The sequence below is a fragment of the Ornithorhynchus anatinus genome, unplaced genomic scaffold (genome assembly GCF_004115215.2).
Source record: "Ornithorhynchus anatinus isolate Pmale09 unplaced genomic scaffold, mOrnAna1.pri.v4 scaffold_93_arrow_ctg1, whole genome shotgun sequence".
Taxonomy (NCBI): domain Eukaryota; kingdom Metazoa; phylum Chordata; class Mammalia; order Monotremata; family Ornithorhynchidae; genus Ornithorhynchus; species Ornithorhynchus anatinus.
Genome location: NW_024396943.1, coordinates 561,072 through 702,838, shown reverse-complemented (window position 1 = coordinate 702,838; position 141,767 = coordinate 561,072). Strand labels below are relative to the sequence as shown.

General features: G+C 50.8%; 4 protein-coding genes across 9 annotated transcripts in view; 3 read left to right on the top strand and 1 right to left on the bottom strand.

The window, feature by feature from the left end:
* Positions 1–14,631, top strand: part of SEMA3G (semaphorin 3G) — a 22,698-nt gene extending 8,067 nt beyond the window's left edge. The window contains exons 8-16 of the mRNA XM_029057416.2: positions 2,019–2,133; positions 2,370–2,439; positions 5,132–5,276; positions 5,715–5,946; positions 6,304–6,395; positions 6,542–6,583; positions 6,860–7,088; positions 7,589–7,728; positions 11,936–14,631. Coding sequence (XP_028913249.1) covers positions 2,019–2,133; positions 2,370–2,439; positions 5,132–5,276; positions 5,715–5,946; positions 6,304–6,395; positions 6,542–6,583; positions 6,860–7,088; positions 7,589–7,728; positions 11,936–12,370 — 1,500 coding nt within the window. The 3' untranslated portion in view covers positions 12,371–14,631. The remainder of the gene's footprint in view (positions 1–2,018; positions 2,134–2,369; positions 2,440–5,131; positions 5,277–5,714; positions 5,947–6,303; positions 6,396–6,541; positions 6,584–6,859; positions 7,089–7,588; positions 7,729–11,935) is intronic.
* Positions 14,632–38,378: 23,747 nt separating this feature from the next.
* Positions 38,379–77,993, top strand: LINGO3 (leucine rich repeat and Ig domain containing 3). 2 transcript variants are annotated; one of them, XM_029057342.1, is made up of 2 exons: positions 38,379–38,565; positions 76,018–77,993. In XM_029057342.1, exon 2 carries the CDS (start codon positions 76,038–76,040, stop codon positions 77,892–77,894), a length of 1,857 nt encoding a protein of 618 aa, XP_028913175.1. In that variant the 5' UTR covers positions 38,379–38,565; positions 76,018–76,037; the 3' UTR covers positions 77,895–77,993. The 2 variants fall into 2 exon arrangements, with proteins under 2 accessions (XP_028913175.1, XP_028913176.1); XM_029057343.1 differs by lacking the exon at positions 38,379–38,565 and adding an exon at positions 72,075–72,164.
* A 3-nt stretch (positions 77,994–77,996) lies between these two features.
* On the top strand, positions 77,997–97,256 carry PEAK3 (PEAK family member 3). Of its 5 annotated transcripts, none has more exons than XM_029057350.1 (6): positions 77,997–80,313; positions 80,832–80,889; positions 85,726–85,768; positions 89,190–89,279; positions 90,270–90,853; positions 96,205–97,256. In XM_029057350.1, exons 4-6 carry the CDS (start codon positions 89,201–89,203, stop codon positions 97,048–97,050), a joined length of 1,509 nt encoding a protein of 502 aa, XP_028913183.1. In that variant the 5' UTR covers positions 77,997–80,313; positions 80,832–80,889; positions 85,726–85,768; positions 89,190–89,200; the 3' UTR covers positions 97,051–97,256. The 5 variants fall into 5 exon arrangements, with proteins under 5 accessions (XP_028913183.1, XP_028913178.1, XP_028913185.1 ...); XM_029057345.1 differs by having other exon boundaries at positions 80,697–80,889; XM_029057352.1 differs by lacking the exon at positions 80,832–80,889.
* Positions 97,257–113,647: 16,391 nt separating this feature from the next.
* Positions 113,648–118,568, bottom strand: OAZ1 (ornithine decarboxylase antizyme 1). The gene is given in 6 exon segments (XM_029057340.1): positions 113,648–114,234; positions 114,453–114,538; positions 115,074–115,243; positions 115,420–115,506; positions 115,508–115,565; positions 118,344–118,568. Coding segments are annotated over 6 exon segments (678 nt in total). The 5' UTR covers positions 118,490–118,568; the 3' UTR covers positions 113,648–114,103.
* Between the last annotated feature and the right edge of the window lie 23,199 nt (positions 118,569–141,767).

The following is a 141,767-nucleotide window of genomic DNA, read 5'->3' as shown; positions in this document are numbered from 1 at the left end:
ACTCCTTCCCTGGGAGTGGAGGGAAAGAGGGGAAGGAAAGGTCTGGCCCTCCTTTGAGTTGTTCCCCCCCAGCTCCAGAGTTCCCCACCCCATGTTGAAGAGCTAAGAATTTGAGCTCTAGACTGTAAGCTCTTTGTGGGAGGGAATGTGTCTTCCAACTCTGTTGTAGTACACTCTCCCAAGCACTTAGTTCAGTGCTCTGCACACATTAAGAACTCAATGAATACCATTGACTGAATGATTGATTAAAGTACATGCTTGACAGCCAGGGGCATTCATTCATTCATTCAATCGTATTTATTGAGCACTTACTATATGCAAAGCACTGCACTAAGCACTTGAAATGTACAATTCCACAACAGATGGAGACAATCCCTGCCCAACAATGGGCTCACAGTCTAAACGGGGGAGACAGACAACAAAACAAAACAAAACAAGTAGTCAGGCGTCAATACCGTCAACGTAAGCAGCGTGGCTCAGTGGAAAGAGCACCGGCTTTGGAGTCAGAGGTCATGGATTCAAATCCCGGCTCTGCCACTTGTCAGATGTGTGACTGTGGGCAAGTCACTTAACTTCTCTGTGCCTCAGTTACCTCATCTGTAAAATGGGGATTAAGACTGTGAGCCCCACTTGGGACAACCTGATTCCCCTATGTCTACCCCAGCGCTTAGAACAGTGCTCTGCACATACAACATAGTAAGTGCTTAAAAATACCAACATTATTATTATTATCAACATAAATAGAATCATATGTATATCTTTAATAAAATAGAGTAATAAATAATATATACAAATATGCACAAGTGCTGTGGGGAGAAGAAGGAGGGAAGAGCAGAGAGAGGGAGCAGGGGGAATGGGAAGGGGAGGGGGGCAGAAGGAAAGGGAGGGCTCAGGCTGGGAAGGCCTCCTGGAGGAGAGCTCTCAGTAGGGCTTTGAAGAGGGGAAGAGAGTTAGTTTGGCAGATGTGAGGAGGGAGGGCATTCCAGGTCAGTAGTAGGACGTGGGCTGGGGGTGACAACAGGACAGGTGAGAACGAGCCATCGGGAGGAGGTGAGCGGCAGAGGAGTAGAGTGTATGGGCTGGGCTGTAGAAGGAGAGGGGGGAGGTGAGATAGGAGGGAGCCAGGTGATGGAGAGCTTTGAAGCCAGGAGTGAGGAGTTTTTGTTTCATGTGAAGGTGAGGCAACCACTGGAGGTTTTTGAGGAGGAGAGTGACATGCCCAGAGCATTTCTGTAGAAAGATAATCCAGGCAGCGGAATGAAGAATAGCCTGAAGCGGGGAAGAGACAGAAGGATGGGAAATCAGAGAGGAGGCTGATGCAATAATCCAGTCGGGATATTATGAGAGCTTGCACCAGCAAGGTAGCAGTTTGGATAGAGAGGAAAGGAAAGGCCAGTCAAGGTGAGGTGACTGGGGTGAACTGAGTCAAACAGAATGGACTGTGGGCCCCTTCCTCCACCCTGACTCCAGCCCCTCTCTCTCCTCAGCTCAGTGTCACTAGAAGATAGGCCCCAGGTATCCTGCAATAATCAGGCTCCATTGGGTCCTACTGCCCCATGACCTTGTTCCCTAGAGAAGCAGCATGGTCTAATGGATAGAATACAGACCTGAGAGACAGAAGGACCTGGGTTCTAATCCCAGCTCCTCCACTTGTCTGCTGTGTGACCTTGGCAAGTCACTTCACTTCTTTATGCCTCAGTTACCTCATCTGTAATATGGGGATTAATACTGTGAGCCCCATGTGAGACAAGGACTGTGTTCAACCAGATTACCTTGTGTCTATGCTAGTGCTTAGTACAGTGTCTAGTAAATAGTAAGCGTTTAACAAATACCATAAAAAAACCCTAATCTCAACCCTACTATGGTACCTTCCTTCTCCCCTTGACCCCGCTCCACACTGCCTTGCCCTGCCCCACCCCCACCCTACTCTGCTTGTGCTGCTGGCTGCCTTCTCCAGGGCCAGCTAGGCAGAGCCACCATTGTCCCCACCTCCCAGCTGCCCCCATTGTCCCCCTCAGAATGATGCCGGTGGGCAGCGTGTGCTGGTGAACAAATGGAGCACTTTCAGCAAGGCACGGCTGGTCTGCTCCGTGCCGGGACCCGGTGGCATTGACACCCACTTTGACCAACTGGGTAAGGTGCCTGCTAACCGAGCCTGCCCCTGTTTGGGCTGGTCCCCTGGAAAGATGTGGTGGGAAATGGATGGAAATGGGTTTAGATGCTGCAAATGAGGGGAGGGAGGAAGGAGGGAGAGAGGGAGAGAGGGACACAGACTCTGTTGGAGGAAGGTGGGGGTTGGAGTGTAGGCCAGGCTGGGGAGGGAGAGGGCCGAGACTACTAGCCCCTACCTGTTAACTGCTGTCTCCCAGAGGATGTCTTCTTGCTGAGGCCCAAGGACGGGAAGAGCCCAGAGGTGTATGCCCTGTTCAGTACTCTCAGGTTGGTGCCCAAGAACCTCCCAAGAACCCCTTTTCCCTGCCCCCTCTCTCAACCAGTTCAGTCAGTCAGTAAGTCAATCAGTCTCTTATGCTCCTACATCTTACCTTTTCTTCTAACCTCTTTCTCTTTCTCTCCCTGATTAAACATTCTCCTGGCCCCCCATATTCACCTGCTCTATCTGATGGCCTCTCTGTCCCTTAGCTCTCCAATCCACCCCCTCCCTTCCACACCTTCTGCCCTTTCTCTGACAGCCATCTTCAATTGTTCACTCTCCAATGGCTTCTTCACCACTGCTTTCAAGCATGCCCATGTCTCCCCTATCCTAAAAAAACCCTCCCTTGACCTCATGACTCCCTCCAGTTATCGCCCCATCTCCCTCCTACCCTTCCTCTCCAAACTCCTTGAGTGAGTTGTCTACACCCACTGTCTCAAATTCCTCTCATCCAATTCTCTCCTTGACCCCCTCCAATCTGGCTTCACTCCAAAGAAACAGCCCTCTCAAGAGTCATCAATGATCTCCTTCTTGCCAAATCCAATGGCCTCTACTCCATCCTAATCCTCCTTGACCTCTCAGCTGCTTTCGACACTGTTGACCACCCTCTTCTCCTGGAAACATTATTCAACCTCATCTTCACGGACACTGTCCTCTCCTGGTTTTCCTCCTATCTTTCTGGGTGCTCATTCTCAGTCTCTTTTGAGGGCTCCTCATCTGCCTCCCACCCCCTGTGGGTGTCCCTCAAGGTTCAGTTCTGGGTCCCCTTCTATTCTCCATCTACACCCACTCCCTTGGAGAACTCAGTCACTTGCATGGCTTCAACTACCACCTCTATGCGGATGATTCCCAAATCTGCATCTCCAGCTCTGATTTCTCTCCCTCTCTGCAGTCTCACATTTTCTCTTGCCTTCAAGACAGCTCTACTTGGATGTCCCCCCCATGACCTCAAACTTAACATGTCTAAAACAGAACTCCTTATCTTCCCACCCAAACCCAGCCCTTCCCCTGAATTTCTCATCACTGTAGATGACATCATTCATTCAATCTTATTTATTGAGCACTACTATGTGCAGAGCACTGTATTAGCATTTGGAAAGTACAATACTGCAATAAAGAGAAACAATCCCTGCCCACAGTGAGCTCACAGTCTTGGGGGAGAGGGAGGAGATAGACATCAATACATAATAATAATAATAATAATGTTGGTATTTGTTAAGCACTTACTATGTGCAGAGCACTGTTCTAAGCGCTGGGGGAGATACAGGGTAATCAGGTTGTCCCACGTGAGGCTCACAGTTAATCCCCATTTTACAGATGAGGTAACTGAGGCAAAGAGAAGTTAAGTGACTTGCCCACAGCCACACTGCTGACAAGTGGCAGAGCCCAGGAGTCGAACCCATGACCTCTGACTCCAAAGCCCAGGCTCTTTCCACTGAGCCACGCTGCTCAATATAAATAAATAAAATTACAGACATATATATAAGTGCTGGGGGGGGGAAGAGCAAAGGGCCCAAGTCAGGGTGACGCGGAAGGGAGTGGGAGATGACCATCACCATCATTCCTGTCTCACAACCCATAACCTTGGCATTATCTTTGACTTGTCTCTCTCATTCAATCTAAATATTCAACCTATCACTAAATCCTGTCAGTTTGACCTTCACAATGTCTCAAAAATTCACCCTTTCCTCTCCATCCAAACTTTTACAACTTTAATCCAAGCATTTATCCTATCCTGCCTTGATTACTATAACAGCCTCCTTGCTGACCTCCCTACCTCCCGTCTCTTCCCGCTCCAGTCCATACGTCACTCTGTTGCCTGGATCATTTTTCTACAAAAACTTTCAGGTCACATTTTTCCACTCCTCAAGAATCTTCTGCATTTGCTCGTCCACCCCTGCATCAAACAGGAACCCCTTAACCACTGGCTCGCCCCCTCCTACCTCACCTCACTACTCTCCTACTACAACCCAGCCTGCACACTTCGATCCTCTAATGCCAACTTTCTCTCTGTACCTGGATCTCGTGTATCTCACACCATCCTCTCACCCACGTCCTGCCTTGGGCTTGGAACTCCCTCCCTTTTCATATCCTACAGATTACACTCCTCATTTTCAAAGCCTTACTGAAGGCACATCTCCAAGAGGCCTTCCCAGAATAAGCCTGACTTTCCTCTTCTCCCACTCCTTTCTGTGTCACTTTGACTTGCTCCCTTTATTTATTCCCCCCGCCCAACCCCACAGCACTTAGAACAGTGCTCTGCACATAGTAAGCGCTTAACAAATACCAACATTATTATATACATGTCTGTAATTTTATGTATTTATATTAATGTCTGTATCTCCCTCTAAACTGTAAACTCATTGTGGGCAGGGAATGTGTCTGTTATATTATCTTATACTCCCCCAAGTGCTTAGTACAGTACTCTGCACACAATAAGAACTTAATAAATACTACTGACTGACATTGTCCTTGGAGAGCTTCCCTACCAGCTATCAATCAATCAATCAATCCATCACTAGTTTTTATTAAGCATCTACCAAGTGCTAGGCACTGTACCAAGCATGGTGCTTACCCTCAAGGAGTTTCCATGTCTTCTACTCAGTGGTCCCTTTCCCCCAGCCCTGCCTCCCTCCCACAACTGATGACACACGTTTTCTCTGTCTCCGACTGTCTCTCTCTCCCTCTCTGTTGCTGCAGCGCTGTGTTCCAGGGTTTTGCCGTCTGTGCATACCTGATGGCTGACGTCTGGGAGGTCTTCAATGGGCCGTTTGCCCACAGGGATGGACCCCAGCACCAGTGGGAGCCTTATGAGGGCAAGGTGCCCTTTCCTCGCCCTGGGGTGGTGAGTGCTTTGCCTCATACTGGCCAAGGAAGCAGGGTGGGATGGGGATGGGCTGACCGAAGGGGTGCCGACACCAAGTCCGGGGATTTGGTTGGCGGGTGCCCTGGCCTTGCCCCATCCCTCCCTCCACCTTGACCAAAGGGAAAGAGCAGGGATTGAGGGTGGTGGGGAGCAGCCTAGTGGCCTCGAGGCTGTACATAAATAATAAGGAAATCCTTTTTTTTTCCCCCAATCTTCATTCCATCCCCTTTCCCACTCCATTTCTCTGGCCTTTCTCCCATTGTTCCTCCTCTTTCTTTCCTCTTCCTGTCTTCTCATCCTTTTCCCTGTCTGTCTCTCTCCTCCTCCTCCTCTTTCTCCTCTTCTGCTGTCTATCTAACTGTCTCTCCCCACCCACCCCCTCCTTTATTCCCCCACCCCTCGCCATTGGCCGGCCAGTGTCCCAGCAAGACCACAACACAGCCCAGCCAGCAGTACAGCAGCACCAAGGACTATCCAGATGAGGTGCTGCACTTTGCCCGAGCCCACCCACTCATGTACCGCTCCGTGCACCCCCGGCATGGCCGTCCTGTCCTGGTGAAAACCAACCTGGCTCAGAGGCTGCTCCAGATTGTGGTGGACCGGGTGGAGGCGGAGGATGGGCCTTATGATGTCTTGTTCTTAGGGACAGGTGTGTGGCTCCTTCAACACCTACCCTATAACGTTGTGTTCTTGGTGGGTGCTTCCCCCTCCCCAACCACCCTGTGTTGTCATGATCTTGGAAACAGGTGTGTCCCCCAATGACCACCACCAACACCATCACCAATAGGCTCCCCTGGCTCCTTGCCTTGCCTTCATCGTCTGCAACCTGAGGAAAGAGTGCACCCCAAGGAAGCCCAGCTCCAGCCCCAGATCCCAGGGTCACCCCTGGGGCTTCCCAGCCAGGAGCTCCGGGCTCTACCAGTGTCTCCCAGGGTCAGAGCAGGGGGACGGATACCTTTGCTTGCCTCACTCCTCTCCCCTCTGCTGCCCTCTTCCCCGGATCCAGATGCAGGCTCCGTGCTGAAGGTTGTAGCCCTCCAGACAGTGAACTCTGTGGAGCCGGAGGAGGTAGTCCTGGAGGAGCTGCAGGTTTTTAAGGTGAATTGGCTGGATGTGGTTGGGGGGGTCTGCAGTGGGAAAGTGCCTGGGGCAGGGAGGGAACCGGGTGGGGGGGATGAGGGGGAGGGGCAGTGACAGCACCAGAGGGCTGATGTCCTCCTGAGCACCTCACATCTGCTTCTCAGGTGCCCACCCCCATCACGGAGCTGGAGATATCTGTCAAACGGGTAAGAGGCCATTCCTCCGGCCATGAAGCCATTACAATCTGTCCCCCTGGGTAGGACTCTGGGCTCTCACTTGGGAGTAATACTGACTTCACCTGTCCCACTCCTCAACTATCCTCAGTTCTGACCACTGTCCTGAAAGCATCTGGACCCCTTTGCCCTGGTGTTGCATGGGCTTTTGTCCAACAGCCCCAGTGCCCCTTGCCTGACCCCTGTCCAGAGAGAGCTTCCTCCCTCCCACCCCCTGCTCTGTGTCCCATTTTCCACCCCTTTCTCCAGCAAATGCTGTATGTGGGCTCCCGCCTGGGTCTGGCCCAGCTCCAGCTGCACCAGTGTGAGACCTACGGCAGTGCCTGTGCCGAGTGCTGCCTGGCTCGGGACCCTTACTGCGCCTGGGATGGGACCACTTGCACCCGCTACCGGCCCGGCCCCAGCAAGCGTCGATTCCGCCGGCAGGATGTTCGTCACGGCAACCCTGTGCTGCAGTGTCTGGGCCAGGGCCTCGACGGTGAGTGAGAAGGGAGGTCACGGGTGGCCCCTGCTGCCGATCACCTCTCTTGGGCTTCTGGGTGGTCCCCTCAGCTAGAGACACAGTCTCCCAGAGCCTATCCCAGCCAGCATCTCTAGCTGAGGGGACCACCCGGAAGCCCAAGAGGGCTGGTCGGCGGCTGGGGGAAGGGGGAAGCGGCAGCCTCCCAGCAAAGGAGAGCCACTCAGGAACTCCTGCCAGAGTGGTTCAGGGCATTGGGCACCCGCCCTCCCTCTCCAGTGACACTGCCTAAGGTCCCCTGGAATTTAGACCCCCAAAGGAGGCTCCCCCTGCCCTCCCTCCTCCCATGAGCAGGCAGCAAATGGAAGGGAGGGTGGGAGGAAGGGAAGAAGGGAGGGTGGGAGGCAGGGAGATGGTCCCCAGTGCTGATTCCATCAGGAATGAGAAAGCCTGGGGGAGGGGAAGCAGCCCACCAGGCCATAGCCCAGGGTGTGAACTCTACTCTTCCCCCTTGCCAGGGGGGGCTGTGGGGAGCCCAGAGGAAACCATGGTGTATGGCACAGAGCACAACAGCACCTTCTTGGAGTGTCACCCCAAGTCCCCCCAGGCAGCAGCACTTTGGTTTGTCCAGAGGCCTGGCGACAAGCATCTGGACCAGGTGAGTTGGTCTCCCATGGCCCCAGCTGATTTGGGGGAGCACTCAGTCAGGACCTCAGCTGTTACCCGATCTTAGAGCCCTGAATATTGAAGACCACTACAGTTACCAAAGTGGCTACCCTAGCAACTGCCTGCAGGGTCATAGCACTCTGGCATGGCACCGGTGCTGCGCTGTGGTCACTTTAAAACACCTTTCTGGGCATTTCAATCAATCAATAAGTCAATCGATCGTATTTACATAGCACTTACTGTGGGCAGAGCACTTTACTAAAGTCTTGGGAGAGTGCAGTACAACAGAGTTGGTAGGCACATTCCCTGCCCACAAGGAGCTTGCAGTCTGGCATTAATATAAATAAATAAATTACAGGTATGTACATAAGTGTTGTGGGGCTAAGGGTGGGGTGAATAAAGGGTGAAAATCCAAGTGCAAGGGTGATGCAGAAGGAGTGGGAGAAGAGGAAATGAGGGCTTAGTGAGGGAAAAGATGTGCCGTCAATAAGGCTTTGAAGGCAGAGAGAGAAATTGTCTGTTGGATATGAAGGGGGAGGGAGTTCCAGGCCAGAGTCAGGATATGGACGAGGGGTCGTCATCGAGATAGACAAGATTGAGATCGAAGTGCAGTGAGTAGGTTGGTGCTAAAGGAGAGAAGTGTGTGGGCTGCTTTGTAGTAGGAAATCAGAGAGGTAAAATAGGATGAGAGCTGATTTGAGTACATTAAAGCTGATGGTGAGGAGTTTCTGTTTGGTGCAGAGGCAGATGGGCAACCACTGGAGGTTCTTGAGGAGTGGGGAGACCTGAACTGAATGGCTTTGTAGAAAAATGAGCCAGGCAGAAGAATGAAGTATAGGTTGAAGTAGGGAGAGACAAGAGGCAGGGAGGTCAATGAGGAGGCTAATGCAGTAATCAAGGTGAGGTAGGATAAGTGCTTGGATTTACCTTGGCTACCCCCTGCACACCTCCTCATCTTTTGCACTCTGGCCCCCAGTGGGAGCAGGATGGGGATGGATGAGGGCATGCAAAGGCACTGTGTAAGCCCCTGATCTCCATGCCATGTTGCTTCCTATTGCCCGGCCCCAGCCCTCCACCATCTCTTCCTCCTTCTCTTCCTTCTCCACCTCTTCCTCTTCCTCCTCCTCTTCATCCTCCTCCTCCTCCTCCTGACTGCTGCTAATCGTAGGTGGGCCTTGGCAGGGGTTGTGTGAGGCACAGCTGAGCATCCACTTAGAAAACCTGAACCTGGTGCTCCCAGCCATGGTATGACAGGTATGCAGCAGGCCAGAGTACGCTGGGGGCAGGGGAGCAAGGGATGGCTGGGGGTTGGAGGGGGAAGTGGCAGGGCTGGGTCTGGGGAGGTCAGAGGATGAGCAGTGACCAGCCCAGGAACTGACTGCATTAGAGGGAAATGGGGGAGGGACAGACCAGCTGGCCACATGGACAGGGAAGAGAGGGCAAGTGAGGACTCCTGAGAACTGACTGTTGTGTATGGGTTCTGGGGGAGGGCTAACTCCCTCAGGAAGAAAGGAAAGCCAATGGAGCTGGATACAAGAATTCCCTATTTCTTCTTGGCACATCCCTGGGGACTAAATAACCGATGGGCTCGGCTAGAGATCCCTCACCTACTTTCAAATCTAGCCCTTCCACCTGTGGCTCCGACTTCATCCCTTGTCCCCTTCTAAAAGCCCTTTCCTCCTCCCTTCTTCCCAACCATCTTCCCTCCCTGACCACCATTCGCAATGGCTCATGATCTAATGGCAACTTTCCCTCTGCCTTCAAATATGCTCACATCTTCCCTAGTTTAACCCTCCCCTCCTCAATCCCACAGCCCCCTCCAGCTTTTGCCTCATATCCCTGTTCCCACCCCTACCCAAACTCCTCAGACAGGTGGTCTACACCCACTGCCTCCAATTCCTCTCCTCCAACCCCCTTCTTGATTTCTACACTCTGGTTTCCACCCCCTTCACTCGATTGAGGACACTCTACAAAGTCATCTACAACCTACTTCTTACCAAATCAAATGGATATTACTCTATAACAATAATGTTGGTATTTGTTAAGCGCTTACTATGTGCGGAGCACTGTTCTAAGCGCTGGAGTAGACACAAGGGAATCAGGTTGTCCCACGTGGGGCTCACAGTCTTAATCCCCATTTTACAGATGAGGTAACTGAAGCACAGAGAATTTAAGTGACTTGCCCAGTCACACAGCTGACAAGTGGCGGAGCCGGGATTCGAACCCATGACGTCTGACTCCAAAGCCCGTGCTCTTTCCACTGAGCCACGCTGCTTCTAATCCTCCATCCTAATCCTCTTCAACATCTAGGCGGCCTTTGACACCGTGGTCAACCTGTCTCCTGGAAACAATATCTGACCTCAGTTTTACTCACCCTGTTCTTTCCTGGTTTTCCTCTTACCTCTCTGGCCACTCCATTCCAGTCTCTTTTGCCTGCTCAATCAATGATATTTTACTCAGTACTTACTGTGTCCAGAGCGCTTGGGAGAGTACAGTACAACAGAGTTGGTAGGCATGACCCCTGCTCTCAAGGAGCTTACAATCTTTCTGTGAAGACAAAAATTAAAATGAGTTCTGGATAGGGGAAGCAGCAGAGTATAAGGACATGGACAAAAGGACTGTGGGGCTGTGGGTGGGGTTACTACCAAAGTGTTTAAGGGGTGCAGGCCCAAGTGCATAAGCAGCCCAGAGGGGAGGGTGCATAGAGTGGGGGAATGAGAAGTTAGGAAAGGTTTCTTGCAGAAGATATGATTTTAATGGGATTTTGAAGAAGGGGCCTAGTGGTGGCCTGTTGAATATGAAGGAGAAGGAAGTTTCAGTCCAGAGGGAGGATGTTGGCAAGGGGATGGCGGAGAGCGAGGTGGCCTGCTCTTCCTCTGCCTCCTGCCATCTAACTGTGGGAGTCCCGCAAGACTCAGTTCTGGGTCCCCTTCTATGCTCCATCTACATCAATTCCCTTGAAGAACTCATTCACTTCCACGGCTTCAACCACCGCCTCTATGCAGATGATTCCCAAATCTACACTTCCAGTCCCGACCTCTCTCCTTCTCTGCAGTCTCGTGTTTCCTCCTGTCTTCAGGATATCTCTTCTTGGATGTCCCATTGACTCTGACACTTCAAATTTAACATGTCTGAAATTGAACTCATCTTCCCACTAAAAGCTCCCCCTATACCTTACTTTCCCATTATAAGTGACATTACCATCCTCCCTATCTCCGAAGCCCACAATCATGGCATGGTTTTTGACTTCTTCCTCTATTTCAACACACGCTATTCCCCAAATCCTGTCGGTTCTACCTTCACAACATCGCTAGAATCTGCCCTTTTCTCTCCATCCAAACTTCTACTAATGGCTGATCGAAGCACTTATCATATCTCACCTCATCTACTGCCATTAGCCTCCTCACTGACATCCCTGCCTCCTGTCTTTTCCCACTCCAGTCCTTACTCCCCTCTGCTGCCCAGGTCATTTTTCTAAGACATCGTTCTGCACTCATCCCCCCACTCCTCCAACACCTCCAATGGTCACCCATTCCTCTCATCTTCAAATGGAAACTCCTGACCATTGGGCCAAGGCACTCCATCAGCTCACTTCCCCCTATAGATCTTCCCTTCTCTCCCACTTCACCCCGGCTCACAATCTTCCTTCCTCTCAGAATAGGCCGCTCACTGTGCCTCTCTCTTGCTGCTGACTCCTTGCCCAAGCCCTCTCTCTTGTCTGGAGTTCTCTTACCTTTTACATCAATCTGGCAGATCACTGCTCTCCCCATCTTCAAAGCCCTTCTGAAACCTCACCTCCTCCAGGAGGCCTTCCCCAACTAATCCCTCATTTTCCCACTTTCTATTACCCAACCACCACCTCAGCCCCTCCATGCCATCTAATCATTTAAGATCCCCGAAACCCCAGCTCCTGTAGCACTGATTTACCTAGCTTGTCTACTGTGCTACTCCCTCGAGCTGTAATTTCTTTTCAAGATATCTGTCTCCCTCATACTCTCCCAAGCCCTCAGTACAGTGCTCTACCCACAGAAGGCACTCAATAGCTGCTATTGGTGCTGCTGTTGCCGCCGTTGACAGTGATGATGAAGACAGCGAAGAGGACAACAGTGAGGAGCCAGCCACTAAGGCCCGCTGAGCCACTAGGGTCCCTCCCCCGACCTCCTGCACTGATTGCTGCTCCGTTGCCCTGTCCCCTCCAGGTGAAGACAGATGAGCGGATTCTGAGGACAGAGCAGGGGCTGCTGTTCCGGAAGCTGAACCGTCTGGACGCGGGCACCTACTTGTGCCAGACGCTGGAGCACGGCTTTGCTCGGACCGTGGCCCACTTGGTGCTGGAGGTGATCGGGGGAGACCAGTTGGAGGCCCTGTTCACACGGCGGCAGGAGCCCGAGCCCCACCCGGCCCCCACCTCACAGCTCTTGTCCAAGGACTTCTCCCAGCTCATTGGTTACACTAACCTCCCCCAGGTCGAGGAGTACTGCGAGCGGGTCTGGTGCGGGGACCGCCATCGCCGCTGCCAGGGCGGAAAGCCTGGCAAGGGCAAGAGCTGGCCCGGTCCCGAGCCTGGGAAGAAGGGTCGGAGTCGGGCCCAGGGGGAACGGAACCGGACACCCCGGGAAGTGTCGACTCCGTAGAGATGTGCAAAGGGCTTGGGCAGGGAAGGGGCTAGGGGATGAGTGTAGCAGAGGTGTCCTGGGCAGCAACCCTACCCAGTTCCTCCCCAACTGTGGGAAGCCCATCGGCCAGCCCCACTGCCTGCCCTGCATAGTCCTCAGGGCTTCCAGGAGGCAAGTGAGAGGAAATTGAATTCAGAGGGGCGGGTGGGCTGAAGCCAATTCCCAATGCCCCCCACCCCACCTAAACCATGAGCCTGGTCATCTCTCCTTTAGAGCCAGAGTGATCTGTTTGCCCACTGTTCTTCAGACTGGCTTGGTGGAAGGCCTTCCTGACCCCTTCACTCCACTGCAGCCCAGCCCAGCCAAGTCTAGTCCAGTCAAACCTAATCCAGCCCAGTCGAGTCCAGTCCAGACCTACCTGTTTTCCAAGAAATTTCCAGCTGTGCTCAGCTGTGGTTTTCCTAGCAGCAGAATAATAGCTATTCTGTGTGACCCTTGACCCAGGGACCAATGAGGCCATGCCCCCTCTCTGCTCCCTCCAGGCTAGTTAGCAGTCCCCGGGACATAACTTGGAGCCCCAAGACAGGAAGCAGAGCTTGGGAGGGGGGACATGGGCAGGGGACAGGGTGAAGTCTACTTACATGGGTAAGTCAACCTACGATAAAGAGCCCGGGGCTTCTAGATTTGACTGAAGCAGGGGAACAGGCTGGACTCAGGGCTGGGTACAGGTCATGCCAACTAGATGTCTCTTACTGTCTCACTAACCAAAGGGCCCAGTCGACTTGTCCTACCAGATGCACTGGAGACCAGCAGTGGGGTAGAGTCTGTGGCTGTTTAGGGTGTTTGGGGGCAATGCCATCCTGGGTGTGATCAATGAGCCATCCAGCTCAGGATGCCATTCAAGGATGGTGGCTCTCCTTGGCATCTAACTGCACACTCTTCTCTCTACTAATCTGCTAGGGAGGTCTTGTCCACGAATCTAACTACATCCTTCTTGAGCCTAGGCATATACTTTCTGCCTTGCACAGCTTTCTATGGGAACAAATTATGTATGTGGGGAGAAGTGTCTGTCCTCTTTGTTCTGAAACTCCCCACCTCCCCCCGACCCTACCACAGTTCCCATGGGTACCCCTCGCCCCAGTGGATTGGGATTTAGGGAATCGCAATTCTATGTTGGTCCTCTCCCACCCTCTGCCCCCTTCCAATCTGATTCTATAACCTGAAAACCTGCAGCCTTGCCCCCTTGCAGCCACTCCTACTGTGGAAGCTGCCTCCTTGTCTTTGCCTGTGGGCTGTGGGTGCTCTGTTCTGCTTCAACTCCAGCTGTTCCAGCTGGACAGGCCCTTAAAACTTTCAGCCTCCTTCATGGACAATGTGGCTATTGTTGGGAGGTGGGGTGGGGGGGGCAGGGGGAAGATGCTTCTTCCTGAAAGCAGCTGAACAGAAACAGGAGACTGGAGTGTGGGCTGAAGGGGGCCAGCCAACCACCTGTTTCACTAACTGCCTATCTCTCTATCTCTTCTTCTCTCAGTCTCTTCATGTGAGGTGGAGTCCGGGAGCCCACCCTCGGGCTCACTTGGAAGGGCTGGGTAGGTCATGGGGGGAGGCAGCCATTTGAGGAAAAGAAAACACAGGATCATTTCAGAACTGCAAAACTTGCTAGCTCTCATCTGTCTGTCTATCTGTTTGTCTGTTGGAGGAGGAGAAGTCGTTGGAAGCAGAAAAAGCCAGTGGCAGGAGGAGAGGAGTGGGAGGAGTGAGGAGATGAGAAGAACCAATGCATGGGGAAAGAATGCAGGAATACAGCTGGGCCCGGGACAGTGGTGCAGCAGTACAGGAAGACTGCCCCTCTCCCCCTCCCCAACCCCAACACACACACACACACACACACACACACATATCCCATTCCAGCCCTGAGCAGATGCCAGTGACGCACTCAGAGGGCAGGAGGGTGAGAGACTGGCAGGGCTGAGATTTCCCTCCCCCTGAATTCCAGCAACTCCCCAAGGAAGGTTGAAGTCTGAAATAGGTGGGCTCCTCCTCCTTGAATTTAATAGAAAATGAACTGAAATTTGTAGAGATAAACCATATCTTGAAGCAGCAGGGAGAGGGGAGAGGAGGAAAGGAGAGGGGCAAGGAGGCTGAAGATAAGGCAAAGTCAGGGGACAAGAAAGGCAGAGTTGGATAGATGGGCTCCAAAGGAGGCATTTTAAGGGGAGGGGAAAGGAGGACTGAGGGAAATGAAGAGAGGCAGTGAGGTCTAGTGGGAAGAGCATGGGGCAGGCTGGGTGTCGGAAGACTTGGGTTCTAGTCCCAGCTCTGCCACTGGCCTGCTGTGCAACCTTTGGCAAATCACTTGCCCTTTCTTGGCCTCAGTTTCCTCAGGGTTCTGAGGTGGGGGTGGGAGACAGTGTTGCGGGGAGGGAGGGCGTAAGAGAAAGGAGGTGTCTGGTCTGTGAAGGCTGTTGGCTGTGCCCGGTCAGGGAAGGGGATGAGGTTAATGAGGCTAATATTTAGATGAAGCTATTTTGGCCAGGTTCCCACTGTACCCTGAAAACTATAGTCTCCCTTCCCTCCCTGCTATGCCTAGCAGAAGGAGAGAGACTCAACCTCAGGGTGAAGGAAGCTAATGGACAAAGTTGGCAAGTCTTTGGAAGGTTTCGGTCTGGCATGTCTCAGCTGAGTGAGGGTGTTTTGATGTGGAAATCCCAGCCGGCAGCCCAAGTGGATTGGGTGGGCAGGCCAGGAAACCCGGCATGTTTGCCAGCTACTCTTTCTCACAATAAAAAGAGATGGGAAGTACATGCACAATTATCTGAATTCTCCATTTCTTGACCCTCGGGCTGTGATGGGCGTGGGGAGAGGAGGGGTAGGGCTCAGGGAAGGATGGAGGCATACAATACCCCCCAGGGGCAGTCATGTCTGCTGAGAAGCAGAAACAGAAAGGCAGACAGGCAGAAATCCCAGGGGATTGAGAGAGGGCAAAGGGCAGCCACATTGGTAATGTCCAGGAGGGGCTCTTGACTGAAGGGGAGAAGGGGGAGAGGAGGAGCAGGAGAGAGGCCAAGAGAGCAGGGTGGGGTCCCTGGAGCAGGAGAGGAGCCCAGGGAGCAGGAGTGGGGGCAGATCCCTGGGTTGCACGTTTAAGTCTGGATTCTCCCACCCATCTCCTGCTTCCCGGGTCCCCTGGGTCTCCTCCCCACGTTCCTCTCTCCTGCTCCCCATTACCTGGGCCTACATAAGAAGGGCCACCTTTCACTGGGGTTTGCTCTCTAATCTCCAGCTCTTATGTAGATCCAGGCAAGTGGAGTGGGTGGGTGAGAGTGGGGGGGCCTGACTCCCCAAGCTCCAGTGTCTTAGTCCCTCACCCTCCTCCCTGTTTCTTCCCTCCCTCTACCTCTCCTCCTTCATTTTCCTCCTTTCTCCTTCCTCTCACCCCCTTTTTCTCCTTTCATGCTCTCTATCTACACTTGCTTCTAGTTCTGGTTTTTATCAATCATATTGTGTGTGCAGAGCACTATACTATGCATTTGAGAGAGTACAGTATAACAGAGTTGATAGACAAGATCCCAGCCCACAAGGAGCTTACAGTCTAGAGGGGAGCTTACCATCTAATTAGTCCATCAATCTTCCTCTGCCTCCATCCCCTTTTTCTATTTTGACCCCATCTCTGTCCTGTGCACCCCTCTAGCTCTCCACACTCTAAAGCAGAGCTCAGCCCCTTTCCTACCCCTACCCCACCACCTGACATGGCCCTCCCATGGTCCCAGGACCCTCTGTAGGAAAAAACTCTTCATTCATCCTGTACCTCTTCTGTCAAGCTCTCCCACCCCTGCCCCTGCCCCACCCTCCATGCCCTCACTGTCCTCTATTAATCCTGCCACAGTTCATAGAGGAAAGCAAGGTGGCCGTCCACTCCAGTGGTTGCCCAACCATTTCCACATCAAACAGAAACTCCTTACCCTCAGCTTTAAGGCACTCGATAGGCTCTCTCCCTCCTACCTTACCTCCCTGCTTTTCTACTACAACCCAGCACACTTCGCTCCTCTAACACCAACCTGCTGACTGTACCTCAATCTTACCTTACTCACCATCAACCCTTTGCACACAACTTCCCTCCAGCCTGGAACTCCCCTCCCCATTCCACTAACTGACAGATCACCACTCTCCCTCCTAACTCCTAATCTTCAAAGCCCTCCTAATGTGACATAGCCTAGTGGAAAGACTATGGGCCTGGAAGTCAGAGCACCTGGGTTTAAATCCTGACTCTGCCACTCTTCTGCTATGTGACCTTGGGCAAGTAATTTCACTTCTCTGTGCCTCAGTTTCCTCATCTGTAAAATGGGGCCTAGTTACCTTTTCTCCCTCCTCCTCAGACTGAGACCCTAAAGATTGTGTCTGACCTAATTATCTCGTATCTACTCTAGTGCTTAGTAATAATAATAACAATAATGTTGGTATTTGTTAAGCGCTTACTAGGTGCAGAGCACTGTTCTAAGTGCTGGGGTAGATACAGGGTCATCAGGTTGTCCCACGTGAGGCTCATAGTCTTCATCCCCATTTTACACATGAGAGAACTGAGGCACAGAGAAGTTAAGTGACTTGCCCATAGTCACACAGCTGACAAGTGGCAGAGCTGGGATTTGAACCCATGACCTCTGACTCCCAAGCCCGTGCTCTTTCCACTGAGCCATACTGCTTCAGTGCTTGACACATAGTAATTGCTTAACAAATACCATATTCAATTCATCAATCATAATTACTATTATTACATATACTCCAGAAATCTATCACTAGTGACTAACCTATCACTCCCCACCCTATCCACTCTCCCCTCTGCATCACCTATGCACTTGGGACTGTACCCGTACTGAAAGGGAGAAGGGAGAGGGGGCCTAGGGAGTAGGAGAGAGGCCAAGAGAGCAGGGAGGGGTCCCTGGAGCAGGAGAGAGGAGCCCCGGGGAGCAGGAGAGGGGGGAGAGCCCTGGGTTGCATGTTAGAGTCTGGATTCTCCCACCCATCTTCTGCTCCCCAGGTCCCCACTTCTCCTCCCCCTTTGTTGATCACCTCAGCCCTGGCCCCACAGCACTTATGTGCATATCCTTATAATCAATCACTCCATCAATGGTATTTATTGAGTGCTTAGAGTGTGCCAGGTACTGTACTAAGCACTTGGAAGAGTACAATACAACAGAGTTGGTAGACACATTCCCTGCCCATAAGGAGCATACCGTCTAGAAGGGGGACAGGCATTAATATAAATAAATCAATTACCGCTGTGTACACAAGTGCTGTAGGGCTGAGGGTGGGGTGAATATCAAGTGCTCAAAGGATAAAGATACAAGTGTATAGGTAATGCAGAAGGGAGAGGGAATCAGGGAAAAGAAGGTTTAATCAGGGAAGACTTCTGGGAGGAGATGTGATCTTAATGAGGCTCTGAAGGTGGGGAGAGTGGTGGTCTGACATAGATGGAGAGGGAAGGAGGTCCAGACCAGAGGGACGATGTGGGAAAAGGGTCACTGATGAGCTTACTGTGTGCAGAGTACTGTACTAAGTGTTGGGAGACTCAATACTAGGTTGCTTACTTTATCTGTCATTTATTTTAATGTCTGTCTCCCCTGCAAGATTGTAAGCTCCTTAAGGGAAAGAATCATGTCTACCAACTCTATTGTCCTCTCCCGAGCACTTAGTCCAGTGCTCTGCACACAGTAAGTGCATAATACATACTACTGATTGACTGATTGTTTGATTGATGACAGGATTTACTCCCCGCCCACCGGCAATAGTGAGCAAAAGAGAGCACCGTTGCTTGTTGAGCTCCAGATTCCAGGCTGAATCAATATCCATTCTCCCCTTCGTCCTTCCCTCCCATCTGCCAGATTCCATTCTCTCCTGCCCTTGTTCTCCCTCCCCACCCTATGGCCAGCCTGTGGAGTTTGGTTTACAGGGCAGGAAAAGGCCAACAATGCTCCCACAGGGTTTTCCCAATCTCCTCTGCCCCTCTGGCCACCAGTCTGGCTGCATCAGGGTGGAGCCCTGGGCTGGAAATGATACCCCGATAATGGCTTCAACATTGTTCTCGGATCTGGCTGCCTGCCCCCACCCAGCCTCCTCTTCCTGAACCGGCCACCCCAGAAGCAGCATGACTCAGTGGAAAGAGCACAGGCTTGGGAGTCAGAGGTCATGGGTTTGATTCCCGGATCTGCCACTTGTCAGCTGTGTGACTGTGGGCAGGTCACTTAACTTCTCTATGCCTCAGTTACCTCATCTGTAAAATGGGGATTAAGACTGTGAGCCTCACGTGGGACAACCTGATTATCCTGTATCTACCCCAGCGCTTAGAACAGTGCTCTGTACATAGTAAGCGCTTAACAAATACCAACATTAGTGTACCAGGAAGGAATGGCCACTGCCCCCTGAGCCAACCAATGGCTCACCCTCTATCTGCCTACCTGCCCATGAACATCCCTGGCCCCATACACTCTGCTCGAGGGGGTTATTATACCACCCAGCTGTCCCCTATGCTCAAAGCAGTCACCACTAACCATGCACATGTGGCTGAAAAGGCCCAAACGGGACCCACAGTCCCCACCACAAGGGGCACACAAAAAGGTTGTATTTTATGTTTATCTTTAATATTTTCAGGGTCTGGCACTGTTTTCTCTTTTGCCTCCTTGTCTCTCTTTCCATGCGAAGCTTCTATTCAAAAAGCGCCTCTCCTTTTTTGACAGCCATGGGCCATGCTGATCTGTCCTCAGCAACTGACCCCCAGTTTTCAGCTGGGATGCAGCATTGTCTGAAGCTTCGTTTTACTATGTCCTTAAAATACTTCCTCTGCTCTCCTTTCTTTCACTTTCCCAAGTTCAACTCTCCACATGGCAGTCGTTTGGGTCTCCACCTGTTGTTCATTCATTCAATCGTATTAATTGAGCACTGTGTGCAGAGCACTGTACTGGGCACTTGTGAGAGTACAATAAAGCAAAAGACACATGTTCATTCTCCTCACATGTCCCACCTAGTGCAGTTGTGTTAAGGTGAGGATAACTTCAGTGCTAGGATACTTCATAGTTTGTGAACTTGTCTTGCTCTTTTATGTTAAGTATGGCCTATAAGTGCCTCTCGTCAAGGAGCTGGACGTGGCGCCTGTGTGGGGTCCAAGTCTCCCAGCCAGAGAGAAAGATGGACAACACTCCAGTTCTGTAGACCTTTAGTTTGGCTTGGAGCCTGATGCCAGGTGGCTGCCACACTCAGTTTGACAGTCCCCACAAAGGGTGTACTGGCCTTCTTCATTCAGTTTTCCACTTCCTTATCTATCACTGCATCCTTGGCCAGTGTGCTGCCTAGGCAACAGAATTCTGTGACAGCGTTTAGCTCCGTGTTGCCAGCGTACATTTAGGAAGAGTTTTCCTGGTGCAGGCTAATATATTACTTCAGATCTCTTCAGACTTATCCTTATTCTTAGTACCTCCAGGACTTTGGATGATGCTCCAAGTCTGTGGAGTTGGAAGTGTTTCCCAAAGGGACGGTGGCGTATTCTGACCCCTGTTCCCAGGTCTCTCACTGCATCCTCCAGCAAGGCTGCAGGGAATCAATTCAATAGAACCACTACACATCTTTCTTCTTGAAGATGGTGATGATGGTGGTGGCATTTCCGAGGTCTTGTGAGGTTTTCACAGTGGTCCAGGTGACAACGAGGAGGAGTTCATGGGGGTGTATCAACAGTGTCCCCTGCCCGCTGGAAGAACTCCGCAGGTTTGCCGACAGGTCCTGGAGCTGTGTCATTCACGTGCCAGGTCTCAGCCCGTCGAAAGGATTCCTGGGCTCAGAAGGATCTTTCTCCCACTGCTGGAGGTGTCGGGGAGGGGAGCATGAAATGGCACAGGCATCCATCCCTTGGGGATTTCTTCCCTCGTGGCCCAGGATAAGGCTGGAGCCGCCTCCCCCGTCCAGGGGTCCAGGGGTCCCAAGGCCGCAGGTCCTGGGCCATGGGATGAGTCAGGGACAGCGTGGAGGAGAAGCTCCTGGTTTGGTGGTGGTCTGCAGGGCCCTGGGTCTCTCCCACTCTGGCACCTGCCACCTGCCACGCCCACCCCTTAAATCGAGTCGCTCGTCACGACGCGGGCATCCCTGGACCACACTCCTGTCCCAGTTCCGGGGGGGCCCCAAGGCCCCGTTGATGCAGTAGATGTTTCGCTGCAAGCAGACTTTCCATATCCGAGTCTCTCGTGTCCAGACCACCTTGGTGACTTGGCCTGTGGGGTTAAAATCCAATCAGAGCCTTTCTGCTTTGCATTTCCTTCATGAAAACGTCTTAGCAGTAATGTTCTCCACAAAGCTCAGTTCATCATTCTGGATCACTTTCCACTGAGGGAGGTTGGAAAATTTTGCAAGGAAGGGTGGGGTGGAAGAGGAGATACAGTGAGGTAATAGTAGTAACAATGGTACTTATTAAGCACTGTACTAAGTGCTAGGGAGAGCACGACAGAAGCATGACACTCTCAGAACACAAGGAGCTTACACGCTAACAAAGGAACTCCACTCAGTCAATCAACCAAAGGTATATATTGAGGGTATACTCTGATCAGAGCACTGTATTAAGCACTGGGGAGAGTAATAATGTTGGTATTTGTTAAGCGCTTACTATGTGCAGAGCACTGTTCTAAGCGCTGGGGTAGATACAGGGTAATCAGGTTGTCCCACGTGAGGCTCATAGTCTTCATCCCCATTTTACACATGAGAGAACTGAGGCACAGAGAAGTTAAGTGACTTGCCCACAGTCACACAGCTGACAAGTGGCAGATCCGGGAGTCGAACCCATGACCTCTGACTCCCAAGCCCGTGCTCTTTCCACTGAGCCACGCTGCTTCCCTATACAATATAGTACAATATAGTAGTCATGTTCAAAACAGAACTCCTCATCTTCCTACCCAAACCCTGTTGTCCCTATGATTTTCCCATCACTGGAAACAGCATTATCATCCTCCCTATCTCACAAGCTCTTAACCTTGGCGTGATCCTCAACTCATCTCTCTTATTCAACCCACATATTCAAACTGTCACTAAATCTTGTCGGTTCTACCTTCACAACATCTCGAGAAGCAGCGTGGCGCAGTGGAAAGAGCACGGGCTTTGGAGTCAGGGCTCATGAGTTCGAATCCCAGCTCTGCCACTTGTCAGCTGTGTGACTGTGGGCAAGTCACTTAACTTCTCTGTGCCTCAGTTCCCTCGTCTGTAAAATGGGGATTAAGACTGTGAGCCCCACGTGGGACAACCTGATTCCCCTGTGTTTACCCCAGCGCTTAGAACAGTGTCCTGCACAGTAAGCGCTTAACAAATACAAAAAAATACCAACTCTAAAATCCACCCTTTCCCCTCCATCCAAACTGCTACTATGTAGATCCAAGCCCTTATCTTAACCCACCTTGACTACTGCATCAGCCTCCTTGCTGACCTCCCTGCCTCCTGTCTCTCCCCAATCCAGTCTATACTTCACTCTGCTGCCCAGATCATTTTTCTCCAAAAACATGCAGTCCATGTTTCCCCACTCCTCAAGAACCTCCAGTGGTTGCCCATCCACCTCCACATCAAACAGAAATTCCTTACCACTGGCTTTAAAGCACTCAATTACCTTGCCCTGTCCTATCTTTCTTCACTGATTTCCTATTAAAACCCAGCATATTCTAATCTTGGCTCCACCGCTTGTCTCTGTGTGACCTTGGACAAGTCACTTCACTTCTCTGTACCTCAGTTCCCTCATCTGTAAAATGGGGATGAAGACTGTGATCCCTGTGTAGGACAGGGACTGTGTCCAACCCAATTATCTTGTATCTACCCCAGCACTTAGAACAATACCTGGCACATAGTAAGTGCTTAATAAATACCATTATTCCTATTATTATTAGCTCCTTTAATGCCACCCTATTCACTGTACCTCAGTCTTGTCTATCTCACCACCAACTCTTCACCCATGTTCTTCCTCTGGCTTGGAACCAGATGATCACTCCCCACATTCAAAGCCTTATTGAAGGCACATCTCCAAGAGGCCTTCCCTGACTAAGCCCTCATTTCCTCTTCTCCTTCTCCCTTCTGCATTATCCTTGCTCCTGGATTTTTACCCCTTGTTCACCCCATCCTCGGTCCCACAGTACTTATGTGCATAGCCATAATTTATATATTCATATTATGTCTGTCTCCTCTCTAGACTGAAAGCTCCTTGTGGGTAGGGAGCATGTCTATCAACTCTGTTATATTATACTCTCCCAAGCGCTTAGTACAGTGTTCTGCACACAGTAAACACTCAATAAATATGATCGATTGATGATTCCAGGCCTCAAGGAGCTAGCAGGCAGTAAAATAAATTACAGGTAGAAGGAAGCAACCAAGTTTAAATACCATCATTATTATTACTATTAATAATAATAATAATAATAATGGTGTGAACAGAAGTGTTATGGGGTTGGAGGTGGGATGAGTACCTGAGGGCTGAATGGGTGAGTCCTCAAGTGCATAAGGGATGCAGACACTCCTTTCTCTGTCCCACAAATCTCAACATCACCTAAAACCTAACATCTCATGCTTTTCTGGTGCACCTCTTCCCATAGAAAGCCCTGTCTGCCAGGAGGTAGAGAGGGTTGGAAACATAATGTGCCCATTTTACAGATGGGAAACCAAAGTGGGTGCTCGAGGTAATTGTGTCTTGCCAGCCATCTCCTGGCTCCAAGATCACAGACCTTACACCTCTCTCGGAGGCAACCGAAGCCTGGGGTGTGTCAGTTCCGGATGGCGATCCGAAGGCAGAGTCCAGGATTCTTTACGTGCATAGCAGCTGGTCCAGGCCAAGGAAAGGGCCTAGAGAGAAGCCAAGCCACTGGCTTGGGGTGGAGACGTGATCTCATTTGCTGGCTAGCCCTCCCCCATGCACCCGCCCTCTTCTCCCCCTACATGCCCTCACTCGTGTACACACACACATTCCCCACCCACCCACTGCTGATAAGGATCTCTGCTGCTGCTTCCTGCAGTCCCCAGGCCCACACAATAGTGTGAACTGCAGGCCCCTCTGGTAGGACATTGTTCTGGCAAGAAAAAATAACCCAGCAACACAAAGCCCCAGGGCGCCCAGTCTAAATGAAACAAGCCTGTTTACCCCGGGCTCCCGGCTGCGTGGCGGCTGGCCCCCGGGTCAGCACAATAGGGATTGTTCCGGGCCAGCATGTAAGGAGGACGCTTTGATGCCCGGTGGGGCCAGCTCTGGGCAGCAAGGGATGTGCAGTGTGTCTCTGTTAGCCGCAGGGGGGGGGGGCACAGGGGGTAAGGGGAGGGCGCAGAGAGGGATGTGCGGGCTGGAAGGGGCAATGTCTGGCTGGGATCCAATCCATCCCCACCCTAGTCTCTGGGCTGCCTTGCCATCTTGAAGTCCCAGGAGGCTTTAGAAAATCTCCATTTCCATAGTGTGAACCTTATGGAGAAAACCCACCCAGTGCCAACATACCCACCTGATCTCAGGGATGCCACAACCCACCTCTCCACCTCCTGGAGTATGTTGGCCACCATCCTGGGAATGGGGAGGAATGTGAGAGAGGGAAGTAGAGGTCCCAGCTCCCAGGCTCCAACTGCCAGGATACAAGGCTCAGCAGACTAACCCCACACCCCAGCCCAATCTGGGAGTGCTGGACTTGGAATCTGGGGTAGGAACTTGGTGGCCCGGACCACACAGGCGCACAGGGCCAGTCACACTCCCATACCTCTGTACAAGAAGCCGAGTGTCCGCTGGGACAGTTGGGAGTCAATAGCGTTTGGCCCAGAGAGGGGAAATAGTTGGATTCTTCTGTAAATGGAACGAAACTTCTTCCAGAACCGTAGGCCAAAGGAAAACAAAATTAAACTCCTGCTCTCACTGGCCCTTTTCCAGGATATGTGTGTTCGCAGCACCCTCTAGTGACTAGAGTCCAAACAATACGGGGGCTACCACTCAAGTCCAGAACTGTTGTTCTGAAAGAAACGTACAGCCTCGAGGTAGGGGCCTGGTATATACAAGGGTCTGCAGCAGGAGGAGGGCCTTAAAGAGATCTTGGAGCACAGAGGGTGTTCGTCAATCAGTTTCTGGCCAGTGACACATTGGAGATCAGGCCCACGGTGCCAGCCCTCCCCAGGAAAAGGAGGGACATGAAGGGACTGCCTCCCATTGACCTGTGGGGGTTCTTCAAGGCTCAGTTCTGGGTTCCCTTCTTTTCTCCATCTACACCCACTCCTTTGGAGAACTCGTTCACTCCTGCAGCTTCAACTACCAACTCTACACAGATGATTCCCAGATCTCCCTCGCCAGCCCTGACCTCGCTCCTCTCCGCAGTCTTGCATTTCCTCCTGCTTTCAGGACATCTCTACTTGGATGCCCGGCCAACACCTCAAACTTAACATGTGCAAAACAGAACTCTTCATCTTCCCACCCAAACCCTGTCCTCCCCTCGTTTTTCCCATCTCTGTAGATAACATCGCCATCCTCCCTTCCACACAAGCCCAGAACTGTATCATTATCCTCGACTCATCTCTCTCATTCAATCAATCGATCAATCAATCGATGGTATTTACTGAACTCTTAATATTCTGTACTAAGTGCTTAGCAGAGTATAACAGAGTTGGTAGACATGTTCCTTGCCCACAAGGAGCTTATAGTCTAGAGGGAGAACTTACGTATACTCAATCTGTCACCAAATCCTGTAGTTCTAACTTCACAACATTGCTGAAATATACCCTTTCCTCTCCATCCAAACTTCTACTATGCTGATCTAAAGCACTTATCCTACTCCACCTTGACTAGGTACTTCAGCCTCCTTGCTGACTTCCCTGACTCCTGTCTCTCCCCTCTCCAGTCCATACTCCACTCTGCTGCCACAAGTGTTTTTCTGAAACACTTCCAGCCGATGTCTCCCCCTTAGAGAACTTTCAGTGATTGCCCAACAACCTCCACATCAAACAAAAACTCCTTACTATCAGCTTTAAAACACTCACTCGGCTCACCCCCTCCTATCTCATCTTGCTGATCTCCTACTTCTCTTCACTCGTCCTACCTACTCACTGTACCTTGAACTCATCTATCTCACCTTTGACCCCTCACCCACATCCTCCCTCTGGCCTGGAACTCCCTCTCCCTACAGATCCAACAGACCACCACTCTGTCCACCTTCAAAGCTTTATTAGACTGTAAGCCCGTCAATGGGCAGGGATTGTCTCTATCTGTTGCCAAATTGTACATTCCAAGCGCTTAGTACAGTGCTCTGCACATAGTAAGTGCTCAATAAATACTATTGAATGAATGAATATTAAAATCATATCTCCTCCAAGAGCCCTTCCCCAACTAAGACCTCTTTTCTGCTACCTCCTTTCCCTTCTGCATCACCTATGCACTTGGGCTTGCATCCACCAGGCCCTTGATAGTCACACCAATCTCAGCCCCACAGCACTTATGTACATATCCAAAATTTATGTATTTATATTACTGTGTCTCTCCCTATCGACTTTAAGTTCCTTTTGAGCAGGGGTCTGTCTACCAACTCTCTTGTACTGTACTCTCCCAAGTGCTCAGTACAGGGCTCTGCAAACAGTAAGCATTCAATAAATACTATCGGTTGATCGACTGACTGAAAGGTACTTCGTAGAGCTGAAGAAGGGTGGTCAGTCCCTCCTCTGCAGGAGAAATGCCACCAGCCCCCAATGAGCACTAATCACCTGGGAAGAATGAGTCCTGCTTTCGAGAGACCTTATCATAATAATAATACTAATAAGTATTGTATTTCTTAAGCACATACTATGTGCCAGGCACTACACTAAGCACTGAGGTGAATACAAGCAAATGGGGTTGGACATAGTCCCTGTCCCACATAGGGCTCACTGACTCAATCTCCATTTTACAGATGAGGTAACTGAGGCACAGAGAAGTGAAGTGACTTGCTCAAGGTCACACAGCAGACATATGGCAGAGTGGGGATCAGAACCCACGGCCTTCTGACTTCCAGGCCCATGCCCTATCCACGACACCATGCTGCTTCTCATCTCTAGGGGGGGACAGTGGAAAAGGGCTGGACAATCCCAAAGAACAACGGACAAGCGGAAATGACCAGCTGCCTGCAGGAAATGACCACCCATGACTGCCTGGCCTCCAGCCTCTCCCCTCTTCAGTCCATACCCCATGCCACCATTGCTGCTGCTGCTGTTGACACATCACATCCCATATTCCTCCTCTTCTCAGCAAGCACCAATTGGTTTTCTCGCTCCACATTAAGCCCAGATTTCAGGACCATCGGCTTCGCCGACTCTCTCCCTCTGACCCATCAACTCTCTTCACTCACTGCTCCCCAGCTCTCCCTCTTTGTTCCACCCAAGCCCACTTCCTAACTTAGCCTCGCCCTCAACTCTTCCCACTCCAATCCCTCGCTCCCTTGACCCCTTGCTCATGCTGTTAACCCAGCCCAGTACTCCTTCCCCCTACAAACCTTACAGATCATTCATTCATTCAATCGTATTAATCGAGCCCTTACTGCATGTAAAGCACTGTACTAAGTGCTTGGGAGAGTACAACATAACAACAAACAGACCCTTTCCTGCCCACAACAAGCTCACAGTCTAGAGGGGGAAAGATCACAGTTCTCCCTGTCTTCAAAGCCCTCCTGAAATCCCACTTCCTTTGGGAAGCCTCTCCTTGATCAATTCACGGTACCCCAGTCACACTGTGCCAACCCCACACTCAGACTGGATAATTTTCATTTCTATCCCCAACACTGTTAGACCTAGAGAAGCAGCGTGGCGCAGTGGAAAGAGCACGGGCTTTGGAGTCAGGGCTCATGAGTTCGAATCCCAGCTCTGCCATTTGTCAGCTGTGTGACTGTGGGCAAGTCACTTAACTTCTCTGTGCCTCCGTTCCCTCATCTGTAAAATGGGGATTAAGACTGTGAGCCCCACGTGGGACAACCTGATTCCCCTGTGTCTACCCCAGCACTTAGAACAGTGTTCTGCACATAGTAAGCGCTTAACAAATACCAACATTATTACTATGGAAAGTAACTACAGCGTCAGCTCCTCAACTCCACCCTTGCTCCTTCAAGCTAATGCAGGAGATAGGCTGTCAGCTTCACTTCAGGGCTGTTCTAATTCTGTTTCTACTCCAGCCCAACAAGGAAACTGTCTCAGGAAAAGATGCAGAACCATCACGACTGGGTGGAAGCTGAATGTCCATTTTCCCACCATCTTTTTCCACCCTTCGGCCCCAGCTCCCAAGAGCTGCTGTCTGCCTAGACATGGCTCAGCAGATGAACAAAGTTGCTCAGAGTCGATACACAACCTCTATTATCATCCCTAAGGTCCTATCATTCATTCAATAGTATTTATTGAGCGCTTACTATGTGCAGAGCACTGTACTAAGCGCTTGGGATGAACAAGTCGGCAACAGACTACTATCAGACTACTATCAGACTACTGGTAAACAGATCTTTCTCATTCTTTTTTTTAATTGTAATTTTTAAGCGCTTACTATGTGCCAGGCACCATAATAAACCCTGGGGTAGATACAAGTTAATCAGGTTGGACACAGTCCATGTCCCATATGGAGCTCATAATCTTAATTCCCATTTTACAGATGAAGTAACTGAGGCCCAGAGAAGTGACTTACTCAAAATCACACAAAAAACAAGTGGTGGAGCCAGGATTAGAACCCAGGTCCTCTGACTCACAGGCCCACGCTCTTTCCACTAGGCCACACTACTTCTCTGCTTCTCTGTTTCTTCAATCATATTTATTGATTGCTTCAAATGTATTTATTGAGTGCTTACTATGTGCAAAGCTTGCTTCTTCCAAGAGGCTCTATGGATCAATCTCTTTCTTTCCACACAGAAAGCCAACACTACCATGAAGAACACGGCCTGGGAGTCAAGAGGTCATGGGTTCTAATCCCACTTCCACCACTTGTCTGCTGTGTGACCTTGGGCAAGTCACTTCACTTATCTGGGCCTCAGTTACCTCATCTGTAAAATGGGGATTGAGAATGTGAGGCCCACATGGGACAGGGACTGTGTCTAACCCGATTTGCTTGTATCTACCCAAGCACCTTATTACAGTACCTGGCACATAGTAAGCACTTAACAAATATTTGTTAACTTAAAAAGTCCTTGTCATATCCCACCTTGCCTACTGCATCAGGCTCTTCACTGGTCTCCCTGCCTCCAGCATCTCCAATCCAGACTTCTGCCCAGATCATTTTTCTCAAACATTGTTCTGTGCATGCCTCTCTACTCCTTCAATACTCCCACTAGTTGCCCATTCCTCTCCTCATCAAGCAGAAATTCCTGCCATTGGTTTTAAGTTTCTTCAGCAGCTTTCTCCATTTTACAATCTACACTCTTCACTTATTACTTCCCTACTAGGTAGATATGTTCCCTGCCTACAAGGAGCTTATAGACTAGATGGAGAGTCAGACATTAAAATGAATTACAGACAGAGGAAGTGTCAGGGTATAAGGACTTTACATAAGAGCTGAGGGGTTGGGGGAGGGGTGAATAACAAAGTGTTTAAGGGATGAAGACCCAGTGTGTAGGCAATGTAGAAGGGAGGGCTTAGACAGAGTAGTGAAGGCCTCCTGGAGGGGATATGATTTCAATAGGGCTATGATTTCAACAGAATGGTGGTCTGTTCGTTATGAAGAGGGAGGGAGTTCCAGGCCAGAGGGAGGATGTGGACAAGGATCTGGCAGTGAGATAGACAAAGATCAGAGTATGGTGAATAGGTTGGTGTTAGAGAAGCGAAGTGTGCAGGCTGGGCTATAGTAGAAGATCAGTGAGGTAAGATAACAGGGTCAAGGTGATTGAGTGCTTTAAAGCTGATATTAAGGAGTTTCTGTACAGTACAGAACTGGATGGGCAACCACTGGAGATTCTTGAGGAGTGGGGAAACATAGGCTGAATTTTTTTAGAAAAATTATCTGGGCAGCAGGGTGAAATATGGCTTGGAATAGGGAGAGACAAGAGGCAGGGAAGTCAGCAAAGAGGCTGTTGCAGATATCACATGGGATATAAGTGCTTGGATCAGTGGATGAGCCATTTGGGTTGGAAAGAAGGGGCTAATTCTAGAGGTGTGAAGATAAAGCTGACAGGATTTGGTGACAGACTGAATATGCAAGTTGAATGGGAGAGATGACTCCCCCTCCCATCCTTTAACTGTTGGAGTTCCTCAAGGGTCAGTTCTTGGCCCTCTTCTCTTCTCCATTTACACTCACTCCCTCGGTGAACTCATCCGCTCTCACGGCTTTGACTACCATCTCTACGCAGATGACACGCAGATCTACATCTCCGCCCCTGTCCTATCCCCCTCCCTTCAGGCTCGCATCTCCTCCTGCCTCCGGGACGTCTCCACCTGGATGTCGGCCCGCCACCTAAAACTCAACATGAGCAAGACTGAGCTCCTCATCTTCCCTCCCAAGCCCGGTCCGCTCCCAGACTTCTCCATCACCGTGGATGGCACGACCATCCTTCCCGTCCCGCAGGCCCGCAATCTCGGTGTCATCCTTGACTCGTCCCTCTTGTTCACCCCACACATCCTATCCGTTACCAAGACCTGCCGGTTTCACCTCTACAATATCGCCAAAATCCGCCCTTTCCTCTCCACCCAAACGGCTACCTTACTATTACGGGCTCTCGTTATATCCCGGCTAGACTACTGTGTCAGCCTTCTCTCTGACCTCCCTTCCTCCTCTCTCGCCCCGCTCCGGTCTATTCTTCACTCCGCTGCCCGGCTCATCTTCCTGCAGAAACGATCTGGGCATGTCACTCCCCTTCTTAAACAACTCCAGTGGTTGCCTATCAACCTCCGCTCCAAACAAAAACTCCTCACTCTAGGCTTCAAGGCTCTCCATCACCTTGCCCCTTCCTACCTCTCCTCCCTTCTCTCTTTCTACCGCCCACCCCGCACGCTCCGCTCCTCTGCCGCCCACCTCCTCACCGTCCCTCGGTCTCGCCTATCCCGCCGTCGACCCCTGGGTCACGTCCTCCCGCGGTCCTGGAACGTCCTCCCTCCTCACCTCCGCCAAACTGATTATCTTTCCCTCTTCAAAACCTTACTTAAAAATCACCTCCTCCAAGAGGCCTTCCCAGACTGAGCTCCTCTTCCCCCTCTACTCCCTCTGCCATCCCCCCTTTACCTCTCCGCAGCTAAAGCCTCATTTTCCCCTTTTCCCTCTGCTCCTCCACCTCTCCCTTCCCATCCCCACAGCACTGTACTCGTCCGCTCAACTGTATATATTTTCGTTACCCTATTTATTTTGTTAATGAATTGTACATCGCCTTGATTCTATTTAGTTGCCATTGTTTTTACGAGATGTTCTTCCCCTTGACGCTGTTTAGTGCCATTGTTCTTGTCTGTCCGTCTCCGCCGATTAGACTGTAAGCCCGTCAAACGGCAGGGACTGTCTCTATCTGTTGCCGACTTGTTCATCCCAAGCGCTTAGTACAGTGCTCTGCACATAGTAAGCGCTCAATAAATACTATTGAATGAATGAATGAATTAATGCCAAAGTACCGGCTTGTGAGGCTGGAAAATAGTGGTGTTATCTACAGGTATGGGAAATTATGGGGTAGAACAAGGTTTGGGTGGGAAGATAAGGAGTTTTGTTTTGGACATGTTAAGCTTGAGGTTTCGGCAGGACATCCAGGTAGAGTCATCCTGAATCAATCAATCAATGGTATTGATCGAGTGCTTACTGTGTGCAGAATACTGTACTAAGCTCTTGGGAAAGTACAGTACAACAGAGGTGGTAGGCATGTTCCCTGCCCACGATGAGCTTATAGCCAAGAGGGGGAGACAGACGTTAATTAAATTAATTAATTAATGTACGTAAGTGCTGTGGAGCTGAGGGTGGGGTGAATATCAAATGCTCAAAGGACACAGATCCAAGTGTGTAGACAACACAAAAAAGGAGAGGGAGTCAGCGAAAAGAGGGCTTAATCATGGGCTGAAGGCAGGAGGAAATGGTAAACTGCAAAGAAGAAGAGAGGTCAGGGCTGGAGAGGTTGACTTGGGAATCATCTTCTTGAAGATGGTAGTTGAAGCCATAGGAGTGAATGGGTTCTGTAAGAGAATGGGTGTAGCTGGAGAATGAAGGGGAATCAGAACTAAGACTTGAGGGACTCCCACAGTTAGGGGGTGGGATGCAGAGGAGAAGCCCACAAAAGAGGCTGAGAATGAGTGGCCAGAGAGAGAGGAGGAGAACCAGGAGAGGACAGTACCAGTGAAGCCAAGATTGGATACTATTTCCAGGAGAAAGTGTTGAAGGCAGCTGAGCAGTCCAGGCGGACTAAGATGTAGTAGAGGCTGTAGGATTTGGCCAGAAATAGGTCTTTGGTGAGCTTTGAGAGGGCAGTTTCCATAGAGAAGAGATGCAGAAACCAGTGTGCAGGGGATCAAGGAGACAGTTGGAGGAGAGAAAGTGCAGGCTTTCTACAATGTTGTGCATGCAGCAGGAGTTCAAGACAGCATTCTGAACACTGTAGGTGCCCAGTTCAGTGTTCCAAACACAGAAGACCTCCCAACCACCCCAGCCCCTGAGAAGTGGGCTACAGGTCCCTCCCTGAAGTTCTCTTTTGCTACCAGCAAGATTCTCTCTCTTCCCACCCAAATTAGGTCAATAATCCTCTAGGTAATATTAATGGTGGCATTTATGAAGCACTTCCTGTGTGCCAAGCACTGTGCTCAGCCCTGAGGTAGATAAACAATAATCAAAGATAAACCATGTTGGAAAGACTCAGGACAATGGGGTTTTTAATTCTAGAAAAAATTGTGAAGAAGTAATGATGACAGCAACTAAACTTCTTCAGGTTTAATACAGCTGAGTTAGGTCTCTCCTCTCCCCCACCTCTCCCTCTCCCCCTGCCCTGCCCCTGCCAAATGGCTTAAGCAGTAATAGGTCCATGGGGTGCCCCCAGGCCTAGTTTCCACACATAATATAACACCACAGGGGCGGAGTGGCCCCCCTCCCCCGGCAATTTCAGGTGTTCAGTTTCCATGACAACCAAGTCACTAGCCTTTCGCATTCCTGCCTTTGAAATCCAGTGGATGGGTCTACCGTCACCCCTAGTTGCCCAGCCCAAAAGGGGGGAGCTGTAGGTCTGCAGGAGGCTGAGTGACCAGGACATTTGAGCACCCACTTTCATTCATTCATATTTATTGACCACTTACTGTGTGCAGAGCACGGTACTAAGCACTTGGGAAAGTACAATACAACAATAAACAGTGACATTCCCTGCCCACAGAGGAGCTTACAATCTAGTAGGGGGAAGACAGACATCAATACAAATAAAGACAATTACAGATATGTACATAAATGTCGTTGGGCTGGGAGCACAGAAGAGCAAATGGAGCAAGTCAGGGTGATGCAGAAGGAAGTGAGAGATGAGGAAAAGTGGGGCTTAGTCTGGGAAGGCCTCTTGGAGGAGATGTGCCTTCAGTAAGGCTTTGAAGCAGGGGAGAGTAAATTTTCTGGTGGATTTGAGGATGGCGGACATTCCAGGCCAGAGGCGGGAGGCGAGGCAGGTGAGATCCAGGCACGGTGAGAAGGTTAGCCCTAGAGGAGTGAAGTGTACAGGCTGGGTTGTAGAAGGAGAGTAGCAAGGTAAAGTAGGAGGGGGGCAAGGTGGTGGAGTGCTTTAAAGTCACTGGTGAGGAGTTTTATTTGATATGGAAGTGGAAGGGCAACCACTGGAGTTTTTTGAGGAGTGGGGTGACATGTCTTGAGCGTTTTTGTAGAAAAATGATCCAGGCAGCAAACTGAAATATGGACTGGAGTGGGGAGAGACAGGAGGCAGGAAGGTCAACAAGGAGGCTGATGCAGTAGTCCAGGCGGGTTAGGATGAGTGATTGTATTAACGTGGTAGCAGTTTGGATGGAGAGGAAAGGGCCAGATTTTAGCGATGTCATGAAAGTGGGACCTACAGGATTTAGGGATGGATTACATATGTGGGTTGAATGACAAGGAGGAGTCAAGGATAACACCAAGGTTCCGGGCTTGTGAGACAGGAAAGATGGTGGTGCCATCTACAATGAGGGAAAGTGAGTGGGAGGACAGGGTTTGGGTAGGAAGATAAGAAGTTCAGTTTTAGCCATATTAAGTTTGAGGTGATGGGAGGCCATCCAAGTAGAGATGTCTTGAAGGCAGGAGGAGATGCAAGACTGGAAAGAGGGAGAGAGATGGGGGCCGGACCCAGCTGACTGCACCCAGCTTCACAGAAGGGAGCTTGCTCTATTCCCATCTGAGCCAGCAGCTGTCCCCTAATGCCCCTAACCACTATCCGCCCTGTGCCCTCCCCACAGCCCATGAGAAGAGCATCTCCTACTCCCAGTTTTTGCCTGGCTGGAAGTATTGCCAGCCCAGGAGCCAGAGAGAGGTTCAAGGCTCAGAGAGCCTTCCACCCCCATCCCCCCCGCCACATACACACACACCCTCCGGAAGCGCTTGGCACGTAGTAAGTGCTTAACAAATATCATTATAATAATAATAATAATAATAAAGGATACAGAGTTCTCTGGAGCAGAAGGGGGAGGTTGTGAGAGAGCATCAGGGCCAGCAAAGCCAAAGGGAACATGGAAGGAAGTCAAGATGTCATCTGGCAAGTTGAATGATACAGTAGCATTCAGCTGTGGAAGGGGAGAAATTATACCATCTCTCCTGTTCAGGTAATAGGTGGCAGGGGGAGAGAAACGGAGCGAGGCTGGTTGGGGGTGGGGAGGGACAGGAGCAGGTTTAACCCACTCCTTCCCAAAGCTCTTTGCAAGTTGCTGGCCCCACCATTTGCTGTTCTGCAGCATCCACCCCCTCGATGGCCAGCATTGACTTTGTCTGAACCTGAAAAAAGACCAAGCAGCACGTCTGCCAGTTTTCCAGGAAGTTTTTCTCCTTTAGCTGTCTCTTCAGGGTCATGTTGTTTGTCTGGGCCATGGCCCCTGGAAGCCTTTTTTCCTTATTAGGTTTCCTGGGCCAGTTCCAGCCTGTCACAAACATCGAGATGAGAATTAGTTCAGTCACATCACTGGTGGACCTGGCCCTACCACCAACTGCTAGGGAGGCACTGCAGTGGCCCTTAGCTTCTGAATGGCCTGGGTCAGTTAGACATTGGGCAGCGGGGTTGGGAAGTTCTTGGGGAAGAGAGGAGCAGACAAGATTGCTCCAAACTGAGTCAGAACAGTTGGGTCAGGTGGGCGGTAGAAGGATTCAAGGCAGCCTGTGGAAGAAGAGCATCAAGTTCAAGGAAATGATGGGTCATCACTGGGCGAGGCAGAGAGAGGAACAGATACAGAGAGGCCTGGGAGTCAGCAAGACAGATTCCTCTTTGTTCCTCTCAAGCTAACCACTAGGCCTCATTCTCATCTCTCCTGCCTAAAGACTTCCTGCTCATGCCCTTCCTGCTGTTTGGAACTCCCTCCCCTTTCTATCTGTCAGACCACTACTCTCCCCATCTTCAAGGCCCTTTGGAAAGCCAATCTCCTCCAAAAGGCCTTCCCTGATTAATTTCTCATTTCCTCCCTGCTGCTTTTCCCTCCACTCTCCACTGCGACCTTTGCCCTTCCATGACAACTAAACACTTGATTACTACACACACACACACATACACACACACACACACACACACACACCCCTCTTTCCCCCCCAACACACTGCCCCGGGCAGCATTTAGGTCCATATTTTTATAGTCTATCACCTCTTCCTGCCTGGAATTAATTTTAGTGTCTGTCCTGTTAGACTGTAAGATCCTTGAGAGCAGGGGTCATATCTGTTAATTTTATTGTATTCATTCATTCAATAGTATTTACTCATTCATTCATTCATTCAATAGTATTTATTGAGCGCTTACTAAGTGCAGAGCACTGTACTTAAGCGCTTGGAATGTACAAGTCGGCAACAGATAGAGACAGTCCCTGCCCTTTGACAGGCTTACAGTCTAATCGGGAGAGACAGGCAGACAAGACTGTGGCAATAAATAGAGTCAAGGGGAAGAACATCTCATAAAAACAGTGGCAAATAAATAGAATCAGGGTAAGGTACATCTCATTAAACAAAATAAACAAAATAAATAGGGTGATGAAGATACATACAGTTGAGCGGACGAGTACAGTGCTGAGGGGGTGGGATGGGGGGGGGAGGAGGAGAGGGAAAGGGGGGAGAAGAGAGTTTAGCTGCGGAGAGGTGAAGGTGGGGTAGAGGGAGCAGAGGGAAAAAGGGGGGAGCTCAGTCTGGGAACGCCTCTTGGAGGTGAGCTTTAAGTAGGGATTTATTGAGTGCTTACTATGTGCAGAACACTGTACTAAGCGCTTGGAATGTACAAATTGGTAACAGATAGAGACAGTCCCTGCCCTTTGACGGGCTTACAGTCTAATGGGGGAGACGGCCAGACAAGAACAATAGCAATAAAATCGTACCCTCCCAAGTGCTTAATACAGTGCTCTGTCCACAATAGGTGTTCAATACATAATATTAACTGACTGATTGATTCCTCCTCTCCACCTCTTAGACTGTGAGTCCTTTGTGGGGCAGGGATTGTGGTTGGTTTGATTATCCAGAATCTAACCCAGTGCCTGGCTTATGAAAAGGGGTTTAATAAATATTATTTTTCAAAAAAGGAGTCCACAGGAGAGGGCAGAGAGGATAGCCCCATTCCCTGAAGTCTCAGCAAGTTAATAATAATAATAATAATAATAATGTTGGTATTTGTTAAGCGCTTACTATGTGCACAGCACTGTTCTAAGCACTGGGGTAGATACAGGGTAATCAGATTGTCTCACGTGAGGCTCACAGTTAATCCCCATTTAACAGATGAGGTAAGTGAGGCACAAAGAAGTTAAGTGACTTGCCCACAGTCACACAGCTGACAAGTGGCAGAACCTGGATTTGAACCCATGACCTCTGACTCCCAAGCTCGTGCTCTTTCCACTTAGCCACGCTGCTTCCTCAGTGTGCAGGGAATGTATCTGTTTATTGTTATATTGTACTTTCCCAAGTACTTAATACAGTGCTCTGCCACAGTAAGCACTCAATAAATACAGTTGAATGAATGAATGAAATCCCTGCCCTGTGCCAGACCCTGGGCCTTGAGGGCCATTGGCAGAGCTGCTGAGCCTGCTTCTTAGCCTCTCAGTTCTCACAAGGCCAAAAGCAGATCAATGTCTTGCTCCTGCTAAAAGAGGAACTAATAATGCTCCCTGCTTGATATCACAAATCGCAAACCTGGGCAGCCCAAGGTGGGGGAATGATAGAAAGAGGTAGAAAAAGTGGACCTAATTCCAATTTGAAGGGGGTGAGGGCAGGATGGGTCCTTAATGAGGAGATTTTCTTCTCTCCTTCCAGGAAGCTGAAATGAACACAGAACTCCTGCAGCTACTTCTAGCTCCCCATTATAACCTCATTCTCTCTCTCTCTCTCTCTTTCTCTCTCACACAAACACACACACACCTCACACCAACACACAGGCTAATTAAACACACACCATTGCATGCAAACCTCCTTTCACACACACTCCAATACGTCAACACATCCCCAGGCAAGGGGAAAGGGGAAAGGAGGGAAGGCTAGGGGATGGAAGGGGAGGGGCCACTGGATGCAGGATTTGGGCCTTGCCAGATCTGCCATATGCTAGGGGCTGGGCCATATCCAGGTAATGCACCTGACCAACAGCCACATTCCTCCAGGAAGTAGACACTCAGCACAGTGCTCTGCATAGTGTAGGCAATCAGTAAATACTGCTAAATGAACATTCACCTTCTCTGGCTCACAGACTTACAAAAGGACCTGATTGGGAACGAGGGCTCATCCCTATCTCCTAAGCCTGCAACCTTGGCATTATCCTCCATACTTCTCTCATTCAACACGCATGTTCTATCTGTCATCAGGCCCTGTCTGTTCTACCTTCATAATATCATTAGAATCCACCCTTTCCTCTCCATCCAAACTGCTACCATGTTAATCATTCATTCATTCATTCATTCAATTGTATTTATTGAGTGCTAACTGTGAGCAGAGCACTGTACAAAGCCTTGGGAGAGGACAATACAACAATAAACGAACACATTCCCTGTTCACAACGAGTTTACGATCTAGAAGGTCTAGAATGAATGAATGGGTCTATCTATGAATGAATGGATGGATGGATGGATGAATATTGCACTGTAATTTTCCAAGTGCTTAGTACAGTGCTCTGCACACAGTAAGTGCTCAATAAATCCGATTAAATGAAGGAATGAATGTCTACCGACTCCGTTGTACTCTCCCAAGCGTTTAGTCCAGTGTTCTGCACCCAGTCAAGGGCTCAATAAATACCACTGATGATGATAAGTGCTCAATAAATACCAGTGATTGATCGATTGAGGCTATTGAGGCAAGCAGCCGTTCGGAGGATGAGAAGAGCAGTCCTGCTCCCTCAGCCCCCTCCCACAACCTGAACCCTCAGCGTCCCCTCGGCTCAGATACTGCTATACGGGCACGCACTCCCACACACTGACCCGCACCACATTCTCTCTCTCTCTCTCTCTCTCTCTCTCTCTCTCTCTCTCTCTCTCTCTCTCTCTCACACACACACACACACACACACTCACACTCGTGCGTCTACACGCCCAGACCCACACTGCGCAGAAACACACCCCCACACCTTCAAACCGAGGGACACGCACACTCCCAAGTACCCAATCACCAGACACTCCAAGTCCCCAAGTCGCGCACACGTCCACTCACCCGCACTCACACCCGCGCCCCGAGGGGTCCCACGTTCCTGGCTTCAGGACGTGGAGAGCGGGGGAGGTGGGAGCGGGGGAGGTGGGAGCGGGGGAGCGGGGGTTGCGGAATCCGCTCCCTCTGTCCCGCCGACTCCTCGATGCGCCGCCCATGCTGCCGCAGCCCCCCCCGCCGCCGCCCCGCTCTCCCTGGGCCGGCGGGGGCGGCGGCGGCGGCGGGGGGCGGGGGAGCTCTCGGCGGCGCGCCGGGCAGCGCGCGCGGCGGAGCGGGGAAAAGGAGGCGGCTGGAGGCGGCGGCGGGGCAGCCCGGCTCGGCTCCTGTCCCTTACCTTCCCCGCCTCCTCCCGAGTGGAGACGCAGGTGGCCCGGGCGAGCTCAGCCCCGCTCTAACGTCCCCTGCCGCCGCCAGCAGCCGCAGCCCTCGCCATGCCCCGGGGCCGGGGAAGACACCCGGAGCTGCCGCGGTGAGTGCGCCCGAGGCGGGCTCCGGGGAGCGGGCTCCGGGAAGGGGGCCTCGGGGAGCGGACTCCGGGGAGCGGGCTCCGAAGAGCAGGGGAGGCGCGGCGCGGCACCGCTAGCTCCGGGGTGGAGCCTGCCCCACAGGTGCCCGGACCGGGCTAGGGGCCGGAGCAGGCGGGGCCCAGCGGGCAGGCGGGTGGCGATAGTCAACGCTCCGGGGGCAAGAGGGCAGCCGGACCCCCCTTTGCACCAGCCGCCTTCCGGGAGTGCTTCGAGAGCGGGGGACCGTTGGCAGCGTCTGACTCCGACCCCCGTCATCCCTACGCCCCCCCCCCCCCCGGTCCCTCTCACCTCCCTCCAACCCCTCTCCACACCCAGCTACCACCTTTCTCCGCGCCCCCACCATCCCCTCTAACCCCGTCCGCCCTCCTCATCTCCCCCATCCCTCCTCCATCCCCTCTCTACCCCCTCTCCACCTCTACCAGCTCCCCCTCCACCCCGCTTCCCTCTCCCAGTCGATACCCCACCGTCCCCGCACTGGCCGACTACTTGAGCTCAGGCCACGAAGACCGGGCCGGCGGGAAACCCGGACGATCTCCAGCCTCTGCCGGGGTACACGGTGTCCCTAACAGTTCCTGGGAAGTTGCTTGGGTCTCGGCCAAGTGTGGTTTCGGGTAGATAGCTCCCGAGAGCAAAGACTTGCCCCCCTCTGTCTATGGAGATGCCTCAGCTGGCTTCTGTCCCGCGGGTGGATTTGTGCTCCTCCTCCTATCAAACAGCCGGCCGGCGTTCCCGGGAGAGGGGGTGGCCAGAGGAAGGGAGCCAAGAAGCCAAACGAAGAGAGGGAGCCAAGGTGAGGAAGAGGAGGGGTTGATGAGTCTTCCCTCTGCCCCGCGAGCCCCGTCACGGACACCCCCCAAGCCACCCGTGCTCTGAGCAGGCCAGGGAAGAGATGCGGAAAGCTGTACTTACTGCCTTGTTTGCACAGCTCCGTATTGGGCGCCTGCTATGTGCAGAGGACTGTACTGGGTGCCTACTACGCCAGAGTGTTGTAGTGGGCATCTACTGTCTGCAGAGCTCAGTACTGGATACCTACTCTGTGTGCAGGGCACTGTCCTGGGTACTTCCTAGGGGGAGAACAAGGTGTTGAATGCTTGGAAGACATTTAACAAGGTCGTAGGTAGGAACAGTTCCAGGTTTGATTGAGTGATTGATTTCCCAGCCCACAGAGCTACAACATCCCTTCAGCCAGCTCGGGTGTTTCTGGATGTATTTACACACTCTTTCTCACTCAAGATATATTGTGTACTCATTTATTGGTTTGACTATCACAGTAGTAAATATTTTTACTTCTTTCTCCTCGATTTAAGTGGAAGCTCCTTGTAATAATAACAATAGTAGTAAGATAAGCAGTGTGGCTTACTGGGAAGAGCATGGGCTCCGGAGTCAGAGGTTGTGGGTTCTAATCCTGCTCTGCCACTCTCAGCTGTGTGAATTTGGGCAAGTCGTTTAACTTCTCTGTGCCTCAGTTACCACATCTGTAAAATAGGGATTAAGACTGTGAGCCTCCTGTAGGACATGGACTGTGTCCAACCTGATTAGCTTGTATCTACGCCAGCGCTTAGTACAGTGCCTGGCACATAGTAAGCACTTAACTTAAAAAAAAGATAATCAGATCCCACAGTTTACATGTAGGCAGGGAATGTTTCACTCGGTCATTCTGTACTTCTCAAGGACCTACAGCAGTGCAAGACATGAAGTGGATGCTCAGTAAATACCACAATTATTAATAAATTCTCCTGTTGCTGCTAAACAATGAAATCCCTGCCATCTTGGAGTTTCCAGTTTAATGAGGGAGACATGCAGCCATGAACTGAGAGAAATAAAGTCAGCAGGAAAATCAATCAATCAGTCAATCATATTTATTGAGAGCTTACTATATGCAGAGCATTGTGCTAACTGCTTGGGAAAATAAATCAATAACAAATCAACTGAGTACTCAATCAATCAATTGTATTTGAGCAATTACTGTGTGCAGAGCACTGAACTAAATGCTTGGGAGAGTACAGCATAACAGACACATCCCCTTCCCACAACAAGCTTATGGTCTAGAGGAGGAGACAGACATTAATGTAAATAAATAAATTATGGATATGTACGTAAGTGCTGTAGCAGGGATGGTGAATAAAGGAAGCAAGCCAGGACAACTCAGAAGGGAGTGGGGAAAGAGGAAATGAGGACTTGGTCAGGGAAAGCCTTCGGAAGAGATGTGCCTTCAATAAGACTTTGAAGGTGGAGAGAGTAATTGTCAGATGCAAAAAGAGATGGCATGCCAGGCCAGAGGCAGGACGTGGGCGAGAGGTCGGCAATGAGATAGAAGAGATTGAGGTACAGTGAGAAGGTGGGCATTAGAGGAGCGAAGTGTGCGGGCTGGGTTATAATAGTAGAGTAGTTAAGAGAAGGAGGAGGGGGCAAGGTGATTGAGTGTTTCAAAACCAATAGCAAGGAGTTTCTGATTGATGCATAGGTGGATGGGCAAACACTGGAAGTTCTTGAGGAGTGGGGAAACATGGCCCAAACGTCTTTGTAGAAAAATGATCCAGGCAGCAGAGTGAAGTGTGGACTGGAGTGGGGAGAGAAAGGGGGTTGGGAGGTCAGCAAGGAGGCAAGGAGGGAGGGCATTCCAGGACAGCGGTAGGACGTGGGCCAGAGGTCGACGGCAGGATAGGCGTGAATGGGGGACGGTGAGGAGGTGAGCAGCAGAGGAGCGGAGCCTATGGGATGGGCAGTAGAAAGAGAGAAGGGAGGTAAGGTAGGAGGGGGCAAGGAGATGGAGAGCCTTGAAGCCCAGAGGGAGAAGTTTTTGTTTTGTGTGGAGGTTGATGGGCAACCATTGGAGGTTTTTAAGGAGGGGAGTGACATGCCTAGAGCGTTTTTGCAGGAAGATGATCCGGGCAGCGGAATGAAGAATAGACTGGAGTGGGGAGACACAGGAGGAAGGGAAGTCAGAGAGAAGGCTGACACAATAATCCAGCCAGGCTATTATGAGAGCTTGTACCAGTATGATAGCCATTTGGATGGAGAGGAAAGGGCGGATCTTGGCGATATTGTAAAGGTGAGACCGGCAGCATTGGTGACGGATTGGATGTGTGGGGTGAATGAGAGAGCGGAGTCAAGGATGACACCACGTTGTGGGCTTGAGAGACGGGAAGGATGGTCATACAGTCCACGGTGACAGGGAAGTCAGGAAGAGGACAGGGCTTGGGAGGGAAGATAAGGAGCTCAGTTTTGGACATGTTGAGTTTTAGGTGGCAGGCAGACATCCAGGTGGAGACGTCCTGGAGGCAGGAGGAGATACGAGCCTGAAGGGAGGGGGAGAGAACAGGGGAGGAGATGTAGATTTGGGTGTCATCGGCATAGAGATGATAGTTGAAGCCGTGGGAGCGAATGAGTTCACCAAGGGAGTGAGTGTAGATGGAGAACAGAAGAGGGCCAAGAACTGACCCTTGAGGAACCCCTATAGTTAGAGGATGGGAGGGGGAGGAGGAGCCCGCGAAGGAGACGGCCAGAAAGATAAGAGGAGAACCAGGAGAGGATGGAGTCCGTGAAGCCAAAGTGAGATAAGGTGTGGAGAAGGGGATGGTCGACAGTGTCAAAGGCAGCTGAGAGGTCGAGGAGGATTAGGATAGAGTAGGAGCCATTGGATTTGGCAAGAAGGAGGTCATGGGTGACCTTTGAGAGAGCAGTCTTGGTAGAGTGGAGGGGACGGAAGCCAGATTGGAGGGGGTCCAGGAGAGAGTTGGAGTTGAAGAATTCAAGGCATTGAGTGTAGACAACTCGTTCTAGGAGTTTGGAAAGGAAGGGTAGGAGGGAGATAGGGTGATAAGTGGAAGGGGAAGTGAGGTCGAGAGAGGGTTTTTTTAGGATGGGGGAGACATGGGCATGTTTGAAGGCAGAGGGGAAGAAGCCATTGGAGAGTGAGTGGTTGAAGATAGAACTCTCTTCCCCACTTCAAAGCCCTACTGAGAGCTCACCTCCTCCAAGAGGCCTTCCCAGAATGAGCTACCCCTTTTCCCTCTGCTCCCTCTGCTCCCCCTCCGCTCCCTCCCCCTTCCCCCCTTCACCTTCCCTCAGCTAAGCCCCCTTTCCCTCTGCTCCTCCCCCTCTCCCTTCCCCTCCCCTCAGCACTGTGCTCATTTGTATATATTTTTATTACCCTATTTATTTTGTTAATGAAGTGTACATCCCCTTGATTCTTTTTATCGTGATCATGTTGTCTTGTTTTTGTCCGTCTGTCTCCCCCAGTTAGACTGTAAACCCGTCAATGGGCAGGGATTGTGTCTATCTGTTGCCAAATTGTATATTCCAAGTGCTTAGTACAGTGCTCTGCACATAGTAAGTGCTCAGTAAATACTATTGAATGAATGAATGAATGAATAAAGTAATCCAGATGGGAGAGGATAAGTGCCTGAATTAATGTGGCAGCAGTTTGGATGGAGGTTAAAGGATGGATTTTAATGATGTTGTGGAGGTTGAACCAACAGGATTTAGTGATAAATTGAATATGTGGGTTGAATGAGAGAGAGGAGTCAAGGGTAATGCCAAGGTAACGGGCTGGTGAGACAGGAAAGATGGTGGTGTGGTCTACAGTGATGGGAAAGGCAGGGGGAGGACAGGGTTGGGTGGGAAGATAAGGAGTTCTGTTTTAGACATGTTAAGTTTGAGGTGATGGAAGGACAACCAAGAAGAGATGTCTTGAAGGCAGGAGGAAATGCAAGACTGCAGAGGAGAGAGATCAGGGCTGGAGATGTAGATTTGGGAATCATCTGCATAGAGATGGTAGTTGAAACCATGTGAGAGAATGAGTTCTCCAAGGGAGTGGGTGTAGATAGAGAATAGAAGGGGACCCAGAACTGAACCTTGAGGGACACCCACAGTCAGGGGGTGGGAAGCAGATTAGGAGCCCGCGAAAGAGACCGAGAATGAGCGGCCGGAGAGATAGGAGGAGAATCTGGAGAGGATAGTGTCAGTGTAGCCAAGGTTGAATAATGTTTCCAGGAGAAGGGGGTGGTGGAGTGTCGAAAGCAGCTGAGAGGTCGAGGAGGATTAGTATGGAGTAGAGGCCGTTGGATTTGGCAAGAAGGAGATCATTTGTGACCTTTGAGAGGGCAGTTTCTGTGGAATGAAGGGGACCGAAGCCAGATTGGAGGGTGTCAAGAAGAGAACTGGAGAAGAGGAACTGGAGACGGAGGATGTAGACAACTCACTCAAGGAGTTTGGAGAGGAATTCATTCTGTCGTATTTACTGAGCACTTACTGTACGCAGAGCACTGTACTAAGCACTTGGGAGAATACCATATAACCATCAACAGACACTTTCCTTGCCCACAACAAGTTTATAGTATAAAGGAGGAGATGGACATAAATGCAAATAAATAAATTACAGATAAGGACATAAGTGCTGTGGGGCTGGGAGGGGAGATGACTAAAGGGAGCAAGTCAGAGCGACACAGAAGGGAATGGGAGAAGAGAAAAGAAAGGAGAAGAGCCAATATTTGCAGAGGCAGCTTTACTTGACTAGAAACCCCACAGTGCTCTTGTCCACTCCTCAGGCTGGGGCAATAACCGGAGGGAGCCGTGGGGCTAAGGGAGGGATTTTTTTTAGGATAGGGAGATATGGTCATGTTTATATGCAGTGGTGCAGAAGCCATTAGAGAGTAAACAGTTGAAGAGGGCGGTTAGAGAGGGAAGAAAGAAGGGGGCAAGTGTTTTGGTAAGGTGTGAAGGGATGGGGCCGGATGCACAGGTGGTTGGGGTAGATTTTGAGAGAAGGGAGTGAGTGAATACTGTGCTAGGTAAGGTATGGGGAGGAGTTGACCATGGAGAGGGGGATGAAGAGGGAGAGGAGGAGGAAAAGGAGGAGGGAGAGTCAGGAAGGGCCTGGAGGAAGTGTTTCTTTCAGGCAGGTGTAAAAGCATGCATTCACTGTAGGACCGAAAATGAAACCACCAAACTAAAGCCCTTTCACCTGGGTCTTCATGTGATACCATGAGGCCCCTGGCACAAATACCATATGCTACTCTGGGCACAATATCTAAAGGAAATACATCCATAGAACAGAGAAGACCAAACCAGGTGATCAGAGGGTTTGGAGGAGCTTCCTCCTAAGGCTAGAATGAAGGGTCAGTGCTCTTCACCCTGGAAAGAGTGATGCTGAGAGGAGGTGCTGGAGTAGAGCAGGTTCAGAACACACAGCAAGAAACATTTCTTCCCCTGCAGGGAGGAGGGTTTTTGTGGGGAGCAGAGGGGCCTGTGCAGCCATCTGGAAACACCAGCAAGTCCACCGGGGTCTGGACCAACCCAATGATATGTCCATGCTAAGTAACTGGGGGAGAGTCGGGGCGGGGGGGTATTGGACAGTCCTGTGCTGGTCACTGGGGGAGATACAGGGATGGAGAGGGGAGAGTCAGGGGTTTTGGATGGTCTGAACTGTGTCGGTAGAGTCAAGGATAGAGAGGGGAGAGTCAAGGGGGTTGGATGGTCTGTGTTGGATCACTGAGGGAAGAGTCAGGGATAGAGAAGGGGAGAGTCAGGGATGTTGGAAGGTCTATGTTAGGTCGCTATAGGGGAGTCAGGAATAAAGAGGGGAGAGTCAGGAGTGTTGGATGGTCTGTGCTGGATCACTGGGAAGAGTCAGGGATGGAAAGGGGAGAGTTGGGTGTAGAGAAGCAGCGTGGCTCAGTGGAAAGAGCACGGGCTTTGGAGTCAGGGCTCATGAGTTCGAATCCCAGCTCTGCCACTTGTCGGCTGTGTGACTGTGGGCAAGTCACTTAACTTCTCTGTGCCTCAGTTCCCTCATCTGTAAAATGGGGATTAAGACTGTGAGCCCCACGTGGGACAACCTGATTCCCCTATGTCTACCCCAGTGCTTAGAACAGTGCTCAGCACATAGTAAGCGCTTAACAAATACCAACATTATTATTATTATTATTATGATCTGTGCTGCATCCCTCGGGGAGAGTCAGGGCTGGAGAATGGAAAGCCAGGGGTGTTGAATGGCCCATGTAGGGCCACAGAGGGAGAGTTAGGGATCAATCAATGGTATATACTGAACAATTACTGTGTGCAGAGCATTGTACTAAGGACATGGGGGAGTACAAGACAATAGAGTTGCTAAAACCCATTCCCACCCTCAAGGAGCTCACTGTCTAGAGGGGTAGATAGACATTAAAGACATAAGAGGCAGAGGGGAGGAGAACCTGAGGTCAGAGAGTCTGTTGTGGGTTCCTCCTCCCCCTCCCATCCCCTAACGGTAGGGGTTCCTCAAGGGTCAGTTCTTGGTCCCCTTCTCTTCTCCATCTATACTCACTCCCTTGGTGAACTCATTCGCTCCCACTGCTTCAACTATCATCCCTACGCGGATGATACCCAAATCTACATCTCCTCCCCTGTTCTCTCTCCCTCCCTCCAGGCTCGCATCTCCTTCTGCCTTCAGTACATCTCCACCTGGATGTCCATGCGCCACCTAAAACTCAACATGTCCAAGACTGAATTCCTTATCTTCCTTCCCAAACCCTGTCCTCTCCCTGACTTCCCCGTAACTGTGGACGGCACTACCATCCTCCCTGTCTCACAAGCCCGCAACCTTGGTGTCATCCTTGACTCCATTCTCTCATTCACCCCACATATCCAATCCGTCACCCAAACCTGCTGGTCTCACCTGCAAGTCACTTCACTTCTCTGGGCCTCAGTTACCTCATCTGTAAAATGGAGATTAAGACTGTAAACCTCACGTGGGACAACCTGATGACCCTGTATCTCCTCCAGCGCTTAGAACAGTGCTCTGCACATAGTAAGCGTTTAACAAATACCAACATTATTATTATTATAACCATCGCCAAGATCCGCCCTTTCCTCTCCATCCAAACCACTACCTTGTTAGTACAGTCACTCATCCTATCCCGACTGGATTACTGCATCAGCATCCTTTCTGATCTCCCAACCTTCTGTCTCTCCCCACTTCAGTCTATACTTCACACTGGTGCCCGGATTATCTTTCTACAAAATCACTCTGGGCATGTCACCCCACTCCTCAAAAATCTCCAGTGGTCGCCTATCAGCCTTCGCATCAAGCAAAAACTCCTCACTATTGACTTCAAAGCTCTCTATCACCTTGCCCCTTCCTACCTCACCTCCCTTCTTTCCTTCTACAACCCAGCCGGCACACTCTGCTCCTCTGCCGCTAACCTCCTCACTCTGTCTCATTCTCTCCTGTCCCACCGTTGACCCCTGGCCCATGTCCTACCTCTGGCCTGGAATGCACTCCCTCCTCAAATCCGCCAATCACACTTCCCCCCTTCAAAACCTACTGAAAGTTCACCTCCTCCAGGAGGCCTTCCCAGTCTGAGCCCCCTTTTTCCTCTGCTCCTCCTTCCCTCCCCATCGCCTCTACTCCCTCCCTCTTCTCTACCACTCTCCCTACCCCACAGCACTTGTGTATGTATGATATTTATTATTCTATTTATTTGATTAATGATGTGTATATACCTATAATTCTATTTATTTACATTGATGCTACTGATGCCTGTCCACTTGCTTCTTTTTTTGTTGTTGTCTGTCTTCCCCCTTCTATACCGTGAGCCCATTGGGTAGGGAATGTCTCTGTTGACAAATTGTACTTTCCAAGCACTTAGTACAGTGCTCTGCACACAATAAGCACTCAATAAATACGATTGAATAAATGAATGAATGGGTTAACAGTAAATAAGAGTTGTGTGGGAACTGGCACAAAGAGCTAAAAGCCAGGAAGGCTGTGTAGAGAATAGAGGAGATTATTCAGGCAAATTAATCAATCATATTTATTGAGCACTCACTGTATGTAGAGCATGTACTAAGCGCTTGGGAAAGTACAATACAACAGAGCTGATAGACATGCTCCCTGCCCACAATGAGCTAAGAAAGGAACTGAAGGCTTGGGGGTGAGCAAAAAGATAGAAGAGTGGAATGCCCAGGATGAGATGACCTTGAGGTCAGAGAGGTAAGAACCCAAAAGGTCTGCTAGGAGAGTTTAGAAGCCAATAATTTTATAATTGAATTTAGTGACTGTACCTCAGTCTATCTATTCCCCTGTGTTTACCCCAGCGCTTAGAACAGTGCTCTGCACATAGTAAGCGCTTAACAAATACCAACATTATTATTATTATTATTATCTATCTCGCCGCCGACCTCTCGCCCACATCCTACCTCTGGCCTGGAACACCCTTCCTCCTCATATCGGACAGATAATTGCTCTCCTCCAATCGGGTGGAAGGCAGAAGAGGAGCCTGCAAAGGAGACTGAGAATGTTATACCTGTGAAGCACTTACTATGCAGTAAACTCTAGACTAGATACGTTAATCAGGTCAGACACAGTCCCACATGGAGCTCACGGTCCAAGTTGGAGGGAGAACAGGTATAGAATCCCCATGTTACAGTTGAGGAAACTGAGGTTCAAATAATAATAATAATAATGTTGGTATTTGTTAAGCACTTACTATGTGCAGAGCACTGTTCTAAGCGCTGGGGTAGACACAGGGGAATCAGGTTGTCCCACGTGGGGCTCACAGTCTTCATCCCCATTTTACAGATGAGGTAACTGAGGCACAGAGAAATTAAGTGACTTGCCCACAGTCACACAGCTGACAAGTGGCAGAGCCGGGATTCGAACCCATGACCTGTAACTCCAAAGCCCGTTCTCTTTCCACTGAGCCACGCTGCTTCTCAATAAGTTAAGTGACCTTGCCCAGGGTCAAACAGCAGGCAACTGGCAGAACCGGGATTAGAAATCAGGTCTTCTGACTCTCAGGTTCGTGGTCTATTCAGTAGGCCATGCTCCTCCTCATGCTAGAAAAGGGCCAAGGTGCCCAGGGGAGATAGGGGGAGGGTTAAACAGCAGATATAGATCTGAGAAATCATTCAAGGCTAATTAGGTGCTAATGAATTACTGGGTTCCTATTTGCAGATCAGAGACCCTGAGGATTTGGCAATCCAGGGCAGTGAGGGGGACAGTGAAGGGGACTTACTTTCAGTGGTCCATCCCCCCACCCTCCAACACACACGCGCGCGCGCACACACACAAATTGTGCCGAATTGTACATTCCAAGCGCTTAGTACAGTGCTCTGCACACAGTAAGCAGCGTGGCTCAGTGGAAAGAGCACGGGCTTTGGAGTCAGGGCTCATGAGTTCGAATCCCAGCTCTGCTACTTGTCAGCTGTGTGACTGTGGGCAAGTCACGTAACTTCTCTGTGCTTCAGTTCCCTCGTCTGTAAAATGGGGATTAAGACTGTGAGCCCCACGTGGGGCAACCTGATTCCCCTGTGTCTACCCCAGCGCTTAGAACAGTGCTTGGCACATAGTAAGCGCTTAACAAATACCAACATTATTAGTAAGCGCTCAATAAATACGATTGAATGAATGAATGAACAAACCACACAGTCATGCAGGTATACATAGGCCCCAGAGGCAGGGCAGGGCAGGAGCTGCCAGAGGGCCTGCTGGGTGACCCTCTTTCAATCTTGAGAAGCAACTTGAAAGCCCAGTAGAAAGAGCAAGGGCCTGGGTGCCAGAGGGCCTGCCTGAGCTCTAATCCTTGCTCTGCCACCTGCGTGCTGTGTGACCTTGGGCAAGTTTCTTCACTTCTCTGGGCCTCAGTTTCCTCCATCTGTAAAATGGGAATTCAATACCTGTTCTCCCTCCCCCTTAGATTGTGAGTCCCATGAGGGACAGGGACTGTATCCAACCTGATTAGCTTGTATCTACCCCAGTACTTAGTACAATGCCTGGCACAGAGCAAGCACTTAACAAATATCACAATTATTATTAATGGCACTAGAGTGATTCCAAGGCATCCAGAAGGCAGCAGACTCCTTTCTCTCTAGACACAGGTTGATTTTTGAACAGGAGGAAGCAGCAGCCCAGCTGCTCTCTCCTCCACTTAGCAGCACTACCAATCAATTTATTCAGCACTTACTGTATGCAGAGCAGTGCATTGGACTGGGAGAGTCTAATGGTAATAATAATAATTGTGGCATTTGTTAAACCCTTACTATGTGCCAAACATTATACTAAGCACTGGGGTAGATAAAAGATAATCAGGTCGAACCCACTCCCTGATTCATATGGGGCTCGCAGTCTAAGTAGGAGCAAGAACAGGCACTGAATTCCCATTCTACAGATGAGGTAACTGAGGCCCAGAGAAGGTAAGTGAGCTGTCCAAGGTGACACAGCGGGCAAGAGGCAGAGTGAGATTAGAACCCAGGTTTTCTGACTCCCAGGCCTGGGCTCTTTCCTCCAGGCCATACTGCTCCTCATTGCTCCAATAGAGTAAACGGAAATGATCCCTGCTCTCAAGGAGCTACCAATCTAGCAGGCTACTTCTCACTCGAGTACCAGGCCCATTGCCTTCCCCAATTATTCCAGACCTTTCACTCCCTTCCTCTTGAAACCTCTAGTGCTCAGACCCCCCCAACCCTCCTCATTCCCAAGGACCTTGCTAACGACTTCGTTGACAGAATTGTAACCATCAGGTGTGAACTCCCCATAGCGCCCCATCACCTTCCCAGCTCCCTTTCACCCTCCCCAAAGTCCCCTCTCTCTCTAATCCTTCTCCATAGTCTCTCAAGAGAAGGGCTCCCACCTCCACCTGCACCTCCGACCCCAAGCTTTTACACCCGAATGCCATCTTCAACTGCTCACTCACTTTCTGATGGTTCCATCCTTCTGCCTTCAAACATATCCATGTGTCCCCTTTCCTGAAAAAACCTCTTCTGTACCCCACTGCACCACGCAGCTAATCGCTCCATCTCCCTCCTCCCATTCCTGTCTGAATGCCTCGATTGTGTTGTTTATACCCGCTGCCTTAATCAGTCAATCAATCAATCAGTAGTATTTACTGAGTGCCAACCCTGTGCAGAGCACTGTACTAGAGAAGCAGCATGGCTCAGTGGAAAGAGCCCGGGCTTGGGAGTCAGAGGTCATGGTTTCGAATCCCGGCTCTGCCACTTGTCAGCTGTGTGACTGTGGACAAGTCACTTAACTTCTCTGTGCCTCAGTTCCCTCATCTGTAAAATGGGGATTAACTGTGAGCCTCACGTGAGACAACCTGATTACCCTGTATCTCCCTCAGTGTTTAGAACAGTGCTCTGCACATAGTAAGCGCTTAACAAATACCAACATTATTATTATTATTATTAAGTTCTTGGGAGAGTACAAAAGAGTTAGTAGGTCCATTTCTCTCCTCAAAAACCTCCAAGGGTTAGCCATTCATCCCCCCTTTAAGCAGAAACTCCTGACCGTTGGCTTTAAGGCCTTCCCTCTTACCTCTCCACTTTTTTCTTCCACGACACTCCAGCTCACACACGCCATTCTTCCCAAGCTTGCCATCTCACTGTCCCTCAATCTCGACATTCCCACCTCCAACCCCTGGCTCACTCCCTTTCCCCTTCCTGGAACTCCCTCCTCCTTCACATCTGGCAGACCACTGCTCTCCCCATCTTCAGAGCCCTTCTGAGATCACCTCTCCTCCAGGAGGCCTTCCCCAATTCATCTCTCATCTTCCCAGGTCACATCCTCCCCAATTACCTTCTCAGCACTTTTGCACTTAAAACCACCCATTGCATTTTGGTATCTGTCAGTAGACATACTTGTTCTCCCTACCTGGAAATGATTTAGTATCTGCCTTCCCTGTTAGAATGCAAGCTCCTTGGGAGCAGGAACTGTGTGTTCCCCCTGTATTACCCTCTCCCGAGTGGCAAGAGCACCATCCTTAGCCCACACACCCAGCGGGAGCCCAGTCAGTACCACAGATGGATGGACGAACAGATGGATGGACAGATGGAAGGATTGGCTGTGGAGCAAACCCTGTCCTAGAAGACTCAGTGACTGGGGCTAAGCGGCACCAAGGGAGGGGGTTGGGCAGCATGGGGAGCCATGTGCCAAGCTTGAAATTCACCCATTCTGACTGATTTGGAGCAGATCGTGCATCCCTGACCCCCACCCCTCGCCCCAGGAAAAGGCTCAGTACAGTAGTGCCGTCAGAGCACGTGGCCTAGCCATCTGCCTTACCCACCCTCCTCCCTCCTGCCGTCATCAGGAAGAAGCTCTGCTGATGTCCGTTTGCCTTCAAAGAGAGAGAAGACCCATTTCCAGAGCCAGATGGCCCATTTCCCAGGGCCTTGGCATGAGGGAACCAGATGCCCCTCCTCCAGCCCCCATAGAGAGCCAATGGGATGAATAAAGATGCAGAGGAGGAGGGCAAGATCCCAGAGAGATGGAGCTGAAAGTGTGTCTGGGGGTGGGAGGGGGGCAGAGAGAGAGAGAGAAAGGCAGGAAAGGAAGAAAGGAGACAGAGTCTGGTGCTGCTTCTCACTCCCATTTTTTGATCCGCCAACCAGGACCTCAGGGGCCCATGGCCTCCATTCCCAGGCCTGCTGATGGCAGCTGGGGCTAAGGGAGTGAGATGGAGAGAGGGACCTTGGGGCTGTGGGAGTTGGACCCCCAGACTTGCCCAACCCAGGGTTAATAATAATAATTATTATTATTATGGTACTGTTAAACGCTATGTGCCAAGCACTTTTCTAAGAGCTGGGGTAGATACAAGTTAATCAAGTTGGACACAGTCCCTGTCCCACATGGGACTCACACTCTTACCCCCATTTTACAAATGAGGTAACTGAAGCACAGAGAAGTGAAGTGACTTGCCCAAGTTCACATAGTGAACATTCATTCATTCAGTCATATTGATTGAGCGCTTACTGTGTGCGAGCACTGTATTAAGCGCTTGGGAAATACAAATCAGCAACAGAGACAATCCCTCCCCACAATGGGCTCACAGTCTAGCAGAACCAGGATTAGAACCCAGGTCCTTCTAGATTCCCAGGCCCGTTCTCTCTCCACTAAGCCATGCTGGGTTCTGACCAGACTTGGGAGTTCCCAATCAGAACTGATCAGACCCACACCTGTGCCTAAGGGCACAGTGTCAGAGGGGGTGGGGGCTGCATTAAGGGCTCCCATAGCCCTCCTACTTGACTTGTCTAAGATGGCAGCAGCAGGGCTGTGTGTCTTGCTGGATGGAGGGGGCACAGTAGTGATTGGGACGTCGGGGGCTCAGAGTTGGGCTGTCAGGGCACTCCCTCAAGGGGCTGCAGGAGAATGGTGGCCGAGACCCATTCTCCAGGTGGATTTCACCAAATGTTGCCAGTGACATTATTATTATCATTACTATCATGCTATTTGTTAAGTGCTTACTATGTGTCAATCTAAGCCCTAGGGTAGATACAAGTTAATCAGGTTGGGCACAGTTCCTGTCCCACTTGGGGCTCCCAGTCTAAGTAGGAGGGAGATCAGGTACTGAATCCACATTTTATAGTTGAGGAAATTGCACAGAGAAGTGATTTGCCCAAGGTCACACACCAAGCAATTGGCAGAGTCGGGATTAGAACCCAGGTCCTCTGACTTCCAGGTCTGTGCTCTTTCCACTATTCATTCATTCATTGGTATTTATTGAGCACTTACTGTGTGCAGAGCACTGCACTAAGTGCTTGGAAAGTACAATTCAGCAATAAAAAGAGACAATCCCTGCCCACACCGGGCTTACAGTCTAGATGTGGGGATACACAAAATAAGTCATCAAAACAAGACATCAGACATCAAAACAAGTAAACAGGCATCAATAGAAATAAATAGAATTATAGATATATGTACATCGAGGTTATGCTGCTTCTATGGAATGGGAATGGGAGGGGGAAACAATTTTTTTTTCTGCTTCAAGGTAGCCAGGTGCTAACAAGGAGCTGGCCCTGAACCAACCGGCATTATGAGGTGGATGGAGAAGGGGCAGGTGAGGGGTTAGAAGGCAGAACTTCCTGCCACTACTGCCAATCTGCCCCAGTGGAATCCAAGAGGCTTTGGGTCTGGGGTCCAAATTGGCCCAGAGTTCAGTCTAGGGAGGGGTGGTTGGCTCCGACCTCCAATTCCTGGTCCCTTCCCTCCTGCTGGAGGCCTTTGGGCTAGCACTAAGCACTTGCAATATCCACTCTTTCTGAGCTTCTATCTGGGGTGAATTTAGTACACTCTGGGCAGCTGTAGATGGGCTCAGGTTCAGCGGAGTGGACCTTCTTTTTCCTCCAGGATGCATTTTGGGTCCGAGTCCAGCCCAGGGCCTTGAAGTGCCCAGCTCAGCTACCTGCTCTGGCCTTAACCTGTGATGGTGATTCCCCCATGCCATCCTTTGCCATCCTTGCCCTGAAGAGCAGCCTCGTACATCGAGGGAACTTGGGGATAAGGGGTGGGGCCTATGGAGAAGACAGTCAGGAAGTAAGGCAGGTAAGCAGTTGACCTGTCAGTAAGGCAGTCAGTCAATCAATCAATCAATCAAAGGTATTTATTGAGTACTTACTGTGTGCAGAGCACGGGAAGCATCGTGGCTCAGTGGAAAGAGCACGGGCGTGGGAGTCAGAGGTCATGGGTTCAAATCCCAGCTCTGCCACTTGTCAGTTGTGTGACTGTGGACAAGTCACTTTACTTCTCTGTGCCTCAGTTACCTCATCCGTAAAATGGGGATTAAGACTGTGAGCCTCGCATGGGACAACCTGATTACCCTGTGTCTACACCAGCGCTTAGAACAGTGCTCTGCACATAGTAAGCGCTTAACAAGTACCAACATTTAGAAGCAATGTGGTTCAGTGGAAAGAGCCTGGGCTTGGGAGTCAGAAGTCATGGGTTCTAATCCTGACTCTGCTGCTTGTCAGCTGTGTGACTTTGGGCAAGTCACTTCACTTCTCTGTGCCTTAGTGACCTCATCTGTAAAATGGGGATGAAAACTGTGAGCCCCACATGGGACAACATGAACAGTTTGTATCCCCCCAGCGCTTAGAACAGTGCTTTGCACATAATAAGTGCTTAACAAACAAACACTCCCAGACTGACTTACTCTTTTCCCTCTGCTCCCTCTCTGCCCCCCCCTTCACCTCCCCTCAGCTAAGCCTCCTTTCCCCCCTTCCCCTCCCCTCAGCACTGTGCTTATTTGTATATATTTTTATTACTCTATTTATTTTGTTAATGATGTGTGTGTCCCCTTGATTCTATTTATTATGATTAAGTTGTCTTGTTTTTGTCCATCTGTCTCCCCCATTTAGACTGTAAGCCTGTCAATGGGCAGGGATTGTCTCTATCTGTTGCCAAATTGTACATTCCAAGTGCTTAGTACAGTGCTCTGCACATAGTAAGCACTCAATAAATACTATTGAATGAATGCTTGGGAGAGTACACTAGAACAAAATTGGTAGACATGTTCTCTGCCCACAAAGAGCTTAGAGTCAGACAGGCAATCAGGCAGTCAGACAGGCAGTCATTCAGGCAGTCGGTCGGTCAGTGAGATAGTCAGGCAGTCAGGCAGCCAGACAGGCAAGCGGCCAGTCAGGCATGTGGCAGTCACACAATTAGGTAGGCGGACAGGCAGTTAGGCAGGCCTGCTGGCTGGCAGACAGGGAGACAGTCAGGCAGTCAAGCAATCAGGCCGTCAGGAAGTCAGGCAGTGAGTTAAGCCGTCAGGCAGAAAGGGAGTCAGATAGGCTGTCAGGGAGTCAGGCAGTCAGGCAGGCCATCAGGTAGTCAGTCAGGCCATTAGACAGTCAGAGAGTCAGGTAGTCATTCAAGCTGTCAAGCAGTTAGGCCATGAGGCAATCAGTCAGTCAGTCAGGCTGTAAGGGAGTCAGGCAGTCAGGAAGGCCATCAGGCAGTCAGGTAGACAGAGAGGTAGGAAGGAAGGCAGGCAGGCAGAAAAGCCATCAGGGAGTCATCATTCATTCAGTAGTATTTATTGAGTGCTTACTATGTGCAGAGCACTTTACTAAGCGCTTGGAATGTACAATTCGGCAACAGATAGAGACAATCCCTGCCCAGTCGTGGGCTCACAGTCTAACTGGGGGAGACAGACGGCAGAGCAAAACAGAACAAAACAAAAACAAGAAATTTTCATGATAAATAGAATCAGGGGGATGTACACTTCATTAACAGAATAAATAGGATAATAAATAATATATACAAATGAGCACAGTGCTGAGGGGAGGGGAAGGTGTCGGCATTCAGGGAGTCAGTAATGTGGCCTAGAAGGACCTGGGTTCTAATCCCGCTCTGCCACATCTTGTGTGTGACCTTGGGCTAGTCACTTAACTTCTTTGTGCCTTGGTTACCTCACTTGTAAAATGGGGGTTGAGACTGTGAAAGCCCTTTAGGACATGGATTGAGTCTAATCTGATTAGCATATATCTACCCCAGCGCTTAGTACAGTGCCTGCCACATAGTAAGTGCTTAACAAATACCATAGAAAAGGGGGACTGGCAGGCAGGCAGATGGCAGACAGACAACAGGCAGTCAGGCAGTTAATCATATTTATTGAGTGCTTACTGTGTCCAGAGCACTGTACTAAGCGCTTTGGAGAGTACAGTAGAACAATGTAACAGACACATTCCCTAACCACAATGAGCCTACAGTGTAGAGGCAGGCAGACAGGCAGTCAGTCATATTTACTGAGCAGTGACAAGGACGAGGACAGTGAATCCAGGTTTTCTGGTTCTCAGTGGCTGGCAGTTTGCCCTGGGCTATATGACCTGGTTTCTCCACCACCGCCCCCCCATAAGCAAGCGGGGAAAGCAGCATGGCCTGCTGGAAAGAGCATAGACCTGGGAGTCAGTGAAACTGTGTTCTAATCCCAGCTCCACCACTTGCCTGCTTACATCACCTTGGGCAAGTAACTTTACTTCTTTGGACCTTAGTTTCCTCATCTGTAAAATAGGGATTAAATCCCTGTTCTCTCTCCTACTTAGACTGTGAAGTCCTTGTGGGACAGGGACTGTGTCCAGCCTGATAAACCTGTATCTACCCCAGGGTTTAGTGTGGTGTTTAGCACTGTTTATTGTTGTATTATACTTTGCCAAGCACTTAGTCCAGTGTTCTGCACACAGTAAGTGCTCAATAAATACAATTGAATGAGTGAATGAATATGAGAAATATTTCATAAATACCATAATTATTACTATGATTATCAGTCATGGACTGATTTCAGCCCTTGGCTGTGTGGTGACGGATGCTATTAGAGTTGCTTAATTTGAGAAATCAATATTCATTGCCTGGGAAAGGCTGGGGAGCAAGGGATGGTGGCCCCATGTTCCAAGAGCTCATTTGAACAATAATAATAATAACTGTGGTATTCACCTGGGTAGGTCTATGATAATCAGGTCAGACAGTTCCTGTGCCACATGGGACTCACAGTCTAAGTCACTCAATCATATTTAGCCAATCATATTTATTGAGCTCTTACTGTGTGCAGAGCACTCTACTAAGAGCTTGGGAGAGTTCAATATAACAATAAACAGACACATTTCCTGCCCCAAACGAGCTTACAGTCTAAGGAGGGGGAAGAACAAGCACTGAATCCCCAATTTGCAGAGGAGGAAACTGAGAAGTGATCTGTGTCATGAACCCCCAGTTTGTACCAACCAGGACCTTCCTAGACCAGGGGTGCTTCAGTGACAAGTAGTAGAGTTCAAACCACACCTCGGATCACCTAGGTTACTGTGGAAAGATTTTTACTTAGTTTTACCAGCGTGCAAGGGAGTGCAACATACATACACACACTCACTCCACTCCACTCCACCAAGGGTCCAATACCAGTCTGTGGTCAAAGGAGCCCATTCTGCCAATACTGCTTCTTTCTGCCTCCAAGTGCTCTCTCACGATTCAAAGCAACCACCTTTTATCTGGCTTAGGCATGGCAGCTGTGGTGGTACGCAGCTGGATTGGTCCAGGCCTATAGCTGGGTAGAAGAGGGAGAGAAAGCCACACCTCCCTCCATGCTCCACCCCTACAGGCCCACAATCACCTGCCCTCAAGTAAAGCCCATCAGTGCCTTCTCCAGTCACTTCCTTGTTGTTGTTCACAGGATAACAAACAGTCACTGGTAAGGCAGCTTATTGTTCTACAAAAATGCTCTGGGCATGTCACCCCCCCCCCCCCAAAAAAAATCTCCAGTGGTTGCCTATCAACCTTTGCATGAAGCAAAAACTCCTCACTATTGGCTTCAAAGATCTCCATCACCTTGCCCCTTCCTACCTCACCTCCCTTCTCTCCTACAGCCCACCACGTACACTCTGCTCCTCTTCCGCTAACCTCCTCACTGTTCCTCGTTCTCGCCTGTCCCGCTGTCGACCCCTGGCCCACGTCCTACCACTGACCTGGAATGCCCTCCCTCCTCACATCTGCCAAACTAGCTCTCTTCCCCTCTTCAAAGCCCTACTCAGAGCCCACCTTCTCCAGGAGGCCTTCCCAGACTGAGCCCCCCTTTTCCTCTGCTCTTCCTCCCCTCCCCATCACTCTTATTCCCTCCCTCTGCTCTAACCCCTTCCCCACCTCATAGCACTTGTGTATATTTGTACATATTTATTACTCTATTTTATTAATGATGTGTATATATCTATAATTCTATTTATCTATTTTGATGCTATTGATGTCTGTCTACTTGTTTTGTTTTGTTGTCTGTCTCCCCCTTCTAGACTGTGAGCCCATTGTTGGTTAGGGATTGTCTCTATTTGTTGTCCAACTGTACTTTCCAAGCACTTAATACAGTGCTCTACATACAGTAAGCGCTCAATAAATATGATTGAATGAATGAATGAATATTGTGGGCTCACCACAACTTGTCCAAGGTCACACAACAGGCAAGTGGTGCAGCTGGGATTAGAATTCAAGACCTCTGACCCCCAAGCCCAGTTTCCTTCCAGAAGGCCATTTGAACAGGGCAGATTTTCCTTCTCCCAGATCTCCCTTCTTAACTGGAGTAGTGAGTGAACAGGAGTGAACTGAGAATCTGGGCACCTGGATTTTGGGATTCTTCTATACCACTGGCTGTGCCTGACCTAGTGTCGGTTTCCCCACCCATGGCTCTGGAAACAGGTGTTCAAGTGATAGCCAGTGTGCTTGATTCCCCAGACAAGCAGCCGGCCAGCTAGACAGCCAAACAACCAGTCAGTCTGTGTACAGGGCCTGAACCTACCCAGACCCGGGGGAGGCTGGGGCTTAGGTTCCCAGTGATCCCAATAGATTCTTCAGAAACACAGGAGGAAACTATGTGGATCTCCCTTCCAAAATTCAGCCAGTCACCTCTTTCCCCCCCTCCCCTCATATCTCCTCAGCCCACCAGAAACTGTGGTCAGTCCATTGATCAATCAAGCAGTAGTATTTATTGAGCCCCTACTCTGTGCACAGCACTGCATTAAGCACTGGGGAGAGTGCAATTAAGAGACATGGACCCTTCTTGCAAGGACCTTACATGTCCAGCAGGGGAGACTGACAGAGACGAATAAGCGGAGGAGGAGAAAGAAAGAACGCTACAGCTATTGACAGCGGGCATGTGAAAGGATCAATAGAGAAATAAATAAGTCAATTTAAGTCAAGAATAGGCATCAGCGTGTGCATAAGATATGGAAACATTAAATGGTAAAGGTGGCTGTTGGGTGGATGCGACCTGGAAAGGTGGTGCTTATTCTTGGAACGCTACCTAAAGGAGATAGGACTTTAGGAGGGCTCTGAAGATGGGGAAGGCTTTGGTCAATCAATCAATCAATCAATCATATTTACTGAGCACTTACTTGGGAGAGAGCAGTATAACAGAGTTCATTCATTCAATAGTATTTATTGAGCGCTATGTGCAGAGCACTGTACTAAGCGCTTGGAATGAACGAGTCGGCAACAGATAGAGACAGTCCCTGCCGTTTGACGGGCTTACGGTCTAATCGGGGGAGACGGACAGACGAGAACGATGGCAATAGAGTCGAGGGGAAGAACATCTCGTAAAAGAAATGGCAACTAAATAGAATCAAGGCGATGTACATTTCATTAACAAAATAAATAGGGTAATGAAAATATATACAGTTGAGCGGACGAGTACAGTGCTGAGGGGATAGAAAGGGAGAGGGGGAGGAGCAGAGGGAGATGGGGGGAAAAGAGGGTTAAGCTGCGGAGAGGTGAAAGGGGGGTGGTAGAGGGAGTAGAGGGAGAAGGGGAGCTCAGTCTGGGAAGGCCTCTTGGAGGAGATGAATTTTAAGTAGGGTTTTGAAGAGGGGAAGAGAATTCGTTTGGCGGAGGTGAGGAGGGAGGGCATTCCAGGACCGCGGGAGGACGTGGCCCAGGGGTCGACGGCGGGATAGGCGAGACCGAGGGACGGTGAGGAGGTGGGCGACAGAGGAGCGAAGCGTGCGGGGTGGGCAGTAGAAAGAGAGAAGGGAGGAGAGGTAGGAAGGGGCAAGGTGATGTAGAGCCTTGAAGCCTAGAGTGAGGAGTTTTTGTTTGGAGCAAGGTTGATAGGCAACCACTGGAGATGTTTAAGAAGTGGAGTGACATGCCCAGAGCGTTTCTGCAGGAAGATGAGCCAGGCAGCGGAGTGAAGAATAGACTGGAGCGGATCGAGAGAGGAGGAAGGGAGATCAGAGAGAAGGCTGACACAGTAGTCTAGCCGGGATATAACAAGAGCCCATAGCAGTAAGGTAGCCGTCTGGGTGGAGAGGAAAGGGCGGATCTTGGCGATATTGTAAAGGTGAAACCGGCAGGTCTCAGTAATGGATAGGATGTGTGGGGTGAACGAGAGAGACGAGTCAAAGATGACACTGAGATTGTGGGCCCGAGAGACCGGAAGGATGGTCGTGCCATTCACGGTAATAGGGAAGTCTGGGAGAGGACCGGGCTTGGGAGGGAAGATGAGGAACTCAGTCTTGCTCATGTTGAGTTTTAGGTGGCGGGCCGACATCCAGGTGGAGACATCCTGGAGGCAGGAGGAGATGCGAGCCTGAAGGGAGGGGGAGAGGACAGGGGCAGAGATGTAGATCTGCATGTCATCTGCGTAGAGATGGTAGTAGAAGCCGTGAGAGCGAATGAGTTCACCAAGGGAGTGAGTGTAAATGGAGAAGAGAAGAGGGCCAAGAACTGACCCTTGAGGAACTCCAACAGTTAAAGGATGGGAGGGGGAGGAGGCGCCAGCGAAGGAGACCGAGAATGACCAGCCAGAGAGATAAGAGGAGAACCAGGAGAGGACGGAGTCCATGAAGCCAAGGTGAGATAAGGTGTGGAGGAGGAGGGGATGGTCGACAGTGTCAAAGGCAGCTGAGAGGTCAAGGAGGATTAGAATGGAGTAGGAGCCATTGGATTTGGCAAGAAGGAGGTCATGGGTGACCTTAGAGAGAGCAGTCTCGGTAGAGTGGAGGGGACAGAAGCCAGATTGGAGGGGTTCCAGGAGAGAATGGGAGTTAAGGAATTCTAAGCAGCGACTGTAGACGACTTGTTCTAGGATTTTGGAAAGGAAGGGTAGTAGGGAGATAGGGCGATAACCGGAAGGGGAAGTGGGGTCGAGAGAGGGTTTTTTTAGGATGGGGGAGATGTGGGCATGTTTGAAGGCAGAGGAGAAGGAGCCATTGGAGATTGAGTGGTTAAAAATAGAAGTTAAGGAAGGGAGGAGGGCAGGGGCGATGTTTTTTAAAAGGTGAGCGGGAATGGGGTCCATGGCACAGGTGGAGGGGGTGGCACTTGCGAGGAGGGAGGAGATCTCCTCTGAGGATACTGGAGGGAAGGATGGAAAAGTAGGGGAGAGGGTTGGTGGGGAGGAGGGGAGAGGGGGAGGGGTGACTTTGGGGTTGCTACAGAGTTGGAAGGCATGTCCCCTGCCCATGAGCTTACAGTATAGTGGGGAGAGAGATATTAATATAAATAAATCAATTATGGATATGTACATAAGTGCTGTGGCTGAGGGAGAGGGATCCTCTAACTGTAGGAGTTCCTCAAGGGTCAGTTCTTGGCCCTCTTCTGTTCTCCATCTACACTCACTCCCTTGGTGAACTCATTCGCTCCCACGGCTTCAACTATCATCTCTATGCAGATGACACACAGATCAACATCTCCGCCCCGTCCTCTCCCCCTCCCTTCAGGCTCGTATCTCCTGCCTCCAGGACGTCTCTACCTGGATGTCTGCCCGCCACCTAAAACTCTACATGTCCAAAACTGAGCTCCTTATCTTCCCTCCAAAGCCCTGTCCTCTTCCTGACTTCCCTGTCACCGTGGATGGTATGACCATCCTTCCCGTCTCTCAAGCCCGCAACCTTGGTGTCATCTTTGACTTGGCTCTCTCATTCACCCCACACATCCAATCCGTCACCAAGACCTGCCGGTCTCACCTTTATAATATCACCAAGATCCGCCCTTTCCTCTCCACCCAAACAGCTATCTTACTGGTTCAGGCTCTCAAAATATCCCGGCTGGATTATTGTGTCAGCCTTCTCTCTGACCTCCCTTCCTCCTGTCTCTCCCCACTCCAGTCTATTCTTCATTCCGCTGCCCGGATCATCTTCCTGCAGAAATGCTCTAGGCATGTCACTCCCCTTCTTAAAAACCTGCAGTGGTTGCCTATCAACCTCCGCACAAAACAAAAACTTCTCACTCTAGGTTTCAAGGCTCTCTATCACCTTGCCCCCTCCTACCTCTCCTCCCTTCTCTCTTTCTACTGCCCACCCTGTGGGCTCCGCTCCTCTGCCGCCCACCTCCTCACTGTTCCCCCTACTTGCCTATCCCGCCATCGACCCCTGGCCCACGTCCTCCCACTGTCCTGGAATGCCCTCCCTCCTCACTTCCGCCAAATTAACTCTCTTCCCCTCTTCAAAGCCCTACTGAGAGCTCACCTCCTCCAAGAGGCCTTCCCAGAGTGAGCTTTCCCTTTTCCCTCTGCTCCCTCTGCTGCCTCTCTGCCCCCCGCTTCACCTCCTCTCAGCTAAGCCCCCTTTCCCCCTCTTTCCCTCTGCTCCTCCCCCTCTTCCTTCCCCTCCCCTCAACACTGTGCTCGTCCGCTCATTTGTATATATTTTTATTACCCTATTTATTTTGTTAGTGAAGATGAACCTATTTCCTCACGAAAATCAACACGATCAGGTCTGAGCTCCACAAAGTCACCCCTCCGCCTCTCCCCTCCCCCCCACCAACCCCCTCCCCTACTTTCCCATCCTTCCCTGCAGTATCCTCAGAGGAGATCTCCTCCCTCCTCGCAAGTGCCACCCCCTCCACCTGCGCCTCGGACCCCATTCCCTCTCACCTTCTTAAAACCATCGCCCCTGCCCTCCTACCTTCCTTAACTTCTATTTTTAACCACTCAATCTCCAAGGGCTCCTTCCCCTCTGCCTTCAAACATGCCCACGTCTCCCCCATCCTAAAAAAACCCGCTCTTGACCCCACTTCCCCCTCCAGTTATCGTCCTATCTCCCTACTACCCTTCCTTTCCAAAATCCTAGAACGAGTTGTCTACAATCGATGCCTAGAATTCCTTAACTCCCATTCTCTCCTAGACCCCCTCCAATCTGGCTTCCGTCCCCTCCACTCTACCGAGACTGCTCTCTCTAAGGTCACCCATGACCTCCTTCTTGCCAAATCCAATGGCTCCTACTCCATTCTGATCCTCCTTGACCTCTCAGCTGCCTTTGACACTGTCGACCATCCCCTCCTCCTCCATACCTTATCTCACCTTGGCTTCACGAACTCTGTCCTCTCCTGGTTCTCCTCTTACCTCTCTGGCCGATCATTCTCGGTCTCCTTCGCTGGCGCCTCCTCCCCCTCCCATCCTTTAACTGTTGGAGTTCCTCAAGGGTCAGTTCTTGGCCCTCTTCTGTTCTCCATTTACACTCACTCCCTCGGTGAACTCATTCGCTCTCACGGCTTTGACTACCATCTCTACGCAGATGACATGCAGATCTACATCTCTGCCCCTGTCCTCTCCCCCTCCCTTCAGGCTCGCATCTCCTCCTGCCTCCGGGACGTCTCCACCTGGATGTCGGCCCACCACCTAAAACTCAACATGAGCAAGACTGAGCTCCTCATCTTCCCTCCCAAACCGGGTCCTCTCCCAGACTTCTCTATCACCGTGGATGGCACGACCATCCTTCCCGTCTCTCAGGCCCGCAATCTCGGTGTCATCCTTGACTCGTCCCTCTCGTTCACCCCACACATCCTATCCGTTACCAAGACCTGCCGGTTTCACCTCTACAATATCGCCAAGATCCGCCCTTTCCTCTCCACCCAAACGGCTACCTTACTATTACGGGCTCTCGTTATATCCCAGGTAGACTACTGTGTCAGCCTTCTCTCTGACCTCCCTTCCTCCTCTCTCGCCCCGCTCCGGTCTATTCTTCACTCCGCTGCCCGGCTCATCTTCCTGCAGAAACCATCTGGGCATGTCACTCCCCTTCTTAAACAACTCCAGTGGTTCATTCATTCATTCAATAGTATTTATTGAGCGCTTACTATGTGCAGAGCACTGTACTAAGCGCTTGGGATGAACAAGTCGGCAACAGATAGAGACAGTCCCTGCCGTTTGACGGGCTTACAGTCTAATCGGGGGAGACGGACAGACAAGAACAATGGCACTAAACAGCGTCAAGGGGAAGAACATCTCGTAAAAACAATGGCAACTAAATAGAATCAAGGCGATGTACAATTTATTAACAAAATAAATAGGGTAACGAAAATATATACAGTTGAGCGGACGAGTACAGTGCTGTGGGGATGGGAAGGGAGAGGTGGAGGAGCAGAGGGAAAAGGGGAAAAGGAGGCTTTAGCTGCGGAGAGGTAAAGGGGGGATTGCAGAGGGAGTAGAGGGGGAAGAGGAGCTCAGTCTGGGAACGCCTCTTGGAGGAGGTGATTTTTAAGTAAGGTTTTGAAGAGGGAAAGAGAATCAGTTTGGCGGAGGTGAGGAGGGAGGACGTTCCAGGACCGCGGGAGGACGTGACCCAGGGGTCGACGGCGGGATAGGCGAGACCGAGGGACGGTGAGGAGGTGGGCGGCAGAGGAGCGGAGCGTGCAGGGTGGGCGGTAGAAAGAGAGAAGGGAGGAGAGGTAGGAAAGGGCAAGGTGATGGAGAGCCTTGAAGCCTAGAGTGAGGAGTTTTTGTTTGGAGCGGAGGTCGATAGGCAACCACTGGAGTTGTTTAAGAAGGGGAGTGACATGCCCAGATCGTTTCTGCAGGAAGATGAGCCGGGCAGTGGAGTGAAGAATAGACCGGAGCGGGGCGAGAGAGGAGGAAGGGAGGTCAGAGAGAAGGCCGACACAGTAGTCTAGCCGGGATATAACGAGAGCCCGTAATAGTAAGGTAGCCGTTTGGGTGGAGAGGAAAGGGCGGATCTTGGTGATATTGTAGAGGTGAAACCGGCAGGTCTCAGTAACGGATAGGATGTGTGGGGTGAACGAGAGGGACGAGTCAAGGATGACACCGAGATTGCGGGCCTGCGGGACGGGAAGGATGGTCGTGCCATCCACGGTGATAGAGAAGTCTGGGAGCGGACCGAGCTTGGGAGGGAAGATGAGGAGCTCAGTCTTCCTCATGTTGAGTTTTAGGTGGCGGGCCGACATCCAGGTGGAGACATCCCGGAGGCAGGAGGAGATGCGAGCCTGAAGGGAGGGGGAGAGGACAGGGGCGGAGATGTAGATCTGCGTGTCATCTGCGTAGAGATGGTAGTCAAAGCCGTGAGAGTGGATGAGTTCACCGAGGGAGTGAGTGTAAATGGAGAACAGAAGAGGGCCAAGAACTGACCCTTGAGGAACTCCAACAGTTAAAGGATGGGAGGGGGAGGAGGCTCCAGCGTAGGAGACCGAGAATGATCGGCCAGAGAGGTAAGAGGAGAACCAGGAGAGGACAGAGTCCGTGAAGCCAAGGTGAGATAAGGTATGGAGGTAAGGTTGCCTATCGACCTCCGCTCCAAACAAAAACTCCTCACTCTAGGCTTCAAGGCTCTCCATCACCTTGCCCCTTCCTACCTCTCCTCCCTTCTCTCTTTCTACCGCCCACCCCGCACGCTCCGCTCCTCTGCCGCCCACCTCCTTACCGTCCCTCGGTCTCGCCTATCCCGCCGTCGACCCCTGGGCCACGTCCTCCCGCGGTCCTGGAACGCCCTCCCTCCTCACCTCCGCCAAACTGATTCTCTTTCCCTCTTCAAAACCCTACTTAAAAATCACCTCCTCCAAGAGGCCTTCCCAGACTGAGCTCCTCTTCCCCCTCTACTCCCTCTGCCATCCCCCCTTTACCTCTCCACAGCTAAAGCCTCATTTTCCCCTTTTCCCTCTGCTCCTCCACCTCTCCCTTCCCATCCCCACAGCACTGTACTCGTCCGCTCAACTGTATATATTTTCGTTACCCTATTTATTTTGTTAATGAATTGTACATCGCCTTGATTCTATTTAGTTGCCATTGTTTTTATGAGATGTTCTTCCCCTTGACGCTGTTTAGTGCCATTGTTCTTGTCTGTCCGTCTCCCCCGATTAGACTGTAAGCCCGTCAAACGGCAGGGACTGTCTCTATCTGTTGCCGACTTGTTCATCCCAAGCGCTTAGTACAGTGCTCTGCACATAGTAAGCGCTCAATAAATACTATTGAATTGAATGAATGTACATCCCCTTGATTCTATTTACTGCTATTGTTTTTGTCTGTCTCCCCCGATTAGACTGTAAGGCCGTCAATGGGCAGGGATTGTCTCTGTTTGCCGAATTGTACATTCCAAGTGCTTAGTACAGTGCTCTGCACACAGTAAGCACTCAATAAATACTATTGAATGAATGAATGAATAAAGGGAGCAAATCTAAGTGTGAGGGCAGTGCAGAAGGGAGTGGGAGAAGAGGAAATATGGGCCTAGTTGGGGAAGGCCTCTTGGAGGAGAGCAATCAATCAATCAATAGTATTTATTGAGCACTTACTATGTACAGGACACTGAACTAAGCACTTGGGAAACAGAATTAGAAACGTTCTCTGCTTGTAATGAGCTTACAGTCTAGAGGGAGATACATTAATATAATTAAATAATTCATAACATAAATTTAAAATGTGCCTTCAGTAAGGGTTCAAAGGTGGGAAAAATGATTGGTTGTTGAATATGAAGAGAGAGGGAGTTCCAGGCCAGAGGCAGGTTGTGGGTGAGAGGTCAGCAGCAAGATAGACGAGATCAAGGTACAGTGAGAAGGCTGTCATTAGAGGAGCAAAGTGTGTGGGCTGGGTTGCGGTAGGAAATCAGGGTGATAAGGTAGGAGGGTGACTGAATGCTTTGAACCCTAAGGTAAGGAGTTTCTGCTTAATGCTGAGGTGAATGGGCAACCACTGAAGGTTCTTGAGGAGTGGGGAAACATGAACTGAAGGGTTTTGTAGAAAAATGACCTGGGCAGCAGAGTGTAGTATGAGTTGGAGTGAAGAGAGACAGGAGGCAGGGAGATCAGCAAGGAGGCTGATGCAGTAGTCAAGTCTAGGATAACGCCAAGGTTACAGAGGCAGTAAAGGGAGAAGGGAGGGGTGAGCCTGAGGTCAGAGGTAAGAAAGACAAGAATGAGTCACTCTGAGTAAGTTGGCTTTAGAAGAATGAAATATGTGAGCTGGAGTTAGTAAAGAAGTGAGGATAATAAATCAATCAGTGGTATTTATTGAGCGCTTACTGTGCGCAGAGCACTGGCCTAAGCACTTGGGAAAGTACAATACAATAAATAGTAGAGAGAGAGCTAATGGAGTGCTCCAAAGCTGACAGTCAGGAGTTTCTACTTGTTGAGGAGAGGAATGGATACCCAGTGAAGGTTTCTGAGGAGTGGAGAGGTTTGCGCACAAAGACAATGTAGAAAATGAACTGGGAAGTAGAAGGAAGTCTGGACTGAAGAGGGGAGAGGTGGGTGGCAGGCAGATCAGCAAGGAGGCCAATACAGAAGTCCAGCCTTAATATGACCAGTTTGGACAAGGGTGGTAGCTGTTGGGTGAGTGGAAGAGGTGGATACGAGAAATATAGAGGAAAAACCAACAGAATTTGACAAGTGACTGGATTATGAGAGTTGAGTGACAGTGAGCAATCTAGGATGACACCAAGGTTCTGAGCTTTTGGGACAGGGAAGACGGTGGTGTTATCGACAGAGATGGGAAATTCCTAGGAGTGTAGTTTAGACCTGCAGAGATTTGATGTGCCGGCAAGCCATCCAAGTGGAGCTGTCCTGGTCAGTGACTGGCTGGAGCAATTACTGGCTGCCCCAGACCCTTGCCCTGAAACAGGGAAGGTGCTGTCACCTCCTCCGCCTGACCCACGCAATCAATCAATTATATTTATTGAGCACATACTGTGTGCAGAGCAATGTGCTAAGCAATGGGGAGAGTACAATCATCATCAATGACATTTACTGAGCACTTACTATGTGCAGAGCACTGTAGTAAGTGCTTGGGAGAGCACAATACAACAATAGTGGTAGACACGTTCCCTGCCCGCAAAGAGTTTACAGTCTAGAGGGGGGAGACAGGCATTAAATTCAATTACAGATATGTACAAAAGTGCTGTGCAGCTGAGGGTGGGGTGAATAACAGGTGTAAATCCAAGTGCCAGGGTAACACAGAAGGGTGAGGGAGCAGGGGAAATGAGGGTTTAGTCAGGGAAGGCCTCTTGGAGGAGATGTGATTTCAATAAGGCTTTGAAGATGGAGAAAATGGTGGCCTGTTATGTATGGACGGGGAGGGATTTCCAGGCCAAAGGAAGGACCTGGGCTAGTGGTCGGCGGTGGGATAGACAAGATCGAGGAAAAGAGAGTAAGCTGGCATTAGAGTACTGAAGTGAACATGCTAGGTTATAGTAGGAAATCAGAGAGATAAGGTAAAAGGGAGCAAGGTGATTGAATGCTTTAAAGCTGATGGTAAGGTGTTTCTGTTTGATGCATGGGTGGATGGGCAATCACTGGAGGTTTTTGAGGAGTGGGGAAGCATGGACTGAAAGGTATTTTAGAAAAATTAACCCAACAGCCGAGTAAAGTATGGACTGGAGTGGGGAGAGGCAGGTGGCTGGGAGGTTGGGGCAGAGGCTGATGTAGCGGTCAAGACGGGATAGGATAAGTGTTTGGATCAGCACAGTAGCAGCTTGGATGGAGAGGAAAGGGAAGACTTTAGTGATGTTGTGAAGGTAGGACTGACAGAGTTTGGCGATAGATCTAATACTGAATAAGAGAGATGAGGTGGAGATAATGCCAGGGTTAGATGCTTGTTCATTCATTCATTCAATAGTATTTATTGAGCGCTTACTATGTGCAGAGCACTGTACTAAGCGCTTGGGATGAACAGGTCGGCAACAGATAGAGACAGTCCCTGCCATATGACGGGCTTACAGTCTAATTGGGGACAGACTGTGACAGAGGGAGGATGGTAGTGGTGTCTACAATGATGGGAAAGTCAAAGGGAGGACAGGGTTTGAGTAGGAAGATGAGGAGCTCTGTTTCAGACATGTTGAGTTTGAGGTGTCAGCAGGACATCCAAGTAGAAATGTCCTGAAGGCAGGAGGAAATACAAGACTACAGAGAAGGAGAGGTCAGGGCTGGAGATGTAGGTTTGGGAATCATCTTCATAGAGATGGTAGTTGAAGCCATCTCTCCATTTTCCTTGTATTTCTCTCCTCTCTTCCCCTCCAGCAGCCCCCATGCTTTCTATCAAAGAGAAGGGGGAGTGGAGACCCCAAGTCAAGGCTTTCCCACTCCAGTCCCCATCTCCTCTCATCCCTTGGAGACAACTTGAGCCCCAGGGTAGGTCTGGGACCAGGCAAACATCTCCCGAGAAAGTCATCTCGCCTCTTCTGGCACCAGCCCCAGGAGTCAATTCATGAGTCCCTCAGCTCTGAGTGACTCCTCCCTTCGGTGCCTCCTCTCCACCCCACCCCCCACCCCCCCTCCCGCCACCACCAGGCCAGGATGCTGGGAGGGACCAGCTGTCAGTTGCCCTACTGGAGGCCCTCCCCTACAACCATTCTAGGACTCTGTCCCCTGGATTGTACTGTCTCTTCCTCCAGCCTGAGGAGCAGAAAGCCAGTGGGAATGGAAGGGTTGCTGCCACGGTGCCTGCTTTGGCTCAGAGCCTCCCCTCTCTCCCTCCCTCTAACCTCTGAGAGAGAGGCAGCGTGGCTCACTGGAAAGAGCACGGGCTTTGGAGTCAGAGGTCATGGGTTCGAACCCCGGCTCTGCCACTTGCCAGCTGTGTGACTTTGGGCAAGTCACTTAACTTCTCGGTGCCTCAGTTCCCTCATCTGTAAAATGGGGATTAAGACTGTGAGCCCCACGTGGGACAACCTGATTCCCCTGTGTCTACCCCAGCGCTTAGAACAGTGCTCGGCACATAGTAAGCGCTTAACAAATACCAACAAATACCAACATTCTCGGGACCCCACCCTCACCTCATTGCCCCCACCAGCACGCTTCTGTTGGCCCAGATTGGGTTCAGCTTCCCTCTCTCTCAGGCCCCAGAACCCTGGCAGCCCCTGGGCAAGGCAAAGAGGCAGACTAGCAGAGTAGGGGAAAGCAGAGGGAGGGAGGTTGGAGTCACGACTGGGGATTCTGGCTGCAGAGATCCCACCCCCACAGCCCTGTTCCCGCACAAGTACTCTGAGTGGCAGTTTCAGGTGGGAAGGATGGCAGGTTTCCAGGCAGAATTTGGGGGCTGACAGGGGCAGGGTCCTGGGACCCTGGGATTTGGGGGCCAGACCTGGGTAGTGGGGACCCTCAAAAGGAGCCAGCCCCCAGTCGGGGGCTTTGACCTCCAGGACCTCTTCCCATCGCTGACCAGACAGGGGTTGTGAAGGCAGCAGAGGGGAACAATCCCCCCAGCCCCAGATCTCTGTGTTCCCTTCTCAGTGCCCCAAAGTCTCAGCTGCTCCCTCAGGCTCCTAGAGAATCCTCAGCTCAGAGCTGCCTGGGAAGCCCTGCACCAGGAAGGAGAGCCAAGCCCTAGGTTGCTTTGTGTCTCAAGAAAAAGTGTAGGGAAGTAAACCTGGAGGGTCAGAGGGCTCCAACCCTCTCTTCCCGAGGCCACCCCAGTCAAATCAGTGCTTAGTACAGTGCTTGGTACATAGTAAGCGCTTATTGAGAAGCAGCTTGGCTCAGTGGAAAGAGCATGGGCTTGGGAGTCAGAGGTCATGGGTTCGAATCCCTGCTCTGCCACTTGTCAGATGTGTGACTGTGGGCAAGTCATTTAACTTCTCTGGGCCTCAGTTACCTCATCTGTAAAATGGGGATTAAGACTGTGAGCCTCACGTGGGACAACCTGATTACTTTGTATCTACCCCAGCGCTTAGAACAGTGCTCTGCACATAGCGCTTAACAAATACCAACATTTTATTTTAACTACCATCATTATTATCAATATTATTAAATCAGAGGGTCTCCTACCTTTCCTCTGCCCCGAGACCAACTACAAACCTGGTCCAGACAGTTTCCATTTTTCCTTAGCACCAGTTCCCAGCAGCCTCCCAAGTAGCTGGGGAGATGGGGGAACTGAGATTATATACAATAGTGGGAGCAGGAAGGAGACAGGGATTTAACAGGACAAATTAAATAGTTGGATCAATAATGGAATCAGTTACTCCTCCTCCTCCCCAGGTCTCTGTCTTCTCCACTAACAGCTCCCCTCCCCACCACCCCCCGGGGGGACCTAGAAAAGAGAGCATGAAGAGTGGAGCAAAGTTGGGAAAGGGGAGACAGAAATGTCCCCTCCCACCTCACCTCTCCCCTCACCCACAGGAGAGATTAGGAGTAAGCCTACACTGGCCTCCGTGAGTGCCGTTCCTCTGGGCTTGGGCTCATGACGGCCCTATGTTTGGACAGATGATGCCATGGCCGGCAGCCTGCCCTCCTCTCCCAGCTGCCTCCCCTGCCCCTTCAGTGATCCCTGTCACACTGGTGCTGCCTCCTTGGAATCTGGCCACTGGCCTGAGGCACCTCTAAGGTGGATCCCTGCTTACCCACTTCAGTCTGGAGCTGTATGAGCAGGGCAGGGGTGAGTGAGTTCTTTTGGGGGGAAAAACTGAGGTGGGGAGCCCTTTTCCTGGGAGCTGCAGGCTCCCACACTACCTGTCTAGCCCTGCCTGAGCCTGCCAGCTTGGCCCCACCACCTTAACATAAAGGTGCCTGAAGAGTCAAGGATCAAGTTCCTAGCTCTCTGCCCCTGGCTTGGCATGGCTCCACCCACCCATGGTTCCATTGAGGGTTGGGAAATGAGCTCAGGAAGAAGCTGGGACCGGGGCTGGGAAAGTCAAGTGCAATTTAGGCTTTTTCAAGTGAGGACCTTGCCTAGACAGGCCAGTCATTTCCCCTTCCCCAGCAACTCTGACTGGAACTCACAGAGCAGGTGAGCTCCTGGGTCCCTCTTCCCACCTGCCCCCTGCCATCCCTTCCCCTGCCATCTTCCCACCTGCCCCAGTCTAGGCCCCAGAAGCCTCTCACTGATGGAGCTGCAGGGAAAGAGGGTGACAGGCTCTCTCCTGGGGGCGCCCACAGCCCCCACACACCTGCCTGAGAAGGAGGTTGCCTTCTCTCTGCCAGTTGCTAAGCAACCCTTCTGACATTGTTGCTGCCATTTCCTTGGTTTCATGTTCTTCCTTCAATGAGACAGGAGGGCTCAGGGGGAGGGGGGAGGGGTGTCAAGGGGGAGGGAACCAAGCCTTCTTCCAGACAGAGGCAAAGCTCTGACACACCTGTACTCAGAGGGCCCCCGCAGACACCCAGGTAATGGCTCTCTACTCTACTACATGACTCGAGTCGTCCCCACTCCACCTAGCTCAGAGAAACTTAGAGGGAAGGGAGGTGGTGGCAGGGAGGAGGGGTGCAAAGGAAATCAATCAATCCATCCATCCATCCATCCCTGGCATTCACTGAACTCTTACTTGGGAAGCCAAGCCCTGCACTGAGCACTCGGTAAGTCACCAGGAACAACGGGCCTACCCCACCCTTACGCTGGCCCTATTCTGGTTCTTCCCATACACACATATGTCCCTCTGCCGCCAACATAGGTGACCAGGACAGTGCCCTCTGTGAAGGCTCGGAAGCAGGGAGTCTAATCCAGCCCAGCTCCAAGACCCTGGCTGGGGAATCTGCAGCGGTAGTGGCAGCGGCGGAGGCAGTGGTGGCGGCAGCAGCGGCAGCAAGGGATCTAACACTCCATCAGTGAGCTCTGAGCTCCAGTGTGGGAGCAGGGAGGCCAGGAGCCAGGAAAGGAGGAGCACAGTACCCCATATAGCTGCAAAGGGGCCAAACTGAGGAGAGGAGGCAGACGGTCGAGCACAGAGAGAAGTCAGTGACTTCTGTTGGCCAGCCCAGCTGGGTAGCCGACCATCCCCAGGGCTATGCGGGTGGCTGGGGAAGGGAAGAACGGCATGGGCAGCTGATATTGGCCATATCTGAAAATGCAACTATGCCAGACCAGAGCTCTGGCCTTGGCAGGGAGGGAGGGCAGCCCCAGCCCTGGGCAGTGGGCAGTGTACAGTGGGTCATGGGCCCTGCTTCCAGTCCTCACATGGGCCGTAATGAGTTTCCAGCTCTATGCCCAAAGGATAATCCAAGGTCACCCACCCAGGGCCCGCGACAACTTATTGTCCGGGCCTCAAAATAGAGAAGCAGCGTGGCTCAGTGAAAAGAGCACGGGCTTTGGAGTCAGGGCTCATGAGTTCGAATCCCAGCTCTGCCACTTGTTGGCTGTGTGACTGTGGGCAAGTCACTTCACTTCTCTGTGCCTCAGTTCCCTCATCTGTAAAATGGGGATTAAGACTGTGAGCCCCACATGGGACAACCTGATTCCCCTATGTCTACCCCAGCGCTTAGAACAGTGCTCGGCACATAGTAAGCGCTTAACAAATACCAACATTATTATTATTATTATATGTCCCTCACCCACAAGGGGCAGAAGCAGAGGTGTTAGGTGGAGAATGAAAAGAGAGAGAAACTTGGAAGGTGATTGTGTCTTGGCCCAGGGACCTCCAGCCTTTCCTGGCTGCAGGTAGGGAGCTAGGATCCTGCGGTGCAGCCTGGCCCAGCCCAGGTCCAGCCCAGGTCCAGCCCAGCCCCACTGCAATGTGAACCAAGCATGAACAGGCACCTGCATCTCTAGAGAACAACCAAGCCAGAGACACTGCGCTCCAGTTTCATGGGGAAAAGTGAGTTTCCCATTCAAAGTCAAATCTGTCATTTCAGAAGGTTAAATAATAGGTCCAGAACAATCATTTCAGCTCTTTGCACTCAGACCATCAGACGGCCAGACCATTGGACAGACTGTCGAACAGACACACCATCAGAGAACATTCTCTAGGACCACAGCAGGGACGTGGACATTGAGCTCAAGCAGCAGCAGAGTCCCCGAGGTGCTTCTTCCCTCCTCTTCTGCCTGTGGCCAGAGCCAGCCCCACTGGGGATGGTAGGGAAGGGGGGAACTGAGACATCAGGAGGACCAGGCCTCAGACCTTGGGAACACTGAAACATGGGGACATTCCTTGGGACTCCAGCCCATCTCCTTCCTGACGACAAAGAACTTTCTGCCCGGAAATCAGAGACTCTTCCCCATTTGGCAATCCCACCTCCATGGTGAGTCCCTTGCCCTGTCACCCTGTCTGCCCAGCCCAGCCGAGCCCACCCCTGTCCTACACTGCCCATCCCAGCCCAGACTGCAGTATTGAACTTCTGCCACTATAAATGCAGCTATTTTAGAAAAAGCTCTCTGGCAGTGAGAATTGTTGGAGACTTAATAGGAGGATAAAAAGGCTCAAACTGTATCACTCCCCACAAAACAGCAGCAGCAGCAGCAGCTCCACTGACCTTGAGAGTAATTGACTTGAAAATATTCCCACTGAATGTGGCTCCCAGAGAAGTAGGGAGAGGGACAAGGAGGAGTGAGGGAGGCTGGGTGTATGTGCATGTCTGCGCCTGTTTATGTGTGTGTGTGTGTGTGTGTGTGCATCTGTGTGTGAGCATGCATGGGTATCTGTGTCTATTGCAGGACTTGGGGGTCTGATGACACTTGTTCTGTGGGTATGGGGAACCACAGAGGACTGTGCTTGGGAAGACAGAAGATGAAGGAGAGAAAGGGGTAGAAAAGGAGGGAGGAGGGAAGGGAGGTGTGTGTATCCCTGGGGTAAGTGTAGTGGGACAAGTGAGGGTTTCCATAAAATGGTTAAGGGAGGTCCCTGGGTGGGTTTGTCAGTCTACTAGTTTGTCAGTGTGTGTGTGTGTGTGTGTGTGTGTGCGTGCTCACGCACACATGTGTGTGCATGTGCCTGGTTGATAGGATATGTATCAGATGGGAGGATGGGAGGGTGCAGGCTCCATGAGGGAAACAGGGGCTGACGCTGACCTCCTTCCCTCTCAGCCACTTTCTGGGAACTAGGCCAAGACTCAGGGTCCCAGTTTCCCTTGTCTCCTTGCCATATCTGTTCCCATCTGCTCCAAACTGGCCTAAACTCACTGAGGGCTGAGCCGCTGCTGGGGGCCAGGGACCCATTGAAGCTGACTTTTCCCGAAGAGACTGCTGGGATTTAAGCCTCTTGCCCAGTCTAAATAAAGTGCTTTATAACTCTGGGGAGCCGGAGCTGAAGTGTGGAGGCCCCACGTGACCTAGCTAGGGCTACGAGATTTGCAGAAAGTACAGAGAGCTGGTGCTGAGAGGGAGGAGTAGGGACTTGAGCCCAGTGGGGAAAAAGAGGGTCACCAGCTGCTGCCTTTGAATCTGGCTGCTTTGTCACCAAGAGAGGTGTCATAGGAATCCAGGGGTCCGACCATCCATCCCCGACCCCAGCTCTCCAGAGCAGCAGCAGCATGCTCAGGCACCCAACATATCTGGCCAATGGGTGGTGTGCACTGAATGCTTGCTGAAGGGAGAATTCTGCACTAAGCACTTGGGAGAGTCCATCAGAAGCAGGATATGTGGTCCTGCCCTCAGGGTGCTTGCCAGTTAATGAGAGAAGACAGGCAGACAAAGAGGATTCCCAGACAGTAGAAGCAGGAGGAAGAACCAGGATATAATGGGAAGCAGCGCAAATATGTCAGGTTGGACTAGCTGAATAAATAACGATGGATGGATAGATTCAAATAACAAAACATCAGTATGTCCATGAGTTCTGAAGATAGAGGAGTAAGGTAAAGTATCCAAGTGCTCAAGGAGGATGTTGGTCTGACATGACTGGGGAGCTGGGAATGAATCGCCAAAGGCCTGCTGAAGGAGATGGGATTTTAGAAGGGCTTTGAAAGCGGGGAGAGCCGGGGTGGGAAAAATCACGGTCCCCCGGCCTACATCCGGAGGTAGGCTCCATTGAGTGCGGGACTGAAGGAGTTTGCTGGAAGAAGCAGGTAGGCCAGCTCCCCAGTACCAACCCACTACCAAACCAGCATCCTAGGTTGGGCAGAGTGGGCCTTGGGATGTTAGCGTATTGTGCCCGGCCCAGAGCTGTTCTGATGTTGGGGGCCCAATGGAGTTGGCCTAGAAGGGTGGTGGGGGATGGTGAGGGGAGGTGGAGGGGGAGCCAGGTCCTGGAAGCAGGGACGGTGACCCTGTTCTCTCTTTCCCCCCACCCCTCGCCCCTGCCTCCCCAACCAGGTGCCAGCGAAGATGGTGACATGGGGCTGAGACCACACGCCTCGCCCCAACACACTCCCCCCCCGGGTGTCCCCCAAGCCACCCACGCCATGCTCCGCTGGCTGTGGCTCCTGGGCCTCCCCCTGGTGCTGTGGGCAGCGTCCCCAGCTGGGGGCTGCCCGGCCCGCTGCGACTGCGCTCCCCAGCTGCGGATGGTGGCGTGCCCACGCCGGCGGCTCACCTCCATCCCCGAGGGTATCCCCAGTGAAACACGTGTCTTGGAACTCAGCAAGAACCGGATCCGCTGCCTGAACCCGGGGGACCTGGCCCCCTTCCCGCTGTTGGAGGAGCTGGACCTGAGTGAGAACATCATCGCCCACGTGGAGCCTGGGGCCTTCGGACACCTGCCCCGCCTGCGAAGCCTGCGGCTGCGGGGCAACCAGCTGAAGCTGATCCCCCCGGGCGTGTTTGCCCAGCTGGCCAACCTGACCCTGCTGGACCTGAGCGAGAACCAGCTGGTCATCCTGCTGGACTTCACCTTCCAGGGTCTGCGGAGCCTCCAGAGCCTGGAGGTGGCCGACAACCACCTAGTGTTCATCTCGCCACGGGCCTTTGCCGGCCTGCTGGGCCTGCGCCAGCTGACCCTGGAGCGCTGCAACCTGACGGCGCTGTCGGCCGAGGCCCTGGCCCCACTGCAGGGCCTGGAGGCTTTGCGCCTGCGCCACCTGGGCATCGCTGCCTTGGAGGACCAGAGCCTGGGCCACCTGCCCCACCTGCGCCACCTAGAGATCGACAGCTGGCCCCCACTGGTAGCCCTGGCGGCAGGAAGCCTGAGGGGCCTGAACCTGAGCTCCCTGTCTGTCACGCACACTAATGTGAGCGCCGTCCCTGCCGCCGCCCTGCGCCACCTGGCCCACCTGGCCACCCTGAACCTCTCACACAACCCCATCGGGGCCGTGCCCCGGGGTGCCTTCCGCGATCTGCTGCGCCTGCGGGAGCTGCACCTGGCTGGGGCCCGGCTGGCCGTGGTCGAGCCCCAGGCCTTCCTGGGCCTGCGACAGATGCGGCTGCTCAACCTGTCTGACAACCTGCTGTCCACCCTGGAGGAGGGCGCATTCCACTCAGTCCATACACTGGAGACCCTGCGGGTAGACCGCAACCCCCTGGCCTGCGACTGCCGCCTGCTCTGGGTTCTGCAGCGGCGCAAGACGCTCAACTTTGATGGGCAGCGACCAGCCTGCTCCTCCCCGGCTGCCCTCCGGGGCGATGCCCTCTGGGACTTCCCCGACTCCGTGCTGTTCGACTACTTTGTCTGCCAGAAGCCCAAGATCCGTGACCGAAAGCTGCAGCATGTCAGCGCCCACCAGGGCCAGACCGTGTCCTTCCTGTGCCGGGCCGAGGGCCAGCCAGCCCCCGCCGTCGTGTGGGTCTCCCCCCGGCACCGGGTCATCACGGCCACAAGCTCCGGGAGGGCCAGCGTCCTGCCCGGGGGCACCCTGGAGATCCGCTCCGCCCTTGTGCAGGACAGCGGCACCTATATCTGCATCGCCAGCAATGCCGGTGGCAACGACACCTACTTCGCCACGCTGACTGTGCGGGGCAGTCCAGTCAACCGGACCCTGGGCTCCGGCGAGGCCAACGCCACCGCCCGCAACGACACACAAGTGCTGCTCAAGTTCACCCTCGACCTCAAGACCATCCTGGTGTCCACGGCCATGGGCTGCATCACCTTCCTCGGGGTCGTGCTCTTTTGCTTCCTGCTACTCTTCGTCTGGAGCAGGGGCCGGGGCCAGCACAAGAATAACTTCTCTGTCGAGTACTCCTTCCGCAAGGTGGATGGGCCCGCTGCTGCTGCCGGCCAAGGCGGAGCTAGGAAGTTCAACATGAAGATGATCTGAGTGGCCTCCAGGCTCGGCTCCACCCTCCGGCCCTCCCTCCGCCCCTTGCCCCAGCCCCTTCCCCAGCCCTGCCCCGTGGCTAGCTTGGCCTGGGCTGCCCCTCCCCACCTCTCCCCCAGAGACTTTCTTCTCTCCCCCAGCCTGGTCTCCCTCTCTCTCCCCACTCCCCTCAGCTCCCAGGGCAGTCACACTCAAAAACAGAGACCTCTTGGCCACCCTCTGCTGCATCCCAGAGTGTTTTGCCCAGATCCGGTGGGTCTGAGGGAGGAGGGAGGAGGCTGCCCATGGCACAGAAACTTCAGCCCCAGGTGTAAGCTGGGAAGAGATGGGTCCAGGGTAGGGGGGCCCTTTTGGAATCAACTATGCATTTCTTGGAGCTTGTGTTAGGAGGGGAGGGGCGCGAGGGGGATGGGAGCATCATTTGCTATGGCCTCCTGACTGGGTTTCCTCTGAGCACACTGTGTGCCTTTCTCAGAGGTTTTCAAAGCAATGTCTTCCAGAAGAGTGGCAGGGCCAGAGGGTCCGACTCGAGCCTCCTTCCTCATCCCCCATATCGCCCTACCGTCTGGCCTGATAGACAGTTGAGGAAGACGTCTGGGGCCTGGAGTCAGCCGTTCTCTGGGCTCTGACTCCCATGTCCCAGGGCAGCCGGCCCTTCTGGGTTCTGCCTGACCTGGTCGAATTGGGTGTGGCTGCCATCTTTGGGGATGGCTGCCACAGATCCCAGGGGACACCGGGGCTGAACGGATAGTACGGTTCACACCCCACTCCACCCACTGCCCCATTTCTCCACCAGCCCACCTGCAGCGCCCACCTGGAACTCACCAAGCCAAAACCCACTTTAGTCTGACCAGGACCCCTTCCCGCAGGGTCACCTAAAATCCCCAGGGACCCCAGGTCTTCCAAGCGGAACGGGCGGCAGCTGGCTGGGGAGGGAGGTGGGGAGATGTTGTGTCCTCCCCAGTCTCTGGACTATCACTATGTCCCCTGGCACCACCTCCTGGAAACTAGGCCCAGAAGAGGCCCAGTGGCCAGGGGGGATCCTGGGAGCCAGGAAAAGGCTGTGAATGTATGGAGAGAGAAGGAGGGGAAGAAAGGAGACTGGGGTTGAGGGGGTGGGGATAGAAGGTGAGGGGTGTCTCCTCCTCTCTCTGGGGGGACTAGCCCCTGAGGGGTTGCTTCAGGAGAGTCAAGCCAAAGCCCTGCCAGAAGACCCCTCCCAGGAGCCCCTGGGAAACAAGATATAAGGAGAGAGGGAGCCCCAGGTGTGTCTGGAGATGGAGCCAGAGGCCCTGAGGACTGGAATCCCCAGAAGGCACTTGTATCTGCTGGACAAGCCCTTCCCTTTGGGGTCTCCTTTGGTCTTCCAAAGACAGCACTGAGTCAGCAACAGTGCCTGCCTTCCAGAGAACTTGGGAAAATGCCCAGTTTCCATTTTTCCATGTGAAAGCTTGGGCCACCTCCGAGCTGATGCTGCTTCATTCCTGGGGGGCCAAAAGCCAGGGATTCCAGAATCCTCAACCCTACCCTGATTCAATTGGCCTAGAACCTTTTGGTGGAAGATCTTTTAAAGGTACATAGCCCTCAAGAGTCTGGCTGTCTGAAGCAAGGATGGCTTAAACCTCATCCCCTTTAAAATGTGGCAGTAGGTTTCCCCTCCCTGAGTAGCGCCCCCGTAGCAAGACACAGGCTCCCATGGATTCCCAGCCATCCCTGCATGGAGTCCCTGCCTGGGCCTCTCCTCAAAGCTCCTCAGTGGGGAGAAGGAGGAGGCAGAAGAGGAGGAGGAAAGGGGAGATGGCTGAAGTCCGAAATGGGCTGGTGATGACTATTGGTGAGTCTATCTGGTCCATATCATCCCCCAGGACTTCCCTGTCCAAAGGGATCGATTGAAGCCTCTTGACCAGGGGGCCCCGGGGGTCCGCCTCCTTGATGCTCCTTCCTGTCAGCCATACCCCAGACCTTCTGCCATTTGATGGCTGCCTGGAAGCCAGAACCAGCAGTGAGTTGATCCCTGGGGGCCAGGCTGCCCTGGACCAGGCCTGGGAAGAGGGGACAGGGAAAGGCTCAGAGAAGGAGAAAGCCACCAAGAAGATGGGTCGGCGGCCATTCCAAAACCCACAGGACACAAGCGGGTCATGAGCTGAGCCACTCGCAGGCTGAGTCGAGCATCCCAGGCAGCTGGATTCCCCTTGCAGAGGATCCAGGAAGCAGCTAGGAGCAGGCGGGGAAGGCTGTGCAACAGACCCTAATAGATGGGATCCGTGGCATGGAAGAGTCACTTGGCCCCCACCCACCTGCTCTGAGGCGCTGCTGAAGGCCGAGGGCTGGAAGCTGGAGGTCGGAGGCTGCAATCCTCTTTTCCCAAGCTTGGATCCCTTGGGCTCTGGCAGAAAGTCTGAGGGAAGATGTCAGATCCGTAAGTACACACAGAGAGGAGATTTGTCTCTTGGAATCTTCAAACTGAACCTTGAGCCTGCTTCCCTGATTCCTACCCACTCCCCCTTCTGGTCAGCCCCGAGGCCCACCCAGTTTAGGACTCTGTCTCCAACAGAGGCACCAGGACACTTGGAGGAACTGTGTGTGTTGCCCTCCAGGACACCTACCCTCATGATTAGGGATGGACCATCCAAAACCCCCTGACTCTCCCTTCTTCATTCCTGACTCTCCCCCAGTGACCTAGCACAGACCATCCAACACCCCTGACTCCCCCCTCTCTATACCCGACTCTCTCCCAGTGGCCCAGCACAGACCATCCCACACCCCTGACTCTCCCCTCTCCATCCCTGACTCTCCCTCCAGTGACCCAGCATGGACACTCATCCTTGGTTCTGTCCAAATCCCTCTGGACCCTGTCGATGGTTCTGACTGCAGAGCTCCCTGTGAGGATGGATTCTCTGTGCTCTCCCCCTGCCCACCCCTGCCTCCCCTACCCAGCTGAGGCAGAAGGGACATTCCACAGAGGAAGAATCAGAGCAGAGCACAGGTGACTAAGGTAAGAGATCAGCTACAAGATACCATCAGATAGGAAACTGGGTGAAACTAGGCTTAATTCTTCAGCATTATGCCTGCAGCACAACTCCTGCCCCCATGCCCACCTCCATGCCCTCTCCTTGCCAGCATGGGCCCAGCTGTAACCATAGCCCCACTTGGCCAGGAGAAGGCACCCTGGGGCCAATCTCACACTTGGCATTCAGTGCATTTTCCTTTGTCGGGCCCAGAGCTCCCAGCTGCCCCCTCAGGTTCTGGAGCCTGTAGACTCCGAATTCAACCTTGTCCTGCTGGTCTGGCTTTTTGTCCTTGTGGCTTTCTGTCCTCTCTCTGGTTTCCCTGGCACAGGAGAGGAGAAAGGAATGGTTTGGGGGAGGGGGTGATGTTGGGGGGAGAAGGAAGGGGAGGTCAAAACTAGCAATCATATTGGGAGGGTTAACACTCCCCAGGCCAAAATTGGTCTTGAAGGTGCCTGGCTCAGGGAGAGGAAAGGAAGCCATTTCCTCCTGCTGCTGCTGCCACCACAGCTGCCATTGCTGCTGCTGCTGCTGCCGCTGCTCCTGCTGCTGCCATTGTGGTCCAATGCAAGTGTACTTCAGCTTGGAGGCTGTAGAGAAATGCTGCCAGATGGCTATACAGTGTAACGCCTCTGGCTAGGCCTGAAATGAGAAGGCCTTGAGAAGCAGCGTGGCGCAGTGGAAAAGAGCACGGGCTTTGGAGTCAGGGCTCATGAGTTCGAATCCCAGCTCTGCCACTTGTCAGCTGTGTGACTGTGGGCGAGTCACTTAACTTCTCTGTGCCTCAGTTCCCTCATCTGTAAAATGGGGATGAAGATGTGAGCCCACGTGGGACAACCTGATTCCCCTGTGTTTACCCCAGCGCTTAGAACAGTGCTCGGCACATAGTAAGCGCTTAACAAATACCAACATTATTATTATTATTATGAAATCAGAAAACACAAATGAAGCTCATTCACCAGGGCTGCATTTCCTTTCCCACAGACCAGGCCTAGAATGGTGGTCAGCAGCAGAGACCAGGGCTCTGGGCTTGCAGGTAGCTTGCCTCCATAGCAGCCCCTATCTACCACTCCCTCCCTAGACACCCCTTGCTAATGACCGACTGGTATTCATGATATGGCATTCATTAAGCGCTCATTCTGTGCCATGCACAGAAGCAGCGTAACCTAGTGGAAAGAGCCCAGGCCTGGAAGTCAAGGGGACCTGGATCCTAATCCTGACCATCACTTGTCTGCGGTGTGACCTTGAACTAGTCACTTAATTTCTCTGCCTCAGTTTTCTCATCTGTAAAATGGGGGTTAAATCCTCATCTCTTCAACTTAGACTGTGAGCTCCAGGTGGGACAGAGACTATGTCCACCCTGATTATCTTGTATCTACCCTAGTGCTTGGCATGAAGTAAGAGCTTAACAAGTACCATTAAAAAAAAAATCACTACTCTAGGCACCAGGCAGTTACAATACAATCACATTGGACACTGTTCCAGCCCTACACAGGGCTCAAAATTTATGCAGGAGGGGAAATGGGTATTGAATCCCCATTTTGTAGATGAGGAAACAGGTCCAGAGAGGTGACATGACTTGCCCAAGGTCACCCAGCAGGCGAGTGGTGGAGCTGGGATTAGAACCCAGGTCCCCTGACTCCCAGTCCTGTGCTCTTTCCACTGCTTGGCGCATAGTAAGCACTTAAGAAGTACCATAATTATGGTTATTATTATTAGTACGGCCATCTCAAAAACTCCCAGCTCCGCTGGGGTGAGGCAGAGGAAGGAGGAGCAACTGGGGGCAGGGAGAGGGGCTGCACCACGGGCAGTATAGGTGACTGAATTGGCCAATCCCAGCTGGACACTCACATGTGCAGCCACCAGCCCAGTCAAGCTGCCTGCCCTGCTTCGTCCCCAGGCCAGCCCCTTCAAGTTGCCTGTCCCTCTCAGTCCCCAGGCTCGGCTCTATGGAGGCCTGTCCCACTCCATCCCCAAACTTGGCTCTGAGGCAACCTGCCCTGTTCCATCCCCAGACTTGATTCTGTGGCGGCCCTGCCCCACTCCATCCCCAGACTCGGCTCTGTGGCAGCCTGCCCTGCTCTGTCCCCAGACTGGCCTGGTCAAGTAACTTGTCCCATTCTGTCCCCAGGCTTGGTTCTGTGGCAACCAGCTCTGCTCTGTCTCCAGGCCAGCATGGTCAAGGAGTCTGCCCCTCTCCATCCCCAGGCTTTGGCTCTTAAGGGCCTGCCCCACTCAGTCCCCAGGCCAATCTCGTAAACCTGCTTGTCCTGTTCCCTCCCCAGGCACGGGTTGTGGAGCCCTGTCCTGTTCCCTCCCCAGGCTTGGCGCTGTGGCAACCTGCTCCACTCTGTCTCCAGGCCAGCCTAGTCAAGCTACCTGCCCTGCTCCATTCCCAGGCTTGACTCTGTGGCAGACGCTCACGCTACTATCGGTTATATCTTGGTTCTTGCTCCTGCTCCCAATATTTATTAATCATTACTGCCTGCCCATCTCTCCCATTAGATTGTAAGCAATTAGAGGGCAGGGATCGTGTCTACTAGCTCTATTGTCTTCTCCCAATCTCCCAGTTCAGTGCTTTGCACATAGTAGATTGGAAGCTCCTTGAGGGCAGGTATCATGTCTACTATTCTACTCTCCTCAATCGCTTAGTACAGTGCTGTGCATACAGTAGACTGTAAATTCCTTGAGGGCAGGGTTTATGTATCTAATTAAATTGAACTTTCCCTAAAAACTTAGTACAATTCTCCACACAGAGTGTTATCATTATTACTATTATTATTATTGTTATTGTATTCATTAAGTGCTTCCACCAGATTGTGAGCTCCTTGAGGGCAGGGATCATGTCTACCAATTCTATTGTACTCTCCCAAGGACTTAGTACAGTGCTCTGCATACAGTAAGCCCTCAATAAATACCATTGGTTGATTGATTGATTGATTGATTGAGACAATGTGCCAAGCACTGAGGTAGATATTGCATCCAATCCTTGTTCAGCCATACATTTCATTAGTGCTGCTAGCCCCATCCTGCCTGTGTTCAGGCACTGGCCGCTTGATGCCTGGGATATTGTAACCTTTTTCTCGCTGGTCTCCTGCCCTGTCGGGCCACCCAACCCAGCCCTACTCCAGAGATTTCTCTGCTGGAATACCCCTAACACTACCTGTTGCTTTGACCAGTGACTGCGGCACAGTCTTCAGGCTCCTCGTCGCCCTCAGGATTGAATTTACCCACCTTGCCTCTGCCTCCCCCAGGTGACCCTGTACCATCTCCACTACAGTGGGCTCTCCGGTCCCCTCCCATTCAGACCTTGCTCTTGTGGCCTCCAAGTTTGGGCCCAGAAGACCCAAGCTTCTTGTGGCTGAACAACCTAGGAGGAAGAGTAGGTAGAAGAGGAGAATGAGGAAGGGGAGGAGGAGAAGCAGCGTGGCTCAGTGGAAAGAGCCCGGGCTTTGGAGTCAGAGATCATGGGTTCGAATCCCGGCTCGGCCACTTGTCAGCTGTGTGACTTTGGGCAAGTCACTTAACTTCTCTGGGCCTCAGTTACCTCATCTGTAAAATGGGGATTAAGACTGTGAGCCCCACGTGGGACAACCTGATTCCCCTGTGTCTACCCCAGCGCTTAGAACAGTGCTCGGCACATAGTAAGCGCTTAGCAAATACCAACATTATTATTATTATTATTAGAAGGAGGCGAAAGAGGAGTAGGAGGAAGAAGAGGCGGTACCCCAGTTCATGACAAAATTATGTTTCACTGTCAGTAAGACATCTGATTAGTAGTCACAGTAACAGCTTGTGATGAGCACCTGCTGGAGGCAGGGCGCTATACTAAGTGCTTGGAAAAGGACCAGAGAAGCCCGAGACCTGTTCCATGACCACAAGGAGCTCCTGCCTTAACAGGGAAGTACAAACTATTTACAACTGTCCCTCGGGTTTCAAAGTGATCCAACTGGTGGTGAGAATCAAACAGGATGTGTGAGTGTAGCTGATCAGACTGATGGGTGACTGTCCCTTTGGTGATGGGTGCCCGCAAATTGGCCCCAGTTGGCTGCGCTATTGGCTTGGTGACACACCTTGGCAGCCTCCAAGGAGTGAGTGAGGGAGTCAACCAATCCATCGAACAATCATTGGTATTTGGGGAGCCCCTACTGTGCGAAGAGTCAGCCCCGCAGTGGTACCCACAGAAAATCGGGAGAGGTGGATCCTGGTGCTGGCTCTCCCTGCCGGGGCTGGGTCAGCAATGGAGATCTCTGACCGAAGAACCACCTAGGGCGTTTGCGAGGTGGACGGGCCCAGTGGGATTCCCGAAGAGCATCTGACTACCGGGGGCAGAGGCGGCTACCGAGGCCCCCACCCACTGGGTCACGGTGCCCCGACCCAGCGTTGAGGTCACCGTGGCTGTTCGCCATTCACTGTCCCCCCTGCCCACCCGTTTTTTCGTTGCTCTCAGGCCCCAGACAGGCACCCGCTGAGCAGGGATGAGAGAGCACAAGGAGGGGCACTGCACAGACCACCAGCACCACAGTCAATTCCTCCGCTTGAGGTCTCCATCCTGGACTGTAAGGTCTAAGGCTCAGCCCTCCTTTCCACCAGGAAACTGCATCATCGCTGTGTGCAGAGCATTGTACTAAACACTTGGGAGAGTTCAATGGAAGTAAAAGCCACAACTTCCCTGCCCTCCAGGAGCTTGCAATCCAATGGAAGGGACAGGCATCAATGATAATACTGATCTAAATATTGATACACAGGCCGTCCTTGACTTACAGCTGTCCAAAGTTACCACCAACAGTTCTTCCGACATCTCTGAATTTCCACCATTTCAGGTTTTTGATTGCGGATGGGACTTTCTGACACCAGGTTCATAAGGTATGTATGACATGACCCCATTCACTCCCTCCTCCCCACGTTTCTTTCTACTGCCACCCCCTGGGCCTCCTCCCTTTTGGTCAACGCCACTCTGGCCGTGGCCACCTGCTCCCTCCGGGGCCACAAAGCCAGAGGGGCCAGGCTGGGGAGGGGCAGGAGAGAGAGCCGGCAGTGGTGGCAGGAACTGAAGCAGCGGTAGCAGCTGCACAGCCCCCTCTTCTTCTTCTCCTTCCCCTTTTTTCCCCATTGCTGCTGTCACGGGGCCAGGGAATGGCTGGGGAGGTACCGGGGAGGGGCCTGTGGCCACAGCTGCAGGAACTGGCCCAATGCAGACAAAACTACAGAAAAGTAGCCGAGACGCTTCCTGAGAAGACTCCAGCCAAGAACCCTTCCAAAAGTCCCTCCAGACCACCTCAAAACTCCCTGGAAATATCTCCCAGTCAGATCCACCCATCCAGGAGCCCAATTTTTGTTCAATTTTTAAAAATCAATTGATCAATAAATAAATAAATAAATGACTTGAAATTTCTCTCTGCATTTTAGATCATTTGTAGGGCAAGGTAATGCATAACGAACACAGTGCGGTAGTGGACCATATGCCTGTATGTACTCATATCTGAACTTTCTAAGTGATTTTTCTGTTCCTATGATAGCTATTTACAATATCAATACACCAGTGTGTTCGCACAGCCCATCTCTAATTGTCAATCAACCAATCAGTTAGCCGAGAACCCACAGTTCTGGGTCACTGGGGAACAGCTGGATATCAGCCTTGGGTTGGGGACCAGCCCCCACCCCCTCCCTTCTGGAACACTGTTCCTGGGGGACAGTTGGCTCCCAACTCAAAGTGTTCAGAAGCCAGGAGCTGGCGTGCCGCCAGCCCAACGATGGCCGGTATCTTTCATTTATCAATCAGTTGATAGGATTTACTGGTCACCTGCCAGGAGCCCAAAGTTGCATTAAGCGCTGGGGAAGAGGCACTAGAGGTCGAAGAAACAATCACCGGGGAGACCGGCTGGCCCAGATGATAATAATAATTATTATTATGGTATTTGTTAAGCACTACTATGTGCCATGCACTGTTCTAAGCCCTGGGGTAGCTACAAGGTTGGCAACAGTCCCTACCCCACATAGGGCTCACAATCTTAATCCCCATTTTACAGATGAGGGAACTGAGGCACGGAGAAGTTAAGTGACTTGCCCAAGATCACACAGCGGACAATACCATCCGAGTTCCACGCAGCCGTGCAGAGAGCAGACGGGAGCAGAGCCACCACGGCTGAGAGGGGGTGGGCGGTCGGACGGGCCGCTTGGGGCCAGCGGGGAAGCGATGGGGTGAGGTGGGCTCTGAGGACAGCTGGGTCCGACGGGTTGGGGGGTGGGGCTCCACAACAGACAGTCAGGTTCAATTTGGAAGTGAGTGGGGATGGAGCCAGGGGTGCCATCCTGGGAGGCCCAGTTAGAGAGAGCCGATATAGCAGATGGAGTCGTCAAAATGGCATAAACATTGCTAAGTGGCTTGTTATTGCCACCATCCAGGACCAGGGCAGGTTTTGCAGCTGAGTTCAGTGAAGCATGGCTGAATTCTACTGCTCGGACTTATAGAAGCCCAAACCCTCAGGCTCCTCCCCTACACCTCCACGTGCATTCCTGACCATAACTCAGGGTGACTGATGGTTTGTGTTAGGGAGGCAGGAAAGAATGGGCCCTGGGGGCAGAGGTGCCAACTTTTTATGGTGAGTGTGGGGGCAAAAAGGTGGGGATGGAACGAGGACTAGGAATGGACAGGCCTCAAGGAGGTCAGTCATCAGAGTTCATTTATCATTCATTCATCTTGGGTTTTTTGAACCCTGACTGGAAACTTCCAGAGCTGGTCAGAGTCCTTGGATGAGCAAGCCTGGGAGTCCCCTCACCCCAGTGAAGTAGGTACCTGTGCTGGGTGGGCTTCCTGGGCACCAGTTCCTCCTGGGGTCCACCTCCCCCTGGACCAAATGGTGGGGGAAGGGCAAGGGATAAACAGCTCTCAGCAGCGGCAGAAGTGACAGTTCCTAGCCCTGCCTGCAGCACCTGTGGTTTAACAGTCAGCAGCACTTCCTTTTCTCAAGCTCCCCCAAGTTCTGAGGCCCACCACTTCCAGGACAGACATCAAGGGAGGATGTGGCCATGAGACAGGCAGGCAGAGGCAGACAGCGAAGTGCTAGTCTCCACCATCCTCAATCCCCCTGCAGATTCTGGCTTTGCAGGTAAGCCCTAGTACCTCTGCCCCCCTCCCCTCCCTAAGGAAAGTGCCCAGCCTGGGGACATTTGATTGGACTTAATTGGAGGCTGGAAGGGCCTCCGGGGGTGGGGGGAACCTGGGAGAGAGGACCTAGGGCCTGGTTAGTGGGGGTGCTTGGAGGGCCTGGGACCTCATTGCATCAGACCCTACCCCATCTGCAAGTGCAGAAGCAGCAGCGTGGCTCAGTGGAAAGAGCATGGGCTTTGGAGTCAGGGCTCATGAGTTCAAATCCCAGCTCTGCCACTTGTCGGCTGTGTGACTGTGGGCAAGTCACTTAACTTCTCTGTGCCTCAGTTCTCTCATCTGTAAAATGGGGATTAAGACTGTGAGCCCCACGTGGGACAACCTGATTCCCCTGTGTCTACCCCAGCGCTTAGAACAGTGCTCGGCACATAGTAAGCGCTTAACAAATACCAACATTATTATTATTATTATTGCTTACCCTGAAACCCCCCCTCCCCTCTTTCCATCCGCTTACCCCTGACTGCCCTCTTTCCCTCCTTTTCCCCTTCCCAGTCAGCCCCATGGCCTCTGCCCCAAGGGTGTTGCCATCCCTGAGAGGGAGCTGGGGCTGGGCCTTCTATTCTGGGGGAAATGGGAGATACATTTCCCCCGTTGGGCAAAAGCAGCAAAGACTGTAGCAGGAAAAGAGGTTCTTTGGCGCTCAGTTAGAAGTGTGATATTATGGTATTATGGTATTTGTTAAGCACTTACTATGTATCAAGCACTGTTCTAAGTGCTTTGGGGGTGGGGGAAGAGATGCAAGATTATTAGGTTGGGCACTGTCCCTGTCCCAAATGGGGCAAAGTAGGAAGGAGAACAGGCACTGAATCCCCATTTTACAGATGAGGAAACTGAGGCACCAAGAAGTTAAGTGACTCACCCAAGGTCACACAGGCAACCGACAGAGCCGGGATTACAATCCGGGTTTTCTGACTCCCAGACTCTTTCCGCTAGGCTACGTTGTACCTTCTCTTCCTCTTCCTTTCCTCTTTCCTTCCCCTCCTCCCCTTGCCTATCTGAAGCCCAGATCTCAAGGGAAGAGACCAGCAGGGTTAGGATTCCAAGCCAATTCCTCATTTTTCAGATAAGGAGAGGCCCAGGGCAGTGTTCACCTCCAGTGACTTTCTTCCTTCCACCCAGCCCCCAGGAGCATGAGCAATCCCGGAAAACCCAGTCCTCCTGCAGCGGACAAACCATCCCCCACATCGCAGCCCACCTATGGCAACATTGGTGAGTGAGCACCGGGGCTTGGGATAATGGCCTTCTCAATTCTGACCAAGGCCAAGCCTGATGAAGGTGCAAGTGGGAACTGTTGGAGATTCTTAGCACAGGAATCCCTCCTCCCTTACCTGGTTCCCTGCTAGGCTCATGCAGATCCCCTCCCACTTCATATTTTACAGCCTCCCTCGACTTGAGACGCTTCTCAGCTCGGGCCGACGGCGCTTCCAACAGTTCTGCCTTCTTCCCCCTTTTCCGCTTCACCACATACCTCCTTCATGGCATTAGCTCTGGGGGCACGGGTGGCAGAGAACCCAGAAGCCTTGGGAAAATGGGGACACCATTTTTAAATCTGTGATGAGGCGGGGAGAGAGGGGAAAAGGTGCAGAGCAGGAAAGGCCGGGGGCAGGGGATCACTCTGTGGCCAGGGGCAATCACCTTGGAAGGTGGGAGTGTCAGACAGAGTCGGGCCCACTCTGAGCTTCTCCGGCAGTCTCGGTCTCTGCCCGTACATCAGTGGGGCCACATTGTCCATCTGTAACCGCCAATTGATCAATCAACCAATTGACCAATCGGCCACCTGGGGCCCCACGGTTCTGGGTCACTGAGGAACAGTCCGGTACCAGTTCTCCTTGCCCACGTCTGGGATAATTTTCTTGGGGGACAGTTAGTACCAACCCACCATGTTCCAAATTCTGGCACCATGTTCAGGAATTGGAAGTAAGCTCCTTGTGGGCGGGGATCTATCAACTCTATTGTATTCACCTCTCCCAAGCACTTAGTCCAGTGCTCCGCACACAGTAAGCATTCAAAAAATACCACTGATTGACTGAGCAAGGAGTTCACGTGCCTCCAGCCTGACAACAGCCTATACTGATGGTCCTTCCCACCTGCAGACCCAGACCCAGACCCAAGTACAGTTGTGGAGAACTAGACAATCTCCAGGGCTGATTCTTCTCTCCCTAACTCCCTGCCTACTCCCCGCACCCCACTGGGGTCCAGGAGAGATACGAGCCCACCTACTGCCAACCAAGTCTCGCCGGCTGAGGACAACTGAGAGACTTTCTCCAGAGGCTCCTGGCAGCCCACTGCCCCCTCCCTTGCCACAGAAGACGCTCAGCAGAACCAAGTCTCTACCCACCAAGGAGACACGCCAATGCACCACCTGCGCCGGCCTTCAGCCCTCACTTTTGAAGGTTCCCAGCCGCCAGCAGGGCAGCCTCCAGGCTCCCTTTAGCTCCCAGAAGCCCTCGGAGAGTCCCCCTGGCCAGTTGAGCACACAGGCCTGGGACCTGCAGGAGCTGACCTTCAGCACAGAGGACCGTGACCTGGGCTGCTTCTTCAGTGACCTGGGCAGCCAGGAGGAGGTGCTTACTGGGCTCGTGAGGCGCCAGCTGGGCTCCCTGCGCTGGATTGAGGCCCAACTGGAGAGCCAGTTCATGGGCGAGCAGTGGTTGGGGACTGTGGATGAGTTGGGCGTAGATCTGAGCCTGCTGGACGACAAGCCCTGCGCTGAGAGCGGAGATGCCTGGTACTACCGTGTCAGCCATACCACCCAGGCTTCCCAGCATATCCTGGCAGCAAAGGTGAGACAGACAGGGACAGGGGGGTGGGCAGGGAGAGAAGGAGATCCTGGGTCACTCTGCTGCTTGTTGCTTCGCGTTTGCTTTGGCACTGGTTCTTTTACTGACAGTATTGCTCCCAAATCCTCCCCGCACAGGCCCATGCCCGGAGCCCTGAGGCTCTACAGCAGAGCTGGAGGGCCGGGAGGGAAAGGGACCCACCCCCAGTGACCTCTGCCTCCCCAGGGAGGCAGGACTCTCGCGTACTTTGTTCCTCTCAAGCCCACCTACTCACTGGTCCTCATTCTCATCTCTCACCACCAACTACTCGCTCACGTCCTCCTCTTGTGCCTGCAACTCCCTCTCCCCCTTGGTATCGGGCAGACAGATCACTGCTTGCCCCCATCTTCAAAGCTCTACTGCTATCCCACCTCTTCCAGGAGGCCTTCCCTGATTAGTACCTCATCTCCCCACACTATATGACTTCAGAAGTTTAATTAACCAATCAAAGGCATTTACTGAGTCTATACTGTGTGCAGGGCACTGTACTAAGCACTGGGAAGAGTATAAAACCTTGTCTTTCCACTCTCACCCTGTCCTCCCTCTGACTTTCCCATCACTATAGACAGCACCACCATCCTCCCTGTCTCACAAGCCCATAACCTTGGCATTACCCTCAATTCATCTCTCTCTTTCAACCCACATATTTCATTTATCAGCAGATCCTGTCAGTTCTACCTTCACAACATCTCTAGTATCCGCCCATTCCTCTCCATTCAGACTGCTACCATGGTGATCCAAGTATTTGTCATATCCCACTTGGACTACTGAATCTGCCTCCTCGCTGACCTCCCTGTCTCCTGCCTCTTCCTCCACCGCCCCCAATCCATACTTTACTCTGCTGCCCAGATCATTTTTCTATAAAACAGTTCAGTCCACATTTCCACAGTCCTCAAAAACTTCCAGTGGTTGCCCATCTTGATTCTATTTATTGCCTTTATTCTATTTATTGCTATTGTTCTTGTCTGTCTGTCTCCCCCGATCAGACTGTAAACCCATCAAAGGGCAGGGACTGTCTCTATCTGTTACCGATTTGTACATTCGAAGCGATTAGTACAGTGCTCTGCACATAGTAAGCACTCAATAAATACTATTGAATGAATGAATGAATCTACCTCTGCACCAAACAGAAACTCCTTAGCATTGGCCAACACTAAGGAGAAGGAGCATGGTGTTGTAGATAAAACACGGGCCTGGGAGTCAGTTGGATATGGGTTCTAATCCCAGTTGTGCCACTGGTCTGCTGTCTGACCTTGGGCAAGTCACTTCACTTCTCTGGGCCTCAGTTACCTCATCTGTAAAATGGGGATTGAGGTGGTGAGCACCACATGGGACAAGGACTATGTCCAATCTGATTTGCTTGTATACATCCCAACACTTAGTACAATGCCTGGCACATAGTAAGCATTTAGCAAATAACAGTATTATTATTGTTATTTGAAAAACTCAACTCTCCCCCTCCTACCTTACTTCCCTGAATTCCTACTACAATCCAGCCTGCACACTTTGCTACTCTAAAGCCAATCTACTCTCTTACTTCAATTTTGTCTATCCTGCTACCGGCCCCTTTTTCACATCTTCCCTTGGCCTGGAACTCCCTTCCCCTTCACATCCTACTACCACTCTCTCCATCTTCAAAGTCCTACTAAAATCACATCTCCTCCAGGAGGCCTTCCCTGACTAAGCCTTCTTTTCCCCACCCTGATCACTCTTCCCACTGCATCACCTTTGCATTTGGGCATGTACCCCCTTAAACACTTTGATTCTCACCCCACCCCCAGCCTCACAGCACTTATATCTATATCCTTATACTCTGCAATTTCCCCTATCTGTAATTGATTTTAACATCTGTCTCCCAAACTAAACTGTAAGCTCCTTGAGGATAAAAAATTGTGTTGTACTCTCCCAAGCACTTGGTACAGTATTCTGTACACAGTCAGTGCTCAATAAACACCACTGATTGATTGTTTGATTGATAAGCATGATCCCTGCCCTCAAGGAGCTTCCAATCCAGCAGGACAGACACTAAAAGAAATTACAGGCAGGGGGAAAGCAACAGAGTATTAAAATATGGACATAAGGGCTATAGGGATGGGATGTCAGTACCCAACTGCTTAGATGACATGGAAGCACTCAAGGAGCGACAAGGTGGGGAAATGGTGGGCAGACGAGATGAAGTGGGGAAGGCCTCCTGGAGCAGATGTGATTTCAGAAGAGCAGTAGTCTGCGGATCAATCAATCAATCAATCATATTTACTGAGGGCTTACTGTGTGCAGAGCACTGTACTTAGCACTTGGGGGAGTACAATGTAACAGAGTTGGTAGACATGTTCCCTGCCCACAACAAGCTTACAGTCTACAGGGAAGACAGACATTATTATATGTAAATAAATACATACACACATAAATAAATTACAGATGTGTACATAAGTGCTGTGGGACCGAGGGAGGAGTGAATAAAGGTTGCAAATCCAAGTTCAAGGGCGATGGAGAAGGGAGCAAGAAAAGAGGAAGGGGGTGGGGGGGGGTGGGGGGGGAGTGGTGCGGGGAAGTCTGGGAAAGCCTCTTGGAGAAGATGTGCCTTTAATAAGGCTTTGAAGATGGGGAGAGTGATCATCTGTCAGATTTAAAGAGGGAGAGCATTCCAGGCCAGAGGCAGGATAATAATGTTGGTATTTGTTAAGCGCTTACTATGTGCCGAGCACTGTTCTAAGCGCTGGGGTAGACATAGGGGAATCAGGTTGTCCCACGTGGGGCTCACAGTCTTAATCCCCATTTTTTACAGATGAGGGAACTGAGACACAGAGAAGTTAAGTGACTTGCCCACAGTCACACAGCCAACAAGTGGCAGAGCTGGGATTCGAACTCATGAGCCCTGACTCCAAAGCCCATGCTCTTTCCACTGAGCCACGCTGCTTCTCATGGGGGAGGGGTCAGCAGTGACATAGGGGAGATCGCAGATGGGAAGCGGGAGGAAGTTCCAGGCAGAAGGGATGGGGGTGAGCCAGGGATCACTGGTAAACAAGACACAGTGAGTGGTTTAGCTTGAGAGGAGGGAAGTGTATGAGTTGGGGTGTAGGGGAAGAGGAGCTACAAGAAGGAGCTGGGGAGAGCTGATTGAGTGCCTTAAAGTCAATGGTAAGGAGTTTCGGTTGGATGCGGAGTGGGATGAGCAACCACTGGAGGTTCTTGAGGAGTGTGAGACACAGAATGTTTCTTTAAAAGAATGATCTGAGCAGTAGAGTGAAGTATGGACTGCAAAGGAGAAAAGCTGGAGCAATTATGTACCATATAAGCCCTTGGGCACTGTCACTCACACACACACACACACACACACGAACAGTCCATAGCACTTATGTACACATCTTATATACACTATTACTTTCTTCTACCTAATTTATTTTAGTATCTGCCTCTGCTATTAGACTGTAAGCTCCTTGAGGGCAAAGATTGTGTCTACTAGCTCTTTTCTATTGTACTCTCTCAAGCAGTCAGTACAGTGCTCTGCACCCAGTAGAAGCTCAATAAATCATAATTGACTTTCTTTTTCATGGTATTTGTTAAGCTCTTACTACATCTCAAGCACAGCTCTAAGCACCGGGGTAAATATAAGTTAGAGGAACAGCATTGTCTAGTCAATAGAGCTTGAGCCTGGGAGTCAGAAGGAGCTGAGTTCTAATCCTTATTCTGCTACTTATCTGCTGTGTGACCTTGGGCAAATCACTTCACTTCTCTGGGCCTCAGTTACCTCATCTGTAAAATGGGGATTAAGACTGCGAGCCTCATGTGGGACATGGACTGTGTCCAATCTGATTAGCTTATATCCACCCCAGTGCTTGGCAAATAGTAAGCCCTTAACAAATGCCATAAAAAAAAACTGATTAGCTTGAATCTACCCCAGTGCTCAGTAAAGTGCCTAGCACATAGTAAGCACTTAACAAATACCATGAAAAAGAAAAAACAGTTGATGATTCCAAATATAGTCTCTGTCCCACATGGGACTCCCAGGCAAATAGGAGAGAGAATATAGGTTGAATCCTCATTTTGCAGTTGAGGAAACTGAGGCACAGGGAAGTTAAGTGACTTGCCCAAGGTCACCTAGGAGGCAAGTAGCAGAGTCAGAATTAGAAGCCAGGTCATCTGACTCCCAGGCCCGGGCTCTTTCCACTAGGCCACTGATTGATCGATTGAGTAATTCATTCATTCATTCGTATTTATTGAGCGCTTACTGTGTGTAGAGCACTGCATTAATTGATTCAGTGAGTGGGTGCTTCCACTGCTCTTTTGCTCCAAGCCACTTTCATCACCACAGAAGCTGGCCCACTCCCCGATCCCTCCTCTGTTCTGAACTTGGGACCGGACTCAGTCAATCATTCAATTACTCAGTCACTGGCATTTACCGTCAATCAATCGATCAATCAATCAATCCAAAGCACTGGACGAAACACTTGGGAGAGTACAATGCAACACGGTTGGTAGACACTATCCACTCCAACATGGAACTTACAGTCTAGAGGAGCACTCACTCCGGTCAGAGAACTGCGCTAAGTGGTTCATTCAATCATATTTCATCGATCATATTTATTAAGTACTTACTATGTGCAGAGCACTGAAATAACCTCTCCTTCAAAGCCTTACTGAAGACCATCTCCTCCAAGAGGTCTTCCTTAACTAAGCCCTCCTTTCCTCTTTTCCCACACCCTTCTGCATCACCTTGACTTGCTCCTTTATTCATACCCCTTCCCAACCCACAGCACTTATGTACATATCTATAATTTATTTCTTTACATTAATGTCTGTCTTCCCCCTAGAATGTAAACTCACTGTGGGCAGGGAATGTGTCTGTTTATTGTTGTACTGTACTCTCTCAAGCGCTTAGTACAGTGCTCTGCACACAGTAAGCACTCAATAGATACAAATGACACTGACACTGCACTAAGTTGAGAGAGTTCTCTGCAGAATGCATGACCTCAGAGTGGGTGAGGGCTGAGGGAGTAGTGGGAGTTGTGCCAAGCCGGACCTGAGAGGGGACAGAGAGATTGGCCACCAAGTAGATCTTTGAGTCCCTCGGAGGGGACGAGCAAAGAAACCCCCTCCGTAACCGGCAGAAATCCCAATTTCTTTCCAGAGGGAGAAGCAGAGCCTCCTGACTTTGGCCACCACCACCATTCTCCCCACACCCTGGCCGGGGCCAGTTTCCGTCCCTTCGAAGTGATGAGGAAGGAGGCCAAGGCCCTCTTCGCCAAAGGGTCAGAGGGTGCATCCTCTGCCCCCTTCCCACCCCCGACACACTCTTCACTGTTGTGTCTTCTCAGGTCCACAAGCCCGACTGCCTGAAGCCTGACCCCAAGCCCTCTGGAGCCAGCGGCTCAGCCCTGCAGGGCACCCTCCCACCCCACTTCAATGTACAGCGTCTCTGCGGCTGGCTGGCTGGGGGGTCCCGGGCCCTCGGGCTGTGGCGGGAGGAGGCCCTGGCGGTAGCTTTGGTGGCTGAGGTCCCCAGCCAGACCGTGGCCGACTGGACTGGGGTCTCCGCGGGGCTGCATCGGGCCCAGCCGGGCCCCCTGGAGCGCCAGGCCTGTCTCCTGCTGCTGCAGCTCTGCACAGCCCTGGAGCATCTGCACGGCCAGGGCCTCCGCCACGGGGACTTGCGGCCGCAGAACTTGCTGCTGCTTGGCCCCACTGGGCCGCCAGCCCTGCCCCGTCTGCTCCTCAGTAACTTTGCCCGGGCTGAACGACTGGGCCCAGGTGGGCCAGGAACCTTCCCTGGCTGGGAGGATGTGATCCAGCTGGGTCTGCTAGTGTATGACCTGCTGCACCTGGACCGGCCCCAGGAGCTGGCCACCCCGGCCCCCATTCCGGTCCGCTCCCCCTTCTCGGCCGGCCTGAGCCATTTGGTCCCTCAGCTGCTGCATGGCCAGCTCTCCGCACATAGCACTGGCCAGGCCCTGCAGGCACTGCTCTGGGGGCCTGAGCCCCTGACTCCGGACCCACCTCTCCCCTCCTGGCTAGCCCTGCGGCAAGCCCTGCTGGGGCTGCGGCTGGCGGAGCAGGCAGTGGCTGAGGGCCCAGGGGGAGCCGGGCTGGAGGACTGGCTCTGCTGCCGCTACCTGACTCGGGTCTCGGAGGACTCGCTTGGTCTGCTGACTGTGAAGGATTGACTTGAACCTCTGGAGTCCATACCCCCAGCACTAACCAGGCCCCCCACCAGGCCTGGCGGCCAGCATTTTCATTGCTATTTGCCTATTTGCATTCCTTGTTTCAGAAAAAGCCTGCCTACTCTAGTATGTCTCCTCACCCTCTTTCATGAGCTCCCAACCCAGGGCCATGAGTATGCAAAAGCTCAATAAAAACTGTATAATGATGACAGGGCTGATGCTGGAGGTGAGATGGTGTCAGCAGCACTGATGATGGTGAATAGCCCTGCCAAGGGTCCCGTGGAGAGAGCCCGGCTCTGGGAATCAGCTCTGGGTTCTAGCCCCAGTTCTGTCTGCTGGGGCTGGGCCAGCAATGAGGAAGGTTTCCATCCAAAGAATCCCCCCTGGGTGAGGTGGACAGGCCCAGGGAGCAATCCCCAAACCAGGTGGCTACTGTGGGCGGTGGAGACCCCAGCAGCTGCCGAGGCCCCCTCCCACTGGGTCACAGCATCCCAGCTCAGCCTCAGCCTGCGGTCACCGCGGCCCTGCGTGCATCCTGCCCTTCAAACCTTCGCCCATGTTCTGTCCCCCATCCACCTCATTGCTCGTTGCTCCCTGGAACCCAGCAGGGACACAGCATGGCTCAGTGGAAAGAGCACGGGCTTTGGAGTCAGAGGTCACGGGTTCGAATCCCAGCTCTGCCACTTGTCGGCTGTGTGACTGTGGGCAAGTCACTTAACTTCTCTGTGCCTCATTTACCTCATCTGTAAAATGGGGATTAAGACTGTGAGCCCCACATGGGACAACCTGATTCCCCTGTGTCTACCCCAGTGCTTAGAACAGTGCTCTGCACATAGTAAGCGCTTAACAAGTACCAACATTATTACAACTGTCAAGAACAAGAGTATGAGGAGCAGTGGAAAAACCACCAGTGCTAGAATCAATTCCTCCATGCAAGTTCTCCGTCCTGAAGTCTGAGCACTGAGGCTCCTCCATTCTTCTCAAAAAGAAGCTCCATCCTCCTCATCATCATCAGTGGTGGTAACAGTCATGGAAATGGTGATGGAAGTGATGACAGGGATGATGGTGAAGGCGATGGTGGCAGTCGCGGTAGTGACGAAAGCGGTGATGATGGTGGTGAGGACAGTGGTGACGGTGAAGGTGAGGCGGTGGTGGTGATGACAATGAGGATGATGGTGATGAAGACAGTGGTGGTGCTGGTGGTGACGATGGTGATGACGGAGGTGATGGCAGTGAAGATGTTGATGGTGGGGATGGTGGCGGTGCTAGTGGTAGTCAGTGCTGGTGGTGAGAACGGTGATGACGCTGTGTTGACGATGATGGTGGTTGTGCTGGTGAATACATCTGCTAATTTCTCTTGTACTGTACCCTTCCAAGCGCTCAGAACAGTGCTTCACACATAGTAAGTGCTCAATAAATACCATTGAATGAATGAATGAATTTGGGGAGGTAGGGTGCTCCAGGTCAGAGGCAAGTTGGCAGCGAGATAAAGAAGATCAAGGTACATTGAGAAGGTTGGCATGAGAGGAGTGAAGTGTGAGGGCTGGGTTGTAGTAGGAGAGTAGCAAGGTGATATAGGAGGGGGCAAAATGATGGAGTGCTTTAAAGCCAGTACTGAGGAGTTTCTGTTGGATGAGGAGGTGGATGGGCAACCGCTGGAGGTTCTTGAGGAGTGGGGAACGTAACTGTAGAAAAATGACTTGGGCAGCAGAGTGAAATATGGACTGAAGTGGGGAGAGACAGGAGGCAGGGAGGTCAGCGAGGAGGATGATACAGTAATCAAGGCAGGATAGGGTAAGTGCTTGGATTAACATGGTAGTAGTTTGGGTGGAGAGGAAAGGACGGATTTTAACGATGTTGTGGAGGTTGAACCCAAAGGATTTAGTGATAGATTGAATATGTGGGTTGAATGAGAGAGAGGAGTCAAGAATAACACCAAGGTCATGGGCTTGGGAGAGAGGAAGGGTGGAGGTGCCATCTACAGTTATTGGAAAGCCATTAGGAAGATAGGGTTTGGGTGGGAAGATAGGGAGTTCTGTTTTGGACATTTTAAGTTTGACATGATTGCAGGACATCTAAATAGAGATGTCTTGAAGACAGGAGGAAATGCAAGACTGCAGAGAGGAAGAGAGATCAGGGCTGGAGATGTAGATTTGGGAATCATCAGCATAGAGGTGGTATTTGAAGCCATGGGAGAGCCATGGGAGTGAATGAATTCTCCAAGGGTGTGGGTGCAGATGGAGAATAGAAGGGGACCCAGAACTGAACCTTGAAGGACACACACAGGGGGTGGGAGGCAGAGGAGGAGCCCACAAAAGAGACCGAGAATGAGCAGCCAGAGAGATAGGAGGTAGACCAGGAAAGGACAGTGTCAGTGAAGCCAAGATTGGATAATGTTTCCAGGAGGGGGGGATGGTCGATATGTCAAAGGCAGCAGAGAGGTCAAGGAGGATTAGGATTAGGAGTAGAGGCCGTTGGAATTGGCAAGGAGGAGATCATTTGTGACATTCGAGAGGGCAGTTTCTGTGGAGTGAAGGGAACGGAAGACAGATTGGAGGGGGTCAAGACGAGAATTGGAGGAGAGGAACTTGAGACAGAGATTGTAAACAACTTTGGAGAGGAATGGTAGGAGGGACATGGGGAGATAACTGGAGGGAGCTGTGGGGTCAAGGAGGGGTTTTTTTAGGATAGGGGAGATGGGCATGTTCGAAAACAGTAGGGAAGAAGCCATTGGAGAGCAAACAATTGAAGATGGCAGTCAGGGAGGGAAGAAGGGAGGGGGCAAGTGTTTTGATAAGGTGTGAAGTGATGGGGTTGGATGCTCAGGGGTGGGGGGTTTTTGAAAGGCAGAAGATCTCCTCTTGAGATACTTCTGGGAAGGATGGGAGAGTTGAAGAAGGGGCAGGAGGAAGGAGGGACTGGAGAGGAGCAGGGGAGATTTTCCGAAGATCACACCCGATAGTTTCAATTTTTTTAATAAAGTGGGTAGCCAGGTCGTTAGGGGCAAGGAATGGAGGAGGCAGGAGGACAGGAGGTTTGAGAAGGGAGTTAAATGTCTGGAACAACTGGCAAGGGCAATGGGCATGGGGGTCAATAAGGATAGAGATATAATTTTGCCTGGCAAAGGAGAGGGTAGAGTTAAAGCACACAAGGATGAACTTGAGGTGTACAAGGTCAACCTGATATCTAGATTTCCTCCAGTAGCACTCTGCGGCTCATGCACAGGAGTGAAGGAAGCGGGCAGTGGAGGTGATCTGGGGCGGTGGGTTAGCGGTTCGAGATTGACGAAGGGTTATGGGAGCAACTGCCAATTAGAGAGGGTAGTGTTGAGGGCGTCAATTTGGTCATCAAGGGAAGGTAGTTTGGGTATGGACGCTAAAAGGGGCATAATGAGTTGAGCGAATTGGATGGGGGTCAAAAGATGGGAGGTCTCTGTGGGGGAACAGCACAGATTTGTAGGGAAGAGGTGTATGAGAGAGAAGGCAGGTGAGGAAATTGTGGTCGGAGAGAGGGATTTCAGAGTTGGTGAGGGTAGAGATTGTACAGTGACTAGAGATGTTATATCTGACACTAGTCTGCAGCAGGTAACAGCTCATTCCTTGCAGATGATAAGCAAATCCCATCAGAAAATGGCTGCTGTGAGATAACGTCTTCATAACTGATGAAGAATTCAGGAAAATGATCCAAAGTCTCAGCTGCAGGAATACAAGCTGTTATCCTGCTAAGAAATTTATTTACTCCCTTGGTTTCAGGGCTCAGAACAGCGGAGTGGCCAGGGAGTTTAAGGTGATGATGGCTCACCATCCCCAGTTGGCTTCCTGGTCTCCAGCTGACCTGCCCTGCCCCCCCAGCTGGGCCACAGGGCTCGACCCCTAGGGCCCGGATTCCACTCGCCAATGTGTGAAAATGCTACTGTGCCATTTAACAGATCTGCTACTTTCTCACCCTCTTGTCTGGGGCAGGGCCTGGGTAAGTGGCACAGAGCAAACACTCTCTCTCTCTCTCTTCCACCAACCCACTCCACATCTGTCCTGTGACCCAAGGCAAGCAGGTTGGCTTGTGAGGGCTACTGGGCTATTGATGTGGCCATCAGAATCTAAGAAAGTGGGGCCCAGTCCCCACTTCCTGGATCAACTGTTAAGGGTCTCAAGGACTCAGCCAGAGACTCTCACTGCACTGAGGTCCCCTGCCCACTCCCCAGCCCCTGGGAGCAATAGTGGGAAGAGGCAGGGACGAAACCTTTGTTCACATTGCAAACGTTGTTTTTTTCTGGTCTTGGGCTTTGAAAAGAGGAGCAGGAGGGGCTGCACTCAGTGTCCCCTGCACAAAATTGATTTGATTAAATTAAAGCTTCCCTTCATCCTTGACCTGTTCCTGACCCAGTCACTGCTGCTCCTCGTCATCACTGAAACCTGGGTCTCCCCAGGTGTCACAGTCTCTCCTGCTGCTCTCTTTCAAGGGGGGCATAATAATAATAATAACTGTTATATTTATTAAGTGTTTACTATGTGACAGTCACTGGGGTAGATAAAAGGTAATTGGGTGGGATGCAGTCCTTGTCCCACATAGGGCTCACAGTCTTAATCCCCATTTACCAGATGAGGTAACTGAGACACAGAGAAGTGAAGTGAAGTGACTTGCCCAAGTTCACACAGTAGACTAGTTGCATTAGAACACAGGTCCTTCTGATTTTCAGGCCCGTGCTCTATCCACTAAGCCACAGTGCTTCTCATCTTCACCCACTCCCCCAGACTCACTGGGAAAGGGGGAAGAGTTGGGTTCCTTCTAGCTCCCCAATACCGCTTTGTCTCCATCCCACCTCCCCCATCCTTCTCTTGTCCTTCCTTTGAAACCCATATCATCCATCCCTACCACCCACTCCAGATACTAGTCCCCGTCATCGACCGCCCCCCCCCCCAGGCTCCATCTCCAACTTTCTGACCCATTTTGATCCCTTCCTCACATTCTTTCTCTCTTTCTCATGCCTACATCGATCCTTGGGAGACTTCGGTATCCACATAGATGTTCCCGGTGACCCTTCCGCTCCCCACTCTCTATCACTCCTCAACTCCACCAACCTCCTGTTCCACCCCAGCTCTCCCACTCACCAACTTGGACAAGCTTTCTTTCTCACCCTGGCTCCTGTAAGAGCTGAGGAATGGACCCCGACCCCCGACACTAGCTCTAGAGGCCCTGCACCCGCTTCTGGGTCCCTGAGAGCACAGGCACCCAGGTGGCAGGAGCCAGGGCACTGAAAGGAGGCTGGGCGTTCAAAATAGAAAACGCCGGACAGAAAAGCTCCTGGTGCCGGATCCGGACCAGGCAGGGCTCAGAGCATGGTTTGGGGGCACCTGGGTTCTACAAGTGCTAGATGGCAGGGAGGGACCAGGGGCACATTTTGATAATAATAATAGTAATGATGGTATTTGTTAAGCGCTTACTATGTGCCATGCACTGTTCTAAGCGCTGGGGTAGATACAAGGTAATCAGGTTGTCTCATGTGGGGTCACAGTCTTAATCCCCATTTTCCAGATGAGGTAACTGAGGCACAGAGAAGTTAAGTGACTGGCCCAAAGTCACACAGCTGACGAGTGGCGGAGCCGGAATTAGAACCCATGACCTCTGACTCCCAAGCCCAGGCTCTTTCCACTAAGCCACACTGCTTTTACAGAGGCAGAAGGGAGAGGAGTCACAGCAGACAGCCCTGCGCTTTCTGACTTGGGCAATCCTGAGCAGATGTTGGGCACCGGCCCCAGGGTGCTAATGCCCAGTGACGGCAGCATCAGGAGTGGGAGGAGCGGTGACAGGAGTGGCGGCAGCGGCAGCAGGAGTGGGAGATGCGCCAGCGGGAGCAGCGACAACAGGAGCAGCGTCTGCAGCTGCCGCCATATGGGCAGCTCAACCTGGGCTCAGGACTCAGCCAGGCCCCCAGTTGGCTGCCTGGGTCTCGTCGTTTCCAGTCCCAGCTCTGCCAGCAGCCTGCGGGCTGACCTCGGGCCGATCCCTTGACCTCGCTGGATTTCATTTTCCTCTTGAGTAAAAGGGGCGGAAGATCCCTGCTCCCCTGTGAGTCCATAGAGGATAGGGGCTCTGTCAGATCTGAATCACCTGTTCTGCACTACCCACAGTTAAGTGCTCAATAAATACCATTGATTGTTCACCTTCGTTCTTGGCACAATACCTGGTGCAGAGTAAACTGGTCACGCTATTGTTATTGTAATAATAGCAAAATGGTGGTATTTGTTAAGCACTTACTATATGCCAAGCACAGAACTAAACTCTGGGGTAAATACAAGATCATCAGGCCAGAAATAGGCCCTGTCCCATGGAGCTCACAGTCTAAGTAGGAGAGATAACATGTATTTAATCCCCATTTTACAGACGAGGAAACTAAGACTCACAGAAGATTATTGATTTGCCCAAGGACACACAGCAAGCTAGTAATGGAGCCGGAATTAGAACCCAGATCTCCCAACTCCCAGTCCTGTGCTCTTTCCACTAGGCCATGCTGCTGCTGCTTATTATTATTATTCTATTATTATTACACCACAACAGTGGAAACGGGGTGGGGAGAGAGAAGGCCTTAAAAGTGAAAGAAAAAAATGAGAGGAAAAGGAAAAGGGACAAAAATAAATAGGGAAGGAAAAAAAAGAAAAACTACATGTGAGAAAAAAAAAAATCAGACAAAGGGAAAAACAGAACCTATAGAAGATCCGGGAAAGAGAGGGATCAGGACATGAGAAATGGTAAGGTTGGGGGTGAGTGGCTAGTGGTTAGGTGGGTGGGAGGGAGAACCAGAGGGAGGAGGGTGGCAAACGCTTAGCTAAGGGTACTTTTCTCATTAGTCCACAACATGCAATACTTCCTTAGGATGGCAGGTGGCAGTGCAGGCCCAAACGTTAATAGAAAAAGGGCTCAAATCCCAATGAAATAAAATAATTATGGTATTTGATGGGCACGTACTATGTGCCAGGCACTGTACTAAGCCCTGGATAACATTACACTTTTCCATTAACAATATTTATTGAGCATCTACAGTGTGCAAAGCACCAGAGGAGAATACGGTACACTAGAGATAGTAGACCCTATCCCCACCCAATCAATCGATCGTATTTACTGAGCACTTACTAGGTGCAGAGCACTGTACCAAGCTCTAAGTAGAGTACAATATACAGAATTAGTGGGCACGTTTCTTGTGCATAATGAGCTTACAGTCTAGAGGGAGGACAGACATTAACGTAAATAAATAATTTGTAATATATAATGATAATAGTATTTGTTAAGCGCTTACTGTGTTCCAGGCACAATTTAAAGATATGTACATAAGTGCTGTGTGGTTGAGGGTGGGGCAGATATCAGATGTCCAAAGGTCATAGATCCAAGTATATAGATGATGCAGAAGGGAGAGCGAGCCGGGGAAGAAAGGGCTTAAATCAGAGAATGCCTCTTGGAGGAAATGTGACCTTAACAATGCTCTGAAGGTGGAAAGAGTGGTGGTCTGGTGTATATGGAAGGAAGGTCCAGGCCGGTGGGAGGATGTGGGAAAAGGGTTGGTGGCGAGATAGATGAGATTGGGGCACAGTGAGTGAGCTGGCGCTAGAGGAGCAGCGTGTGTGGGCTGAGCTGTAGTAAGAGTTCAGTGAGGCGATGTAGGTTGGGGTGAACCAACTGAGTGCTTTAAAACAAATGGTAAGGAGTTTCTGTTTGAAGTCGAGGTGGATGGGCAACCCCTGGAGGTTCCTGAGGCGCGGGGAGATATGAACTGAACATTTTGGTTGAAAACTGATCCATATAGCATAATGAAGTATGGACTGGAGTGGGGAGACAGGAGGCCGGGATGTCAGCGAGGAGACAGATGCAGTAGTCAAGGTGGGACAGGATAAGTGCTTGGACTAAGTTTGGTTTGGTGGGAGAGGAAAGGGAGGAACGTTATGAAGGTAGAACTGACAGGGTTTGGTGACACTGAATATGTGGGTGGAATGTGAGAAATGAGTTGAGGACAATGCCAAGGTTACAGGCTTGTGAGATGGGGAGGATAGAGGTATTATCTACAGTGATGGGAAAGACGGGGAAGGACAGGGTTTGGGTGGAAAGATAAGGAGTTCAGTTTTGGTCATGTTTTGTTTGGGGTGTCAGTGGGACACCCAGGTAGAGATGTCCTGAAAGCAGGAGAAGCAGTATGGTTTAATGGAGAGAGCACGGGCCTGGTTCCAATCCCAGCTCCGCCACATGTCTGCTATGTGACCTTAGGCAAGTCACTTAACTTCTCTGGATCTCAGTTCCTTCATCTGTAAAATGGGGATTAATAATAATAACTAATTATAATGATGGCATATATTGAGCACTTGCTATGTGCCAGGCACTGTACTAAGCGCTGGGGTGGACACGAGCAAATCAGGTTAGACACAGTCTCTGTCCCATGCGGGGCTCACAGTCTCAATCCCCATTTTACAGATGAGGTAACTGAGGCACAGAGAACAGTAATAATAATTATAATAGTTTTTGTTAAGTGCTTACTATGTGCCAAGCACTGTTCTAAGCACTGGGGTAGATACAAGGTAATCAGGTTGTCCCACATGGTGTTCCCAGGCTTCATCCCCTTTTTACAGATGAGGTAAATGAGGCACAGAGAAGTTAAGTGGCTTGCCCAAGGTCACACAGCAGACAAGTGGCAGAGCCGGAATTAGAATTCACATCCTCTGACTCCCAAGCCTGGGGTCTTTCCACGAAGCCAAGTGACTTGCCCAAGGTTACACAGCAGACAAGTGGCAGAGCCAGGATTAATAATAATAATGATGATGGCATTTGTTATGCGCTTACTATGTGCCGACGATTAGAGGTGCAGAGGTGGATGGGCAACCACTGGAGGTCTTTAAAAAAAAAATGTTGGTATTTGTTAAGCACCTACTAAGTGCAGAGCACTGTTCTAAGCGCTGGGGGAGATACAGGGTAATCAGGTCATCCCACGTGAGGCTCACAGTTAATCCCCATTTTACAGATGAGGGAACTGAGGCACAGAGAAGTTAAGTGACTTGCCCACCGTCACACAGCTGACAAGTGGCAGAGCCGGGAGTCAAACCCATGACCTCTGACTCCGAAGCCCAGGCTCTTTCCACTGAGCCACAAGAGGGGAGACATGAACTGGGGGAAGTATGAACTGGAGTGGGGAGAGTCTGGAGGCAGGGAGGTCAGCAAGGACAGTAATGCAGTAGTGAAGGTGGGATAAGGTAAATGCTTGGATCAGCATGGTAGTAGTCTGGATGGAAAAGAAGAGGGCAGATTCTAGAGACATAGTGAAGGCAAAACCAACAGGATTTGGTGACAGACTGAATATGTGGGTTGGATGAGAGAGATGAGCAAAGGATAATGCCGAGATTACTGGCCTGTGAGATAGAGAGGACAGTGGTGTAAAGATTTCCTGAAGGCAGGAGGAAATGTGAGACTGCAGAGAAGGCAAGATGTCAGAGCTGGAGATGTAGATTTGGGAATAGAGATGACAGTTGAAGCCATGGGAGCAAATGTGTTCTCCAATTGGAGATAGATGGAGAATAGAAGGGGACCCAGACTGAACTTGGAGGGATCCCCAAAGCTAGAGGGTGGGAGGCAGAGGAAGAGCCTGTGAAAGAGACTGAGAATGAGCGGCCAGAGAGATAGGAGGAGAACCAAGAGCGGACAGGGTCAGTGAAGCCAAAGTTGAATAATATTTCCAGAAGAAGCAGGTGGTCTCAGTGTCAAAGGCAGCTAAGAGGTTGAGGAGGCTTAGGATGGAGTAGAGGCCATTGGATTTGGCCAGGAGGTCATCAGTGACCTTAGAGAAGGTCATTTCCATGGAGTGGAGAGGGTGGAAGCCAGATTGTAGGGGGGTTGAGGAGGGAGTTGGCAGAGAGGAAGTGGAGGTTGCAAGTGTAGAAAATTTGCTAAAGGAGTTTGGAGATAAATGGTAGGAGGGAGATGGTGAGATAACTGGAGGGAGCCGTGGGGTCAAAGAAGGATTTTTCTATAATCATTTTTCTCCAAAAACATTCAGTCCATGTTTTCCCACTCCTCAAGAACCTCCAGTGCTCACCCATCCACCTCTGCCTCAAACAAAAACTCCTTACCACCGGGTTTAAAGCACTCAATCGCCTTGCCTCCTCCTACCTCACCTCGCTACTCTCTTACTACAACTCAGCCTCCACACTTCATTCCTTTAATGCCAACCTTCTCATTGTACCTCCATCTCGTCTACCTTGCCACCAACCTCTAGTCCACGTCCTGCTTCTGGCCTGGAACCCCCTTCCTCTTCATATCCAACAGAAAATTACTCTACCCACCTTCAAAGCCTTATTGAAGGCACATCTCCTCCAAGAGGCCTTCCCTGACTAAGCCCTCTTTTCCTTTCCCTCCACTCCCTTCTGCGTCACCCTGACTTGCTCCCTTTATTCATCACCCCCTCCCAGCCCCACGGCACCTATGTTCATATCTGTAATTTATTTATATCAATGTCTGTTTCCCCCTCTAGATTGTAAGCTCATTGTGGGCAGGGCTTGTTTTTGTTATATTGTACTCTCCCAAGCACTTAGTACAGTGCTCTGCATACAGTAGGCACTCAATAAATAAGATTGATTGATCGATTGATTGATAGGATAGGGGAGACATGAGTATGTTTAAAAGCAGTGGGGAAGAGCCATCTGAAAGTGAGTGGTTAAAGATAGTAGCCAGGAAGGAAAGAAGAGAGGGGGCAAGTGTTTCGATAAGGTGGGAAGGGATGGGGTTGGAGATGCAGGTGGAGGGGGTAGAATTTGAGAGGAGGTGAGAGGAAGGGAAGGGAAGGGAAGGGAAGGGAAGGGAAGGGAAGGGAAGGGAAGGGAAGGGAAGGGAAGGGAAGGGAAGGGAAGGGAAGGGAAGAGAAGGGAAGGGAAGGGAAGAGGGAAGGGAAGGGAAGGGAAGGGAAGGGAAGGGAAGGGAAGGAGGGAAGGGAAGGGAAGGGAAGGGAAGGGAAGGGAAGGGAGGGAAGGGAAGGGAAGGGAAGGGAAGGGAAGGGAAGGGAAGGGAAGGGAAGGGAAGGGAAGGGAAGGGAAGGAGGGAAGGGAAGGGAAGGAAGGAAGGGAAGGAGGAAGGAAGGAAGAAGGGAAGGGAAGGGAAGGGAAGGGAAAGTGCTTAAATAGTAGAGTCTGGAGGTTGTACTGCAGACCTGCAATTTACCCAGCTCGGCCCAGTACTAGGGGGTCTTGGAGCCTGTTTCTACAGCTCAGGGGGAGCCAGCTAGGATACCAGACTCCTTCCCTTTCTTTCGGTCAATATTAATGAATGCTATTTAGTTTTTGGATATTTCAGATATCAGTGTGAAAAATAAATGACCGGTTCTCAAATTCCCAATTTTTCATAATCAGATTCTCACAGTGGACCCGTCTGTATGGGTCGAGTCAGAATTGACATTTTCCAGATATGGGTTGGAAAAGATGACCTGGAGGCAATGTGGCCTAGTGGAGAGAGAGTGAGCATGAGCTTGGAGTCATGTGACCTGCCCAGGTTCAAGCCTGCTGGGTGACCAGAGGTGAGCTACCTCACCTCTCTGGGCCTCAGGGGCCCAGACTGTACAATGGGGCGAAGTTCCCCACTCTCCCTCCCTTTTAGACTGGTGGGCCCCACAGGGGAAAGGGGCTATGTCCTATCTGGTCCTCTTGTAACTTTCTCAGGGCTTGACATGTAGTAAATGCTGAATATATCCTATCATTATAACCTTTGTGGACACATCTTAGGTTTGCCCAAGTATTCTGCAGGTGTTGAACAGTCCATGTCAAGCCTCCATGTCAAAGCATTGGCATGAGACTCTGTATACGTGTGTGTGTGTGCCTGTGAGTGTTTGGTACATATGTGTGGTGGGTGGATAAGGGTGTGTGATAGAGAAGAGAGTCACAGCTGCATCCACCCACTTCACCTGCCTTACTTAAAAATGGAACCGTCTGCTTTCTCCAAGTGCCACTTCTTTAGAAAGGCGCTTTAATAGCCCCATTTGCTTTCATATTCATTTGTTATTGGGTTTTTTTTCCCCTGCAGGAACATTTTTCCCTTGGGGCTCTTGCACCACGCTATTTCACTCCCAATCTGAGAACTGAATGTTCTGTCAGTTCAGACCCTCGCCAACATTATCCAGAGGGAGAAAGAGAAAAAAAAATCTTAGAAAAATGTGATTCTTTTGAAACTAGCAAAGGACAAAGATGCATCACCCCGAAACCCTGGAGTTGATACCTCTTCAAATATGCTAGGTGTGGCCAAGCCTCGGGAATTGAAGAGGTGCAAACCCAAAGCGTGATGTGGCCAAGAGCTGCAGAGCAAAAAGAAATTCAAACGGTCAGGGCAGACAGAGAGAGGTGCTGATAGAATTGGGTTTCAAAAGCTGGAAGTATACAGCATCGTCAAAATCCTGGCTAACCTCTACTCCATCCTAATCCGCCTCAACCTCTCAACTGCCTTCGACACTGTCGACCACCCCCTTCTCCTGGAATCATTATCCAACCTCGGCTTCACCGACATTGTCCTCTCCTGGTTCTCCCATCTCTCTGGCCACTCCTTCTCAGTCTCTTTTGCAGACTCCTCCTCTGCCTCCCACCCTCTAACTGTGGGAGTCCCTCAAGGTTCAGTTCTGGGCCCCCTTATATTCATTCATTCATATTTATTGAGTGCTTACTGTGTGCAGAGCACTGTACTAAGCACTTGGGAGAGTACAATACAACAATAGACACATTCCCTATTCTCCATCTATCTCCACTCCCTTGGAGAACTCATTTCCTCCCACAGCTTCAACTACTATCTCTATATGGATGATTCCCAAATCTACATCTCTGGCCCTGATTGCTCTCCTTCTCTGTAGTCTTGCATTTCCTCCTGCCTTCAGGACATTTCTACCATCCTCTAGTCTTCAAGCTCGATGTGGGGAGGGAAAGTGTCTACCACCTCTGTTGTATTGTACTCTCCCAAGTGCTTAATACATTGCTCTGAACACAGTAAGCTCTCAAAAAATTCGATTGAATGATTGATTGATTGATCACCTGAATGTCCCACTGACTCTTCAAACTTAACATGTCCAAAACAGAACTCATCTTCCCACCCAAACCCTCACTGAAGACAGCACCACCATCCTCCCTGTCTCACAAACCTGTAACCTTGGCATTATCCTTGACTCATCTCTCATTCAGCCCACATATTCAATTGTTCACCAAATCCTGTTGGTTCAACCTTCACAACATCGCTAAAATCCAATGCTTTCCTCTCCATCCAAACTGCTCTACAGTGATCCAAGCACTGATCTATCCTATCCCAACTTGTCTACTGCATCAGCCTCGTCGCTGACGCCCCTGCCTCCTGTCTCTCCCGACTCCAGTCCATACTTCACTCTGATGCCCAAATCATTTTTCTAAAAAAATGTTCCATCCATGTTTCCCCACTCCTCAAGAACCTCCAGTGGTTGCCCATCCACTCCTTACCATAGGCTTTAAAGTTTTCGATCACTTTCTTTTTTTAATGGTATTTGTTAGTCACTTACTCTGTGCCAGACACTGTACTAAGTTCCGGTATAGATACAAGCTAATCATGTTGGACACAGTCCATGTCCCACATGGGGCTCACAGTCTTAATCCCCATTGTACAGATTAAGTAATTGAGGCCCAGAGAAGTGAAGTGACTTGCCCACAGTCACACAGCAGACAAGTGGCAGAGTTGGGATTAGATCCCAGGTCCTTCTGATTCCCAGGCCCATGCACTACCCACTAAGGCCATGATACTGCTCACCTCACCTTGCCCCCCCCACCCCCGCCCATCTCCCTGATTTCCTACTACAACCCAGCCCGCAAACTTCATTCGTCTAATGCCAACGTATTCACTGTACCTCAGTCTCATCTATCTCGCCACTGGTCACTTACCCACATCCTCCCACTGGGCTGGAACTCCCTCCCCCTCCTTCATATCCGACAGACCACCACTCTGCCCACCTTCAAAACCTTATTAAAATCCCATCTCTTCCAAGAGGCCTTCCCCAGTTAAGCCCTCATTTCCCCTACTCCCTTTCATTTCTGTGTTACCTATGCCCTTGGGTCTGTACCCTTTAAACACTTTATATGCACTTGACCCTCAGTACCACAGCACTTATGTATATAGCCATAATTGATTTTAATCTGTCTCCCCTCTTGACTATAAGCTCCTTGTCTCTAGACAAGCTCCTGGTGTTGTATCATCCCCTCCCAAACAGTACAGTGCTCTGGTCACAGTAAGTGCTCAATAAATGCCATCGATTGATGGGGGAATCCCAGCCAACCAGTACCGTGCAAGTTTAGCTATCGCTACTGGAGAAACTCTGCTCTTTTAGCCATAGACTACTCACCACTCCAAACTCCAGGTTTGTGCCTCCAGCCTTCTGACTCCAGCAGAGGTTCCAAACTGAAAGGACGGTCCTCGGTGGCCACAGGTGCTGCCAGCCAGTTGCCCAGCACCCTTTTCCTGCTAAAGGATTAAGAAATCACTGGTAACCCATCCAACTGGCAATCCCACAGGTACAGTGTAGGCCAGTTGTACCAGCTGATGCACCACCGTTCAGGGGAACCCCACGATGCAGCTACGATACAGCCGTGACATGCTTCTGGAAAACATGGTTGGATCAAGGAGCACATTTCCCAGGAGACATACAGGCAATTAGTTAAGGTTCTAGTCCAGAACCAGTCCTGGTACAATGACTGTGCCCTCCAGCAAAGTGCAAATGGCAGACAGGAAATCCCTCCCCTCTACTCTTCCTAAAGGCTTGCCTACTGCTCTGTACCCCAAAACCCCTCCATCCCAGTTTTCCCCCTTGCAGGCTCTAGAATCCCATTCCATGCTGCCCCATCATGCAGCCCCAGCCCAAGTTGGCAGGGAGAAGAGGGGGCAGTTTCAGGAACATAGGTGATGGTACCTGCAGCCAGGATCCCACACCCACCCATCTCCACTGCCCGTGGCTGTGCCACAGAGGCCCCAAGAGCAGCAGGAAGCAATAAATATCAGACCAGCCACGGGACTGGGCAAAGAGTACTTTGGGATTCAATTCCAAAGGTGAGCAGCTTTTGGCAAGGAGCATGTGTCAGGGCTGAGCCACCCTGGGCACTGTCCATTTGATCTACTTACCTGAGGAGATTGGATGGAAGTTTGCAGGGGGAAGAAAGGGCTTACATCAGCAACTTTGGGGTGTTTAGGACCTGGGGCTCACCCAAACTCAGTAAGTGACATTCTACTCACCAAAGGTTCATTCATTCATTTGCACTGAGTGCTGTGTGCACAGCACTGTACTAAGCACTTGGGAGATTACTATATAGACATGTTCCCTGACCACAAGCCTAGTCTAAAATAATATTTGTTAAGCACTTACTATGTGCCAGGCACTGTACTAAGTGCTAGGTGCATACAAGCAAATCGGGTTAGACATAGTCCCTTCTCCCACTTGGGGCTCACAGACTCAATCCCCATTTTACAGATGAGGTAACAGGCAGAGAAGTTAAACATCTTTCCCAAGGTCACACAGCAGACAAGTGGCAGAGCCAAGAATAGAACCTATGACCTTCTGACACCCAGGCCCATGCTCTATCCACCTCACCACACTGCTTCTCTAGTGGGGGGGAGAGAGACATTAATATAAATCAATCACAGCTATGTACTTAAGTGCTATGGGGGCCGGGGGAGCGGGGAGAGAATGAGGGCTGGACAGGCACATCACATGACAATCAGTGGCATTTCTGGAGCATTTATTATGGGTAGCACACTTTTCCTGAGTGCTTAGGAGGATGCAATGGACGGTCTCCACCCTCGACAAGCTTCCAGGAAAGCAACCCCCCTAACTGTTCCACATACTCCAAGCTGTAGGTGCTTACTAAATGCATTGGCCCTCAACCTGCAACTCCTAATGTTGCCACTTCAAAAGCAAGTGTTGACAGAGAACAGAAGAGACCCTAGTAGAGAAGAGTTCAACTTGATTCTCAGAAGCCAGCTTGCTAGTTTAACCCTAACCCTAGTTAGGGGTAGGTCGCTATGCTGGGTGGAACCTGAAGATCTTGTACCTACCTTAATGCTCAGTACAGTGCTTGGCATCCAACATGCATGCAACAAACATGACAATTACCCAACCCAGCTCGGGGAAGTGCAAAACAGTGGCCCAAGGGGCCAGGAAGGCAACTCCCCCCAGCCGGCCAGTCAAGCTTCCACCGTGGGGAGCGAGGGACTTTCCACCCGAGGTGGTTAGGGGAGAAATGGCCACACAGTCCCCTGACCGGCTTTGGGGGAGGGGGAGGTCCTGCCACAGAGAGCAGAGCGATGCATCCTGCATCAAGGTACATGGGGCCGCTGCTCAAATCAATCCACTGGCAGCACTTGTGCTCCCATGGGGTGCACCCCAACCACTTTAGCCCCACATGGGGGGCCAGGGCCCACCCAGCCCAGCCAGTGGGCTGGAAGCTCAAGACCTCTCCATTAGGGAGGTGAGGATGGGCAGCCAAAGGGAGACTACAGCACGCTGCCCTCGTCCCGCTCAGAGAGCCTGAAAATCGTGACAAAACCTCGAACCAAAACGATCAACACAGAGGGAGAGGATTGAGGCACAGGATTTAGAGTTGCAATCATGTTTTATTCTGATTTTATGAGAGCAAGAGAAAGGTAGATGAATACCTGTTTTTCCAATTTAAGATAGCTACCATTGAGGCCCAGGCTTCTTTACTTCAAATAAGAAACTTCTCTTCAAAATGTAAAGATAGCTTTAATCATCTTAAACCAGCAATAAAAAAGTAAAATATACATTTTTTATTTAGAATTAAAGCAAATACTTCAGTATCACAAACACAATATTAAACTTCAAGAAATATACTGCTAATTTGGAGTGAGCATGTATTCGCACAATCACAAAAACGCGGAAGAGAAAAACTAATGTCTGCCACAATAGCAGTCAGGTGCAAGATTCTGAACAAAGCACACCACTCTCAATGTACTGTAATTTGATGGTGACAAAATTTTCACACTCATCTTTACACAAAAAGAAAGCTCTAAGATATAAAAACATTGCGATCTAGTCTTCTTTTGAGGAGTCTCTCTCCAATGTGTAGGCCATGAAGCAAGCATCTGGTCTCTTAGGGACAAGGGGGTGCCCGGGTTTCACAATCTCAAAGCCCAAAAAGCTGAAAGTACGGAGCAGTGCAGCTGCAAGAGCAAGAAAAAAAAATTAGCACCCACCTCACGCCCCACACAACCAACACAAAAATCTCAGGACACACCCATTTTACCTTTTCCAGGGGCCGAAGAAAGGTACTCCCAGAGGGAAGTCAGGCACTTTAAGAAGAGATGTCCCCAGAGTACCTTGCTATCACCCCTCCAGAGACCTTTCCTGTCCCCGACTAAGGAACTACACTGGCACCTACCTCTATCATCCCGATTCCTGTGGAAGCAAATGAAGACATGGTCGACTTGAAGCTTTTCTTCAGCAAACTCAAGAAGAACTGCAAGACTGAGAGACAAGAGCAGACAGTTCTCTCTTTTTGATCCAGTTCACTGCTGCTACTCCAAAGTACACACTGTTCTCTGCTCAGGATTGGATTCCAAGCATTACGCTGCTTCCCATAGGGCCTCACCCTAACGGTTCCATTATTTGGATTTGACCGTAAATGGATATTTGCAGTCATCCCGCCCCCAAGAGCTAGTGGCCCCAAAGGAAAAGTGGAATTTGCAGAGCTCAGGGTTTTTTGGGCAGCTAGCCCACCGCTATAGTCACAGGCCCCTCCCGCTCCGAGGAAATGTCCCTTCTTGGGGCCCTTCCCCCTCACCCAGGGTCCCAGAACTATCATCCCACAGCAGCGGACGGGCAGCTCGGCCAAGTTATTCGAGTAACAGCCCTGGCTTGGCTGACCAAGAAAGCTGTGTAGCTTGATGCTGGCTTGAGTAAGCCCGGGGTAGACTGGTGGGTGGGTGGGGGTGGGGGCACACTCCACTGGCTAGCCCAAGTCAAGGAAGACAGCACAATACATTCCCTTAATGGGCCCCACCTATCTTTGCTCCCTTCAGGCAGGGCACCGCCTGGAATCTCAATGTAGAGGTTACTGCTGTTCAGCACTGCTCTCCAATTAACGTGTTTGGCATCAGTAAGCCTGGACTGGATATTAAGAATTCTGGTCCTGTTAGACGTTAGTTCCTCTGTTACATTCAGCCGATTATCCTGTTATAAAGGCAAGAATGGCATGCAGAAAGTCACTTGCAAGTCCCCCAACACGCATGACAGCCAACCAATACCAAAAGCCACTTTCAAAATGTGGGCAGGTTGCCATCGAACCTCTCAAGCGAGAGGCAACAGCCCCTTAACAACAGGCCCGGCCCCAGGAGACAGGTACTTACCGAATAGAGTTGATTAGCTGAAAGATTGTGATCCCTCTGACTATTCCCTCGCCCACCCGGGATCTTCAGGGGTGGGTGAGGGACATCAGGAGCACCACCGAGGCCCTGGACCCAGGTTACTACAGCAATCAAAGGATACCCTGGAACTAAAGAGAAAACGACAGGCTCAGTCAGGCAAGGAAGGGACTGAACCCAGATCCTAGGAAAGAGCATCCTCAAGATAAGGAATCTTGTGGCATCGAGGGAAGCCGAAAAGTTGATGAGCTTGCTAACTGCAGCCATGAGAGCACCTCATTTGCCCTGACTTGAGCAGGGGGCAGCTGTGTGGACCTTAGGACCCTTCAGCACTCACTGCTCACCTGCCAAAATTGTTTGAAATGTGAAGAAACATGTGATTCTGCTCCCTTAATACTCAAACCACTGCCCGATCAGATAGTCAGAATGGCAAACCTTGTTTTAACCAAACCACTCCATATAAAAATAGGGAAAAAATAAGGAAAGGTCAAGTTGTGGGGCCAGTGCTATTCTGAGCTAAAGGAAGAGAGCTTCAGTGAGGCTAGCCCACAGTCCCAGCCCCCTTTTCCCGAGGAAATACACCTCAGACCCCTCCGCACCACCCCCCCAAGACTGAGATCCCCCAACTGCAGGGAGAAAGGTTGCTGCGAAATCCCATTCTCTTTAAAGTGTGAGCAAAAGGCTCAAAGGCAGCTAAAACTCTTCATCCTCAAACAAAAGGCTCTTCATCCATTCATTCATTGTATTTATGGAGCACTTACTGTGTACAGAGTACTGTAGTAAGTGCTTGGGAGAGTAACGGACAACTGCCCAAGTTCCTGGGTAAATTAGATTTAGACTTCTCGATTTATAACTGCAAATACTATTGATTCATTTGAGGCGAAAGGTGTTATAGTTACCCATGGCTTTGCCATCTTGTGCATTTTCATTATCCATTTTTTCCAATATTGAAATCAGCCTTTCCCCAAATCAATCTTTCACCACGCCTTCTCAAGAGGCCGATACTGCTCTCGGCCTATTCTGCTGGTGACGGCCACTACGCACAACCTTCTTATGCGGGGCAGGGTTTTCACGACTCGTATCCGAGTCCTGTTCCCTACAAGAATCCTTTGCTACCGAGGGGCTACCAACTGCCTTATCGGTAGAAAAGGCTAGAGGGCCAAGGCTTCCACGGACGCGCCGGTCCGGGCTTTGTTCCCCGAGGCTGGAGAATAGCGTTCGGCCGCTTTTAAATAGATACATTTTCAAGGCCCGCGAACCCTCGCGGACTAGTCACCGGTCTCCGGCCCGGAAGGAGCGCGGAGACGGCACCGCCCCCGCGCCCCGCCTTCTCTCTCCTCCCCCCCCCCCACCTCCGCGTTCCCTCCCTCCTCCTCCCCCCCCCCCCCCCCCCCGCAGGCTCGCTCTCCACTTGCGTCATCTCGGCAGATGCTGCTGCTGCAATCGAGGCCCTGGGGGAAATTTTCACAATCGTTCAGGCCGCGAGCGCCAGCAGCCATTTGCAAATCGGTATAAACATAGAACGAATAATCCTCCATTTTACCGTGCCCAACTTCTAGACATTCAGCCCCTTCCCCCGGAGTGGAGAATTTGATCCTTCGGAGCAGAATGTCATTAGCCATTTTCCCACCTCCTCGTGGCCCTGGGGCCCGACGCAATTCGGGGAGGCTCGGGCCGAATGACGAACGGCAGGGTCGAGGTGGTACTAAGTGTCAGGAATCGGAAAGCGAAACCTTCGAGCCAAACCAGCTTTGGGTCGAGGGGGCTATAATGCAGCCCCTTCCTTATCACAAGATTTTAATCAGAAGGTCAAACCTGACAACTAGCTCAGTTTGACCCTGACAAAACCTACGAACGTTCCCATTCCTTGAAAATTTCCCCTACTTCAGGGAGACCGTTCTTGTGGGTTCATTGAGAGCGTTTATTAAAAGACTGGACTTGAAAAACCAGAAATTTAACATCAGGTTACATTCAGTTTCGGATGTTCTTTTCCTCGAATCAACTGTCGATCGAGTTCCGGTAGGGGAGTAGCCCTAATCTTGTAACGACAAACCCACACACACTCTCTCTCCCCCCTCCCCGAGCGCTGTAGGATCCTGGAAACGATTGGGGGGGGGGGGGGGGGGCTTCTGCGCAGACTGCGGACTCTGGGGGCCTCACGAGCCCCAATTCTGACTTTATGTTATGCCCTTCCTTGGACACGACCTACCTCAGTAACCAAGGGGCTTATTTGGGGAAAATGCCGGCTACTGCCGGGCAAGACACCATACGGAGGAAAAGGCATGCGTTTTCCCTTAACCTCTCAATACATGGGGTCTCCGAAGCCGCTTCTTATAAGCCGAAGCGGTCGCTCCCTAACAGAACGTGATTGCTAAATTAATGCTTATTACATCTTCTCCTGCGTCTTCGTTACGGGTAGAGCCGAACCAGGGTAAGTCCTACCCAGGCCGGTGATGTGCAGTATTTCACGGGGGGGGGGGGGGGGGGGCTGCAGCCCTCAAGGAGGCGGGGGGGGGGGGGGGGGCCGGCCTCAACTCAGCCAGCCCCTGCCTCCGAGCAGTCTCCCTCCCCTCCCTCGGCTCTCGGGGACGGGGCGAAGCGACACCGCCAGCCCGGTCCGCAGGCGCCGAGCTCGGGAAGGGGGCACGCGACCCTCCGGCCGGGCTCGACAGCCTCGGGCGAAGAGGGGGCGGGGTGGGGGGTGGCCCGAGGGTCAGCCACGCTCGCCGGTGGCACCTTCTGGAAACTTCTCTCGCCGCCGACCCGCCTCCCACCCGGACGGGCGGAAGAACGGGTGGGGGAGGGTAGAGGGAGGGGGGGAGGGGGGGAGGGGGCCGGGCCCCGCCCCTCCAGAGCTCCGCCAAGGGGCGGGCGGGGGGACCGGGGAGGGGGCCGGGCCCCGCACCCACCTCTCACTGCTGCGGCTGCCGCTGCTGTGGATGCTGAGGACTGGCATGGTGCGACTGGTGTGACTGGTGCAGCTGGGTTTATCCCCCTCTTTCTCTCTAGCGAAGCAGTGGCTGTTGAGGATCCGCTGCAGGGAGGATTTCACCATCCGGCCGCTGGGGTCCGAAACCAGGAAACCTCCGCTGCGCCCCCCTCCCCTCACCGCTGCTGGTCGCCGTTCGCAAAATGGCGCCACGGCTACTGCCTGTCTTTATAGTCTGCCGGCTCTCGGGAACCACGCCCAAGCCGAAGGGATTGGGGAGGGATTGGGGAAGGGGAAGAAGGGGGGCGGGACGGGCGGGGCCAAGGCCCCTCGGAGCGAAATCGTCCTTCTCGCCTCATTGGCCGAAGGGCAAGGCATAGGGGGCGGAGCCGCACTGGGCTCGTCCGACTATTGGCCTGACCGCCCTCCCCCCTCTCCCTTCCTCCCCTGGACCGCCCCGGCGCTCCGCTCTGCTCAACGTTGTGGCCGCTCTGCGAGAAGCCGGGGGAGTGGAGAGTGGAGACGTGGGGTGCGCGCACACGCCGGGGCCGCGCCTCCGGCCTCCTCTCTTCCCTCCTCTCTTCCCTCCTCTCCTCCCTCGTCCTCCCTGCGCTTTAAGCGAGGGCAGCGGCCACGTCGGTGGCGGGGCCGGAACATGGGCCCGGGGCCCGGCCGGCTTGGAGAGAGACGCCTGGGGACTTCGGACTCCCGATGGATGACGCATCGGGCAAGAGAACAGCCTCTCCCGACACCAGTGCTCACTACCCGATCGCCTCTCAGAGCCGTCTCGGGGCTCCCGCCCTCCCCCCCCACCCACCGCCTTCTCCACCTCATCTTCCTTTTCCTCCTCCCCTCTGCCCTCAATTCATTCATTCAGTCGTATTTATTGAGCGCTTACTGTGTGCAGAACGCTGTACTAAGCGCTTGGAATGGACAATTCGGCAACAGATAGACAATCCCTGCCCTACGACGGGCTCACAGTCTAAGAGGGGGAGATGGACAGCAGATCAAGACAAGTAGTCAGGCATCATTGCCATCAAAATAGATAAATAGAATCATAGATATATATACTCGTCATTAATACAATAAATAGAATAAAAAATAATATATACAAATATACACAAGTGCTGTGGGGCGGGGAAGGGGGTAGAGCAGAGGGAGGGAGTGGGGGAATGGGGGGGGCAGACTTTGGAGAGGGAGGGCTTCTAGAGGAGGTGAGCTCTCAGTAGGGTTTACCTCTTGCTCCCCCCATCCTCTCCCACCACAGATTATCCCAAAGGCGTTTTCCCCTGTTTGTGTGTTGTGGGGGGCTCTCCAATGTACAAGTTCCCTGCCCACCACAGTTCTGCACTCACCTCACAGGCCTACTCATCCCACTACAGCCCACAGGGGTGCAAATAACTCATCTTCACCCCCCCCATCCCGTCCTCCCCCTGAGTTTCTTATCATCGTACACGACATCGCCATCCTCTGGGTCTCACAAGCCGGTAACCTTAGCATCATCTTCAAGTCATCAATTAATCAATCGATCATATTTACTGAGCACTTACTGTGTGCAGAGCACTGTATTAAGCACCTGGGAGAGTACACTATAATAGGATCGATAATAGATTCCCTGCCCACAAGGAGCTTACAGACTACAAGGTGGAGACAGACAATATAAATAATTAAATTCCAGATAGGTACCCAAGTGCCGTGGGGGTGAGGGAAGGATGAATGAAGGGTGCAAGGGTGGTGCAAAAAGGAATGGGAGAAGAGGAAATGAGGCCTGCAATCCACACGTTCAGTCTGTCACCCAATCCTGTCAGGCCTACCTTCACAGCTCCAGAATCCACCCCTTCTTCTCTACTCAAAACATTACCATGCTAATCCAAGCTCTTATCCTATCCTGCTTTGACTACTGCAGGGAGTTGCTGACCTCCCTGTCTCCAACCTCTCCCCAGTTCATTCCAGTCCAGCACTTAGAACAGTGCCCAGTGCTTAGAACAGTGCATAGCACATAGTAAGCCCTTAATAAATACCATCATTATTAGTAGCAGTATATTTCACTCTGCTGCCCAGATCATTTTTCTGAAAAAATGCTCAGTTCACATCTCCCCACTCCTCAACAACCTCTAATGATTGATTGATAGGGCCGAGGCTGGAGATAGCTGGCCCAGTTTCTCTCTACTGTAAGCTCCTAGTGGGCAGGGAACGTATCTACCAACTCTGTTATATTGTCCTCTCCTAAAAGTGCTTAGTACACTGTTCTGCATGCAGAAACCCATTGATTGATTGATTCTAAGGAAAAAAAATACAATGCTGCTGTGGACAGAGTGTGGGGCTAGGGGTCTGGTGACCCTAATTCAAGTCGCACCTTTGCTCTGCCTCTGGTCTGCTGTGTGACCTGGGGCCAGACAGAGAACAGTTCTAGGCTTGTGCAGGGGGGGATGCAGGTGTGAGGGAAAGGTCGGTGGTGGAAGAGAAGAGAACAAGGCACAGTGAGTAGGATTTTTTTGAGGAATGAAGATCACAAGCTGAGATGTGGTGGGAGAGAAGAGTGGATAAGTAGGAGGGAGAGAGCTGATTGCATGCTTTAAAGTCAACAGTCAGGAGTTTCTGCTTGAGGTGGAAAGGAATGGGCAACCTTTGGAGGTTTTTGAGGAGTGGGAAGGAGTGAGCAGTTTGACATAAAAAAATAATCCGGACAGCAGAGTGAAGAATAGACTGGAGGTGGGAAGATCAGTGAGGAGGCTGTTATGGTAATCAAGCGCCTGGACCAGCATGGTGGCTAAAGCAGTGTGGCTTAGTGGAAAGGGCATGGTCTTGGGAGTCAGAGGTCATGGGTTCTAATCCTGGTTCTGCCACGTGTCAGCTGTGTGACTTTGGGCAAGTCACTTAACTTCTCTGTGCCTCAGTTACCTCATCTGTAAAATGGGCATTAAAACTGTGAGCACCACATGGGACAACCTCATTACCTTGTATCTACACCAGCACTCAGAACAGTGCTTGGCACATAGTGAGTGCTTAAATACCATCATTATTCTTCTAGACTGTGAGCCCATTGTTGGGTAGGGATTATCTCTGTGGCCAAATTGCACTTTCCAAGTGCTTAGTATGGTGCTCTGCACACAGTAAGCACTTAATAAATACAATTGAATGAATGAATGAATGTTTGGAAGAAGAGAAAGGGATGGATTCTGAAAAATTGCAGAAGAAAAACCAACAGGATTTGCCTCAGATTGGATAATAATTATAAAAATTGTGGAATTTATTAAATGCTTACTGTAAGCACTGTACTAAGAGCTGAGGTAGATGCAAGATAATCAGGTCAGACACAGTCCCTGTCCCACTTGGGGCTCACAGTCTAGGTAGGATGGAGAACAGATATTGAACCCCCATTTTACAGATGAGGAACCTGAGACACGGAGAAATTAAGTGATTTGCCCAAGGTCACACAGCAGGCAAATGGTAGAGCCAGATTTAGAACCCAGGTCCTCTGACTTTTTCCACTGGACTCTGCTGCAGATGTGAGGGTTCAAAGAGAGGGAGAAGTCCAGGATAATGCCTCGGCTGTGGGCTTGAGAGATAGGGAGGCTGAATTGTGTTGTCAACGGTGATGCAAAAGTGAAGTCTTGTCTCATGCCGCTGAGTCGTTTCCAACCCATAACGACACCATGGACACATTTCTCCCAGAATGCCCTGCTCTCCATCTGCAATCGTTCTGGTAGTGTATCCTTAGAGTTTTCTTGGTAAAAATATGGAAGTGGTTTACCACTGCCGCCTTCCGCACAGTAAACTCGAGTCTCCGCTCTCGACTCTCTCCCATGCCGCTGCTGCCCAGCATGGGTGAGTTTTGACTTGTAGCCGACTGCCTTCCACTCACTAGCCACTGCCCAAGCTAGGAATGGAATGCGTAGGCCTCTGCTTGACTCTCCCTCCCTTAGCCATACTGTATCAGCCTTCTCTCTGATCTCCCTTCCTCCTCTCTCGCCCCGCTCCAGTCTATTCTTCACTCCGCTGCCCGGCTCATCTTCCTGCAGAAACGATCTGGGCATGTCACTCCCCTTCTTAAACACCTCCAGTGGTTGCCTATCAACCTCCGCTCCAAACAAAAACTCCTCACTCTAGGTTTCAAGGCTCTCCATCACCTTGCCCCTTCCTACCTCTCCTCCCTTCTCTCTTTCTACTGCCCACCCTGCACGCTCCGCTCCTCTGCCGCCCACCTCCTCACCGTCCCTCGGTCTCGCCTATCCCGCCGTCGACCCCTGGGCCACGTCCTCCCGCGGTCCTGGAACGCCCTCCCTCCTCACCTCTGCCAAACTGATTCTCTTCCCCTCTTCAAAACCCTACTTAAAACTCACCTCCTCCAAGAGGCCTTCCCAGACTGAGCTCCCCTTCTCCCTCTACTCCCCCTACCGCCCACCCTTCACCTCTCCGCAGCTTAACCCTCTTGTCCCCCATTTCCCTCTGCTCCTCCCCCTCTCCCTTCCCATCCCCTCAGCACTGTACTCGTCTGCTCAACTGTATATATTTTCATTACCCTATTTATTTTGTTAATGAAATGTACATCGCCTCGATTCTATTTAGTTGCCATTGTTTTTACGAGATGTTCTTCCCCTTGACTCTATTTATCGCCATTGTTCTTGTCTGTCTGTCTCCCCCGATTAGACCGTAAGCCCGTCAAACGGCAGGGACTGTCTCTATCTGTTGCCGACTTGTTCATTCCAAGCGCTTAGTACAGTGCTCTGCACATAGTAAGCGCTCATTGGCTCAGTGGAAAGAGCATGGGCTTTGGAGTCAGGGCTCATGAGTTCGAATCCCAGCTCTGCCACTTGTCGGCTGTGTGACTGTGGGCAAGTCACTTAACTTCTCGGTGCCTCAGTTCCCTCATCTGTAAAATGGGGATTAAGACTGTGAGCCCCACGTGGGACAACCTGATTCCCTTGTGTCTACCCCAGCGCTTAGAACAGTGCTCGGCACATAGTAAGCGCTTAACAAATACCAACATTATTAAGTCACTTAACTTCTCTGTGCCTCAGTTCCCTCATCTGTAAAATGGGGATTAAGACTGTGAGCTCCACGTGGGACAACCTGATTCCCCTATGTCTACCCCAGCGCTTAGAACAGTGCTCGGCACATAGTAAGCACTTAACAAATACCAACATTATTTATTGAATGAATGAATGAATGAATGAATAGAGGACTGGAAACTCTCCAGATGCAACCCTGAGAGGGGAAAAGTGAGATGGAGGAGGGGATTTGGTGGAGGGAAGATGAGGAGTCCAGTTTTGGACGTGTTGAGCTTGAGGTGCCGGCGGCAGGACATCTATGCAGAAAATGAGATGTCCGGGAGGCAGGAGAAGATGCAAGACTGCAGAACAGGAGAGAGGTCAGGGCTGGAGTTGTTGATTTGGGAATCATCTGAGCAGAGGTGGTTTTTGAAGCCATGGGAGCAAATGAGTACTCCAAGAGTGGGTGTAGATGGAGAATAGAAAGGGTACCCAGAACTAAACCTTGAGGGACTCCTACAGTTAGGGGGATGGGAGGCAGAGGAGGAGTCCATGAAAGAGACTGTGAATAAGAAGAACCATTTTTCTACAAAAATATTCAGAACATGTCACCCCGTTCCTCAAAAAACTCCAGTGTTTGCCCATCCACCTCCATATCAAACAAAAACTCCTCACCATTGGTTTTATTAATAATAATAATAATAATAATAATAATAATGTTGGTATTTGTTAAGCGCTTACTATGCGCCAAGCACTGTTCTAAGCGTTGGGTTAGATACCAGGTAATCAGGTTGTCCCAAGTAGGGCTTACAGTCTTCTTCCTCATTTTACAGATTAGGTAACTGAGGCACAGAGAAGTTAAGTGACTTGCCCATGTTCACACAGCTGACAAGCAGCAGAGCTGGGATTAGAACTCTTGACCATTGATTCCCTTTAAAGCACTCCATCACCTTGCCCCCTCCTACCTCACCTCGCTTCTCTCTTTCTACAACTCAGCCCGCACACTTTGCTCCTCTGATGCTAACTTTCTCACTGTGCCTCCATCTCACCTGTCTCGCCCCTGACCCCTCACCCACATCCTGTCTCTGGCCTGGAACGCCCTCCCTCCTCAAATCCGACAATTACCCTCCCCTAGTTTCAAAGCCTTACTAAAGGCATATCTCCTCCAAGAGGCCTTCCCAGACTAAGCCCGACTTTTCCTCACCTCCTACTCCCTTCTTCATCACCCTGACTTGCTCCCTTTGCTCTTCCCCCCTCCCTGCCCCACAGCACTTACATACATATCTGTAATTTTATTTGTATTGATGTCTGTCTCCCCCACTCTAGACTGTAAGCAGGGAATGTCACTGTTTATGTTGTATTGTACTTTCCCAAGCACTTAGTATAGTGCTCTGCACACAGTAAACGCTCAATAAATACAATTGAATGAATGAAAGGAGAGGACTATGTCAGTTGGTAAAGCCAAGGTTGGATAATGTTTCCAGGAGAAAGGGGTAGTCCCCGGTGTCAAATCAATCAATCACATTGATTGAGCACTTACTGTGTGTGCAGGGCACTGTACTAAGCATTTGGGAGTGTACAGCACAACAATATAACAGACATTCCCTGCCCACAATGAGCTTACAGTCTAGAGGGGGAGACAGACATTAATATAAATAAATAAATTATGGGAGATATGTATGTAAGTGCTGTGGGGCTGGTGGGGTGGGGCATGAATCAAGGGAGCAAGTCACGGTGACGCAGAAGGGAGTGGGAAAAGAGGAAATGAGGGCTTAGTCAGGGAAGGCCTCTTGGAGGAGATGTGCCTTCAATAAGGCTCTGAAGGTGGGGAGAGTAATTGTCAGATATGAAAAGGGAGGGCGTTCCAGGCCAGAGGCAAGGCTTGGGTGAGATAGATGTGAGATAGATGTGATGGAGGTATAGTGAGTAGTTTGGCATTAGAGGAACGAAGTGTGCAGGCTGGATTGTAGTAGGAGAGTAGCAAGGTGAGGTAGGAGGGGGCAAGGTGATTGAGTGATTTAAAGGCAGCAGAGGGGAGAAGGAGGATTAGGATCAAGTAGAGCCGATGGATTTGCTCTTCCGACTGATTTTTTAAAATTTGGTGGGGAAAAAGAATCAGGTACTGTATCATGATAAATAAAAATCAAGAGATAGTGGAGTTGTGTCAGCTTGCAAAGTAAGCAAGGGAGAGTTGGGAAGAGACCCCAGGCCGTGAGCTGCTGCACATGGAGCTGAAGGAGTCTTTGTGCTTGGGAGAGAATCTGTTTGGGAAGTAATGGAAAATTCCATGTTCTCCTCTGGGGGAAGTAAATTCCAAAAGTAACTAAGTTCTAGTTCTGACATTGTTTCTGAGGCTATTTTCTCTCTATCTTTACTCTCTAATCCTTCATTCTCTTGCGTCGAGCAAAGATGGAAAAGCTTCTTTGGAGACTGTTAAACTAAATCAGCCCTAGGAATCCTGTTCTCCACATCTCCACATCTAGTTTCCTCCTAGAAGACAGACTGCTAACTCTACAGCCATCTCAGTGTAATGAATGCAGTGTAAATACTGGGTGATTCAGAAGACAGACTGGAGCTTTTGGTCACTTTAGGTGTAAACCCAGCTCCTCTGTTGACTCTTTGTGGTTTGGGCCTGTTTTTCCGCTGCACACCAACAGCTTGGCTCGCAGGAACTCCTGCTGATGAATCACTTAATGTTTGTAAAAAATTTTTTTGCACCTGGAATGGAATGCTCATACAAATACTCAGTGTTAAAATTAATATTTGGTTTTGCATCTTAAAATAGTGTGATCCTTTCATTAAAAGTTCAGCAAAGAATACTTATATTTAAGTCAGCGTTTTCACTCCATGGAGAAATTTTGTTCACTGGTATCATTTCCTCTGACTGATATAGCTCAAGTCCATTTAAAAAAACAGCTACTCATAATGTGCCTCCCAACTTGAAATCAGGCAGAGGGGAAGGGTGGCAGACAGGCAGGGAGGCAGCCAGCCAGCCAGCCAGGGGGTGTGGATTGGGGGAGGGAGGGAGTCAATGAGAGCATTGCTAAATTCATTTAAAGAAGGTTTGCTGGTGTAGAATAGAGCACTCTTTAAGTGCTGCTATAAATTCCCTCTGTGGGGAAGATAAAGTTGGGTGTTGATGGAAATTATCAACATCATATGAATGTTGGCTTTTATTCACCTTAGGATTTAATTGAAGGGCAGAAAAAGTAGAAAGAGTTAGAGTCCTGATTTACTTCCATGAAAAAGATTTTGGGTTCTGATTTATTTTCATCGGAAATATTAAGATTAGTCCAAGGGAAAGTTTCACACATAAAAATAATCTGCAATCATTTATTCCCAAAATAACCACTATCAACTCTCCCACCTCTTCCCAGCACTTAGTACAGTGCTCTGCACTCCATAGGCACTAAAGTAAATGCTGTTAGTCTTTTGATTGGATTCAACTTTAGAGAAGGTAGATTGAGGATGCCTGCTCTGTGTGCTACAATTTGAGTTTCATCCATAGGTTCATCTTTGAGTTCATCTAAGGGAAGTAGAGTGGCCTAGTGGATAGAGCCCGGGACCTGGGAGTCAGAATGACCTGGGTTCTAATTCCGGCTCCTCCACTTGGCTGCTGTGTGACCTTGGGCAAGTCACTTAGCTTCTCTTTGCCTCAATTACCTCATCTGTAAATTGGGGATTAAGACTGGGAGCCCTATGTGGGCAGTGTCCAATCCAGTCACCTTGAATCTACCCCAGTGCTTAGCACAGTGCCTGGCATATAGTAAGTGCTTAACAAATATCACAATTATCATTATTATTATGATCTATGCTTTATATTTTTAATGTACTATCCTCTTCAGAGTTCCTGAGATTTGTGCTGACATCCTCATATCAAATCTTAGCACTTAGAACAGTGCCTGGTACATAGTAAGTGCTTAACAAATACCATAAAAAAACCCTGAGAAAACTGAGGCTTAAGGGTTAAGTAGCTTAACCATCAATCAATCAATCAGTGGTATTAAGTGCTTACTGTGTGCTGAGCACTGTACTAAGCACTTGGGAGAGTACAATTACAGTTGGTAGACGTCATCCCTGTCCTCAAGGAGTTTACACTTTAGCAGGGGCTACAAACATTAAAATAAATTCCAGGTAAGGGAAACATTTGAGTATAATGATATGAATGTGACTGCTGTGGGGGGTGGGGGGTAACTAAGTGCATGGGTAATATAGAAGGGAGGAAAAATGTGGTGGGAGGATGAGAGGTTAGTCAGGGAAGACTTCCTGGAAGAGGTATGATTTCAGAAGGACTTTGAGAAACAGCATGGCCTAGTAGATAGAGCACAGGCCTAGGAGTCAGAAGGATCTGCATTCTAATCCCAATTCCTTCACTTGTCTGCTGTGTGACTTTGAGCAAGGCACTTCACTTCCCTGTGCCTCAGTTCCTTCATCTGTAAAATGGGGAAGAAGACTGTGACAGGGACTGTGTCCAACCCCATTTCCTTGTATCTACTCCAGTGGTGAGTACAGTGCCTGGCACATAGTAAGTGCTTAACAAAGACCACAATTATTATTATTATTTTGTAGATGGGAAAAGTGCTGGTCTGTCAGAAATGTAGGGAGAGAGGGTTCCAGGCAGGAGGGAAGGTGTGAGCAAGGACTGGACAGCTGGGGAGGAGAGAGTGAGGGACAGTGAATAGGTTGATGTCAGAGGAGTGAAGTTTCCAGGCTTGGTTGTAGTGGGAGCAGAGTGAGGATAAGGGGGAAGAGCTGACTGAGGACCTTGAACTCAATGGCGAGGAGTTTCTGCTTGGTGCAGAGAGGGATGGGCAACCGTTGGAGGCCCCCGAGGGAGGGGTGGGGGGACCTGCGTACAACGATTTTGGTAGAAAAATGATCCGGGCAGCAGAGTGAAGTGTGAACTGGAGAGGGGAGAGGTTGGTGGCAAGGAGGTCAATGAGGAGGCTGACGCAGGAGTTGAGACAGGATATGACAAATGCTTTAAGTAGTGTGGTAGCAGTTTGGATGGAGAGGAAGGAGCAAATTCTGGAGATGCTGTGGAGATAGAATCGACAAGATTTAGTGATGGACTGAATTCGTGAGTTGAAGAAGAGGGATGAGTCAAGGATAATGCTAAGGTTGCCGACTTGTGAGGCAGGAAGGACGGTGGTGGTTGTGTCAATAGTGATGGAAAAGTCAGTGGGAGGAGAGAGCTTGGGAGGGACAATGAGCAGTTTCAGTTTTGGACATGTTGAGTTTGAGGTGACAGTGGAACATCCAAGTGAAGAGGGGGCAAGGTCAGAGCTGGAAAGGTAGACTGGGGAGTCATCGGTGTAGAGATAATGGTAAGAGCCATGGGAGCAGATGAGTTCTCCAAGGGAGTGGGTGTTGAGGGAGAATAGAAGGGGACCTGGAACAGAGCCTTGAGGGACTCCCACAGTTAGAGGGTGGAATGCGGAGGAGAGCCCGTGAAAGAGACTGAGAATGAGTGGCCAGAGAGATCAGAAGAGAACCAGGAGAGAACAGTGTCGGTGAGGCCAAGGTTAGACAGTGTTTCCAGAAGAAGGGGGTGGTCCACAGTGTCGAAGGCAGCGGAGAGATCAAGGAGAATTCGGATGGAGTAGAGTCCGTTGGAGTTGTGGCAAGGAGGAGGAGGTCATCAGTGACTTTGGTGAGGGCAATTTCAGCAGGGTGGAGTGGACAGAAGCCAGGTTGCATGGGGTCGAAAAGGGAGTTGGAGGAAGGAAGTAGAGGCAGCAGGCGTAAACATCTGGAATGGATTTTAAGCATCTGTCTCCCCTGCTGGGCTGTAAACTCCTGGAGAGCAGGGATCACGTTCACCAGCTATACTGCATTTTTTCAAGCACTGTGCACACAGTAGGTGCCCGACTTCAGCGCTCTGTGCACAGGAAGCACCTAGCACAGCCCTCTACACACAGTAAGCCCCTAGTACAGTGCTCTGCACACTGTAGGTACTTAGTACAGCACTTTGCACACTTAGATGCCCATTCCATAGCTCTACACACAGCAGGCACCCAGCACTCTGCACATATTAGGTCCCCAGTACTGTGTTCTGCATACCATAGGTGCCCAGGAGAGGGCTCTGCACACAATAGGCCCCTGTATAGCACTCTGCGTACAGCAGGTGCCCAGAAGAGCACTGTGCACACACCAGGCACTCAATCCATTCTGGCAATACTGCTACTGATATACACCGATGTTCTCAAGCCTCCCTGAATACAACAGCTGTCAAAGCCCAGGCAAAATCAAGTTGGACCTAGTGCCCAGAGTCAGGAGCTGCTCCCTAATGCCGCCCCCGTGTGGTCCTGGTCAGAGCCCAGGTGAAGGAGACCGAGGGGGCCAGGACTTCATTAGGCTGGACTCAGGCTATGACATTGACCCTGGGATGCTGCCTGGGAGGTCATGGGTAAGGGAAGCCTGACTCTGAGAAGATGCTGAGATGCTGGAAGAGAGAACCAAGACGGATGGACAGACAGTGGTGCTCAGTAGCCTCAGAGAGGTTCTGAGTCTCATTGCCACCTGGCTACCTGGGGCTTGGATTAGAGTGAGTGATGAAGAAGTGCACCACTCCCCACCACATCCCTCCTGGGTTTTGCGACCCTTCAGTGTCCTTTTAGCATGTTAGCCAGATGCCTGGAGGGCACGGGGCCAAGCCAGATCGGGAGCATTGCTGCCTGACCATTTCTCCTGAGTGGCAGAGATTTCACGGTGGGAACAGATTACGCCTGTGATAAGATTAGCAATGACTCAATGAAGAAACCTTCTGGGTGGTTCAGCCTGTTGTGCAGGGTGTCCCCCAGTGACCACCAATCATAGGGAAGCAGCACGGCGTAGAGGATAGAGTACAGGCCTGGAAGTCAGAAGGTCACGGGTTCTAATCCCAGCTCCACCACTTGTCTGCTGTGGGCCTTGGGCAAGTCACTTTACTTCTCTGGGACTCAGTTACCTCATCTGGAAAATAGGGATTAAGACTGTGAGCCCTGTGCAGGACAGGGACTGTGTCCAACCTGATTTGCTTGTATCCACCCCAGCGCTTAATACAGTGCCTGGCACATTGTAAGTGCTTAACAAATACCATCATCATCATTATTATTATTACCCACTTGTGCACTCATAATACTCCTGACATGGGCATCGACGGATGCCTTCCCGGCCATTTTCCCTTTCTGTAAAGTACCCTGTGTCTGGCCCCATACCCCATTCTCCCTCCCTTCCCCCCTCTACTGCCACCTCACTAAGGGTAGGGATCAGGTCTACTAACTCTGTTGGACTCTCCTAAGCACCTAATCCAATGCTCTGCACACAGTAGACTGTCAGCTCCTTGAGGCCAGGCATTTTGTCTACTATCTCTATTGGACTCTTCCCAAGTGCTCACCACAGTGCTCTGCACTCAATAGGCTGTAATCTCCTGGTAGGCAGCAATCATATCTACTCACTGTCCTATACTTTTCCAAGCATTTAATACAGTGCTCTGTACAAAGTCGATAAGCTCCTTGAGGGTGGGGATGGTTTCTTCTAATGCTAGTTTACTCTCCTGAGCACTTGTTCAGTGCTCTACTCTGTACCCGATAGACTGTAAGCTCCTTGAAGACAGGGACTGGGTCTACTAAATATTGGACTCTCCCAAGTACAGAGCTCAGTATGGTGCTCAGCACTTGGTAAGTGTTTCATCAATACCAGGGATCGAAAGATTGCTATTCGAGGGTCAGTCCCCAAGAGCTGTTGGCTGCAGTGGTTTGGATGGGAATCGTTAGGAGATCTGGGCAGTGAAAGAAGGAACTGGCAATGAGAAAGAAGAAAAATGACTCAGGTGATTGACATCAGCTCAAATTCAGCCATGGTTGATAGTCACTCAAAACTGTTCCTCTTCCATAAGCGTTCTCCAGTTTAAGCGAAATAAATCTCTGTGTTTCCATCTAGTTTCCAGAGGGCTGATGCCCGCACCCCAAAATTTACCACAGTGGTATAAATTGGCTCCAAATTTTCTATCTGGGCTGCAAGACCCCACCTTCAAAGGTTCCCCATTCCTCTCAGCATCCAACAGAATCTCTTAGCTATCCTCTTTAAAGCCCTTCCTCAGCTCTCTGGCCCCATTCATCCTTGCTCCTCTCCCACTTTATCCAGACTGCACACTCTGCTCCGCCCTCTCTAATCTGGCTTCCATCCCCTTCACTCCAAGGTAACCACCCTCTCAAAGGTCACCAATGACCTCTTTCTGGCCAAATCCAGTGGCCTCTACTTCATCCTAATCTTCCTTGACCTCTCAGCTGCTTTCAACACTATGGCCCACCCCCTTCTCCTGGAAACATTATCCAACCTCGACTTCACTGACACTCTCCTCTCCTGGTTCTCCTATCTCTCTGGGCGCTCCTTCTCAGTCTCTTCCGTGGGCTCCTTCTCCGCTTCCCACTCCCTAACTTTGGGAGTCCCTCAAGGCTCAGTTCTGGGTCCCCTTCTGTTCTTCATCTACATTCACTCCCTTGGAAAACTCATTCACTTCCACGGCTTCAGCTACCATCTCTACACCGATGATGCCCAAATCTACATCTCCAGCCCTGATCTTTCTCCTTGTTTTAATGGTATTTGTTAAGCAGTTACTATGTGCCAGGCACTTTAATAAGCTCTTGGGTAGATACACATTAATCAGGTTGTACACAGTCCCTGTCCCACCTGGGACTCCCAGTCTTAATCCCCATTTTACAGATGAGGCAACTAAGGCACAGAGAAGTGAAGTAATTTGCTCAAGGTCACACAGACAAGTGGTGGAGCCAGGATTAGAACTCAGGTCATGGATTCCCAGGTCCGTACTCTATCCACTAGGCCAAGCTCCTCTTCGGTCTTGTATTTCGTCCTGCCTTCCAGGACAGCTCTACTTGGATGTCTCGCCAACCCCTCAAACTTAACTTATTCAAAACAGAACACTTCATCTTCCCATCAGACCCTGTCCTCAACAAAGACTTTCTCACCACTGTAGTCTGCACCATCAACTTCCCTTCCTCACAAGCCCATAATCTTGGCATTATCCTCAACTCACCTCTTTCATTCAACCACATATTCAATCTGTCACTAAATCCTGTAGGTTCTACTTTCACGACCTCACTAAAATCTGTCCTTCCCTCTCCATCCAAACTGCTGCTATGCTGATCCAAGCACTTATCATATCTCGCCTTGACTACTGCATCAGTCACCTTGCTGACCTCCCTGCCTTTCTCCTCTCGGCCCCAGGAAAGCCTCAGGCAAGAAGAGTCTGGATTTTATCGCGATAAAACCATATGCAGGCACAATAGCAAGATGGGGGAGAGGGGAAAACTGCTCTCGTTCTGTGGATGTCCCAAGCCTCACCCCTTTGTGATGCAGTACCTCTCCTGAAAGAAGCAGCGTGACCTAGTGAAAAGGGCACAGGCCTGGGAGTCAGAGGACCTGGGGTCTAATTCCGGCACTACCACTCCACTTAACTTCTCTGTGCCTCACTTCCCTAATCTGCAAAATGGGATTCAATATCTGTTTTCCCGCCAACTTGGACTGTGGGCCTGATGATCTTGTATCTATCCCAGCTCTCAGTACAGTGCTTGGCACATAGTAAGTGCATAACAAACACCACAATTATTATCTCAATTATTATGAAAGCAGGTTCAAATTGGGAAACCAAAAAGGCTGGAAAAGACTAATAATATTGCACAGCCTCGTTCCCATAATTACCTTTTCCCATTTAATAAACTGTTCCAGATTCAAAAGAGTATTCTTTCATTTCTGAAAGGGGAATGTGAGGAATGTATAGAATGTATTATTTGGGCTGCCTCAGAATGAAAATTACAGGTACTTTGCTAGGTGGACTGACGGGTTTGTCTAGTTTCACTGTGGCTCCTGAGAGGGCCTTGGTGAAATTCTGCTTTTCCCCTTCCTTCAGTCTGTAATAATAATAGTAGTAGTAGTCATTGTAGTAATGATAGTAGTAGCAGTGGTGGTAGTAGAAGCAACAGAAGGAGTAGTAGCGGTAATACTAAAGTGCTTAATACAGTGCTCTGCACACAGTAAGCGCTCAATAAATACGATTGAATGAATAATAATAGTAGCAGTGGCAGTAGCAATAGTAGTAGTAGCAGTAGTAGTAATAATAATAATAATGTTGGTATTTGTTAAGTGCTAACTATGTACTGAGCACTGTTCTAAGCGTGGGGTAGATACAGGGTAATCAGGTTGTCCCACGTGAGGCTCACAGTCTTAATCCCCATTTTACAGATGAGGTAACTGAGGCACCAAGAAGTTAAGTGACTTGCCCAAAGTCACACAGCTGAGAGGTGGCGGAGCTGGGATATTAGCAGCGGTACTAGCAACAGTAGTAGCTGTAGTAGTAGGTCATGGGTTCTAATCCAGCTTCAATCACTTTGCTTCTCTGGGCCTCAGCTACCTCATCTGTAAAATGGGGATCAAGACTGTGAGCCCCACGTGGGACAAGGACTGTGTCCAACCCGATTTGCTTGTAATAATAATAATAATAATAACGTTGGTATTTGTTAAGGGCTTACTATGTGCAGAGCACTGTTCTAAGCACTGGGGTAGATGCAGGGTAATCAGGTTGTCCCACGTGACGCGCACAGTTAATCCCCATTTTACGGATGAGGTAACTGAGGCACAGAGAAGTTAAGTGCCCTCTTTTTCCCCCTTTCCCTCTGCTCCTCCACCTCTCCCTTCCCATCCCCACAGCACTGTACTCGTCCGCTCAACTGTATATATTTTCATTACCCTATTTATTTTGTTAATGAATTGTACATAGCCTTGATTCTATTTAGTTGTCATTGTTTTTATGAGATGTTCTTCCCCTTGACTCTATTTATTGCCATTGTTCTTGTCTGTCCGTCTCCCCCGATTAGACTGTAAGCCCGTCAAACGGCAGGGACTGTCTCTATCTGTAAGCCCGTCAAACGGCAGGGACTGTCTCTATCTGTTGCCGACTTGTTCATCCCAAGCGCTTAGTACAGTGCTCTGCACATAGTAAGCGCTCAATAAATACTATTGAATGAATGAATGAAAAGTGACTTGCCCACAGTCACACAGCTGACAAGTGGTAGAGCCGGAATTCAAACCCATGACCTCGGACTCCCAAGCCTGTGCTCTTTCTACTAAGCCATGCTGCTTCTAACCACCCCAGTGCTTAGTACAGTGGATGGCACAACGTAAGCACTTAAATGCCATTAGTAGTTGTAGTAGTAGTGGCAGCAGTAGTAGTAGCAGTAGCAGTAGTAGTAGTAGCAGCAGTATTCATTCATTCATTCGTATTTATTGAGCGCTTACTGTGTGCAGAGCACTGTACTAAGCGCTCGGAAAGTACAGTTCAGCAACAAATAGAGACAATCCCTACCCAAAAATGGGCTCCCAGTCTAAAAGGGGGGAACAAGTCTAGAAGCAGTAGAAGTAGCAGTAGCAGCAGCAATAATATTTGAAATGCACTGTGGCTCAGTGGAAAAAACCTGGGCTTGGGAGTCAGAGGTCATGGGTTTTCATCCTGGCTCTGTGTGACTTTGGGCAAATCACTTCACTTCTCTGGGCCTCAGTTCCCTCATCTGGAAAATGGGGATGAAGACTGTGAGCCCCACGTGGGACCACCTGATCACCTTGTATTCCCCCAGCACTTAGAACAGTGCTCTGCACATAGTAAGCGCTTAAGAAATGCCATTATAATTATTATTATTATTAAATAGTAGTAATAGTAATTAATTAATGTTGGTATTTGTTAAGCGCTTACTATGTGCAGAGCACTGTTCTAAGCACTGGGATAGATACAGGGTCATCAGGTTGTCTCACGTGAGTAGCAAAATAGTACTAGTGGTATTAGTAGTATTAGTAGCAGTAGTAGAGAAGCGGCATTCCCTAGTGGATAGATCAAGGGCCTGGGAGTCAGAAGGACCTGGGTTTTAATCCCACCTCTGTCATTTGTCTGCTATGTGACCTTGGGCAAGTGGCTTAACTTATCTATGCCTCAATCAACTCATCTGGAAAATGGGGATTGAGACTGTGAGCTCCATGTGGGATGGGGACTGTGTCCAAACCTATTTGCCTGTATCCACCCCAGTGCTTGGCTCATAGTAAGCACTTAACAAATACCATTATTATTATGGTTATCATCTACCCAAGCTCTTAGTACAGTAGAGTGTCTGGCACACAGTAAGCACCTAACAAATACCATAAAAAAGTAATAGCAGTAGTAGTAACAGCATTTATCAAGCTCCCGCTTGGTGCATCACCCTGGGCTAGGTGCTTGGGAAGTAGGGAATAGCAAAGTGAAGGGTCCACAAAGCTTCCATGATAATGGGGCTAGAACTGCAGTGAATCCTCATATCTGTCTCCCTCTCAGCAATACTCTCCATACAATCTCTGTAGTCACCAGGAAAGTGTGGTGATATAATCACCTCTTTGCTGCTTAGGCCTTACCTCTCAATGATATTATGAGAAGCAGTGTGGCCTAGTAAGAAGCAGCATGGACTAGTGGAAAGAGCACGGGCCTGGGAGTCAGAGGATCTGGGTTCTAATCCTGGCTCTGCCAGTTGCTTTTGCTGCGTAACCTTGAGCAAGTCACTTAGCTTCTCTGCGCCTCAGTTTCCTCAACTGTAGAAGGGGGATTCAAAATCTGTTCTCCCTCCTACTTAGACAGGGAGCTCCATGTGGGACTGGGACTGTTTCTGATCTGATTAATTTGTACCTACCCCAGTGCTTGGAACAGTGCTTGGCACATAGTAAGGTCTTAACAAATATAATAATAATAATAGTAATGAGACAGAAGGAGCTGTGACCCTGGGGTCTACTGCATTTTGCTGGCCTCATTTCACCCCAGGTGTCTCCTGGGGCCACTAGAAGGCATCCAAATGAACATAAACTGCTTCACCGAATCAGCCAGGAGCTACAGACTGAAAAAAGTCCAGAGAAAACCGAGGTGATGGATCAGCCTGGACCAGGGAGGCCATACACACCACCGTATAACTCTATGGGCGACATGGAGCCAAAAACTGTGACAGAACTCTGCTTCCCAGACAGCACATTGGCCAACGATGCAATGACAGAGAAGGAAATAGAAAACCGAATCAAGATGGCCAGCCCACCCTCGGGGAGACTGTCCACTGGAGCGTGGTGGCGGGAGCGTGGTATCAGGCTCCAGACTAAACTCGAGGATTCCCAGGCCAGAGCACTGCCCGGCCTTCTCTCCGGCTAGCAGAACTGGACCCCACACAGGCGCCATGTCTGGCTCCTCCTCCAGTTTCACCAACAGGCCAGACTCAACATCAGATGGCAGGACAGGATCGTGAACAATGAAATCAGCCTCTTAGCATCCAAGCTATGCTCACCTCAGAACAGCTATGTTGTATGGGACATGTGAGGAAAATGAATGAGAGCAGAGTACCCAAACAGCTGCTGGATGGAGAGCTGAAATGAGGAAGGCAAAATAGTAATTGTGGTCTTCGTTAAGCATTAGTCAAGCGCTATACTAAATGCTGGGGTAGGTACAAAATTCATTCATTCATTCATTCAATAGTATTTATTGAGCGCTTACTCTGTGGAGAGCACTGTACTAAGTGATTGGAATGTACAATTCGGCAACAGCTAGTAACTATGGTATTTGTTAAGTGCTTACTATGTGCAGAGCACTGTTCTAAGCGCTGGGGTAGATACAGGGTAGTCAGATTGTCCCACATGGGGCTCACATTGTTTAATCCCCTTTTTTTCAGATGAGGGAACTGAGGCCCAGAGAAGTGAAGTGACTTGCCCAAGGTCACACAGCAGACAGACAATCCCTGCCCAATGACGGGCTTAGAGTCTAATCGGGGGAGACAGACGGACAAAAACAAGATAACATAATCACGATAAATAGAATCAAGGGGATGTACACCTCATTAACAAAATAAATAGGGTAGTAAAAATCTATACAAATGAGCACAGTGCTGAGGGGAGGGGAAGGAGCAGAGGGAAAGGGGGCTTAGCTGAGGGGAGGTGAAGAGGGGAAGGGGGAGGGAGCAGAGGGCAGAGGGGGAGCAGAGAGGGAGCAGAGGGAAAAGGGGAAGCTCGGTCTGGGAAGGCCTCTTGGAGGAGGTGAGCTCTCAGTAGGGCTTTGAAGAGGGGAAGAGAGTTAGTTTGGCAGAGGTGAGGAGGAAGGGCATTCCAGGGCAGCGGTAGAACTTGGGCCATATGTCGACAGCAGAATAGGTGTGAATGGGGGACGGTGAGGAGGTGAGTGGCAGAGGAGCGGAGCATGTGGGGTGGGCAGTAGAAAGAGAGAAGGGAGGTGAGGTAGGAGGGGGCAAGGTGATGGAGAGCCTTGAAGCCCAGAGCAAGGAGTTTTTGTTTCTTGTGGAGGTTGATAGGCAACCACTGGAGGTTTTTAATCATCAGATCAGACACAGTCCCTGCCCGACATGGGACTCACGGTCTAAGTAGGAGGAAGAATGGGTATTTTATTCCCCTTTTACAGATGAGGAAACTGAGGCACAAAGAAGTGAAATGACTTGCCCAAGATCACACAACAGGCAAGTTGAAGAGCTGGGATTAGAACCCAGATCCTCTGATGTCCAGGCCTGAGGTCTTTTCACTGAAAGCAAGGAAGGTAGAGGAAACATTTTAAGGACACAGTAAGCCAAAGCCTCAAAAACTCCTCACTATGGGCTTCAAAGCTCTCCATCCCCTTGCCCCCTCCTACCTCACCTCCCTTCTCTCCTTCTACAGCCCAACCCGCAATCTGCTCTTCTGGTGCTGCTAACTTTCTCACTGGGCCTCCATCTCGCCTGTCCCACCGCCAACCCCTGGCCCACGTCCTACCTCTGGCTTGGAACGTCCTCCCTCCTCACATCTGCCAAACTGGCACACTTCACCCCCTTCAAAGCCCTACTCAAAGCTCAACTCCTCCAGGAGACCTTCCCCTTTTCCTCTGCTCCTCTTCCCCTCCTCATCGCCCCAACTCCCTCCCTCTGCTCTACCTGCCTCCCTGCCCCACAGCACTTGTGTATATATGTGCATATTTATTATTCTATTTATTTTATTAATGATGTGTATATACCTATAATTCTATTTATTTATATTGATGTTATTGATACCTGTCTACTTGTTTTGTTTTGTTGTCTGTCTCCCCCCTTCTAGACTGTGAGCCCGTTGTTGGGTAGGGATTGTACTTTCCAAGCCCTTAGTACAGTGATCTGCACACAGTAAGTGCTCAATAAATATGATTGAATAAATGAATGAATATTGCAACCCAGACCAGTCTGACCCACTTCCATCCAGAAGGAGCCGCTCTCTTCCGGCAAAAGGTCCAAGATGATGGAGAGAGTAGGCCCACCAGGTGCAGCTAATGTCAAACATGATGTCATAACAAGGGATAGTGCGTGCATGCGTGTGTGTGTGTGTGTGTGTGTGTATGCTTGTGTACTTGTGTGCACATGGCTGGGACTGTGGGTCCCACATTGTTCTTTTCAGCCACACATGTACTTATGGGGGACTATCAGTATACTTGATACTTGAGTACTTTTAGTAGAAGACAGAGGTTGCAATTATATCAGAACAGTCCCCCTCAACTTGCTTAATATTATCGTTATTATTATTATTACCAATAATATAGAGGTATTTGTTGAGAAGCAGTTTGGTCTAGTGGACAGAACACAGGCCTGGGAGACAGAAGGACCGAGGTTCTAATCCCAGTTCCACACTTGTCTGACATGTGACCTTGGGCAAGTCACTTTGCTTCTCTGTGCCTCAGTTACCTCATCTGTAAAATGGAGATTAAGACTGTGAACCCCATGCGGGGCAGAGACTGTGTGCAACCTGACTAGCTTGTATTTACCCCAATGTTTAGTACAGTGCCTGGAACATAGTAAGCCCTTAACAAATACCATTAAAAAAAACCTTACTTTGTGCCAAGCACTGTACTAAGAGCTGGGATAAATACAAGTTAATCAGATCAGACACAGTCTCTCTCCTACATGGTGCTAACAGTCTAAAGGGGAGGAAGAAGAGGTATTTATTTCAAAGAAGACCTTTACATTGGGTCCTTTTATTTGTTCTTATGATGAGGAATAATTGATATTTCCATATTCCTTTTCATCTTAAAGTGTTTTACAAATGCAGACTAATTAAACTTCTCAACCCTTCCATTCAGGTGGGCTATTAGCTCCATTTTACAGATGGGAAGGCTGAGTCACAAAAAAGTGAGGCAACTTACCCAAGACTCCAGAAGCACCAGCGGGACCTAAGTCCCAATTCCTAGCCTGTACAGCTGGAGCAAACCTCTCCCTATTAAAAGGATAATGTTGGTCAGTAGCACATCTGAGGCATTATGATAATAGTTGTGAGTGATTAAGTACTAATCAATCAGTCAATCAATGCTATTAATTAAGCACTTAGCATATGCAGAGCACTGTACTGAGCATTTGGGAAAATACAATACCATAGAATTAGTGAACGCAATTCCTGGTCAGGCAGTCTATAGGCTCCTTCTGAGCAGGGACTGTGTCCACTAATTCTATGGTGGGGGAATAGATGTTCAAATCAATTACACATGGGGGAAATAAAGCATTCAATCAGTCACTCCTCTCCTCCTCCTCAAAACCCTCCAATGGCTGACCATTCCTTTCCTAAAATCACATCTCCTCCAAGAGGTCTTCCCTAACTAAGCCCTCATCTTCCTCTATTCACCCTCCCTTCTGCATCACCTATGCACCTGGATCTGTACCCCTTAAGCACCTGAAACTCACCCCACCCTCAGCCCCAGAACACTTATATCCATATCCTCATACTCTACCATTTCCCTTATCTGTAACTGATTTTAATGTTTGTTTACCCAGGAGACTATAAGCTCCTTGTGAGCAGGGATCATGTCTACCAATTCTATTGAATTATATTTTCCCAAGTGCTTAGTACAGTGCTCTGCACCCAGCAAATGCTAAGTAAATACCCTTGATTGATGGATGGATGGCTGGATCAAGCAGAAACTCCTGACTATTAATAATAATGATGGTATTTGTTAAGCACTTACTATGTGCCAAGCAATGTTTTAAGCACCAGGGTAGATACAAGGTAATCAGGTCATCCCACATGAGGCTCACAGTCTTAATCCCCATTTTACAGGTGAGGTAACAGAAGCACAGAGAAGTTAAGTGGCTTGCCCATAGTCACACAGCAGACAAGTGGCAGAGCCAGAATTAGAACCCCCAACCTCTGACTCCCAAGCCCGTGCTCTTTCCACTGAGCCATGCTATTGTGTATCTCCCCCTCTAGACTGTGAGCTCGTTGTGAGCAGGGAATGTGTCTGCTTGTTGTTGTATTGTACTCTCCCAAGCGCTTAGTACAGTGTTTTGCACACAGTAAATATTCAAAAAATACAATTGAATGAGTGAATGAATATTGGCTTTAAGGCACTTCATCAATCAATCAATGGTATCTACTGAGCACTTACTATGAGTAGAGCACTGTACTAAGTGCTTGGGAGAGTAGAATACAGCAGAATTCGCAGACCCTTTACCTGCCCATAATGAGCTTACAGTCAGCTCTCTCTCCTTCCTTCTTCTCCACTCTCTTCTCTTATTACACCTGAGCTTGCACTCTCTGTTTCTCTCAAGCTGACTCACTGGGCCTTTTTCTTGTCTCTCCTGCTGCTGCTGACCTCTTTCTTCACATGCCCACCTCCCTCTCCCCTGACTGCCCAGAACTCCCCTTCCCTTCACATCTCACAGATCACAGTTGTCTCTCTATCTTCAAAGTCCCTCTGAAATCAGCTGTGTGATCTTGGGCAAGTCACTTAACTTCTCTGGGCCTCAGTTACCTCATCTGTAAAATGGGGATGAAGACTGTGAGCCCTAAGTGGGACAACCTGATTACCTTGTATCTACCCCAGCGCTTAGAACAGTGCTTGGCACATAGTAATCGCTTAACAAATACCAACGTTATTATTCCAGGAGGAGCCCTTCCCTGACTCCCCACCTAACATCCTCCCGCCTGCTACTTGGGCACTTTTGCAAGCACCTAAGCACTTCATAAGTAAACATGCACAACCCCATCTTGAGCTTATGTGTCTATCTTTTTCTCCTTCTTCTTCCTATCCACAGCTTGTTTCAGTGTCTGTATCCATTCCTAGGCTGTAAACTCCTTGAGGGCAGGGATCAAGTCTAAACACACTTGCTCCCTCCCAAGCGCTTAGTACAGTGCTGCACTCCCTGTAGATGTTCAGTAAATCCCATTGACAGACAGATAAACCACCTACACAGGCTGTCTTCGGGTTGTCGACACTTGAAGCAGCCAATTTGATGTATGTAGACTAGGTCGAAGAGTGCTCAATAAATATTGTTGATTGATTAATCGATTGATGTGAAACTGAGGAACATCAGATGGGGGAGACAAGTTAGGGCAGCTCCCAAAATTTCCATCCTGGCTTCTGGGGG

Excerpts from the sequence above, each read along its gene's own strand:
- PEAK3 (XM_029057344.1), top strand. Across the intron at positions 90,854-96,204 it reads AGCATATCCTGGCAGCAAAG|GTCCACAAGCCCGACTGCCT; the intron begins GTGAGACAGACA and ends GTGTCTTCTCAG.
- LINGO3 (XM_029057342.1), top strand. The coding sequence starts at position 76,038 with ATGGGGCTGAGACCACACGCCTCGCCCCAACACACTCCCCCCCCGGGT.